We start from the raw sequence: 144,179 nt of genomic DNA, 5'->3' as shown, positions 1-144,179 counted from the left end.
CCACTAGGCTACTCCTCTACTCCACAAAAAAGGTGCCCCAAATGACCAGATGACCACTGGAGGGAATTGGGGATCACCTCCCCTTACTCCCCCAGTGGTCACTATCCCTCTCTCACCCCAAAAAGATAAAATGATGTCTTACCTGATAATTTTCTTTCCTTTAGTCGCAGCAGATGAATCCAGGAACTGGTGGGTTGTATCCGCCTACCAGCAGGTGGAGATAGAGAACACTGAAAGAAGCAGTGATACTGGACATCCAGCTCCCTCTTACTTCAGTATATGTCGCATCCCCAAGCAGAGGAGAATAAAACATAGCAAACAAGAAAAAACCTCCTCACAACAAAGCACCAACAGCCGACTCTAATAGATAACACAGGACTCAAAAAACACCAAACAAATGAGTCCAAAGTGAACCATTAGCAAAGAGCTGTGTCAAGATTCACATTTTCTTATCAAAATCTACACTTGTGCTGTTCTCTTCTTTTTCTCTTTAATCAGTATATCATCAGCTGAAATGCAAAGACAAAAAGAATGTGCGGCAAACAACAGGGCAGAGATCCTGGATTCATCTGCTTTGACTAAAGGAAAGAAAATTATCAGGTAAGACATAATTTTACCTTCCTTAGCCTCAGCAGCAGATGAATCCAGGAACTGGTGGGATGTAAAAAATCAATCCCCTTAAAAGGGTGGGAAGCCGCCGCTCCCCGAGAGAAAACAGTCGCCCCAAAGTGAGCATCACCCCGCGCTGCTACATCAAACCTATAGTGTTTGACAAAAGAATGCCGAGAAGACCAAGTAGCCACCTGACAAATCTCCTCCAAAGGAAGACTACCCGTTTCGGCCCAGGAAGTAGCCTACGCCCAAGTCGAATGAGCATGCAAATCTTCCAGAGGAGAAACCCCCTTCAGAAAGTAAGCCAAAGAAATGGCTTCTTTGAGCCATCGAGCGATGGTCACCTTGGATACCGCATAACCACGCCTGGCATAGGCGCCCCGTATAAGAGGCTTGGGGAGGCTAAGCCTCCCCAGCCCAGCTCTGACCTTCCCCGTGGCCCTGCCGAGACTCCTGACGAAATCTTCTGCTGCCGCTGCTTCTATTGAGCAGCGGCAGCCAGGAACGACATCTACGCAGCTGATCCGCTGCCGCCGCTTCTCTCAGAGCCAGCATAAGAAGAAAAAGAAGCGCGGGGCCGAAGCAGCGTTCAGACATGCGCTGTCGGCTCTGCTGGTCTCTGCCCCGTGACGTCAATTTCCCGTTCCGGGGGCAGAGGACCGGCAGAGCCGACAGCGCATGTCTGAACGCTGCTGCGGCCCCGCGCTTCTTTTTCTTCTGTCAGCTAAAGAGGCCCGGGCCGGAGGGAGAGAAGAGAACGTGGCCACTGGCTGGAAATGGTAGGAGGGGAGAGCCAGGGGACATGGCCAGTGCACTGGAGAGCCAGAAAGCAATAGGGAGAGAAAGAGGGGACATGGAAAAAAGCAGGGGAGAGCCAGAAAGAGATGGGGAGAGAAAGAGGGGTCATGGAAAAGAGCAGGGGAGAGCCAGGGACATGGAAAAGAGCAGGGGAGAACCAGGGACATGGAAAAGTACAGGGGAGAGCCAGGGACATGGAAAAAAGCAGGGGAGAGCCAGAAAGAGATGGGGAGAGAAAGAGGGGCCATGGAAAAGAGCAGGGGAGAGCCAGAAAGAGATGGGGAGAGAAAGAGGGGCCATGGAAAAGAGCAGGGGAGAGCCAGGGACATGGAAAAAAAAAGCAAGGGAGAGCCAGAAAGAGATGGGGAGAGAAAGAGGGGCCATGGGCAGGAGAGAGAGAGAAGCTGCTGGGGAGAAACTGGGGGAGACCCTAGTTGTCAGACTGAGAAATGCTGGCTGGATGAAAGGAGGGAGAAAGAGGAAAAATGCTGGAAGGAGGGAAGAAACTGGTAGGGAGGGAAAGAGGAAAGACACTGGAAGGATGGGGTGAGAGAGGACATGCTAAATGGAAAAGGGTCAAGAGAGAACTGTCTAGAAGGAAGGGGAGATAGAGGAAGACAATGGACGGAAGGATTGGGAGAGGATAATGGGTGGAAGGATGGAGAGAGAAAGAGGGATAACACTGGATGGCATGGTAGGAGAGAAAGAGGGAAGGTGCTGGACATGGATGGAGGGGAGGGAAGTATATGCACATGGATGGAGGGAAGTGAGGAGAAATGCTGGCTATGGATGGAGGGAAAACTGTTGAATTTAAGAGCTGGATAGGGACATGGATACAGATGGTAGACAGGACGCATAAGGACACAGGAGGATGGTGGACATGGTGAGAAAAAAAATATCAAATGGAAAGAAGACACTGCATAAAACAGAAGACACTGGGACCAAAGCGAATAGAAAAACTAAATGATCAGACAACAAAGGTAGAAAAAAGTATTTTATTCAGAATTTATTAACTGGAATATGTCAGCTTTTGGAAATGTGCATCTGTGATGTTTTGCATGTAAATTTCAATTTTTCTAGTATTGCTGCATGCTGAGTCTGACTTCTTGAGGTAACTTTCCAGTTCAGTATTTTGCCTTCATATCTGTTGTGTCATGTATTTTTCATGTGTGATCAAGGTGCAGTATTCTGCTAGCGTGTAGTATTTTCAGCCCTTTTTGGTTTTTTTTTTTTTGTTTCACCAGGTTGTGCACTGGAGTTTTAGAGCCCCGTGTAATTACAGTGCTGCCTTTCCACGCATAAGGTTTAGCTCGTCCTGTCCTTGGAATTAGTACTGTTATGGTTTGGTAAGGCTATATGAGTGTGTTTTTGCACAAGTTTGTGTATAGTGTTTTGCAGTGGAGAGATTGTGTATTGGCCTTACTGAGGTGGCACCAAATCATCAGAAAGGGTTTTAGAGCCTAAATCATGACACACTACCTCTTGAAGGATCTACATATAGTCGTTCATAAAAGGAGCTCATTGTGAACACTTTCCACCCTAAAAGGGTGTATTGTGGCTCTACATGAGAATTGTGATATGATCCCTTGTTTCATATTGTTGACGGTCTGCATTTTCCGTATGAGTGGTATATTGGTTTATTAGGGTCTGCCCAGTGTTATGGTACAGTAAGGTTTATGAGTGTGTTTTTGCACAAATTTGTGCATAGTGTTTTGCAGTTGAGCAATTGTGGTTAGTACATGCTTTGAGCAACCACTTTATTCTTTGACATATGATACATATTTGATATCTAAATTTAATAAAAGGTATTAATTGTGACTTATTTTTACTTATTTTTTTCTGTTGTCAGACAATTATGGATGTAAGCCCCGCCTCTGGCCCCACCCCTAACCCCGCCCCCTTTAACCTCCCCAAACAGTTGGGCCACCGACCGCCTATGACGCCTGGAACCAGACAACAGTACAAAAAGGTGGTCAGAACAATGAAACTCATTAGTGACCTGAATGTAGCGAAGAATAGCCCGACAAACATCCAAAAGACGAAGAAGTGAAAAGTTCTCCAGAAAATCCGACTTCCTGAAGGAAGGAAGAAAAAGTGGCTGATTCAAATGAAATGCAGACACGACCTTAGGCAAAAAAGATGGAACCGTTCTAAGAGTAACACCAGACTCCGAAAACTGAAGGAACAGCTCCCAACACGATAAGATCTGAATTTCAGAAACTCTGCGTGACGAGGTAATAGCCACCAAAAACACCATCTTCAGAGTAAGATCTTTATTAGTTGCTAAACGCAAGGGTTCAAAAGGCGCATCCTGCAACGCACTAAGGACCAAATTCAGCTTCCAAGAAGAACACGGATGCCACAATGGAGGTCGAAGATGAAGCAAATCTTTAAGAAAGCGTGCCACATACGAATGAGCCACTAGAGAAGAGCCCATCACTCAACCACGCAGGCTAGCGCAGCAACCTGAACCCTGAGAGAGTTATAAGACAACGCCTTGTGCAGACCATTCTCAAGAAGAGCCAAGATCTGAGAAATCGATGCTTTATGTGTCAACATTTTTATTGATGATTCCACCTGGTAACACATCCATTAGAGTACATACATAACAAGTTGTAAAGCTGTCGTTCTTATATACATTAATCTTAAGTTGCTATCATCAGTGTTTGTTTTTATAACAGTACCCTCTCTTATCCCCCTCCCCCTTACTACCTTCACTTTTGCCATGCACACTGAAGGAAACAATAGTCAGCATGTTACATTAAACTCAAACCGTAATTTCGAATAGTAACACCGTACGTTATTCCGTGATTGAACCCCTTGTTACTATTATTCCCCCCTCCCCTCCACTCATCCCCTCCCCCCCCTGTCTTTTTAAATACTCCATGCTCATTTGTAATCCTTTCATGGTCTAGTCATAGCCATCCTCTTCATTTTCCTATATTTAATGTGTTGGTAAAGGTACACTGCCTTACTGGTACCATTATCCTCTCTGTCTATTGTATTCCCTGTCCAGACTCACCCCACCCCCCAAAGATACCCTGAGGCTCCCTCTCCCTCATGACTCTTCCTTCTCCTTCTTATTGTGTAGAAAATGTATTTAACACTGCACTTCTCGCTTTATGGGAAATACTTTGCAAATATTTATTCCAAATAGAAACAAACCGCTTTCTTTTCTTTGGAGAATCCTGAGCTTCCCTGGCCTCCCATAACATCAGCTAATGAAATTTATTCCTCCAATACCAAAAGGAGGGCGATTCCTCCTGCATCCAGTGCCTGAGTATACATTTCTTCCCCACAGCATGTGCTTTGCATAATAATAGTTCCAAATTCCTATCGGAGATCCCATAAGCTGCCCTTCTATTTAAAAGTACTCCTCTCCATGATGGGATTATTCTTTGATCAGTAATGTTTTCAAAATATTTATGCACCGCCTTCCAAAATATTTTCATTCTATCACAGCTCCAAAATGCATGCATAAAGGTATTCCGTCCCCTGTTACATTTAGGACATTGAGCGTCAGGTGTCCACCCTGCCCTTGCTGCTTGTGTTTGTGTCATGTATCCCCTGTGTATTATCCTGTATTGACTCTCCTGCAATTCAACCCCCCCCCCCCCCCCACCTGCTTTGGGATACCTGTTATCAATTTTGCAAAATTTACTCCCTTCAATTCATAACCCAGTTCTTTGTTCCATGCCTCTTTAAGTGCTTCATAATTATGGAGGGGGGGGGGGGGGGGGCAAAGCAGCAGCAGCAGCGCTTTATGTAAATTAGATATCGAAACCTGGTCATATTCATCCCCCTTTAAAAAGTCTCGGATCTTTTGACCCAGTTTTGTTCCCAAGGCCTCTTGGTCTAAACTAAACCAATAGTGATGTAATTGTCTATAAGCATAATAGTCTTTGTTGGTAAGGGAAAGCCTCTGTTGCAGGTCTTGAAATGTGTATAACTTTCCATCCTCATTGACTAAGTGTTCAACTAATGTGATTCCCTTTTCTGACCAATTTTTAATGATCCCTGCTTCCATTCCAGGTTGGAAGTCCCCATTTCCTCGAATAGGCAACTGATCACTAACATTTGGGTTTTGATTCCAAGCTTTCATTAGGTATTGCCAAACCTGTCTTAAAGGTCGTAGCAAAAAGCTTTTCTTACATGCTAACGGTAGGCTATTTGAATTGGCTTGCAAAAGAAAGTTTACATGCCAAGGTTTATACAATGCCTGCTCCCATCTAATTGAGGTGAAGTGATTGGTATCAAACAGCCAATCTCGAAGGTGGCGCATAAGACAGGCCTGGTTATATCTTCGTATATTGGGGAGTCCCAAGCCTCCCCATGCCCAGTTGTCAAAGAGGTATTCTAGGCGCAATTTGGACTTCTTCCCACCCCAAAGGAATTTCCTACAAATCCTATATAATTTTCGTATATCCCTGCTTAATAAGTATATTGGCATAACTTGTAATATGTAGATCCATCTTGGGAATATGAGCATTTTAAACAAATTGATTCTACCTATGAGAGACAAGGGTAGATGGCGCCACTGTTCAAGAGAGCGTCCTGTATCCTGCAGCAACTTCTCTATGTTCAGTTGGTACAATTTTGAGGTATCCATAGACAACTGTACACCTAGGTAACGAAAGGACGCTCTCTTGAACAGTGGAGCCATCTACCCTTGTCTCTCATAGGTAGAATCAATTTGTTTAAAATGCTCATATTCCCAAGATGGATCTACATATTACAAGTTATGCCAATATACTTATTAAGCAGGGATATACGAAAATTATATAGGATTTGTAGGAAATTCCTTTGGGGTGGGAAGAAGTCCAAATTGCACCTAGAATACCTCTTTGACAACTGGGCACGGGGAGGCTTGGGACTCCCCAATATATGGACGACGAGGCCAATCTGGAGCTACCATGATCACTAGACCCTGATGAAGTCTGACGCAATGAAGAAGACGCCCGATCAAGGGCCAAGGAAGGAGGGCATAGAGCAGGCCTAACTTCGGCCAAGGTTGCAACAGAGCATCCAGTCCTGCAGAGCCGCGCTCTTTTGTTCTGCTAAAGAACTTGTTGACTTTGGCGTTTAGACTGGTGGCCATCAGATCCATTGCTGGAGTGCCCTAATGTTGACAGATCAGCTGGAACGCCTCCGTCGCTAATTCCCATTCCGCCGAGTCAAGGAGATGACGACTGAGAAAATTGGCTCGGACATTGGACTGGCCTGCAATGTGAGCTTCTGAGAGACAAAGCAGATGATTCTCCAATCTGAGTGCTGCCCTGGCGGTTGATATGAGCCACTGCTGAGGTGTTGTCAGAGAGAACCCGAACCGCTTGACCTTCCAGGAGATCTTGAAAGCTCTTGAGGGCCAGCATCACCGCTCTCAGCTCCAACCAGCTGATAGGCCATTTCGCCTCCGTCTCCGACCAACGACCCTGCGCCACTCGGTGAAGACAATGTGCACCCCACCCCGAGAGGCTGGCATCCGTGACAAGCACGCCCCACTGGGGAGACACCAACGGCATTCCCTTCTGGAGACTGGCAGGACAAAGCCACCAAGACATGCTTTCCCTCGCTACTGGAAGCCAAGGTAGTCGGCGAAGGTAATCCTGGGAAACCGGAGACCAACGATGCAAGAGGGCACGCTGGAGAGGACGCATATGGGCTCTCACCCACAGAACTACTTCCAGAGAAGCTGTCATAGACCCCAGCACCTGCACATAATCCCAGACCCGAGGGTGGGGAGACCGTAACAGCCCCTGAATCTGTGCACAGAGCTTGAGCCTCCTTCTTTCTGGTAAGAAGACTCGTCCCTGAGCCATATCGAAGAACACTCCTAGATACTCCAGAGTCTGACAGGGCACTAGTCGGCTTTTGGGAAGATTGACCACCCAACCGAGAGAACACAGAAAATCCAGAACCCGCAAGGTGGCTGCCCAACTCTTGTGCTCCGAATCCGCTCGAATTAACCAGTCGTTGAGATACGGATGAACCTTGATGCCTTCCTTCCGAAGAAAGGTGGCTGCAACCACCATGACCTTAGAGAAGGTGCGAGGAGCTGTATCTAGGCCAAAAATGCAAAGTGCAAAACTGAAAGATGGCGAATCTCAGGAAGCGCTGATGAGGAGGCCAAATAGGAATGTGTAAAAGAAATTCAATAAAAGGACTTACCGGGGCTGAGCACAATACCCAGAAGGCGGCGACCGCTCTCTAAGGGATGGTGAGATGTATACATGGGAGCATTTTATGAAGTCCACTGCAGTGCCCCCAAGGATGCCTTATTGCTTTCCTGGGATGTCACTTTTCCACTATTCTACCTGATGCCAAGCTTTCTATTTTTTGTTTATAACATCTGAGCCTTGTGTCTATTGTTTATCATTAGATTTGGGCTTTGAATTCAGATTCAGATCTATAGAAGAAAAGGAGGTCTCATTACATATATCTAAATACCTGAGTGCTATTTTTCCATACTTCATAGCAAGAGTGTACATTCCCAAATTACCTGTCCCAATGCAACTGAAGCTTTTACCTCCTCAGTGCATGTAAATGGTTTCATCCCTGTGTGGATTATCTGATGCCATGTGAGGCTTTCTTTCCAACCAAAGTTTTTACCACACTCAGGACATGTAAATGGTTTCACTCCTGTGTGTATTCTCTGGTGCATTGTGAGGTTTATCTTCTGACAAAAGCTTTTACCAGACTCTCTACATGCAAATGGTTTCTCTCCCGTGTGGACTTTCTGATGCACTTTGAGATTTACATTACAACCAAAGCTTTTATCACACTTAGAACATGTGAATGGTTTCACTTTATTGTGGATTTTCTTGTGTATTTTGTACGTTTTGCCTTTGGATGTATTTGTTTGAAAATGGACCAAAATATAAAACATCCGAATCACAAACATTTTTCCAAACAGCATTTTTAAAATGAAAAGATAGACTTTTTTGTAGAAAATGACCTTTCCTGTTCTGATTTTGGACGTTGTACCAAAAAACGTCCAAATTCAGACTTAGATGTCAAATCCAAAAATGCCCCTTGTGCAGTTGACTTGCCCAATGTCACAAGGAGCAGCAGTGGGAATTGAACCCATGTTGCCAGGATCAAAGCCCGCTGCATTAACCATTAAGCCACTCCTCCTCTGTTTTGGATGTTTTGCATTTGGACGTTTTTTGTTCGAAAATGGACCAAAAAAAAAAAAAAAAGGACAGCCAAATCACAAAATGGCCAAATCACAAGACGTCCATAGCATTTTGAACACTAAAGATAGACGTCTATCTTTTTTGAAAATGACCTTCTTTCCTGTTCAGAATTTGGACATTTTTGTAAAACGTCCAAATTCTGATTTAGACGTTCTACCGAAAATGCCCCTCTATGTTATGTTCCCCCCAATGTATACACACTGTCCCCCTCCTTCAACATGGTCTGACCCCTCCTTCAGATCGCCCCTTGTCAACATTGTATTTTTATATTGCACATCACTTTGATTTATGCGTTAAAAAAGCGATTCAGTACATTTTAATAAACATAAACATTCTCTCAGCCACCTTCTCTCCTCCCACATTCCCATTGTGTTACCTTAGTTCTTCATCCACACCACACCATATGCTTCTTTAATTAATCTCCTCCAGGCCCTCCTCCACATATCCCCCTAACTTCTGTACGCCCTATTCGTCTACCCCATCCCCTCCATCTTCCCTTCCACACACATCCCTGTACCCTAGGTTGTCCCCACCCTCACATATCCCCTATTGTTGTCTCCCCTAGCTCATCTTTCCTTCCACCCATCCTCTTATCCTCTGTTGTCTCCAGCTCTTCTCCTCCCATACATATTCATCTGCTACCCCTCATCTCCCCCCTTCCACACACACACCCTTACCCTCTGTTATTCCCAGCTCTCCTCCACCCCCCTCCCCCCACCGACATACACATCCTCTACTTCTTGGCTCCTCCAACTTGTCTCACCTTGCATACATGCTCTACTTATCTAGTGCTTCCCCTTCCATTTTTCCTTATTCATGTGCTCTCCCAGTACCTTCCTCATCTTTTCTCCCTGAACTCCATCTCTCTTGGTGCTATCATTGTTGGATGACCCAGCTCTTCTTGGTTCAAATGCAACTGTTGCCATGGATTTCCTGCACTGTGCAGGGATCAGCTTGGTCCTTGAAAAACTTGCACTGTTCTCAAGTCTCCTGGAAACAGCACAACATTCTGAACTTTCTGGTCACACTTAGGGAGAGTTGTGCAGCCAGTGTATAAAGGCTGCAGCAGCTGCTGAGTTTGAACCAGGACTCCACCTCCCCATATTGAGGTAAATTCTGCATGGGGGAAGATAAATTTTGCAAATTCTGCACCTCAAGGGAATCTGCACAAATTCTGTAAGGCCCAGTTGTGTAGAATTCCCCCAGGAGTACAAATTGCAGTTTCTACTGTCATTTCCTAATGGAGTATGCCCAAAATTTACCAGGCTGGGCCAGTAACTATCCAGATACAGGGGTTACTGGATCATTAGAGACAGTAACCCCTGTATCTGGGTTACCTGTCGTTTCTTTCTTTACAACATCCGTAAAATCCGCCTCTTTCTTTCCAAGCACTCTACCAAAACCCTCATCCACACCCTTGTCACTGCAATCTGCTTCTTGCTGGCCTCCCACTTAGTCACCTCTCCAATCAGTTCAAAACTCTGCTGCCCGTCTCGTCTTCCGCCAGGGTCGCTTTACTCATACTACCCCTCTCCTCAAGTCGCTTCACTGGCTCCCTATCCGTTTTCGCATCCTGTTCAAACTTCTTCTACTAACCTATAAATGTACTCACTCTGCTGCTCCCCAGTATCTCTCCACACTCGTCCTTCCCTACACCCCTTCCCGTGCACTCCGCTCCATGGATAAATCCTTCTTATCTGTTCCTTCTCCACTACTGCCAACTTCAGACTTCGCGCCTTCTGTCTCGCTGCACCCTACGCCTGGAATAAACTTCCTGAGCCCCTACATCTTGCCCTATCCTTGGCCACCTTTAAATCTAGACTGAAAGCCCACCTCTTTAACATTGCTTTTGACTCGTAACCGCTTGTAACCACTCGCCTCCACCTACCCTCCTCTCCTCCTTCCTGTACACATTAATTGATTTGATTTGCTTACTTTAATTTTTGTCTATTAGATTGTAAGCTCTTTGAGCAGGGACTGTCTTTCTTCTATGTTTGTGCAGCGCTGCGTATGCCTTGTAGCGCTATAGAAATGCTAAATAGTAGTAGTAGTAGTAGTAGCAATAAAGGGAATAGGGTACATGATGATGATACATTGTGAATGTTAGTTCTGGAATCTGTTTGATACATAAAGGCAGAGCTAGTGTTAAACATGATAGGACCAAGGGCAGAAATTTAAAAGGAGGTCCCAAAGCCTACCAGCAGACTATCCAGCTTATTTTCGAAAGAGAAAGACACCCATATTTCGACCCAAATCGGGAGATGGGCATCCGTTTCCCATGGGCGCCCAAATCGGTATAATCGAAACCCGATTTTTGGCGTCCTCAACTGCAGTCCGTCACGGAGACGAACAAAGATCATGGGGGGGGGGGTGTCGGAGGCGTGGTGAAGGCGGGACTGGGGTGTGGTTATCGGCCAAGGAGAGATGGGCGTCTTTAGTTGATAATCGAAACAAGAAGGGCGTTTTTGACGAGAACTTGGTCCGCTTTATTTGGACCCTTTTTTTTTTCAGGTCCAAGTCCCAAAAAAGTGCCCCAACTACCAGATGACCACCGGAGGGAATAGGGGATGACCTCCCCTGACTCCCCCAGTGGTCACTAACCCCCTCCCACCAAAAAACCCCCACTTTACAAACTTTTTTCCCCAGCCTGTATGCCAGCCTCAAATGCCGTACCCACCTCCATGACAGCAGAATGTGTTCTATCCTCTGACAGCCTTTCCCTGGTTCTGATGTTGGTTTCGGGTGAGTGTAACACCTCTTCTGTTAAGGGCACTGCAGAGTCACATCAGCAATGCATTGTGGTGGGTGTAGGGTATTGGGCTCCGTGATTCCACTAGCTTGTGTTAAATGCTCACGATGTTGGTAGTTGGTAGGCTCTACTCCCATGGTGCTTTTCCCTCTGCTTACTGGGTCAGAGTGTGCCCTGTTTTGATTCCGGTAGTCCATGAGGTACTGGCCATTTGTGTAAGACACTTTTAGATCCCTTTCATGTGTTAGCCATGTTACAGCTCTTAGTTCTCACCTTGAAAGTTGCTGAAAGAGGGCACTGTACACCATTCTGCCAGCTCTGACCTACTGCTAATCTCAGTACCAGCGAGACTCGTTGCCAGTGGGGCACAATCTCTGATCTGCAGTTAATTGTGAGATTAGTCTTCAGGTGTCAACTGCTGTGCCAAGGTTACACACCAGCAACAAGTCCTGTCCCTGGAGCACTTTTAGTGAGTACTGCAGTGCACTTCAGGCAGGCAGACCCAGGCCCATCCCTCCCCCCACCCGTAACACTTGTGGTGGTAAATGGGAGGCCTCTAAAACCCACTGTACCCACATGTAGTTGCCCCCTTCTCCCCTAAGAGCTATGGTAGTGTTGTACATTTGTCCCTCCCACGACCAAATGGCTTGGATTGGGACGTTTCTGAGCTGGGCGTTTTTAGTTTCCATTATCGCAAAAAAAAAAAAAAAAAAAATGCCCATCTCAGAAGGGACCAAATCCATGGCATTTGGTCCGTCCAAACTGTATTTTCGAAACGAAAGATGGACACCCATCTTTTTTGATAACACGGTCTGTCCCGCCTCTTCACATACTCATTTTTGGACATAGACGCCCCTCCACATCTCCTTCAGATTTAGGCAGGCTTGAGGCCCTCTGTATCATGGTAGCTGTTTGCACCCCTGCTAACGGTGGCCCTGCATAAAGGAATCACTGAAAGAAGACTGGCATAGTTTTACATTAGGTGAGAGTTCAGATCCTAATTCCCCACACTCAGATGCCTCTCACTTCTGTGAACCATGACTGCCCCTAACTAGAGTCTTCCAGGCCCTACCTCCAATTACCCTGCAGAGCTTCCAAGTTACAGAAATCCAAGAGGGAGATTTTTTAGACTTTTCGTATGTTTTGATAACATCTTCTTGATGCATGATTGGACCTGCAGCACTGATCTCAATGGGTAGAATCAGAGAATACAAATACTAAACTGCTTTGGACTGTAAGTTTAAAAGCAGGATTGACCAAAAATTTAACCTCCTGGAACTGGGTAACTTTGTAGCTCTATGCCTCCACCTTCCAGCTCCAGCCACTGCTCTTCCACCTGAAGGCAGAAAATATACACTCATCTGAAGCCCAAAAAAACCTAGATTTGACCCTATATGCTCAAAGCTGATACCCAAAGGAACATACAGATACAGGGCTAGTTTAGCCATTAGGCAGAAAGGCCCATGGAGGATGTAGACTGTAGAACAGTGCTTCTCAATCCAGTCTTTGAAGCACATCCAGTCAGCTGGGTTTTCATGATATCCATAATAAATATGCATGAGATAGACTTGCATACACTGTGTCCTTGGTATGCAAATCTCTCTCGTACATATTCATTGTGGATATTCTGAAAAACTGACTGGCTGGGTGTGCCCCAAGGATCAGGCTGAGAGGCACTGCTGTAGAGACACATGGGGCCATGTGTATAGAACAGCCATTCCCAACCCAGTCCTCAGGGCACACCTAGTCCCATCGGGTTTCAGGATATCCACAATGAATATGCATGAGATTTGCATGAAAAAATTGATCTGCGTGCATCCAAAACACGCGCTCACATTAGTGCAGGCCATTTTTGAGCGCACCTTAGTAAAAGGACTCCAAAGCAAGCAAACCTACGAGCTCCTGCATCTTTGTTGTCATTCTTTATTGCTGGTAGCATTTGAAATTTAATCTCACTTATATTTTCAAACATGCTGGTTTATGCAGCATACGGATGTGTAGAGAGGAAGTATTGATTTCATCAGTTAGTGTACTAATTTGTTATATATTTTAAATCATTGTGTCATTTGGTGGGGCTGGCTATAGGGACTCCCTGTATTTGTGCAGAGACGTTTTCACCTAGGAAAGGGCCACCAAAACAGACATCATGTTATGAGAATCAGGTACTTAATCAGACTTACTATTTATAAGTACAATTAAAAAAAAAATATATATATATATATATATATAAGGTTGAAACTGGGAGAATTTAACATCTTTTTTTCATGTGCCTACATCAAAAGATGTCATGTGGGAACTTGCTCCTTTTTGTTTTATGGAATGCAGTAGTATATTATAAAAATGCACTTGCTTTTTTTTATTTGTTATTACTGTTTAATAGATATATATTGATAATGAGGTAGGGGCTTCTTTCAAGCATTGTCCAGTTCAGCACACTATTACCCGCCAAGTTCATACAAAGTTAATTATGTTCAGTGGGAAATAAATCTGTTAGCTCAGGCTGCTTGCTATGTGAATATTCCATCACAGTTTCATTATTGATACCAAGTATGACATATTAAGGGCATTTGCAGTAAACTTTGTTTTAATTCGTTTATCCAGTCCTTCCATGCACATAGTTTAGCTTTTTAAATCCAAAAGTGAATCCTAAGGGTGGCTGTACAATTAGGTATAAACTTTGAGGTGGTTTTTTTTTTTTTTTTACTTATTTTGGACTGCTTTGGGTCCTGCTGATCTGTACATCTGCTGTCTGGAATGTTGGAAGATGGAAATGAGAAAATAAAAATTAAATTTTGGATGTACTCTGTAGAAGTTGTTGTTTACTTTTGCAATGTGTGTATGGATGCCTGTTCTGGTGTATACATGTGATAATATTTGAATAACTGTCTACATTTATGGCTATGATTTCTGAACATGCAGCATCATTAAAGGACAAACTTTTAAATGCCCAGCTAGGTATATATGGTAATCTCATCTTTGTTAAATATTTCAGACATATCCATGCACTTGCTCCCATGATATAAATGAATTCTATTATCCTGTCTCACTGCATTTTCAAATGTAAGCCACATTGAACCCGAGTTTGTTTGGGATAATGTGGGACAAAATGTTTTTAAAAAATCCTTTATTCTCCACCTTTTAAAACACTGCCTATCCAGCTGGATGGTGATGGCACAATGAAAGCAAGTTTGGTCCAGTAAAGACTAACTCAAAATAACTTGTTCCTTAGCGGGCCCTAGTATTACCATATTGAAAATGTGACCATACCATGCCTCTGTGGTTACGTTCCACTAATAAGTTAAACAATTAACTGGCTATCTTGAAAGAATGATATAACCTTTGGATGCATGACTAGGGACACAAACATACGCTATTTATTCAATATCACAATTCTTCATGTACAGCCAGAAAACAACCTTTTAGGGTGGATAGTGTTCACAATGAACTCCAGGTAGAATTTATTTATTTGTGACATTTATATCCCACATTATCCCAAACAAGTTTGAGTTCAATGTTGCTTAAAATAAACAATATAGGATACATAACAAAGAATAATGCATAAGAAAGTAATTTGTTTTAAGAATCCAATTTTACAATACAATATCATAAACATACTGGGATAGCTATGGATGTTTAACATTTAGAAAATATATTATGAATAATAAATTGTACATGAAGCAAAGAGGAAGTTAATGGTAAATGTAGTAATAACTAATTCAGGTAATAATTAATTGTTTGAGATAAGAGATTTCAATTTTGGCACATTATAAATCATCACAAGAACAAAATATAAGAAAACCAGTGGGCTGTATTAGGGGTTTATAGCCCATTTAGATCTGCATGAAACTGATGCAGGAATTACCACACCAGAATGAGAGAGAAGTCTTCTTTATTTTCCAGCAAACAAAGTAGGACATCAGCGCTAGCCCTCTCCTTCTCTTCAGCTCTCTGTGTCTCTTCTTCTCTGTGTCTTGGCTCTCGTCTCTCTGGGTCCTGCGTCTCCTGTCTGTCTCTCTCCTCTCTAACGTAAGCTGCTTCTGTTCTCATTTATATATGGTCCTAAACCCCTCTAGCCCCCCTTTCTCACCAGATGGTAAGGAATAGATTGATTACCCTGTCTTGAACTAATTATCTCTACACATTTACTCAAAATATCAGTTACATAGGTTTCAGATATTTCCTAAACTGACCTACGACCTGGGGCCTCTCAAACTAGACAATGTGGCACCTATGTCCTGCATTTTATTATTATTCACATAATCAGATTCCCGGTTAACTCATACTAACTGGGCTCTGGCATTCATTAAGGGGTCAGTCCTACACTTAGCTATAATCAATCAAGGAAAAGAGTTGACTTTTCCTGACCTCTTTCACCTTTAGCTTCATACACAGAACTAGCTAGGACTGTGGATAATTCAAACCAGATGACCTCTTAAACTGCAGACAAAGACTGAATTAAAAAAATATTTTACATAGAGAAATAGAACTTATTAAGTAAACAGAATAAAACATATTTTAAAATAAGCAGAAATCAGAATTCCTTATAAGACAGAATCTAAATTATCAAGAATTATTTAAATCTAGACTATCTCCTTCTCTCTAAACAGCATTCAGAACTAATCTTTTAAAACTGCCTGCTTGCTGATCCCCTCGAGACTGTCCAGTATGCCTTGCTTAGAATGGCATCCAGATGTGGTTTATTATTATGCCTATGAACTAGCCTTAACAATCCATCACTCAAAAAGGGACAAAGAAAGTTTTATTTCTCGCTGACCTTTCTAACCTCTAGTCTAGCAAAAGCTAGACATTTGAGTAATTAAACCCAGATGGCATTCTACCACTTTCAGGACTGAACCAAAGTTAATATGATTTCTCTGTCCAGGATGCCTCATTCCCCCCTTTGAGACTAAAATCAGCTTATGCAGAGATAAGTCTCACAACTCAAACTCTGGGGACTATAGTGATCCCAACTCCATACATTCCAACAGTCTGTGCTAGTCACAGATTACTCTAATATAATGTTCTCAGTCTTTGAGTTCTTATACCAGTTGGGATAGAACCTCAACTGACAAGGATCAAGCTCTCGAATTCCAGGAAAGCCAGAATCAGGGCAAGAAGGAGTCTCAGTATGAAGCCGAATTCCAGCAGCTCCTGCGGTATGCAGTTGACCCTTCTCTTCAGCTAGTAGATTCTCTGGTTCGGGTCAAGCGCAGCTTCAATGGCTCCGCGGGATCACTTTCTGCTCTCCACTGTTTAGGCTCCGTCTGATCCGTGCTGGGCTCAGTCTGGTCAGCAGACTTGATTCGAGACCAATGGACCCATGGAGTTATCCCTGCGACCTTCACAGCTGTAGGGGTAGAAAGCAAAACAGTAAAAGGTCCTTTCCACCGGGGCCCCAAAGGCTGGAGCCTCCAGTCTTTCACCCAAACTCTATCCCCTGGCAGGAAGGGATGTACCTGAGCCTGAAAGGGGACAGGGTTTATTTCTCTCACATAAGACTGAAGCTCAGAAATTATCCGGGCCAAGAGGGCTACCTGCTCCTGCACCTGGGCAGACCCTAAAGTCCTTATGTCTCCCTTAATTCCCTGCAAAATGGCTGGGGGCTTCCCATACACAATTTCAAAGGGAGAGGGCCGTTCCTTTAGTTGGGGTGCATCGGAGGCGGAAGAGGGCTAGTGGCAGTGCCTGTGGCCATTTCAGTTGGGTTTCCTGACAAATCTTTGCTAGGCTATTTTTCAAGGTTCTGTTTGCCCGCTCAACCTGCCCTGAACTCTGGGGACGGTAAGCACAATGCAATTTCCAGGTAATGCGCGGGACAGGGCCTGAAGTGTGGCTTCAACAAAAACGGGACCATTATCTGAGCCTATGGCAAGGGGCAGTCCATACCTGGGGATGACATCCCTAAGGAGGGCTCGAGCTACTTCTGTGGCTTTCTCAGTGACTGTAGGGTATGCTTCCACCCACCCAGAGAAAGTGCAGACCATGACCAAGAGGTATCGGAGCCTACCGCTCCTGGGCATTTCTGTGAAGTCTATGACTAGGGACTCAAAGGGTGTTAGTCCTCTGGACTGAACTCCTGGTGGAATACGGGGTCCCTGACGAGCATTATTCTGGGCACAGAGAGTACATCGGGCAGAGGCAGTGGCAACCAGACTATCCAATCCTTCCAAGACCACTACTCGACTGAGTAGGCGGGCTAGTGCTGTTTTCCCTGACAGGTCATGAGCTTGAGACACTACAGGCCAAGCTAGGTGGCGTGGCACCAGAACTCTGGTATCAGGGAGATGTAACCAACCATCAGGTCTCCTTACTGCCCCTTCTTCTTGAGCCCATTTCTCTTCCGTTTGGGTATACATAGGCGTCCATTCTTGCAGTCGAATTTGGAACAGGGGGGTCACAGTACCTGCTGGGGGTCCTCGAGCAGCTTCCTTGGCCACCCGATCAGCATGACGGTTCCCTCGGGCCACTGGAGTATCTGTCCTTTGGTGTCCCCGACAGTGAATGACAGCTACCTTTTTAGGGGCCCAAACGGCCTCTAGCAACTGAAGTATTTCAGGTCCAAACTTAACAGGTTGGCCTGCGGCATTTATGAGTCCCTTTTCCTTATACAAAGCTCCATGAGCGTGTAGAGTTGTGAAGGCATACTTGGAATCAGTATAAATGTTGGTCACCAGTCCTGCTGCTAGCTCCAGAGCTCGTATGAGGGCCACAAGTTCTGCTTTCTGGGCTGAAGTTCCTTTTCACCCCCCTTTGTGGCCTGGTAAAGGGGTTTTGCCATCAGTGCAAAATTCGGAATCCAAATTCTGCAGAATCCAGCTGCTCCCAGAAATTCCCTAACTTCCCTTCTGGACTTGGGTTGGGGAATTGCAGCAACCGCTTGCTTCCTATTGACATCCAGTCTCCGACTTCCCTGGGAAATGCAGAAGCCCAGATACTTCACTTCTGACTGACAGAGTTGGGCCTTCGAGCGTGAGACCTTATAGCCCGCATCCAAGAGTAACTCCAGCAATTCTCTGGTAGCCTCGACACACTCTTCCTGGGTCACTGCTGCAATCAGGAGGTCATCTACATACTGGAGTAAAACTCGCCTGGAAGGCTCAGATTTAAAAGTCTTAAGGTCTTGTCCTAGGGCAGTCCCAAAAATGGTAGGGGAGTTCTTGAACCCCTGTGGCAGGCGGGTCCATGTATACTGAAGCTTCCGTCCTGTTACTGGGTTTTCCCATTGAAAGGCGAAAAGCAGTTGACTAGCGGGGGCCACCCGAATACAAAAGAAGGCATCTTTTAGGTCCAGTGTCGTGAAATGGGTAGCTCCAGAAGGTATCAATCCAAGCAGGACATATGGATTAGGCACTACAGGGTGTAATGAAATAGTGGATTTATTGACCACTCGTAAGTCTTGGACTGGCCGGTAGTCCTCAGTCCCTGGCTTCTGGACTGGCAACAGTGGCGTATTCCATGGAGACTGGCAAGGTCGAATAATTCCATGGGATAACAGACGATTCAGATGTGCTTGAATCCCTTCCAGAGCCTTTCGGGGAATTGGGTATTGGCGAAGACGGATTGGCCAGGCACTTGGAAGTAAGTCTACATGAACAGGAGGAATATTTCGGGCCAACCCTGGGGGATTATCTTCTGCCCATACCCCATTGACCTGGAAGCTGTCGGCCAGGGGTAGGTCAACTTGGTCATGCGACTGATGCAGCCGCCATTCTTCTTCAAGGGGGCAGCAGAAACTCAATATGCCCTTAGGGCTGGATGTCGGGGGCCGAAAGGAGACCGAAGTCTGGCCATCAGAGTCAAAGGAAATTTGGGCCCTAAGCTTGGACAGCAGGTCCCGGCCTAACAAAGGGATTGGACAGTCTGGCATATACAGGAATTCATGAGTGACTGTGTGTGAGCCTAATTGGCATCTACGGGTCGTCAGGAAGGGCCTCCGGTCCTGCACCCCCGTGGCTCCCACCACTCGGACAGTTTTTCCAGACACAGGCGCTAATCGCTCCGTCACAGAGTGTTCAGCTCCTGTATCAATCATGAATGGAATTGAGCGGCTCCCTATGGTTAGCTTGACCATGGGTTCCTGGGAGCCCAGTTTGTAGGAACCCGGTCTGTCCTATTCATCCCATTCTGCCATCTCGGCTATCCCAATGACGTCAGGTTCAGAAGGCTCATACCTTCCCTCTCGAACTCGGCCTCGGCTTCCTCGATCTCCTGGTCCCCTTCTCGGTCCCTGGCGCTTCTGGGAGCATTCATCTTTCCAGTGCCCTCTTTCCTTGCAGTAGGCGCACTGGTCCCTCTCCAATCGTGGTCTGGGATTCTCCCCTCGTGGCCGGGATTGATTGAAGGAATCTCGAGGCCGGGCTAGCGGTCCGGGGTCCCACTTCAGCTTCCCATTGGCTGGAGGTCGACCTCGGTTAAGGGTGGAATTAGTAATGGCTGCCGCCAAGAGGTCGGCCTTCTTCTGCATCTTCCGGTCAGCCTCTCGGCGCATCTCCTGATCCCTATTAACGAAAACCTTTGTTGCAATCTCAATTAGCTGGGTGGTATTCATCCCTGCGAATCCCTCCTGACGCTGCAGCTTCTTCCGGATATCTGGCATACTCTGGGCCACCAATGCACTATTCACCATTCTCTGGTTTTCTAGTGCCTCAGGGTCGAATGGGGTGTATGTTCTGTAGGCTTCAATTAGTCGCTCTAAAAAGGCCCCAGGGGATTCAGTTGCCCCTTGGAGAATTTCAGAGACCTTTGCCAGATTAATGGGCCTCTTTATGCCTTTCTTCATACCTTCCAGCAAGTCCCAGCAATAGCCAGACAACAGTTCATAGTGCTGCCTGTTATTTGAATCCCAAGCTGGAGCTGCGCAAGGGAACTGAGTTCTACCCATTCCTCTGGGTCCTGTGTCCCCTCGGGGACACGCGCTCGCGTGATGGCCTCAGCATTTTGTAAAATCTTCCGCCTCTCCTCAGTTGTGAAGAGGGTCAGGAGGAGCTGTTGACAATCAGTCCAAGTTGGGTTATGGGTGGCCATAATACTAGCCACTAGGTCCACCACTGCCTGAGGCTTTTCAGTATAAGAGGGGTAATGTGTCTTCCAATTCAGGAGATCGGTGGTTGTGAAGGGTACATACTGGTAGGCCTGTGCCTGTATAACCTGATCCTGATTACAATACAGAATACAGAATACATACCCGGCCAGTGTTCCTCAGTCAGTTCTTCTGGAGCCCCACGTTGGGCGACAGAAATTGATGCAGGGTTCGTATCCCACTTCTGACACCAGGAATTGATGCAGGAATTACCACTATTGTTAGCAGAATCTGTGGTACTTCAGGAGTCAAACACCACACACCAGAATGAGAGAGAAGTCTTCTTTATTTTCCAGCAAACAAAGTAGGACATCAGCGCTAGCCCTCTCCTTCTTTTCAGCTCTCTGTGTCTCTTCTTCTCTGTGTCTTGGCTCTCGTCTCTCTGGGTCCTGCGTCTCCTGTCTGTCTCTCTCGTCTCTAACGTAAGCTGCTTCTGTTCTCATTTATATATGGTCCTAAACCCCTCTAGCCCCCCTTTCTCACCAGATGGTAAGGAATTTATTTATTTATTTATTTATTGTTTGCATTTGTATCCCACATTTTCCTACCTCTTTGCGGGCTCAGTGTGGCTTACAATAAGATATGAATAAAGAGAATACAGTTGTTACAAATTGGTTATGGGTTACATTGTACAAGTTATGCGAGATAATCGAATTATCATTAGGAATATCACAATGGGACATCAACAGGGAGACTTTGGGAGGAGACAATAGGAAGCTTAAGGGCAGTGTTAAGACATATAGGCACATGGTGTACCTATTCCTGTAAGTATATGTATGAGTAATGTGGAATTAGGGGGGATGAGAGATCATGAGTGGATGTGTGATGCATTGATGTAAGTGAGTGTAGACTCTATGTGTTTTGGTTTTTTCCGTAGATTGTCTCAAACAAATGGGTCTTCAGTAATCTGCGGAAGGATGCTTGTTCGTGGATCGCTCTTAAGTTGCATGGCAGTGAGTTCCAAAGCTGCGTGCTCGTGTGAGAAACGGTTGACGCGTGTAGCGTCTTGTATTTCACGCCCTTGAAAGTAGGGAAATGGAGGTTGAGGTATGTTCGGGAAGATCTCCTAGCATTTCTGGGTGGTAGGTCAATCAACTCGGACATGTAGGCTGGGGCTTCGCCGTAAATGATCTTGTGGACTAGTGTGCATACCTTAAAGGTGATGCGTTCCTTCAGTGGAAGCCAGTGTAGTTTCTCTCGTAGTGGTGTTGCCCTTTCATATTTTGGTTTTCCGAAGATGAGTCTGGCTGCTGTGTTCTGGGCTGTTTGAAGTTTCCTCAGTGTTTGCTCTTTGCAGCCTACGTATAATGAGTTGCAGTAATCCAGATGGCTGAGGACGAGGGATTGCACTAGGTTACGAAAGACGAATCTTGGGAAGAGTGGTCTTATCCTTTTCAGTTTCCACATGCAGTAGAACATCTTCTTAGTCGTGTTGTTTGCGTGGGTTTCAAGTGTTATGTGGCGGTCGATAGTGACTCCAAGGATTTTTAGCGTTTCTGAGATTGGAAGGTTTAGGTTTGGTGTGTTTATCGCGTTGAATTCGTTGGTGTTGTATTGATTACCCTGTCTTGAACGAATTATCTCTACACATTTACTCAAAATATCAGTTACATAGGTTTCAGATATTTCCTAAACTGACCTACGACCTGGGGCCTCTCAAACTAGACAATGTGGCACCTATCTCCTGCATTTTATTATTATTCACATAATCAGATTCCCGGTTAACTCATACTAACTGGGCTCTGGCATTCATTAAGGGGCCAGTCCTACACTTAGCTATAATCAATCAAGGAAAAGAGTTGACTTTTCCTGACCTCTTTCACCTTTAGCTTCATACACAGAACTAGCTAGGACTGTGGATAATTCAAACCAGATGACCTCTTAAACTGCAGACAAAGACTGAATTAAAACGATATTTTACATAGAGAAATAGAACTTATTAAGTAAACAGAATAAAACATTTTTAAATAAGCAGAAATCAGAATTCCTTATAAGACAGAATCTAAATTATCAAGAATTATTTAAATCTAGACTATCTCCTTCTCTCTAAACAGCATTCAGCCTAATCTTTTAAAACTGCCTGCTTGCTGATCCCCTCGAGACTGTCCAGTATGCCTTGCTTAGAATGGCATCCAGATGTGGTTTATTATTATGCCTATGAACTAGCCTTAATAATCCATCACTCAAAAAGGGACAAAGAAAGTTTTATTTCTCGCTGACCTTTCTAACCTCTAGTCTAGCAAAAGCTAGACATTTGAGTAATTAAACCCAGATGGCATTCTACCACTTTCAGGACTGAACCAAAGTTAATATGATTTCTCTGTCCAGGCTGCCTCAAAACAAAATATTTATTTTTATTTTCACTTATAAAACCACTTGTCCGTGAAACATGGTCAAAAGAGAAGGTAAAATTATGTATCATACCTGATAATTTTCTTTCCATTAATCATAGCTGATCAATCCATAGACTGGTGGGTTGTGTCCATCTACCAGCAGGTGGAGATAGAGAGCAATCCTTTTGCCTCCCTATATGTGGTCATGTGCTGCCGGAAACTCCTCAGTATGTCGATATCCAAGCTCCATCCGCAGGACTCAGCACTTAGAGAATTACACCCACAAAGGGACACTCTGCCCAGCTCACCACCGCCGAAACGGGGGAGGGGAATTAACCCAGCTCATCCCCACACAAGTGGGGGAGGGGAATCCGTCCAGCTCATCCCCGCGGAGCGGGGGAGGGACACCACACCCACCGATGCGGGGGGATCTGGCTTATCCTGCAACCGCGGGAGGAGCTGACTGACCCTAACACCGCCGAAGCGGGAGGGGTACAAAGCTGCCCTACTGCCGCACGAAGCGGGAGGGAGTGCCGGCAGAATTTAAGTCTCAATCCAGCCCCGTAAAATGGAGGGGAGAGGAATGCAGCAGCTCACTGTAACACAAATTCGTCTCAACTCTTGAAGAATCCATTGAAAAACGTGAACACGAAGTCCTCTTGAACAGGAACTGAAGACTAAACTTGAACCTGAAATGCAACCAGAATATAACCAATACAGATATCTGGGAGGGACTATGGATTGATCAGCTATGATTAATGGAAAGAAAATTATCAGGTATGATACATAATTTTACCTTCCATATCATCATGCTGATCAATCCATAGACTGGTGGGATGTACCGAAGCAGTACTCACCCAGGGCGGGACATTGAAATCCCTGACCGCAACACTGAAGCTCCAAACCGGGCCTCCGCCCGAGCAGCCACAGCCAAGCGGTAATGCCTGGAGAAGGTATGGGCCGATGCCCAAGTTGCCGCCTTGCAAATCTCTTCCAAGGAGACGGACCCGGCCTCTGCCATCGAGGCCGCCTGAACTCTAGTGGAGTGAGCTTTCAGCTGGATAGGCGGCACCTTCCCCGCGGCCACATAAGCCGCTGCAATGGCTTCCTTGACCCATCTTGCCACTGTAGGCTTAGAAGCCTGCAGACCCTTACGAGGACCTGCAAACAGGACAAACAGATGAACCGATTTCCGGAAATCATTGGTCACTTCCAAGTATCTGATGATGACTCGTCTCACATCCAGATATTTGAGAACAGAGTATTCCTCTGGGTAGTCCTCCCTACGAAAGGAAGAGAGACAGAGCTGCTGATTCACATGGAAGCGAGAAACAATCTTGGGCAGGAAGGAAGGCACTGTGCGAATAGACACTCCTGCCTCAGTGAACTGCAGAAAAGGCTCTCGACATGAGAGTGCCTGGAGCTCGGAAACTCTTCTGGCTGAAGTGATAGCCACCAAAAAGACTGCTTTCAACGTCAGGTCTTTCAGAGATGCCCTAGACAAGGGTTCAAAAGGCGGCTTCTGCAAGGCTCTTAGCACCAGGTTGAGATTCCACGCAGGCACCACTGAGTGCAGAAGAGGGCGCAGGTGATTAACTTCTTTGAGAAAGCGCACCACATCTGGCTGCGAAGCCAGGGAAGCACCCTTCAGGCGGCCCCTGAAGCAAGCCAGAGCCGCTACCTGGACTTTAAGGGAACTGAGCGACAGGCCTTTCTCCAGACCTTCTTGCAGGAACGCCAACACTGAAGAAATTGGAGCAGTGAAGGGAGAAAGTGAGCCTGCTTCACACCACGCTGCAAAGGTACGCCAAACCCTGGCGTAAGCAGTAGAAGTAGAGCGCTTCCTCGCTCTCAGCATAGTAGCGATGACCTTGTCTGAGAAGCCCTTCTTTCTCAGACGCTGCCGCTCAATAGCCAGGCCGTAAGACCAAAGGGGGAGGGATCCTCCATCACCACGGGACCCTGATGTAACAGGCCCTGCTCCACTGGCAGCCGCAGAGGATCGTTGACTGAGAGCCTGATCAAGTCCGCATACCAGGGACGTCTGGGCCAGTCCGCACCCACCAGGATTATCCGGCCCGGATGCTTTGCCACCCGGTCTAGCACCCTGCCCAACATGGGCCAGGGCGGGAACACATAGAGAAGCTCCTGTGTCGGCCACTGTTGGAGAACAGCATCTACCCCCAGGGATCGAGGGTCCCGTTCTCTGCTGAAAAAGCGCGGCACTTGGCAATTGGCCGATGACGCCATCAGATCTAGGCTCGGCTGGCCCCAGCGCTTCGTGATGTCCAAGAACGCCTGAGCAGATAGCTGCCACTCTCCGGGCTCCAAGGTATGGCGACTGAGAAAGTCCGCCTTGACATTCATGACTCCGGCAGTGTGGGCCGCTGACAGCTGTTCCAGGTTCGCTTCCGCCCACTGGCATAGATTCATGGCCTCCTTGGTTAGAGGGGCGCTCTTGGTACCTCCCTGGCGGTTGACATAGGCCACAGCCGTGGCATTGTCCGACAGGACCCGTACTGGCTTCAACGCCAGTACCGGGATGAACTCCAAAAGCGCCAACCGAATGGCTCTGAGTTCCAGGAGGTTGATAGACCACTTTGCCTCTGCAGGAGACCAGAGCCCCTGCGCTGTCCTTCCCAAGCAGTGGGCTCCCCAGCCCTACAAAGAGGCGTCCGTCGTGACGACAATCCACTCCGGGGTCACCAGAGGCATTCCTGCAGACAACTTGTCTGTCTGCATCCACCAGCTCAGCGCCTTGCGCACTGCCGGGACCAAGGGAAGGCGCACAGCATAATCCTCCGACATCGGAGTCCAGCGCTGCAGCAGAGAGAGTTGTACTGGTCTCATATGAGCCCTGGCCCAGGGCACTACTTCCATCGTGGCCGTCATAGAGCCCAACAGCTGCACATAGTCCCAAGCCCGAAGAGGAGAGGCTACTAGGAACTGGTCCACCTGAGCCTGAAGTTTGACAATCCGATTGTCTGGCAGGAACACTCTGCCCACTTGGGTGTCGAATCGAACTCCCAGATACTCCAGGGACTGAGTCGGGCGCAGCTGGCTCTTCTCCCAGTTGATGATCCACCCCAGGGAGCTCAAAAGAGCAACTACCCGGTCCACAGCTTTGCCGCACTCTGCATAAGAGGGGGCTTGGATCAACCAGTCGTCCAGATAAGGATGGACTTGTACTCCTTCCTTTCGCAGGAAGGCCGCGATGACCACCATTACTTTGGAGAAGGTCCGCGGAGCAGTAGCCAACCCGAGAGGGCTCTGAACTGGAAGTGTCGTCCCAGGACTGCAAAACGCAGAAAGCGTTGATGAGGAGGCCAGATGGGAATATGCAGGTACGCTTCCTTGATGTCCAAGGAAGCCAAGAACTCTCCTGCCTTCACTGCCGCTATAACAGAGCGGAGAGTCTCCATGTGAAAGTGCCGCACTTTCAAGGCCCGATTGACCCCTTTGAGGTCGAGGATAGGCCGGACAGAACCTCCTTTCTTTGGTACCACAAAGTAAATGGAGTAACGTCCCTTGCCAATCTGATTTTCTGGCACCGGAACGACCGCACCCAGGCGTATCAGGTTGTCCAAGGTCTGCTGCACTGCCACAGCTTTGACCGGAGACTTGCAGGGAGAGAGTACAAACCCGTCTCTTAAGGGTCGGCAGAACTCTAACTTGTAGCCGTCTCTGATGACTTCCAGCACCCAAGCGTCTGAAGTTACTCTGGTCCACTCGCCCAGAAACGAGGACAGGCATCCTCCAATCTGCACTGGGCCATGGACCAGGACCCCGTCATTGGGTACGAGACCCTGGGGGAGGACCGGAGGGCGTACCTCCGGGACGGCGGTCTCTGCAAAAGGAATGCTGCTTGGGGGAGAAGTTCCTTTTGAAGGAAGAGGGGGCAGAGGAGCCCGACTTGCCCGGGCGGTACCGACGGGCTTCCTGAAACCGTCCTCTGGAGATACCGGGGCGAGCACTGGCCCGAGCCCTGACCTCTGGTAACCTCTTGCCCTTAGACGTGCCGAGATCGGTCACGATTTTGTCCAGCTCGACCCCAAAGAGCAGCTTGCCTTTAAAAGGCAACTTAGCCAGGCGGGACTTAGAGGCGTGGTCCGCAGACCAATGTTTCAGCTAAAGCCAGCGCCGCGCAGAGACTGTCTGAGCCATGCTTTTAGCCGAGGCTCTCAAGACATCATACAGTAAGTCTGCCAAATAAGCCAAGCCCGATTCCAGGGCCGGCCAGTCAGCCCTCAAGGAAGGATCCGAGGGGGAAGCCCGCTGCACCAACGTCAGGCACGCCCTGGCCACATAGGAGCCGCAAACTGAGGCCTGCAAACTTAAGGCAGCCGCCTCGAAGGACGACCTTAAAGCCGCTTCCAATCTTCTGTCTTGGGCGTCCTTTAGTGCCGTGCCACCTTCCACCGGCAACGCCGTTTTCTTAGTCACCGCAGTGATTAAAGAATCCACGGTAGGCCAAACAAAGGCCTCACGCTCACTTTCAGGCAAAGGATAGAGGCGGGACATAGCCCTAGCCACTTTGAGGCTCGCTTCCGGGACATCCCATTGAGCCGAAATTAAGGTGTGCATGGCATCATGCACGTGGAAGGTTCTAGGCGGGCGCTTCGTCCCCAGCATAATGGCGGAGCCAACAGGGGCTGAGGGAGAGACGTCCTCCGGAGAGGAAATCTTCAAAATGCTCATGGCCTGCATTAACAGGTTGGGCAAATCCTCTGAGCGAAAGATCCGTGCTGCAGAGGGGTCATCCGCTCCATCCGAGCGGGAATCCGTCTCCTCCAAGGAATCCCCAAAGGACCGTTGGGAGAACTCAGATACGCTGCCCTCATCTACATCAGAGGAAACAGCGTCCTCTAAGGCCTGGGCATCCACCCGAGGGCGTTTACTTCCGGGGGCCTCAACCCCTTTATCGGACAAGGGAGAAGGGGCAGCCTGATGCAGCAGCAAAATAAACTCGGGGGAGAAACCCCCCAAACTGTGCAATTCAGCAGCCTGGGCCACAGCCCTAGACGCACCCTCAACCGGCGCTCGCAAGAGCGGGGGAGAACCATGCTGCGCATCCAAGATGGCGTCCGGCGCGACACTCCGCGAAGGAGCCGCGCGGGAAGAACGGCGCTTAACTTTAGCCGCTTTTTTGCCGTCGCCCAAATCAAGGGCGGCCATAGCATGAACGTCTCCCAGCTCAAGGGCGGCCCAAGAAGAAGCCGTCCGAGCAGAGTGGCCGGCCAAGATGGCGGAGGCGAGCAGCGGGGGATGGGCGTTTATGGCGGGAAAAACCGCCGCACCGGAGGAAGACCCGGGACACTGACCGGCCTCCAAACTGACACCCAACAAGGGCGAATCAGACTTTAAAACCCCCGCATCCCCGCTAGAAGCGCACACGCGGTCCGGGGAGCGACTCTTTGCGCCCTCGCCCTCCGACGCCATAGGCCACGTGGAGATCAATCGGGGAACCCCCTGCCCGCTATAAAAAGGTAAAAATTACCTGCTTCTCGCTCCGAGCTGTAACGACCTGGTGTCCCAGTGAGTAGCTGCAATAAACGTTTAAATAAACGTCGAAATAAACGGCCTTAAGGACGTTCAAAAATTTTTTTTTTTTTTTTAACGGAGCCAGCGGGAGGGGGGAGAAAAGGAGGGACCTGGCGCCACCAGGTTTGCACTTGCTCAAGAAGAGCCCTCAACCCCAGGCACTCAACAAAACCTAAAAATTAGGCTTGGAGGCCTAGCCAGAGCTGCTGCTGCTGTGTGTGACCACCACCTGCTGAGATAGAGAACATACTGAGGAGTTTCCGGCAGCACATGACCACATATAGGGAGGCAAAAGGATTGCTCTCTATCTCCACCTGTCTATGGATTGATCAGCATGATGATATGGAATAATCCATTTTATATCTAAAATGTAAACTTCTACATAACAGATAAGGTGAAGATGCCCCAATGAAAGGAGAGTTTAATTTTTCCATTTAATTGCAGTCTATGCCATCGTTATAACACCAGGCTTCCGAAGGCAGATTACATCAGTTAAGATGAACCCATCAGGATACAGGATATCCTCGCTGAAACTATATTGTATAGCACAGTATAGAAAAATGAGAACAAAATAGAGTTTATAACTGCTGTTTCTATCAGCTACAATAATTTTTTAAGCTGTTTTGTTTCACAATATTTATAAATGGGAAGTTGTCAAATAAGTAAAAAAAAAAGAAAAGGAAAGGAAATCTTTTACCTTAGCCTTTAAGGTATGCCGCAGCCTATCCAACTGGATTAGGTTTAGACTTTTTATCGGCGGCAAGCTCCGCCTACTGGTTTCAGCCAGTATAATGTTAGATAGAAACACCCCGTCTTCTGTTCATCAAACGTTTCCTTGGGTTGTCCACTATCGCATAAGGTTGCGGTTTTCCCGCCCCGCTGCGGGAAATTTTGGACCGTTGCGGATTGCGGTGGGCGTGGTTAGTGACGTCAGGGACAGGGTGGAGCTGATGACGGCGGGGGCGGGGTTTGTGTGGGAAATTTTTTTTTCAATCTGGCAAGGCTGCAAAAATGGCAAATGCAAACCACCCCACAGCCCGGCCCGCCGCAACAAAAGGTTGGTTCCCTGCTAAGATGGTGGCGATCAAGGAAGTTGAAAGAGATTGGAGCTGCAGCGGGCGGGCAAGACATTATGAAGAAAAATACTACTGACAGCAGTTAAAAAAATAAACGAGGGTGAGGGGCAGCCACCTGTGTGATACAGGAGGAGAGCAGGAATTGTGATCAGGGACAAGATGATTTCCTACTGTAACGTAAGAGGAGAACTAAAGGAGGTAGAACAAAGAAGCTGCAAGAGAGAAAAAAAAGTCCCTAACAGGCTCTCAGGACATCGGAGCCAGGAGCAGGAGGTGATTGTAATCGGTGGTGCCGCGGCACACTAGTTAAAAATCGGAGATGTCTGGTAACCTTAGTGAACAAACATTTTTATTATGAACACAAAATAGGAAGACATAATTTTGTTAATCATTCCTTGGTACATGTAAACCTTTATTTTACAACGCATACACATTATACCTTCGTTTACTCTAAAGCAGAAAGGCACTCGGCTACTTCACAGATGATCTGCACTGCACTCTTAAAATCAAACTGCATTAACTATAAACTGAAGCCAATCAGCGGGGAAAGCCCAAGCCCTCAGCCAATGAATCTCCTGTACTAGGCCTATTAGCTGTGACGTAACAAAAGAGGCTCGCCATTCAAAAAAGAGGGAGCAGCGCAGCAGCCTTGGCTGTAGTGTGTACAATATTCCGAGTCTCCGGGGCTTTGTATGAAGAAGAGAAAGTGTGGAACGGTGTGTAGCGTCCTGACACTGTAGTGTTCTGTTCTATTCTATGGCTGTAGTTGGCTCGGGTCGCGGTTGTTCGCTACCTGCAGAGTTGTCTTCCAGCACCGAGGGGCTCCCTAAAGCCTTTCTGTTTAGTCTACGGACCCTCTTCGATATTTTAGATGACCACCAGAGGGGATACGTGCACATCCTGGAGATCGAGTCGCGCTGGCAGGGTACAGATACTCGTGAGTTACCCAAAGGTGTGTTGGAGTGCTTGAGGAAAGTGGCCCCGGCTAATGGCTATTTGACATTCGAGAAGTTCGTGCTTGGTCTAAGGAGGTCGATTTTTAATCCAGAACTTGGGGGTACTGTCAATCATACACGGTCGAAGAATAATGTTGTGGCATCAAGCTGCAGGCAGCCCAGTTCCAATGAGGTACGGGCTAATTTGGGCCAAAAGCCCAAAACTGCCTGCTCCTTGGTGAACGAACCTAAAATATTTTTGGAGAAAAAGCCTCTGGGCGTGAGGTATATGAATGGGACTACTGAAAACTTAGCCAGGAACGTAGAAAAGATTCCTTGTTTTCACGAGTTCAAGGCTGGATCATATCGTACTGAAGTGCAACGAAATGGATCACAGAATCCGGGACAAGTACAATTGAACGCACCCCAAAGTGGAAAATCAGGTGAGAAACACCAGGCCACAGAGGGATTGAGAACTGGAAGCAGGGCCGGCCCAACTCCCTCTGTATTCTGCAAAGAGCTGCAGTTAAAACAAAGCAAAAATTTCGTCAGCCACACAAACTCGATGTAACCATCAACTTGTACTTTTATTCGCAGGTGTAGTGGGAGTTTTCAAACAACCCATTTATCCGGGTAAATGTCTTTGGAAAATTGCTCTCATTAGGTATATACTAAAAGTTGAATATTTTAAATGTTTGATATATAACTTATTTTTACAGGATTGTCTTGGGAAGGGTGACATTGAAATGATGCTTTGATGAATTCAGTAATCACGATCTTTGGATGCGGTGTAGAACTTCCCTCCCTAAATCAGTTTTAAGCCTCAAGGCTGAAGATCTACCTAGGGCACTTAATTCACTTGCATTGGCCCTGGCTAAAAAAGTAAAATGCCTTATGTGTTCTGTTTTTAAGTCTGCGATTTTTAAGGGTTTTTTTTTTTGTTTTTTTTTTTTGAAACTGTGTAAAACTGAGCTTGTTATTGAGTTCATAACCTAAACAGGCTAAATTGTTCTGATGTTACCATTTCTAACCACTCGCTGTGGATCTCTGCTGTGCTGGATTTTATTTTATTTATTGCATTTGTATCCCACATTATCCCACCTATTTGCAGGCTCAATGTGGCTTACAGAGACTTGTTATGGTATAGTCATTTTAAGTTAATAGATACATTTGGTGATGTGGAGAGATGAAGGGTGAGAGAAAAAGGTATAGGCCGATAGAGAAAGGTGACTTTCATAGCTGGTGTGAATTGGCTATGTGGTGTAGTTAAGCTATGGGTTTTCTTTATAGGCCTTGTTGTAGAGGTAAGTCTTCAGAGATTTATGAAAGTTAGTTGTTTCATTGATAGCTTTCAAATTGGTTGGCTGTGCATTCCATAGTTGCGTGCTCATGTAAGAGAAGGTAGTACGCAGCACTGCACACCTGAACATGAAGAGACAGTACTGCTTTGATTACTGTAGATTTAGAGAGTTCAGAGACAGGCCTATGGGCCATTTTAGATTGACATAATATTCTTGTTACATACAGTCTGGCTTATAGATATGGGGCTTTCTCTTTGACACATCCTGCCCACATAGAAACATACCCACATAAGATGATCAATATATCAAAAACGAGCAGAACCTTGAACCTTGTTTTTGGGGTGGGGAAGATAAGTCAGAAGGAAGGTTCTTAAACAGTGATGTAAAGTCCTACTGCTACCAACAACCTTTTAGGAGCCACGTTTGAAGAGGGGAAGGGGTTTGAGAGAAAAGGGGATGCAGGAGGGAGGGGAGTGGTGGAAAAGAGGCAGGATCCAATGATGGAGAGGCAGGGAGGAAGAGATGCTGGACAACAGGAGGGAAGAGAGGGGGACCATGAGGAGGAGGCGACAGCAGGAAAATGTTAGATGCTGGACCACAGGAGGAGTGGTAGTTGGAGAGAGAAATGTAGTCTGTCCCCTTCTCCCTCTAAGCTGGCATTCCCAAACCATTACCCTAAGCTGATACTGGGGCTGACACATGGTTGGGAGAAGAGGACTTGGAGCTAGCACAAGTGCTGGAGGTGGGAGAGAGGGTAGATGTTAAGGGATTATTAGTGTAGGAGAAGGGTTCTAGTGCTGGACCTGGAAGATGGGAGCTGGGATGAGGGGGCTAGGGGCCGATGCTGAGACTTGGTAGGGATGGGTACTGAGATAAGTAAGAGGGTGAGAAGGAGTTCAGAGTGCAGATAGGGTGTACTGGAGGGAAAGAGTCAGACTGGGAAGAAGGGAACTGATGACAAAGGACCAGAGTGGAGGAAGCATAGGAGGCAAGATAGGAGTAAAAAGAATGGGGAAAGGTGAGATGACAAGGAAAGGGAAGAGAAAGTTTTGGCTCTGTACAAAATAGACAAAAGGGGGAAAAGAATTAGACTTAGTAGGTAAGACCAGAGAATGACTTGGGGGAAATGTTTCAAACCAAAAGTTGGGAAAATTTTATTTGATGGAAAAGCTTAATATGTCTATGTGAAATATCATGGGATACAGTTTGGTCTGAATTGGATATATGTTCCACATGGAATTTACATATTGAACAGCAGGATTTTGTTGGATGATTAACTTTTTTTTTTTTTTTTTTTTTTCTGGTGCATAGTTCTTGTTATGCAGTAGAGACCTGCATGGGAACGGGGTTCGCAGGAATCCCGCGCAGACAGAAGCAGTTCTGTGGGGATCCCGTGGGGACGGAAGCAGTTCCTGTGGAAGTGTATGCTGCACTTGTGCCAGCCTCTCACCTACAGAGTACCAAGTTCTTTGAGTGCTGTTTCCTCCTCCTCCTTGCTTTAACAGCACAGATGCGGAAAGTCTCCATTAAGGAGGTGGTAGAGATACAAATGTTGATGAAATTCAAAAAGGCGTGAGATGAACACAGAGTATCTCTAATTAAAAAATGGAAGTTATAAAAAAAAACAAAAACCTTAAACTTAAATGGTGACTTTGGCTGTGATGAACTAGGGCCATACCGGGAGACCTGTACAGTCTGTGTCTCGTATATGGCAGTCTGGTTTAGGATGGGCTGGCAAGGGCTTAGCAACTTTAGTAGCTGGAACATGAAGACAGTGCTGGACAGACATTTTTATGGTCTGTGTCTCGCAAATGAGAAGATGAATGGGCTGGAGTGGGCTTTGAGGGCAACTCCAGCAGTTGGAACATAAGGATAGGGCTAGGCAGACTTCTATAATCTATGTCCCAGAAATGCCACAGAAAGACCATAATCAAGTATATAATATCACATTCATTGTTGATTTAATCATGAATTGATAATGATTGTGACTATTGGGCAGACTGGATGAACCGTTCTGGTTTTTATCTGCTGTCATTTACTATGTTCTCGGGCTGATGCGCAGACCTCAGCTCTGCAATAGGCACGAGCATCAGGTGTCACCTGACCTACTGGCTCGTGCATGTGGCGATCTTTTAACACACAGTGCCAGTGAATCAGAGAAGTCTTACATGTGCGCACCAGGTGTTCCAACTTCCGTTCCTTCCTTGCTATTGCGGCTCAAACCCAGGACTGAGAGAGCCTACAGAAATGTTTTTAATGTACCATTAAATTCTTGCAGGACTGGGTAGGAACGGGTTAGATTCCCTACGGGGATGGATGGGTGGGTTGGATTTCTGTCCCCGTGCAACTCTCTAGTATGCAGGCATAGATGTAGCTTAGGTGTTGGGGGGGGGGGGGCAGTTCAACCTCCCCAAATGTGGATGCTATGCTGAATTGATCTCCCCTCCTCACTCTTTGCCTTACCTTTGTATGCAAAATATAACAGCCCTAAGCATTTAGCATATGATTTGAAATGTTTTGTGGTAACATTAAAGAATGTGCTGCTCCTGGGGGAATTCTGCACAAGTGTTTGAAAATTCTGTGCAGAATTTTGCATTGATTTGTAGTATTCTGAAGCCCAAAATTCCCTTCTCCAGGCTGCAGCTTCTACATTTCATATATCGCTCCAACTGCAGTTCCCTCTTTATCCCAACGAGACCTCTAATTCTGTCTGCCTCCAATGTCCTCTCCCACGTGCAATACCCCCTCCCCCCCCCCCCCCCCCCCCGCACATTCCTCCACCTTTAATTTTTTTTTTCTTCTCCTCTCCCCAGCTGGTCTGGTGTCAGATCACCCACCAGAAATCTGGAATCTGTTTTGAGACACTAATAAAGCTGCTTCTTTGGGGAAGGAGGAGGAAGAGAAGGGAAAACCTGCATGTCTCTATTAGAATCCATTTTGGGGGGGGGGGGGCAGTACACTAACTATTGGCATAGGATAATGCTGGCACTCCATGTCTGTTCAACTCAGCAGCATGAACTGAGCATGCATGGAATGCCAGTGTTGGCAGCATGCTGCTGACTTCTTCACTGCTCACACAGCATGGGCTTGGGCAGTGGACTACTTTGGCTGGCAGGGCATGTTGCATCCATAGAATGACTGGCAGGGATGCCTAGTTTTGGGGAGAGCCTGAGCTGAAAGTGAGGGGGCTCAGGCCCCTAAGGTCCCCCCTCCCCACACCAATGGCTATGCTAATGCTGTCACTACTCACTAAAACTTACAAACCAGTCAAGACTCGCAGACCAGACAATTGTGGAAGGAGATCTACGTTCTGCATCTTGGTATGTGAAGGCCAATAGAGCTGGATAGCGTTATAGGAAATTATCCTGAAGGGTGACAGTCATGCCCATTTTCTGCCCCTCACCCCTGCTTGGTCCAGAGTGGATTTCACCTATTGATTAATGGACAGTAGGAGAACCTGTAGAATGGATAATAAAATGGAAAGCTTGACGTCTGCAGGGATATCACAGATGAAAAATTAGTTTGATCAGTCGGAATCCGGGGAAAAAAGCAAGAATTTAGATTTTTAAAAATCCATTGAAAGAAAGAATGGATATTAAAATGGAAAGCTTGAAGTTTGCAGGGAGATCACAAATGAAAAATTAGTTTGATCAGTCGGAAGCCTTTCTCTCTTGCACACGACCTATTCTAGCGTTTTTTTTTGTCAGAGCTTGGTAAATTGTATTAAGAAGATACAACTAGCTGTAGTCCACTGTGGCTTCTGTCTCGCAGTCCATCTGCCATAGAACATTTTGTACTGCTCCCCCTCCCCCAAGTCAGTGACTTGGGATTTCAATTAATTGAACTGTTTAGCTTTTTTTTTTATATTGAGGGGGAAGGGGACCAGCAATGTCATCAAACTGACAAAGGGGACCATCATGAAATAATATGTATATGGAGGGAATGTTGCATTTTTGGGATCATTTCTCAGCAAATGTGCATAGAGGATGAACCTGCCAGTACTCAAATCTGAGGTAATGAATTCATGAGCTGAAAGACCATAGAAGGAATTCAATAAAACACTTTTAGATTTTCAAGAGAATGCATGAAGGATTTTTTTTCCTTAATATAAAATAAGCCTGGGCTCCTAGTTCTGGGTTTTGTGCTGTATCCCTGGTTTTCCTTTCTTAAGAAAGCCAGTTCCTAGATTCCATGCCTAGCTGACAAATGCTTACCAGCCAAGAAAACAGAAGTGATGTCTCTTGCAAGACTGGGGTTCCTTTTATAAAACTGCTGTAGTGATTCCTGCCACAGCAAATGGGATGAAGCCCGTTTAATTCCTGTGGACTTCATCTCATTTGCTGTGCAGAAATCACTGCTACAGCTTAGTAGAAGGAGTCCTTGGTCTCCAGTGCTGCTAGTTTGGATGGTAGGGGTTACTGCAGAAAAGGGACGGAGGGAAATAAGCTTCCAGAGAGAGCACATTTTGTAATTCCTGGGGATTTAGTCATCCAGGAGACTGAGCATGCCATTGAACTATGGCAGAGCAATGGAGCTAAAGGTTCCAGTTTTGCTTGAGCTTAGGTAAAGTTAAGTTTGCAGAATGCTCATGTTCTAACTTGTAGAGTCGAAACTGGTCTTTGGACTAAGCACAACATATTCATGTTACAGCAAGTGAACTGCTGAAGCTTTTAGTTCGTCAAAAAATGAAATGCCATCACTTTGAAGACAAATTACTTAGATAAGTGTACCAGCTGTGCCCTGCAAAGGACATAAAGCTCTTCATGTTTTCCAGAATATTGAGCCTAGAACAGTGAAACCAAAAGATTTGGGTTTTAGTCCCTCCACTTCTGATGAATCACTTTAAATAGTTCTATCCATATCAGTCGGAAGTACCGAAAACACAGAGGCTGGTGGCATTTACTGTGGGATAAGCTTTCAAGGACCTGAGACAACTTGACAGATGTACTGGACAAAGTGACCTGTTTGCAAAATTTTATACCTCCATTAAATCAGTCTGCATGGTGCCAGCCTCTATGCTGTTTTTCTTCAAATAGTTTCTCCCCATTTAGACATCATAGTACATAGTATCAAACTAAAAATGAACACCTAATGAATAATTTCATTGTCTCCCAAACCTGGTCCTGGAGGGACCCCAGCCAGTCAGGTTTTCAGATTATCCACAGTAAATATTCATGAGAGGTTTGCATGCAAATCTCTCATGAATATTCATTGGAGATCTGAAAACCTGACTGGCTGGGGTCCCTCCAGGACCAGGTTTGGGAACCACTGGAAATAATTCCTGTCACCCTTTTTAAGTGATTTAAAGGTATTGCACTGCTATTAGGTCAGATGCCACCATTTTGGAAAATGGCAGCTTTGGAGGCAAGAATGAATGAGTATTGGCGCCTATCAGCCAGCTTTTAAAGAGGTTGCAGTGGGGGGCTCCACTTGGACTACCAGGGACTAGTTTTGTGAAGTTGGAGGGACAGGATGGAGGGTTGTGGAGTCTCAGGCTTACTGGACAACTAGGAGGACTAGACAGGGTGGGACTAAGGGTGAGGAATCGGAGGTTGGATTCCAGGATTTTTTTTTTGTTTGTTTTTGTTTTCCTGTCAGTGCGCAAGTGGGAACCAGAAGGGAGGCAGACATATATTTTATACTAAAGCAGAAAACATCTACATAGTTCCATAGTGGTGTCTAGTGGAGTGACAGTACGTACTAAGAGCGGATTTTCATGTCGTCAGTTTGTTGCATCAGTGTAAGGTGTATGTATATGGGGGGGGAGGGGTTGCGCTTGTGTTAGAGTGCTATACATGGGGTTTAGTGAAGGGAGGGCTGACATGGAGATGAGAGGAAAAGTCTTGCGGGCCACCATTGGGCAGAGGGGAGGAACAGGATGTGAAATCCAGATACCACTCCTCACTCTAGTTGCTGTCCTGCTTATCCTGCTTATCCACTGTTCCATCTGTTTATGAAACAGAATGAACTAGTTGGTGAATGGTTGTTTAGAATGAGTGTTAATTCAGGATATTTGTTCAAGCTGTAATTCAGCTACAGGTGTGTGTGTGGGGGGGGATGGCAGCCTATACACAACAAGGGATAAAAAGCAGCTGTGATCTGTTTGGGTGGGAGGGCACTTGGGCCATTAGTTCTAGTCAGCAAGTAGTGCCAGATGGTGGTATTCCAGAATAGGGATTAATCTCCCCATGTGGTTCTTTGCTGGATAGGTAACAAGGATCTGGTGGTTGTGATGGTGGCCCAGTGTTCAATGATAAAGTCCTGTTGGAAGATTTAGAGGAACAGCTTCACTGGGTAATATGTTGGAGCTGGTGGAGTGCTGGGGGAGGGAGGTACTGAAGAAGTAGAAATCGCTGAAGGGGCTTGGATTCATTATGTTCACATAAAGCTGTTGTCAAGTTAAAACCCAAATTCAGTGTGTCTTGTGTTGGTGAGTGTCCTTATATGGGTTGTATGAGGGGCATATTGGGTGCCTATGTTTATATATGTAATGAGGACCCCAGCTATGTCTTGTGTATAGGTTCCCTCCTGTCCAGCTGTTTACTCATCCTATTTGTTCATATGAGAACCAAGTGTTAACCTGCAATTTGTGGGTAGGAGGTGGTTTGAGGAGGAGGCTGAGGTGCTGCATGAGCTAGTTGGCCCCTCTCCCTTACTTGTGAGGTCTGGTCTCCTTTTTTTGTTTTTCTTCAATAAAGTGGGTTTGTTTGTCATGTATGCTTTCATGTACTGGCTTTTTTATATATATATTGTGAACACTTCCCCCGCCGCTTGGCTGTGCTTCGACTTTCCCAGTACTAGGCCCAACTCCACACCAGGTTTACTAGGTAACTCTGGATGCTTGGCAGTTCAAACAATAGCAAACCAGTCAGAAATTTCCTGTATTTAATTATGAACACTCTCTTCCCTGGGGCTATATGCCTTCCCGGGCTTTAGTACATAGCTCCAGCACTCTTGTAGTTTCAACTCAGCAACAAAAAAGAAAACAGAAAAACACGCTCTTTTCCCACAGATATTAACCCAACCCTGAGTCCCACAGTCCAAATCTTTTCCTCCCTGAATCCATCAAGTCCACTAATCCTTGGGCAAAAGTTCCAGCACTTTCCCCAGCAAAAAGGTTCCCAAAGTCCATTCAGCAAAAAGCCCCAAAGTTCTTTCACCCAAAAGTTCCCCAAAGTTCATTCTGCCAAAAAGGTTCTGCTGCGCGCTTCACACTCACCCTAGCAAACCCTCACCTCAGAGCAACCTGAGGAAAGGGGACCCCCCTCCCATTCATACCAGCCACTAACTGCTGGTATCCTCCCCAAGGGTCATGCTTGAGCCCAGGGCCAAGTGGAAGCTACTTCTCTGGGCTTTTCTCTCAATGAACTGAATTAACTGGTTCATCAAGGTTGCTAACAGGCCGTGAGAGTGCCCATTTTCCACCCGGGCTAAGGCAGCAATATCCATGGGCTGTACCTCATTCCTTCACCTACCTCTTTGGCTTCGGTAATCACCTCCTCAGGCATCCACTCCATAGGCTCTATCCATCTCTCCACTCTCCCCAGCTGCTCCCAATCTTTATCATGAGCCTGCTCAAAAGCCGCCTCCTCCCTCCCTCCTGGGAACCTGGGAGTTGTAGTCTGGTTCACCTTCTCTGTGGAAGTCTAGTGGCCTTTTCTGGGACTCAAGGGCATTGCAGCGCTGATTATCCTTCCTAGAGGATTCAGGTGATCCTTCCCGAGGCTGCTGGGATTGGTAGTCCCTCCACTGTTCCCACCCACGCCTGCCTCTCCAGCGCCCCGGTCTGGACCCCTCACAAGTATCACTTGCACTTAAGCGGATTGCACTGTGTGTGTGTGTATGTATATGTGTATGTATATATATATATATATATATATATATATATATATTGCAATCCGCTTAAGTGCAAGGGTCTGGGACCAAAGAAATACATGCAGTTAACCAGAGCGTGCACTTAACTGTTGTGACCCAAAGAAGCTTGACATCTGATAAACATATGTACAGTATACAGTCTCCGTTAACTGACGTTAGGCTTACTTGAAGTAATCAGTTGTCATCCTCTGTACACTCTTGTGTCTGTGAGTTCCATAGACTGTCTGCCAGACCTGTCATAGCACTGACATCCAGTGGCCTCCAGATAGGCCCGCACGGTGTTGAGGCTCTCCAGCACTCTTGCAAAAGTGACAGGAGGTTGTTGAATTTTCGCTGCTCATTTCATCATCAGCTGTTGCCTGCGTGTAGGCGCATATCTGGACATCAGTGCTGTTGTCAGCTGTTTGTAGATCGTAATCAACAGCTACGTAGTGATGAAACTCCTCTTCAGTTTTGCAACAGCTGCATCCGTTTCGTCCCTCTCCACATCCTTAAAGCTTGCCCGCTTGTAGCAGTTCACAGTGGTTGCCTGTGTAACATGATTCCAGGCTTCTTTCTGCATATGGAGGGAATCCAACAGTGATAGATTATGAGCCAGTTCAACAGCACGTTTATCCTTGCTAGTCTGGTCATCCATAACGCTCATCAGACGACGTAGCACAAGAGCTCGATAATGTTGTTTGAAATTGACTATTATGTCTTGATCCATGGGTTGGATCAGAGAGGTAGTGTTTGGTGGCAGGAAGACCACCTTGACGTTAGCCTGACATCACTGTGTGCAGCACAATTATCACAAAGCAACAAAATCTGACGCTTTTGTGCCTGCATTCTAGTGTCTAACTTCTTTAGCCACTTTTTCCAAATTTCCCCCGTTATCCATGAATTTGCGTTAGCCTCATATTACACAGGAAGTCGCTTAACATTCTTGAAGCAATGGGGCTGTTTGCTCTTTCCAATGACGAGTGATTCCAGCTTCTCACTCCCATCCATATCCATATTGCAGCAAAGGAGGATCGTCAGTCGGTCCTTCGTTTTACTTCCTGTAGTTTCGGCTTGTTTGAATGCAAGTGTTCTATTCGGGGGGGGGGGGGGGGGTGAGGGTAATTGTCTTTGGCTTACAGCCCCAAGCCATTGCACCAGAAAAATGCTAGGAGACCTAGGCATTATTAACTTCCAAGCTGCCGCAGCCTCTTTTAGGGGGGGGGGATGGTCTGACTAATTAAGTCACTGATTTGGAGAAGTTAGGAGTGGAGAGCTAGTCTCTGAGCCTGCTAAGCTGCTGGACTCCTTCCCCCCCCCCCCCCCCCCCCCCCCCCCCCGAGCACAGGTATGGGGACCTGTCCAACACTGCCTGCAAGGAACAAAGAGGGAAGACAAGAGGTGCTAAGTAACTCAGCTGAAGAGAAACTCTGGCTAAGGTAAAAACATCACTTGCCAGGGTCGGTCTCCCGTTCCTGTGCATCAGGACCCAGGTGAGTTTGTTAATGGGATAACCTAGGTCCTGGCACAAAGGAGCAGGAGGGTGGCAGACTGAGGAAGGAACAAACACAGGAAGGCAAGGGGGCAGGGCAGAGGTGGCTACGTTGCTCCGAGTGGGGGCGGGGCGGTGGTTGTTCCCCCCCCCCCCCCCCAACTCCACCACTAAAAAGAATACACATCCTATTGATTCATAGCCCTTGGAGAGAAATTGTCTTGGCTTGTGTTGGTGAGCTAGCTGGTATCCCTTTCTTTTGTGGTACCCAGCTGTGACTGGACTACAGCCCCTTTTAGACCTGATTGGGACACAGATTGCTGTGGAGAAATTCGTAATGAGGATATCCTTCTGAAGTATGGGAGCTTACTTCCCTGTTGGCATTGCCTCAGACAGACCCTTCTCAAACCCATCTCTTCAAATGGCACTGATTATGACCCCCAGAAAGGAGCCATGCATATGGTTCAGCACTGACCTGTTGCCAAATAAGTCACTTTGTGCTGGCTCAGGTTCCATAGAGCAGTACTCTCATATGGTTAGGTCCATGCTCCTTTTTTGTTCTTCTAACAAATTTAAATACTCTCATATTCCCTACTGAGCAGTTTTTTTTTTGTACTGCACATTAAAAAAAAGAATTTATCTTCACTGTTTTACTGGTCCACAACTTATGTTGCTCACTTTTGAGGGCTTGCTGCAATGTGGTTTATGGCTTACTAGTAAACAAAGGCCCGTTTCTGAGAGCAATGAAACGGGCGCTAGCAAGGGTTTCATGGTAGTGTGTATGTTTGGGAGAGTGTGTGTGTGAGTGACTGTGTGAGAGAGAGAGAGACAGCGTGAATGCGGTAGTGTGTGTGGTTGTTTGACATAGCGTGAGTCTGTGTGTGTGTGAGAATGTGTGTGTGGCAGGGTTCTCCCTCCCCCCTTCCTTGCCTGAGGGTGGTGAGTCCCATTCCCTCAGCCTTTCAGGGTCATCCGTCGCATTGTGTTGTTCAATCTGGCTCCCTCCCTGCTGCCACTGCCAGCATGATGCATCTGGCTCCCTCCCTTCTTCCCTTGCACCACATTGAGGCTGGCTGGCTCCCTCAGAAGTTGAGGTTGGCTGCCTGCTCGCCTGCCTCCCTCTGACCTTTTGGATGTCTGCGTTTCAGGGGGAAAATGTGTTTGTTTTTTGCAGGAGCGGGGGTCATGTTGTTTGTGAGTGTCGTGTGTGGCGGGGGGAGGGGGCAGGACCGTCATCCGCGCCGCTGTTGTTCCTTGGGGGGAGGGGGCCCGACGTGGTTCTGGTGGCGGGTGGCTCATTTCTGGTGAGGGGCAGGAGCGACACGGTTTGTTAGCCCTGCATAGCTCGTCGCGGTTTTACCTGGTTTGTGCGCCGCTGTTGTTTCCATTGTCATAGCTCTGTGTGGGTGGCGGTTTTCGTGCCCCACCCTCGACGTCATCGCGTTTTGACGCGAGGGCGGAGCAGAGCTACAGTGTGGAAATCTGGAGTTTGTGGCCTGAGTAGAACGTTGGAGGTGAGAATCTGCTCCGCCCTCAATGTCATAACGTTTGACGCGAGGGCGGGGCCCAGAGACTGTGATTTTCATGGCTTCAGAGCTTCGAACTTACGAACCTTGGCTTCAGTGACGTCAGACAATAGAACGTTGAGGGTGAGTTTTATATATATATAGAAGATTATATTGTGAGGAGCAATCCTTAATCTGCCAGATTTTGAAGGTACCTAGTCTCCAGGCTGAGGACAAGCCTGCTGCTGTGTGTTCTAGGGTAAGGGTTCAGTGATATTTCAAAGGGCTGCTGTTGTGCACTCTGAATTCCCCCCCCCCCCCCCCCCCCCCCCCCCCCACACACACACACACAATTGCCCCAAACCTTTTTTAACCACACATGCATTCTGCCTGGAGTTAAATTTGTTCCTAAATAGGGAAATGGGTGGCTTCAAAGGCAGGAAAACTTCATGGTATGAGTGAGAACCTCCACGTGGACCCTTAGCTACATAGACTACCTTAACAACTGCTAATGTAACATTTTTTTTTTTTTTTTGTAACTGATACCTTAAGCCTCTGTACATATTATGTAGCATTCCAAGCTGATGAGGTATTTCAAAACTGACAATCTAAACAGCAACTTTATTGCACAGATTTGATAAACTAAGCAGCCTTGTTGAGAACATTATCTTGCCAGGAAGATCTGTGCTATGGCCTTTGCAAAAGAGGCATTTTTTCCCTGTTTCTTGCAGTGTTGTCTACAGCCATGTGTGCTGATAGAAATGTCTGTTCTCCACAGAATGGTGAGCCTGTTAGATGTTGAGACTTTTCTCTGATTTTGATTTGTTGGCATCTTTGCTCTAATTTTGAGTGAAGAGCAGGCTGTGGAGAATTTCTGCTATTCCCCACCCAAAAGTGCTATTTTGACTTTCTGACCTGTGCAACTGTTCAGTAAATCCTTTATATTAAAGTAGGTCAGTTATTTATGTGTTCAGCTTGAGACGGGGGGGGGGGGGGGGGGGGCGGCAGATCTTGTGCTGGCTGAGCAGCATTTTGAGAGAGTAAAATCGAGTGTAGTACCGGAAGACTGGAGGGTAGCCAATGTTACTCCGATTTTTAAGAAGGGTTCCAGAGGAGATCCGGGAAATTATAGACCGGTGAGTCTGACGTCGGTGCCGGGCAAGATGGTGGAGGCTATTATTAAGAATAAAATTGCAGAGCATATACAAAAACATGGACTGATGAGACAAAGTCAGCACGGATTTAGTGAGGGAAGTCTTGCCTCACCAATCTAATGCATTTTTTTGAGGGGGTAAGCAAACATGTGGACAATGGGGAGCCGGTTGATATTGTATATCTGGATTTTCAGAAGGCGTTTGACAAAGTGCCGCACGAAAGACTCCTGAAGAAATTGCAGAGTCATGGAATCGGAGGTAGGGTATTATTATGGATTAAGAACTGGTTGAAAGATAGGAAGCAGAGAGTAGGATTGCGTGGCCAGTATTCTCAGTGGAGGAGGGTAGTTAGTGGGGTCCCGCAGGGGTCTGTGCTGGGTCCGTTGCTTTTTAATGTATTTATAAATGACCTAGAGATGGGAATAACTAGTGAGGTAATTAAATTCGCCGATGACACAAAATTATTCAGGGTCGTCAAGTCGCAGGAGGAATGTGAACGATTACAGGAGGACCTTGCGAGACTGGGAGAATGGGCGTGCAAGTGGCAGATGAAGTTCAATGTTGACAAGTGCAAAGTGATGCATGTGGGTAAGAGGAACCCGAATTATAGCTACGTCTTGCAAGGTTCCGCGTTAGGAGTTACGGATCAAGAAAGGGATCTGGGTGTCGTCGTCTGATACGCTGAAACCTTCTGCTCAGTGTGCTGCTGCGGCTAGGAAAGCGAATAGAATGTTGGGTGTTATTAGGAAGGGTATGGAGTCCAGGTGTGCGGATGTTATAATGCCGTTGTATTGCTCCATGGTGCGACCGCACCTGGAGTATTGTGTTCAGTACTGGTCTCCGTATCTCAAAAAAGATATAGTAGAATTGGAAAAGGTACAGCGAAGGGCGACGAAAATGATAGTGGGGATGGGACGACTTTCCTATGAAGAGAGGCTGAGAAGGCTAGGGCTTTTCAGCTTGGAGAAGAGACGGCTGAGGGGAGATATGATAGAAGTGTAGAAAATAATGAGTGGAATGGATCTGGTGGATGTGAAGCGACTGTTCACGCTATCCAAAATACTAGGACTAGAGGGCCATGAGTTGAAGCTACAGTGTGGTAAATTTTAAAACGAATCGGAGAAAATTTTTCTTCACCCAACGTGTAATTAGACTCTGGAATCGTTGCCGGAGAAACGTGGTACGGGCGGTTAGCTTGACGGAGTTTAAAAAGGGGTTTAGATAGATTCCTAAAGGACAAGGTCCATAGACCCGCTATTAAATGGACTTGGAAAAATTCCGCATTTTTAGGTATAACTTGTCTGGAATGTTTTTACGTTTGGGGAGCGTGCCAGGTACCCTTGACCTGGATTGGCCACTGTCGGTGACAGGATGCTGGGCTAGATGGACCTTTGGTCTTTCCCAGTATGGCACTACTTATGTACTTATGTACTTATGAACCCAGTGCCTACAGCATTGCACCAAAGAAACCACTTTATTAGAAAATGCGATCTCTATTATAGCTCATCTGTCATTCAAGCAACTTAAGCAAAGAATGGAGAGTGCAGGTGTCTCATCTAGAAAGCTGTCGTTGGCCACCTGGATATCCCAGTGCTTGGGATTTATAATCAGTTCTTTAGTTTTTATTGGTACTTGACATTGCCTTTGCCAAAATGAACAGATCAAAGCAGTTTACACAAAAATTAAAATTGTAGAAAGGGAAATGAACTACAATAATACAGGAAATAAAATGAGGATAACATTCATACCAAAGGAAGACAGAAGGAAAGGATTGGAAGATGGGAAACATGGAGGGGTAGGGGAAGAAAAAGAAGTAGGGTACTCCTGAGATTGAGTGTGGGCACTGGACAATAGGTTAATTTTCAATTAAAAGCCAATTTGAAAAGCCATGTTTTTAGAACTTTGTCCTGAGACAGTTCCCTGCGAATATCCTTTGGGAGCGAGTTCTAATTCTTTCATTAGATCTCTTTTAAAATACAGAGATTATCATTTCCATCGTTGATATCCCTGTAGTTTATGGGTTTGCTGGGTATGTGGAGCATGGTGGCTTTTTTTGTATTGAAACCCCAATGGCTGGCTATTTTCCTGTGCTTTCTTATTGACTGATTCACCTACCTTGGATGTACAAACCTTCTGGTATGCTATGTTGCCTTACCTGTACGGGCTTTGGTCCTACCCAGACAGACTCCCAATATAATATGACACATACCGCCCCCTATCCATTAACCAACAGTTTATTCTTTTTTTTTTTTTTTTTTTTTTTTGTCTAAGTGGAAATATTGAGTGCATCAGCTTCATTTGAAATTATATAAACCAACGAACAGAGATGAAAGTTCTTGTTTCTGCCTGAAAATTAGTAGTGGGGGGGGGGGGGGGCACTGTCATGGCTAAATGACAATGAGCATCTGAGTAGCCCAAGATGGTGGTTTTAGTGCTGTCTATTCTGCATGTTTTCCCTTTTTCCTCTGCTGCCTAAGGTTTTTACCTATTCTCAAAGGTGGAAAACTGGCAAATACACTTTTTAGAATGTGAGAATTTTGCTGCTGGGAGATCTCAATCATAGCAGTGCCTGTGGCAGGAGGAATAAACTTAACAGATTTTCCCTGACCGGGTTAAGAGCTCTGACCATGTGGCAGTGAGCTTTAAGCTTGTCCATGCCTAGGGATGATTTTTCTCAGTTATAGACCTATTTATTGATGACCAAAAAGCCCTCCTTTTGAGATGCAAATCAAACTGAAGGATCTCTTCTCTCTCTCTTTTTTTTTTTTTTTTGTCCTGTTATTAACAAGTGTTTTTAATGCTGTTTTTTGTTGGGTTATGTTGCTTCCCTGGTAAATGGGTGTGATCTACCTGTATTGTCTTTAGGGATGGGCGAGTAAGGCTTGACTTTCTAAAAAGAGCAATGTAAATTATTTCATGCTATGAAGCCATATTAACTAGTGAAATGTGGAGGATTAGGAGGTGTTGAAAATTGGTGTGTTGGGGTATGCAGTACTGAAAGGGAAGTGTGCTTTGATCATTTATGGTGGTAAACCTAAGAGATGCTGAGTCAGAGTAAGTTGCCCAGTTCAAGAGTAGTCTTGTGCTATTCTGTATAATCTGGGATATGTACTTCAGTAACAGTGTAAATCATGGATGTTCTGCTGGTTTTTATTTTGCTGCACTGGTTCTCAAATTCATTCTGAGGGACTCCGTAAAACACAAATGGCTGGGATACCTGCAGTGAGTAAGCATTAGAGAAAAATGTGTGCAGTTTTCTATTGCATGAAAATCTCTTCTAGGCATATTCATTGAGGATATCCTGAAATGTAACCTGGGGTGGGGGGTCCTCTAGGGTGCATTTTGCAAACCACTGCACTAGAAACTTCACTGACTGTTGAAAATTGGGGGCTAGCAGTGTAGGCCTGCTTTCCAATTTTAGGTGCAGGCAGTTACCTTGGCTGCCAGACATGGGCCATAGAAAAGCCTACTGCTTGCTTTAGTGTGGTTTACCAGTGCTACTCAAAGGTTGGCAATGTAGTAGTCCCTCTCCCTTACCAATTCTGATCTCCACCCATGGGTTCCTGTCTTTAATTTGGTTCTTCTCATGAGTGCAAGTTTTAAAAAAGGGCTTCATACTACACCGGTAATACCTAGAGTGGAACCAATTTAGCTGGACTTGCTGTTTTTGTGTAGTTACCCTGGAGCTTCTAGCATCTTTTTTTCCTCCCAGAGGCACTTTGGGTCTGATTCATCTGGCAACGAGCAACGTATTAACTGTCTGTCGCTGGTTGGGCTGTCTCTCTGGTAACCGGCATTGAATATCCAGGTTTATTTTGGCCACTAACAGTGTTGACTGTTTAGTAGTCAGACAGGCCTGCTATTTAAGTAGCCTGTTTTTGACCCGCTCAACATAGCTGGTTTGGCGCTGAATATCGGTGCCTAACTATGTCATGGGTATAGCCGGTTAGCAGCTACTTGCTAACCAGGACGTTCAGTGAGAGATAACCGGTTAAGTCCATGGTTAGGCACTTAAATACTATTCAACTGGCCAGGCGCTGTTCCTGGCCTGTTCAATAGTTTTAAATATCTGGGGGGGGGGGGGGGGGGGTTCACTGACCTACCTTACCAGAAACGTTCCTTAGTTCTGCCTTTTGGCTGGCCCCTGAAAACCATTAGCTTAATATATTGTGAATGTTGGCTACCCTTGCATTCTTGTTTTGACTGTATCTTGCCCTGATGTTCTCTTTCAGGTAGAAATGGAAAACTCGTGGGCCGCTCACAAAAGTAGAGCACCTCTGCAGCAGTGGCAGATCACAACAGCACCACAAATGTCGGGGCGAGCACCGGCGACACACAATCACCACTGGGGGGACTACAGCATAGTAAGTAGTGGTCCCAAAGCCATTCTGCTTCAGGGCTGGTGGAATGGCTGTCAGTTTGGCCCTTGGAGCCTCCTGCAAATGTTGTTAAACTTAATCAACACTTCTTGAAAAATCAAGTAAAAATGTATAATTGGTAGGTAAGTACGTACCTACCTAGGTTTCTGTTGCTTTTTTACTTCACCATTAGTGGTAGGCGCCAGTCCTGACCCCTGACTAAAATAATCACCATGTATAAGTTCTGCTAGAAGGGTTAGGAAGGAGAGAGGATAAGCGCTTATTGGTTTCTGTGAGCTAGCAAATTAGATGGAGTTTTTTTTTCTTTCTTAAAGAACATGATAGGGCACCATAAACTCTCTACTTATACCCTCAGAGCTGTGTAACTGCTAGTCCTTGCTATCTTAGGTTTCCTGGCATTTCTTTGCCCCTTCCTTCCTGCGTTGCAGGTGAGTCAGGTATGAGCTGTTTTAAAATGGGGAGGGTGTTACTATTCATTGCATGCACTTTCTGTGCCATCATACAGTGGGGAGGGGAAATAAGAGTAATAGGGTGTAGGACTTGATTGTTGCCTTCTGGGAGTCAATGATGAGCAAAATATCAGCTCGTGAGGCCCAAGTGTCTGAGAAAAACCACCCATCCCTCATGGAAAGCAGGAGGCAGCTGGTGCTCCATGGGCGGTGGCTGCTACTGCTTTCCCTGATGAACACATAAGAGCCTGATCCAGTAACAGCATGCAGATCTCTCTCACGAATACTTATTGTGGATATCCTGGAAACCTGACTGGCTGGGGAGCTCCTCGGACAGTTTGGGAACCATCGATATAATCAGATGAGCAGGAACCTCACAGAAGCATAGTAGTATGAGAAATGCCTAGAGAGGTTACTGTTGGAACACAGGCAAACTCAACAAGATGACCTTCAAACTCTTCAGCTGCAGGAGAGCCAACAGTAGCACCATGCAGTGGCGTAGCTAGTTGTCGCTAGGGGAGTGACCGTTCCCAGAAGCGGACTTCCACCGGTGCCTATTTTTCACGCGATCTGTGGTGTGAAAAATAAGCGCTGACTCCATTGGCAGTCCGCCCTTCGCTTCCCCTGACACCTCAATCTGGCTACACTTCTGGCACCATTCTGAACATCTTTGTGAGGAACAAAGGCAAGGGCAACAGCATTCCTTCTCCCTTCCCCCAAAAAGGTTTGTTGTAGGCAACAGCCTAGTCATCCTAATTGCTAATCTGGACCTGCTCAATAGTGTAAGTGCTATCTTCATGGGATTTCTGGAGTGGATACTGAGAAGCAGGGAAGTGGGAAGAATGTGATGTTGAGACAGCCATTGCTAGGGACTGGAGGATCAACACAGAGTTTGAGTAACTGTATTCTATTTTCCAGTTATGGCACCAGGCCTTTTGTGGGCTGGAGAGGAAAGGTCTTCCAAGGGTGTGTTCTTCACTGTCCCTCTTTGTGTCCATTAGCACCTTTTCAGTTTAAAAATATCCCCATTTGGTGCTGCTGCTATCTAAAGACTTTTTTTTATTTCCCTCACACTTGCAGCCATGATAGGTTTGTGAGAGACAGAGCAGTAGAGATCTGAAGTCAAGATGCAGATTAAAGGAGGAGATTTAGGGGCTTGGTTTACAGACCTGAGCTAGAAAAATAAACAGCAGATACTTAATGCACCTGAATTTTAGATGTCTGTGTTAAACTTGGAGGATGGGGCAGTAATGAGGTAAACCTGCTTTTAATGTACTTCCTTATGGACACCTGCATACTAGTGGGGGAGCTGTCTGTAAATAGAAATGCTAGGATGTAAATCAGCTGGCCTTGGTTCAGCAATGGTGGGTGGCCCAGGTCTTGCTCTGTGTGAGAGACTGCAGTGTGGAGAAGGCCTGGCTCTGGTTTTCTTTTTATTGTATTCTAAATAGGTGACTGTTGACATTCTGTATCTCCTAGGTTGGGTTGTCTGCTGTTCGATAGCAATTGTTGGTATCATCTGTTCAGCCTATTTAAAAGTTAGGAATGTCTGTTTTCTGGACTATAATCCACTAAAGAGCAAATCTGAATTATGTGGACAGTTGAGGGAGTAATCTTATAAACTTTTTTGCATGTTAAATGGCTTTTATATATAAAAATTAGCCCAAAGGTAATACAATGAAAGTATGCATGGTGAGGAAACTGTGTGCTTTTATGCAACATGAATGCAGGCATATTATGGGGGTAGAGTTTGGATAGAGCATGGTTGTGCGGATTTTATGCTTATATATTTTTATACTAGCTCCTGATGTATGATTTTTTTTTTTTTTTTATCGCTTCAGTCTAGCCATTACTTCTACTGGTTTTACTCCTAGTATTTTATACGGGTAGAAGGATTAGAAACATTCACCTTACTTTGCCATCATACATAGGTGACCTGTTTACCCCTAAAGTATTCCTGAGTCAGTCTGGGTATGTTCCCTGTACAGTAAGTATGGAAGTGCCTTTTTTGTGTGTGTGGGATGGGGAATCTGCATTTGAATGTATTGGAGGGGGGGTATGTCCATACTACTTGAACCTTACCTGTTTGATCCCCTTCATTGCTGGTGGTGAGGCATTTTGAGGGGTTAAGCTAATCTGTTTTATAGCAGGAAACTCCCTGGATTCTTCAAAGAAGCCCATATTCCTTTGACTTCTCCATGTCACCTTACAAGAGTTCATCCCCCTCCCCCCCACACATTTCAGATCAAGTTCTCTTAGAATTTCACACACTTTTCAGTATCAGCAGTTGAATTCCCAAGTCCTTGCCAGGTCCCATCTTGCTGGTGGAGCAGAGGCTTAGTTGCCACATTTTATCAGGCAGGAGTTGTCCTTGGCTGTTGTCACCATGGGAACAGAAAGACCTAGGCCCAGAGCCCAGCCAGTCCCCCCTCACTTGGCAGCTAGAGGCAGAGCTGAATGGGTGTCTGTCCTGAGTACAGCATACGGTTCATCCATTTGAGCAGCAGGGTGCATAGCAGCAGAGCTCTTCAGTTTTTCTTATGGGTATGTACTCTGTCCTCATCCCCTCTATCTCAGTATGGACTGTGCATGGTAACTTCCATTTCTTTGCAAGGTTAATTGTTATGCTTTAGAAGCTTTCAGAGCAGAACTAGAATTTTTAGGTAGCTTTACTAAGAACTGTAAGAATTAGTGGATCTACTTGCCAAACCAGGCATGGAAGGGCTGAAACCTCTAGTCTCTCACAAAGCAGCTCACCTGACTTCTATGTTCCTGCCTTGAACATGTGCTCTTATGTCCCATTCTTGTTTTGTTGTGAAATGTTGCCAAGATTAATTCAGCAGCTGAGGCTTTGTGTACCCCCATCGCTAGTATTGATGGGATTAGAATTGACTAGCCACATGGTGATGATGCAATGATGCCAACATGCCCTTTGCCAGAAGCCATACATAGAGATCTGATTTGCTTTTGGACCAAGAAATAAAACTTTATTGAAACAAGCAAAATTCCAATCTCATTGACTGGGGATTTGCAGCTGGAGGGAATAAAATCTCAGTGGTGAACTGGTAAGGGACTTGGATGGTCCCATGGAGTTCATGAATAGTGTGACAGTGATTTGAACTCATCTGCAGTTAGAAATGCATTTCATTACTGTGGCTGCTCACTGTGGCCATAAAATTGTTTTGATAATTGACCTTTTTTGGGGAAAAGGATCATGAGTTATATTTGACTGTGACTGACTTAAGTTTCATATGTTGCTTATAGTTGCACTTTGACCTGTTTTTGCAGTTTACTTGGCTGGGCACTTTAGGGGTGGTTATTGTGTCCCCTTTCCAGTACCCAACAAGTTTTGGTTTTACTGGTTACAAAGAGGGATTTGTAACCTGGAACTTCTGAAACCCTTGTATATGACTCTTTCTTGGCTTCTATTACCCATAGATGTCAGCGCTGTTGGTGCCTGGGCGCACTCAATATTTTTATATTTTTATTAAATTTGGAGCAGAAATCTCCATTCTGCAGTGTGGCAAAAGGCGGGAAGAAAAAATGTTTGTATCCCAGTTACTGCTCCAGCCTGTTGGCTGGAATATTTGACTGATGGGTTTCAGGAGAAGGGGAGCAACTGTAGCAAGGTGGTTGGATTTGACAGCCTGATGTCACAAGGCTGAAACAGGTTTCCCTCAGCAGCTGCCATCTTGGTACACCCAAAACAAAGTAACATTCATCATAATAGCCACCTCAAGGAGCCACTAACATGTGCATGGTGGTGAGTCTCGCTGTCTTTCCCCCTATCCTCAGCTACCCCCAGCAGAGAACAGGGTGAGTGTGGCAGGGTCTCCCTCGGTAGTTATTCATGAGGTGGGACCGGGGCTGTGTAGAGCATGCAGTTGGGTTGACAGGTAGGGAGAGAGAGAGGTGCTGTCCAGGGCTGCTCTGCCAGCACCCAGGGATGGAATGGGGGAGGGAAGCGGATTGGGCTGGCAGATGGCGTAGGATCAATGCCAAGGCTGAGGGGGAGGGGCAGCGGTCAGAGCCTGGGCTGTAGTCTCCACTACCCAGGGGAGCTGGGAGAAGGCCGGCAGTTGCCTCTGTGCCGGGGAATTTGCTGATCCTCTCTGTAGTCATGAAACTCATGAAAACATTCCCTTCCCTTTGTGTCAGTGATTTCTGGCCCAGGCTCGGGGTGTGCGAGTCTCTCCAGGGAGGGGCAGAGGGTGCATTGAGCTGGATAGCACTTATTCCTTTCTGCAGTGCCCCAGGCATGAGTTGCCTTCCTCCTCTTCCCCAACCCCTCTCCTGAAAATGGAGGAGAGGCCGTGGGGTGAAGTTGAAAAGGTGATTAGGGCCGAGGCTATAGGAGATTTTTTCTTTTCCCTTGAGTGCTGACTTGTACTGTTTGACCTTGCACTGAGCTGCGTTGCTGCAACACTTTCTCTCCCCCCGCCCTCCCAAAAAAATATGTTCTTTGCAATATGAAGTAAATGCAGTAATTGGTAGAGAAATAAAGTCAAATGTTCTAGGCTTTTATTCTCCCAATGTTTGTATAACTGTCTATACTTATAGCTATGATTTCTGAACATGTGGCATTGTTCAAGGTCAGACTTCAAAATGTCTAGTTGTGGCAATCTCAACTTTGTTAAATATTTGACATATCCATCTACTTGATCCCATGATGTTATTGATTTCTATTATTCTGTCTCGCTGTATTTTCAAACCTTATTGAACACGTTTGCTTGGGATAATGTGGGATATAAATGTCAAAGTAAAAATAAATAATAAAAATCCCTTATCCTCCACATTTTCTATCCAACTGGAATAGCTTTAGACTTTTTACATATGGATGACGTCTGTTATTTCTAATAAGCCTTTTCTATTGTTATTAGGCTTTTGCTATTGTTTTGGGTGACTCAGTATGGCGGCAAACTCTACCTACTGGCTTCAGCCCACAGAATGGGCCAAGCATGCTCATGCATGTCCTGTCCTTTTTAAACCTCCTTCAGCTGTAGCCTAGGATAGAGGCACTTCCTGCTTGCAGCTGCCAGTGGGGAGTGGAAGAGCAACAGACGACAAAAGATGTCTGAGACCCAGATGCATCAACCATACGTAAAAAAATCTAAAACTTAAAAGTGCTTACCGAATTTGAAAAAATGAAGAATACACCAAAAAAACAAGTTGCACATGTTCGGTGCGGTATTGTAAAGTACAATGCATTACAAATTTGTTAAACTGTTGTAATCCCCATTGGTAATCGGCCCCTAAAGCATGCGCAGAGCAGCCAAGCGTTATGCTGGCTGCTCTGCGCATGCCACAAACATCAAAACAACAACCACCAAAAAAACAAACAAACACATGGCTCCCCGCTTCCCCCTGCTTAAAATATAAAATAAAAAAAAGACCAGGAGGGGGCAAAGGCTCTCGTCAGGAGCGTCCTGTATGGACGGCTTTTCCTCCCCTGAGGTCGCCGCTGCTCCCCGCTTCCCCCTGCTTAAAATATAAAATCAAACCAAAAATAAAAAAAGGATCGGGAGGGGGCAGAGGCGCTCATCAGGAGCGTCCTGTATGGACGGCCTTGCCCCCCCCCCCCCAAGAGGTCACCGCTGCTCCCTGCTTCCCCCTGTATTAACAAAAATCAAAAGTTTAGCAGTCCTGGCCCTCCTCCCTTCCTGTCTCTCTTTCGCCTTCTCCCACAGCCCCGCCCCCCTGAGGTCGTTGCCACCGGGCCCGCGCAGCACCTCTCACCTCTGTGTGAAGGCGCTGCACGGGCAAGAAGATCTGATGGCTGCGAGTCTTCAGGACGTCTCTCCTTTCCTGACCTGGGCCCGCCCCTTCTGATGTAAGTAACCTACATAGGTTACTTACGTCAGAAGGGGCGGGCCCAAGTCAGGGAAGGAGAGACGTCTTGAAGACTCGCAGCCATCAGATGATCTTGCCCGTGCAGCGCCTTCACACAGAGGTGAGAGGCGCTGCGCGGGCCCGATAAGGTGGAGGGGGGAGCAGCGGCGATGACCTCAGGGGGCGGGGCACGGGGACGGAGCTGTGGGAGAAGGAGAAAAAGAGAGACAGGAAGGGATGGGGCCGGGGCTGCTAAACTTTTGATTTTTGTTAATACAGGGGGAAGCGGGGAGCAGCGGCAACCTCGGGGGAGGGGGGCAAGGCCGTCCATACAGGACGCTCCTGACGAGCGCCTTTGCCCCTTCCCAATCCTTTTTTATTTTTGGTTTGATTTTATATTTTAAGCAGGGGGAAGCGGGGAGCCACGTGTTTGTTTGTTTTTTTTGGTGGTGGTTTGTGTGGGTTATTTATGTTTTCAAACGTGCCAGCTTGGATTTTTATGCTGCAGGGAGAAGCGGGGAGCAGTTTCTGTATGACAGCTCAGGCCTTAACGACAGGTCTGACTTCACGTTAAATATATCGCGGTAACTGATTCGGTGCAGTCGTCGGTATGGTTAGTGCATTCTGAATTGTCCACATTACAATTGGAAGTGACTTGTTTGCATTCCGTTTTCGTTAGCTGCTAGCGTCGTCGGAAAATGGCCTTTAATGCATGCTACGGTTGAAAATTTCTTCGTTTAAAGTTTAGTGCATTTGGGTGTGAGTCGCATAACTTTGTTGGCATGACAATGTTACATTGCCACAGTAGCCTACTTGGCAATTAAAGTGGAAAAAAAGACAGAAGTACTGGGAGAGGATGAGTTGCTAGGAAGGGGTGAAGGAGTTTGGAAGTGATTTTACTGGCTTGGAGGCAGAAAGCAGCTGTAAGAGGAAGAGAACATGTACACCCTGGAGGAAAGGAGGAACAGGGGTGATATGATACAGACGTTCAAATACTTGAAAGTTATTAATCCGCAAACAAATCTTTTCCGGAGATGGGAAGGCGGTAGAATGAGAGGACATGAAATGAGATTGAAGGGGGGCAGACTCAGGAAAGATGTCAGGAAGTATTTTTTCATGGAGAGGGTGGTGGATGCTTGGAATGCCCTCCTGTGGGAGGTGGTGGAGATGAAAACGGTAACGGAATTCAAACATGCGTGGGATATGCATAAAGGAATCCTGTGCAGTAGGAATGGATCCTCAGAAGCTTAGCCGAAATTGGGTGGCGGAGCAGGTGGGGAAAGAGGGGTTGATGGTTGGGAGGCGAGGATAGTGGAGGGCAGACTTTTATACGGTCTGTGCCAGAGCCAGTGATGGGAGGCGGGACTGGTGGTTGGGAGGCAGGAAATACTGCTGGGCAGACTTGTTCGGTCTGTGCCATGAAAAAGGCAGGTACAAATCAAGGTAAGGTATACACATGAGTTTATCTTGTTGGGCAGACTAGATGGACCATGCAGGTCTTTTTCTGCCGTCATCTACTATGTTACTATGTAATCTGGCCATGCGCGGAGAGTGGAGCTGTGTGGAAAGGGTAAGGTTACTGGCAGGGGGAGAATTTTGCTGTGAAGGGAGTGCTGTAAGAGGAAGAGGCTGGATGATGGTGATGAGCTGGGAGGGGAGATGAGTAGGAAGGGGTAAGTGAATTAAAAGGGGTTACTGCCTGGGAAAGAGAGTGCTGCTGTGAAAGGCTGGGTGGTGGGGGCTGTGGGGAGATGAATAGAGAGGTCTGGGAAGAGGTAAAGGGAACAAAGAGGTTACGTGGGGAGAGAATTCTGCTATGAAGGGCTAGAAGAGGCAGAAAGTTATTTGTAAGGGGGACAGAGGCTGAAAGTGGAGCTGTGGAAAGGAATAGAGGGGGGAGGGGCATGCAGGGAATTGAAAGGAGTTATTGATTGGTAGAGATAATGTAGCTGTAAAGAGCTGGAAGTACCTGAAAGCTGTAAAGTGAAGAGAGGCCTAGTGATGGGGAACAGCGACTAGGAATATAGTTGTGTGAGTGGAGAAGAAACTGGTAGTGAGGGTGATAGGAACTCAGAGAGAGGGAGCATGGGCTGTGAAGAGAGCTGCGAGGAGGAGACATGATTTGGGAGAGAGGAAGAAGAGCATGCAGAGGGGGACAAAAGATGCAGAGGAAAGAGGAGCTGAGAGAAATTGGAGAAAAGGTTATGATAAAAGGCAGAGACATAAGTGAGAAGATTGAGAAGTGGTATGAGGGGGTGAGATGAAAAGGTAGAGAAACAAACACATGGAGTAAAGAGAAATAAAAGAAATGAGAAGACAGAAAGATAGAAGGAACATAAATGCAGAGAGAAAGCTTAAGAGAAGACCAAGAATAAGCAATGACAGGCTATATTGCCATTCTCCTTCAGCCCTATGGTCACCAGGATAAATAAGTTATTTTACAGAAGGGACGTGGAGTATTAGTATGTGATAACAAAAAGTTTTGTAATGGAGAAGACCTATAGTCGTGTCTGAAGCTGAAAGAGAAATGGAGAGAAATATCTTTTTTTTTTTTTTTTTTTTTTGTGACAAAAAGAAATCATCCTGCCTGAGTGTTGATGGTATGGATAGGCCAAGCTGGACTGGAAGGGATGTGGCTGTGGCATGGGTGGGGTGGGGTGGGCGGGGCGGGGGGAAGGAGGAAGAGAAAAATCAGGTGGATTAAATGGGTAGGGATGAGTTGGGGAGGAAAAGAGACTGATAGGACATTTAGTGCTTTCTTAGCTCTTCTTTTAATCATCTATTAATTTTATATACCAAAAAGGGACCAAAAATAATAGTATCTAAGCGGGGTACAATATAAAACTGTGGATAGCTGAGAAGAGAAAGATAAGAGACTGGAAGACAAACCAACTAAGAGATGGAAAAGCCAATCTGAAAAGGTGAGTTTTGAGTACTGTTTTAAAAGCAGTTTTAGGTGCATTGCTCTGAAGGATTTGCAAGCCCGTAAGATGGAGGTGGTGTTGAAACAGTTGCTTGAGGTGGCATCCTTTGGACTACCTGTAGCGCCTTTGTGGCCAGGGCATACTTATCATGGCATCAGAAGGCTGCTTCTTTTTACTCATTCCTGACTGAGAGGTTCCTGAGTCTTCCTATGGCCCCTGCTTGGAGGCAGGTCTGGCCTTTCTGGTGGATATGATTTATGATCTCCTTCGCACTCATGCCCGCTGCATGTTCCTCTGTCATGGCTTGATGGCAGCTGTGGTTGCAGCACTAGTCTGGTGACACTGTGTCCAAGTCCCGGTTGGTCAAGCTTCCATTTAAGGGTAGATGGTTGTTTGGGGAGGACTTGAGTAATTTGGTCAAGGAGTTAGGGGAGGCTAAACTCAAACGCCTCCCAGAGGATAAGCTGAAGGCTTCATCTCCTCCTCCTTCCTGCTCCAGGATGCTATTGGCTGGGAAAGTCTAAATATTCTCAGCACAAGTGATATCAGCTCAGTCTTCCTTTCCGTTCAGACAAAAAACCCTCTTTCCAATCTGTTCAGTCTACGTTTGTCTCTTTCTCTTTAACTTCCAATGATGGGGCTCCAGTCCATTCCCCTTCAATCATCATCAGAGGATGTCTGTTCTCATTTTACAGGCATTGGGCTAATGTCACATCAGATCAGTGGGTCCTGGAGATTATAAGAGAAGGGTACGAGCTGAAATTCTGCCTCCTGGCCACTCTGTCCTCCTTAGTGTCCCCATGTTCTGTGGGAAAGCGGGCCGCTGTTTGGGAGACAGCATGGAGGTGCTATCTTTTCTTCTGCTTAAAGAAAAAGGGCTAGGAATTTTTACTTCATAGTTCCCAAGAAGGATGGCGTCCTCGTCCAGTGCTGGACTTGAAGAGATCAATTGCTGCCTTTTGGGTGTCATGTTTCCACATGGAGATGCTTCGTTTGGTCATTGCATCCATGCGTCCAAGGGAATTCCTTACCATTCCGGACCTCAGAGGTGTACTTTCACATACTGATTTGGTCTTGGCAACAGAAGTTCTACATTTTATGGTTCTGGGCTATCATTTCCAAGTTTGGCCAATGCCCTTGGGTTGGCCATGGCTCCCAGGACCTTTTTTCTAAGGTCAGGATGGTGGTGGCTGCCTTTCTACATCATCAAGGAATCCTATCTGGATGCATCTCTGGGTTGGATTATGAACTTCTCAAAGAGCAAGCTTCACTGCTCACAACATCTGAAGTATCTGGGTACTTTTCGACACCAACTTGAGGAAGGTCTTTCTTCCAGAGTCCAAGATTCTGAAGCTCCAGTACCAGAAACATCTGCTGCTGTGACACATTCCTCAGATTTGGTACTAAACTCAGGTTCTTGGGTTGGTTGTGGCAACGCTAGAAGTGGTACCATGGCACAGGTTCATATGTGGCCTCTTTTGCAGGACCACAGTCACAATCTCCAATGGATGACTCCAACCAGACGTGATACGTCATGGTGGCTCCGGAGGTCCAACTTGGACAGAGGAGTTCCGTTAGTGGTGCCCATTTTCAAAGGTGGTTACTACAAATGCCAGCCTGTCAGGTTGAGGAGCTCACTTTTAGCATCTGGTAACTGAAGGAACTTGGACCAGAGAGAAAGCCTCATGGTCCATCAACCAGTTGGAGCTAAGGGCCATTTGTCTGGCTTTGGAGCGGTTTGTACCTTGCCTGCCAGTCAATCAGGCAGGCAGTCATCTTTAACAATGCGACAGTGGTCACCTATATGAACAGACAAGAGGGCACCCGCAGTCTGCCCTTGACTCTTGAGTCCTGCATGTTGTTCAGGTGGGCAGAGAGGTGGGTGCCCCCTTGTCTCAGCGGGCTCTCCATTGCGCACATAGTGGGGGTGCAGAACATTCAGGAGGACTTTCTCAGTTATTAGCTAGACCTGGGGGAATTGTCCCACTCTGACGTGGAGTTCCGCTGATCATGGATCGCTGGGGTCTTCCAGTTATGGACTTGATTGCCACCAAAAGTAATGCCCAAGTTTCCTCCTTTAGCCATTGGAAAGAGACAGGTTCCCAGGGAGTGGGTGGATGCAGTGATCAACCCTGTCCCAACTTGGGGCCTCCTGTATGTCTTCCCACCTTGGCCATTGGTGAGGTATCTGTTGCGGCGCATTGCCCTACATCCAGGCTTGATTCTAATGGCTGCAGATTGGGTGAGGCATCCTTGGTACGCAGATCTGATTCGTCTCCTGGTGGGGTTGCTGTCTATGGCTTCTGACCTTTGGGGATCTCCTGCATTAGGGTCTGATAGTGATGGACAAACCCTTCTACATTGGTTTTATGACCTTCCTTTTGAAAGGGTGAGTCTGAGATACAGAGGCTATTGAAAGGCAGTTTTCTCTACTCTTCTTTAATCCCGGAAGCATTCCACTTCTGCAGAATATGCTAGGGTCTGGAGAGCTTTTGAGAGCTGGTGCTCCAAGAGTGTGATCTCTTGCCTTCAGGTGGGTCTCCAAAGAGGTTTAGCTAAGTACAAGTTTCTGCCTTGGCCTGCTTCCGTGGTCACCTCTGTCTTGTTTTCCTAGCTTCTTATCTGGATATTGCTCACTCCTTGAAGGGGGTTGCTCATCTTAGTCCTCCAGCTGATTTGTCCAGATGGTATTTCAACCTGGTGGTGCATGCATGCACTTCAGAAGCCTCCCTTCTGAGCCTCTCAAGAAATCTACATTGAAGGATTTGATATTGGAGACTGTGTTTCTGGTGGCAATTTACTTCAGCTAGAAGAATTTCAAACTTTATGCTCTTACTTGGGACACATTTCTTTATTTCACGGAGGCTGGCATTTTGCTTCGGATGGTACCTTCCTTTCTTCCTAAGTTGGTCTCGTCTTTCTTTCATGTGAATCAATTGGTTGATCTGCAGGGAAGATTTGTAGAGATTTTTGTCTGTCTGTCTGAATGTCCATAGGTTGCTCTGCAGATAATTTGGAGGTTACCAACAAGTTTAAATTTTGACAAGCTCTTCGTCCTCGCTGGCCCTTCTTGTAGAGGTCTGGCAGCCTCCAAACAGATGATAGCTCATTGGCTAAGGAGGCCATAGTCTCAGTCTGTTTTGGCTGGCAGAAAGGCACTAGGAGCCTGCCATCTTTGGGCAGGACAGAGTTTGGTTTCTCATTTTGATATTTGCAGGGTGGCAACGTGGTCTTCCTGCACTCCTTTACAAGGCATTACAGAGTTGACCTTGCTGTACGCAAGGATGCCAAGTTTGGGTCCTCTGTCTTGAGAGTGGCGGTGGAGGCTGCTTTGTTACATCCCACTTCTCTGGAATAAGCTAGGATGAGAAGGAAGTAGAAGTTGTCTTATTCAATGACAATTTTTCTTTCCTTTAGTCCTTAAGACTATTCCAGTCCCACCCTTTGTGATTGTCATTTGAAGACAAGTTACCTTTTGGTACCCTGTTGGCTCCTTCTTGCTGAGTTACTTCAGGGCTGGTTTCTCTTTGGGTGCATCTACATTTAGGATGACAAATATTTTATCTCATCTACCTTCTGTTCATATATATGTCTGTTGCTGGTTATTGCAAGTACTGAATTGTGGGAGCTGGGTACAGGTCTTAGAGAACTCAGAATTGTGCTGTGCTCTATATTTCCACCTGCTAGTTGATGGACACACCTGCTTCTCTGGAATAGTCTTAAGGACTAAAGGGAAGAAAATGATCATGATTTCTCTTATAGAATCATGTTCATCGATTTTAAAGGTTTGAAATATATGCCTGTTATTTCCCTTCTCTTTCCAGCTCCTCCTGAGGGACTGCAGGAGCCACTAAACAAACCCTTCTAATGAATTGTTGCACTTTTTTTTTTTTTTTTTTTTAATTACTTATGGTCTTGAAGTACATTAAAGACTATGTGGGTACCTCAATCTTGAAGTTGTTAGGAATTTAAAGGCTCATGTTTATATTTCATGCAATTTTTTTTATATATGTTTCAGCTGAAGCGCATGAAGGAGCTGGAGCAGGAGAAGGATTTCCTGATTCAAGGGCTGGAAATGTTAGAGCAGGCTCGGGATTGGTACCACCAACAGATCCAATCTGTTCAGGAATGCCTGAAGCGCTTGGGGAAAACCCAGACCCAGAATGTAAGCCTGTGTGGTTTTCTTTGTTTTTGTTTAAGGGGAACTCCTCATGAGTGAGCTATACTGAAAACAAAGCTGAGATCTTGTGGGAAGCATAAATGTAGTAATGTGTATCAACGTATCCTGTTTCTATTATTGGAGAATAAACATATTTGGTCATCTTTGACTTGGTTTCTTTGGATCTTCCACCTTTCTTTTTTCACCTGGTGTTTCCTGTGGAAAAGTTGGGTCTTTCCCTGGTTGTTTCCATAATATGTCCAGTTCTTTTATCTGTAGGGATGACTGTATAATCAACCATCTTGCAGTACTTCCAGATGCTCTTTTTGTTTTGGGATGTTGCTGTGTGCTGTAATACCAAAGTTTCCACATGTATATGTTGACAGAACCCCTTGTATAAAGCAAAGCTTGCTGCTTAAGTGATTGTACAGTAAATGTGTTAATAACATTGCATTTTCTGCAGGTGAGCTTTTTTTTTTTTTTTAAGATAATGGACAACTTTAGTCCAGTAAACTTATAGATGTGGGAGGTTCATTCTTATGTGGTCTCAAAAATTAATAGGGGAACCAAACAACGGAGGTGGCCAAAAAGGTGAAACCATAGGTCCAAGTGTAAAATCTTTAATTGATCCAACACGTCTGTGTTTCGCATCTGTTTTAGGTACTTCTGCTGTTCAATTCCTCTTGCATATTTTGTGAGGCTCTCAAAAGCTAATATATGATTCTCTTCAGGCAGTTATCAAGGATGGTGCAAGGGTGTTAAGCACCTTTATGAAAAACCTTCAGCCTTGCCACTGGCACCTCTCCTCCTTACAATTAACTTGGTATTTTCAAGCTTCTATTGATGGTTTTCCTTCATATTCATGACCCATCTCTGAGTTGACATGACCAGCATTGGGAGTAGTAATCTCTCATTTTCATTATGGTGTTACCAAATTTAACCTAACTTGTTAGCATATCCATTATCTTTCATCATCCTGTCCAGGTGAATGGTAGTATACCCACACTACTATAGCCATCATGCATGGAACTCTTTCCAGCAGGATTTTGACCCTATACCCTCAACATATAGCACCACCCCTCCACCAGTTTGATCCTATCATTTTGATGTATTTCTATATGCTGGTATCAGTGTCCTATTGGCTGTACTCTTTACACTAGGTCTAAGATGCTTGTATCTACATCTTAATTTCATGCCATACTAGAAAAAGCACAAGTAAAAGTTACAGAATTCCACAATGCACATCCCTTTGTGAAATAAAGAGACTGGGGAAAGGTTGGAGGGGAACTGCCACTAGACAGTCATTTCAGGCCTCCCCTCTCAAAAAAAAAAATTGTTCTTTGGTGGCTTGTAAGAACAAAAGAATCCCATTGTCTCCTCAAAGGAAGACTGCAGTTATACAAACATCTGTCTTAATATCTTCTGCTTACTGAGCCCCATTGTCGTCATGTGGCATTCACACTTGGCTCACTACTCCTAGCCTTTTTAGCCTCAAGGGGGGAGAAGATTCCAGCCCCACTGGCACTAATAGGCCACAGTCCCTTTTAAGGACAAGGAGAAGAGATGATTTGCTTTTTTTTTTTTTTTTTAACATCTACCCTGGATGGAAATATGCTGCAGCCTGGATAGACATCTTGGATAATAACCTGAAAATCAAGAATGTCTGGTAGCCCTGCATAACATGAAGGGGGCTATTTTCAAAGGGATTTCTGATGGTAAATGAGTTTTCTTGTGAAGAATAAAAACTTGAAAACTGCATGCACTTTATTCTATGTGGGGAAAAATGGTGAATCTTTGGGAGCAGGCTTGGCAGAGTACATTTTGATATGCCCATGCCTGTTCTTTGAGTATTTTGAACCTGCAAAGTACTTGGGGCAAAGAATCCCTGCAGCACCAATCCACCAGGATTTTCAACAGGATACCGCAGAGGAAATGTTTCCTCTGAAAACCAGCTCAGTCTTGCGGGTACAATGCACAGTGGACTTGCAAGTACCACAGGCTACGAAAAGTGCCCTCCAAGTAGAGTAGATAGTGTATGCTAAATGTAACTCTCTCCTGATTTTCTGCCTGGTTTGGGTATTGCATATTCTCCAGGACTCTTATGAAGACCTAGAAATGCTGGTTGTAAATTAGAGTATATAATTTTCCTTGTTTGCTGGAGAGCAGGTTCTTTTAGTTCTTGTCCCTTGTAATTCTCTTGCATTTTAATGAAAACATTACCCTCTCTGGTAGGATCTAATACTTAATCTATTTTTCCTTCTCCCACACCCCAGCAGGAGTTCCTTGTTGAAGGGAGCCAGGACCATCTGAGTTATCTTCTGCCAAAGTTGCAGGAAGTGAACCACTGCCTCGGTGACCTAATTTCCTCTTCTGGCAAGGTGAGAACAGTCCTTTATCATGTAGGTAGTGTGTATGGGTTTCTTTTCTCTGTTGATCCTCATTCTGGCTGGCATGAGGGCCAGCTTAACCATTAGGCATACATAACAATTTCCTAGGGTAGCTAAAATCAGCTTGTCAAAGAAAAACAAAAGATCTTGACAGCCACAAACTGAAAAATTCATTAGCATCGGCTCTTATCCACAGGGAGGGTGGAGAATTTTCAGTAGGTCATTTTACCTGGGTAAATGTATGTTGTAAATTCACTTACATTTATGCATTATGAGGGCAAAGTTTAAGGATTTTTTACATAGTTGCTTTAGGAGTGATATTGAGGTGATATGCACCAAGTCCAATTATCAAGATGTTGGAGTAGTGCCTAAAATCCTGAAATTTAATTGAAGGAGGCTGAAAGTTTACCTGGGGTATTTTTAATACAGTTATACTGGTCGTGGTTGGCATGATTAACTCAAGGCATTATGAATTTAGTTTTTATTCCACTAACTTTGTAGACAGAGATGCTATATGTGGGTGTTTTTTTTTTCTAAATTATGTAGATTGAATTGTAGGATTATGATTGCTAGACCTCTCACACTTTTGCTAGGTTTTAGATGTATGTTTGAGGGTTTTAAATCTTGCCTTGGGGCATCATTAGTAGCTGTGTGTAAAGTAAAATCTAATCAACAGTTTGTAGGTTGATTCTGTAACTATATGTGGCTATTGCCTTTTTTGCAACACCAGTAATTAAAGGACTATAGTCCATTGTAGACATTTTACTGTTACTTATGTGCAGCTCTGTATGGAAACACAAGGAACAAGACTGTCTTTCTGTGGAGCTTATGTTCTAGGCAGGAGACAGAAAATTAAAAACTTTTGGGCTAAAAATCAAAAAGGATTAACCTGTATGGTGGCTCAGAAGGTGTAAGTGCCACATGGAGGATTCATCTGGGGACCTTCCATGTCTGGTTGCTCTCTTCATCTCGCATGGTGCTGGGGATGTTATGGGGGCAGTGTTCAAAATCTCCATGCGGGGCAAAGTTTGTTGTTGCTTAATGGTGAGGTTTGGGGTTTACAATGGCAATGTAATGGAAGGAATAGTGGTGCATAGTCCCTAATCAAGGGCTTGTTGCAATAGCTGAGCTAGGGTTGATATATCCTCCTGTAAGGATCCTGCAAGTACTTCTGACTTGGGATTCTTGGAAACAAGATTTGGGCCTGCGGGAAGGGTTAGATGCAGCTTCACCCCCCACCTTGAGTGATGAGACCTGAAATGTGTGGTAGTTGGACAGGCACTGCAAGAATAGGAGCCCTTTATGTCATTGCCCGTGTGATGCCTTCTACAGTGTCTTGGATGTGTATTGAGGATCCCTTTGCCCCCATGTCCCAATAGTATGTCCCCCTCTTAAAGAAACCATCTTTGAATCCGCAAGTTCCTGCGCATTACCCTCTTGTATCCAATCTGTATTTCAAGTTTTGGAAAATATTGTGTTGTGGTCAACTAACTACATTTTAGTAGTAAAACCCTTGCTCTCTACACTGGACAATCCGATTTAGGCCACACTATAGTACTGAGACAGTTTTAACAGCTGTCTTAAACGAGATTTACTCCCACCTTAACAGACACAAGACTGTACTTGCAATATCCCTTGATCTCTCAGCTGTGTTTGATTTGATTGACCATAATCTTCTATTGGCACACTTATCCTCTTTAGGATACTGTCCTGGCATGGTTTACTTCTTTTCTTTCTGCTACAGCCTTTCCATGACTTGCGGTGTGCCACAAGGATCAGTCCTGTCGCCTGTTTTTTAACCTTTTTCTGAGCCCCCCCCCCCCCCCCCCCCCGCTTTACTGATCCAGTCAACTGGAGTGTTTTTGTTTTTTGTTTTCCATTTCTGTGCTGCTGATTTTCTTCTGACCCTGATTCTCTGTCCTGTCTAAGATTGTGTAGCTCTTGTTTCAAATTGGTTAACCACCCACATTTTTTCTAACAAAAAAAACAGTGGCTTGTTGGTTCACTGGTGGTCTTTCCACACCTACTATTTCTCTGAATCTCTTTGGAACTCTTACCCAGTGGAGTCACTTCACTATTTGGGCATTATTCTTTATTCCGATCTTACTACTTCTGCCCAAACTTCTAGCCTGATAGTTTGATCAAGACACATTTCACTCTCTTGTGTTGTCTTTACTGATAACTAGACTTGATTACTGTAACATTGTCTATTTAGGATGCCCTCATTCAAATCTGAAGAAGCATTAATCGATACAAAGCACGGCTGTTGAACTCAACTGTTATGCACGAAAGTTTTGATCATGTTTCTCCCTTGTTTCAAAAGCTTCATTGGTGTCAAATAGAAAAATGCATTTCATTCAAACTTCTGATGCTCGTTTTTAAGGCTCATAGAATTGATCTTCCTGACTATCTCTCTGCTCTCGCAATCCCCTATTCCCCAGCTCACCTTCTCCTCTCTATAAATGATCATCGTTTTGTTATTTATCCTGAAGAAGCTCAATTAGAATCCACTCACCACCGCGCTTTCTTTTTTGCCTCTTCTGCCCAATGGAACTCCCTGCCGTTGCTTATACATTCTAAACTTTCCTTTTAAGAACTTTAAAAATGCTTGAAAATCTGGTTTTTCGAACAGGCTTTCAATTAATCACATAAGAGAGCTGGGTTATATTGCACAGGTAAATCCTCCCCGTTCCCCTTTATTTACCCTTCACCTATGATTGTGATACTGTTTCTCCTATCAAATATTGTAGTTCTTTTCTGAATTTTTCTGTTTTTAGCCTTCAAGCTAGCTTGGGTGGTATAGTAAGTGCAAATAGTTTTTTTTTAATCTTAAAGGCATCTGGTGTGTGATTGGGGACAGATGTTGGGGAGCAGAAGAGGGTATTGGCCTGTTGGCAAAGAAGTCCTATGGAAGGTGGCCCCCATCATTGAGACAACTCTGTGGTTGTGATGTGGTGAGACAGCTCATGGGTTGTAGGTGAAGAGATCTGTGGATGGTGTATCCCACCAAAGAAAGGATTCCATGGCTGTGTTGGTATTGAGACCAAATGCAGGGGTTTAGTTCACAGCTGCAGATGTCTGGAAGTGTGTTGTGAGTTCTTAGGAGGCATGAAAGAGGCATTTTATGGAATTAATCTTCAAGTATACCTGTGGAGAGGGAACCTATGCTGCCTTGCTTGTTATAAAATATGGTGACCTGTCTCTGGAACAGACTGTATTTGCCAGCAAAATAAGTCTTGGGGCAGGGGGCGTGATCCTCCAATGTTTAACTCCTGCTTTCGGAGCAGGATGCCTATCCTTACACTGATCTATATAGCCTACTGAGAGTTAGCTGGAATGGGTTGCCTATGGCAAGGTTGTCCCAGTTCAACCACTAGCTAAGCGCATTGAGGGCCAAAAGTCAGATTAGAGCCTTGTGGGGCAGTGGCTGTTTGTTGTTTCATGTTGCTTGTGTGGATTATTTATGCAATTTTATAATACATAACATTTGTTCTAGAAATACAGACAGCAAAACATACCGTGTTTCCCCGAAAATAAGACACTGTCTTATATTAATTTTTGTTGGATTATTTGTAGTAAATAATTAGCAGATTTTAGTACACACAGCTTCAGCTTTAGAAATGTTAATTTCTTTCTTCATCTCTCTCTCATTCACCCCCTGAATAATTCACTGCTGAGTCACTTTAAAGTTGAAGTAACAAAACATCTGTTTACTCACAGTTTGTAGTTAGATTATAATCAGACAGGCTTATATTTACATATTACTATACATTTGTCTTATCAGCTCCTTCCATGTGCTTAGATGGTAATGGATGCTCACACCACCATAGATCCTCTCAGGTTAGGAGAGATCATGAGCTCCATGTGCTCCATGTGCTGCATCTGCTGTGTCTAATCCCCACAGGAAGTTGCATAGCTGTGTGACCTCTCTAAGTAATTCACATCAGAGGTCACAGAGTAATCACAGAGAAATAATAGGTGACAGGCAATGCATGTAAAATACAATTACATTCCAACAAACCCCTTCTCATGCATAACTGTCATGCAATTATTTATTCATACAAAGTCCAAGCTTTATACGCAGATTCACAAAATGTTCTCTGGGTAACGGTTTGGTCATGATGTCAGCTGTCATCTCACTGGTGTGACAATAGTGTAGACTGATGACCCCTTCTTTCGCCAACTCTCGCACGTTGTGGTATTTCGTTGCGATGTGCTTGGTGCGTGACTGAACCTTGTCATTCTGTGACAGTCGGATGCAGCTCTGATTATCTTCCATTATCTGGATTGGTCTCTTTTCAGCTATTCCAAAATCCAGCAAAAGTTTTTCAATCCACATCAGTTCTCTGCACGCTTCCGATACGGCCACATATTCAGCTTCTGTAGAAGACAAACTCACAATACTTTGTTTATGACTGGCCCATGAAATTTGTACATTTCCATACATAAACACATATCCACTTGTGGATTTATAATCAGAATGATCCCCTGCCCAATCTGAATCACAGTAACATATTAGTTTTGGATTACTATTGGCTGAAATCTTTAATTTACAATCAATGGTACCCTTTAAATACCTTACCATCCTTTTAACTGCAGTCCAATCTGATTTGGTAGGTGAGCTGACCCTTCTGCTCAAAATTCCTACTGCATTTGCTATATCAGCCCTGTATGTGGTAGTTAGATATAAAAGCTTACCTATGGCTGATCTATATTGGATGTTATCTGGTAAAGGTTCTCTTACTGTTTCATCCTTCAGAAAATCAGTGATCATGGGAGTGCTTACAACTTGGGCATCTTGCATACCTAAACTTTCAATAAGCTCATTTATTTTCTGCTTCTGGCTTAGAAGATAAGAACCATCATTTTGTTTCTCAATTTCTATACCAAGATAGTATGACACATTACCCAGTTCTTTTATCTCAACATTGAGGTTTAAACACTTTACAATGTCCTTGTACTCTTGCTCACTTTCGCTTGCAATGAGCAGATCATCAACAAAAGCTAAAATGTATGCATATTGTCCATTTGTGCACCTAGTGTACAAACATTTATCTGCTTCACCTTGCTTAAATCCTAAACTTGTCAATATTTCATGCAATTTTTCATTCCAACATTTTGCACTTTGCTTTAATCCATAAAGACCTTTGTTTAATTTACACACTAGCTGTCTTTGTTTTGTATTTATGAAACCTGTTGGCTGTTCCATGTACAAGTCTTCAGTTATATCTCCGTGAAGAAATGCTGTTTTCACATCAATGTGGTTGACTTGCATGCCTTTTGAGACTGCAATGCTCAGAAGTGTTCTGATTGTCGTGTGTTTCACTACAGGTGCAAACACTTCATCAAAATCTTCTCCATATTTTTGAAGATATCCCTTTGCGACTAATCTGGCTTTATACCTTTCCACTTTTCCTTGTGCATTCCTTTTTAACTTGAATACCCATTTGCATCCTATAGCTTTCTTGCCAGGAGGTAATTTTGTAAGAATCCAAGTATTATTTTTATCCAATGCATCAATTTCTTCTTGTGCAGCTTTATGCCATTCAGCAGCTTCTTCTGCTGGCATTTTCTCAATCTCATCCCATGTTAAGGGCTCTTGAGCTTCTGCTGACTTTGTTAGGTAAGACAGTCTTGGGGGTGGAACACCTTTGTTTTCCCTGGATGAGCGTCTGACAACAGGTTGGTCTGACCTTTCCGCATCCTCTAAATCTGAGAGTTCTTCTCCAATTGATTCCCCTTCTCCAACTGTACTGTCTTCTGCGATGATCCTTTCTATGTCTGCTTCCTCTGCCTGTTCCTCGTTAGATACAGGTGAGTTGCTTTCAGACATCTGCCTTGGTATGGCATTTATATACACTGGCATGTCTATTATGGTTCTAGTTTCATATTCTGGATGATAAGGCTCATCTGGGATAATCCAGCCTTTATCAACCCTTTTGTTTTCATCAAAATATGTAACATGTCTTATGCCAACAATGCCAGTTTTCAGATTCAAAATTCTATATCCTTTGTGTCCTGGAGCATAGCCAACTAAAATGCCCCTTTCTGTTGTGGAATCCAGCTTATGCCTTCTTTGCTTTGGTACATGAGCATATGCTGTACTTCCAAATGTTCTTATGTGTGACAGGTTTGGCTTCCTACCCTGCCATGTCTCATGTGGTGTGCGCTCAGCGCCTTTAGTTGGCATTCTGTTTTGTAGGTACACTGCTGTGAGAATGGCTTCCCCCCATAGTCTTTTAGGGAGATTGCTATCTGACAGCATACATCTGGTCATTTCCACAAGTGACCTAAATTTTCTCTCTGCAACAGAATTTTGCTCTGGTGTATAAGCTACTGTTGTGATATGCTGAATGCCTTCTTGTTCTAGAAATGTGCGCATGCTTTGTGAAGTGAACTCACCACCATTGTCGGTCTGAAGAACCTTTGGTTTTCTTTCAAATTTATTGCTCACCATGGCTACGTATTTCTTCAGCATGTCTGTGACTTGACTTTTCTCTTTCAGCAAATAGGCCACACAATATCTAGAGAAATCATCCAAGAATATTAGCACAAATCTGTTATTTCCCAATGATGGGATATTAAACGGTCCACATAAGTCACTGTGTATTAAGTCCAGCACTTTATTACTCCTATTTCCTGTGTATGCAGGAAATGAGGGTCTTACACCTTTTTGAGTAACACAGTCTATGCATTTCTCCATTTTACCAGCATCTGCACTTATCTGAATGCCGGTGGCCAGTTGCTTACTGTAAAGATCCTGGATCACCTTACAATCACGATGTCCCAGGCGGCGATGCCAGATTTCCAGACTACATTTACCATCATTCTTCCTTACTTGCGCCATATGTGAGGCTTCACCTGAAATGCTCAGTTTATAAACATCATTATGCATAAAAGCTTCAGCATACACTTCATCATTTTTAGAGATTGTGCACTTACTGTTTTCAAAATGAATCGCAAATCCCTTCTTATCTAATGTAGATACACTAAGCATATTGCAAACTGCTTGGGGAATATACAAGACATCACTTACAGGAATTTCTTTAACTTCATTAGACACTTTGCATTTTAAGAATCCAATACCTTTTGCTTGGATCTTAGCAGTCCCTGCGTTTGCAGTTTTAAGAATACCTTCCTCTGGACACATTTCCTGAAAGAAATCCTTACAATTGGTTAAATGGCATGTGCTCCCCGAATCCAAAATCCAAGTACTTTCATTTGAATTATTATTTACCATAGTCAAAGATTTTTCTGCCATTAGAAAGCCCTTGTGTTTATCTTTGTCCTTCATACATTTCCTGGTTTGAAAATTCTTTAGTTCCATTGGCTTAGGTGAGCTAGAGGGAGTGTTTTGTGTTTCCTTACACCATTTAGATACATGTCCCTCCTTTCCACATGAGTAGCAAATCAGCTTGCCCTTGGGTGGAGTTTTCCCATAGCTCCGCCTTCCTCTGTTCTTTGCCAAGAAATTTGTTTCATTTCTCTCTGACTTGCTTTGAGAACACATCTCCTCAGAATCATTTATTATGCATTCCTGCCTTAGTTTTGATGTTGTCTGTTCAAAAGATTGCCCTTCAATGGCCTCATTTACAGACCTAAAAACATCAAACTTCTTTGATAGTGAGGTAAAAAGAAATGCTCTTTTCAATGCATCACACATGGGAATTCCAGAAAGTTCTAACTTTTGAAATGAAGACATAAGATGCATAATGTGATCATTACATTTACTTTTATCCCTTAATTTGGTTTCATTCAACTCTGCTAGCCAAATTGGTTGCTGCTTTGCATATGTAGTTGCATACATAGTTCTCAGTTTATATAAAATGTCCTTTGGTGTATCTTTTCCCTCCACTAATATGGCTTGTTTCTCTGAGAGAGCTTCCAAAAGCATGCACTTCACATAATAGTTTGCATTGTCCCATTCAGCCATATTTTCAGCTGTTCTGTCTTGGTCTAAGCATATATGTAATCTTTTTGCTCGAAGGAGACATATGAATCTTAGTTCCCACTGCTGATAATTAAACTCAGTTAATCTAGGCACCTTGAGAGAGTAGAACAATGGTGAATTTCTTCCCTCAGCCATTTTCTTAGCCTTCTGTCTGCTGTGTGGGGGGAGAGAGAGACAGACTGAATCTTTCCTTTAAAACTTAAGAGAAAAATGTGGCCTTTTTTTCTGCCTGGTAATATTTCTCTTCTTTTTCAATTCCTGAGCCCTGGGCCCATAACCCTTTTGTTGGATTATTTGTAGTAAATAATTAGCAGATTTTAGTACACACAGCTTCAGCTTTAGAAATGTTAATTTCTTTCTTCATCTCTCTCTCATTCACCCCCTGAATAATTCACTGCTGAGTCACTTTAAAGTTGAAGTAACAAAACATCTGTTTACTCACAGTTTGTAGTTAGATTATAATCAGACAGGCTTATATTTACATATTACTATACATTTGTCTTATCAGCTCCTTCCATGTGCTTAGATGGTAATGGATGCTCACACCACCATAGATCCTCTCAGGTTAGGAGAGATCATGTGCTCCATGTGCTGCATCTGCTGTGTCTAATCCCCACAGGAAGTTGCATAGCTGTGTGACCTCTCTAAGTAATTCACATCAGAGGTCACAGAGTAATCACAGAGAAATAATAGGTGACAGGCAATGCATGTAAAATACAATTACATTCCAACAATTTTTGCCCCCAAAAATGCGCTAGGTCTTATTTTCAGGGGCTGTCTTATTTTTCGGGGAAACATCGGGGTTGGCCTGCCCGCCCTCCGTCGCTCCCGGAACTAACCTTTAACGCCTCCTTTCACCTTCGCAGCAGCAGGGCAGGCCACTCCTTCCTTCCGTGTCCCGCCCTCGCCTGACGTAACATCCTCGAGGGCGGGGCACGGAAGGAAGGAGAGGTCTGCCCTGCTGTTGCTTGCTGCGAAGGTGAAAGGAGGTGTTTAAGGTTAGTTCCGGGAGCGACGGAGGGTGGGTGGAGGGGGGGCCCGGCGACCTTGGGTGGGGGGGTGGCCCGGGGACGGCCTTGTCCGGCTCTCGGCAGCCCTGCTTTCAAACAAAAATTTGCTAGGTCTTACTTTTGGGGGAGGCCTTATATCTACCAATTCAGGAAAACCTCTACTAGGTCTTATTTTCGGGGGATGTCTTACTTTCGGGGAAACAGGGTAGCAAAAAGCATTAGGAAATTGGAAACAAGTAATTACATACTCTGTCCTCCTTAGACCACAAAAATGCGGGAGAGAAGGCATTTAAGGGGACATGAAAAACACTAACATACAAAGCCACAAACATAATATACTTTAACCAAATTTACAGGATCTTTTTCATATCGATGAAAGCCTTGTTGCTCTGGGACAAAGAAAATGTGCTTAGTCACACTCAACCTGACCAAACATTTACATGGGTATGCAAAAAGGAATATTTTCCAAGATTCTTGTTTTGTTGTTGTAATGCCAAAAACGCCTTTCTTCCCTGGTAACGTCTGAATAATCCAGACTTTTTGTCCATAAAATAATGCTTTAGAATTCCTACAATTTTATTTATTTAGATTTTGCTCATGCCTTTTTCAGTAGTAGCTCAAGGTGAGTTACATTCAGTTACACTGGATTTTTCTGTGTCCCAGGAGGGCTCACAATTTAAGTCCGTACCTGGGCAAGTCACTTAACCCTCCGTTGCCTCAAAATCACAAGGAGCAGCAGTGGGATTTGAACCGGCCACCTCTGGATTGCAAGACCGGTGCTCTAACCACTAGGCCACTCCTCCACACAATAAAGTTTTCATTACCAGATTTAAGTCCTGTTCAAAAACAGAAGCGTAGCACGCTGAGGTACTTGTTGTTGAATCTTCCAAAATTGCAGAAATATTATTTAAATCCATTTGAGCATGTTGAACTGTAACCACACTTTGAGTCTTTTGAAGCAACACGTAAATACATTTTTATTCAAAGGTAGAATAGAAGATTGAGGAATTTCCAAAAGGTATTTTTAAAATAAATCCAAGGTTGGCATAGGAGGACTAATATTTTCAATTCAAATTTTCTGTGAGCCAAAAGTTTTTTGTGATAACAGATCTGTTGAATCTGGCCTGAGTGGTCCTTTTTTTTTAATTCCCTCAACAGTATTAATTAAGGTATCATTTAGAAACAGCACTTTCCTTGTCATCAAGCAGATGCAGCCATTACATATGGGTTGTGTCCATCAACCAGCAGAGGGAGATAGCACACTTTTTTTCAGTGCCTCATACCAGCTTGCTCCACTGCCTCTCTTCAGTATTCTCTATCTCCCCTAGCAGAGTGGCTACAGCTTCTTCGAGCTCCCATCTAAAATCTGCCTGGAGGTTGCTCCTGTGCTTTTGCCAGTTGTTAGCAGGGGTGTTGGAGGCTATAGCAGCTTCACTTTAAAGGCACATAGGTTCGCCCTTTCCCTGCCTTTCCCACTCACCTGAGCCTCCAGAGTTCTATTTACCTCTGCTTTCCTCACAGCGTTAAAAAAAAAAAAAAAAAAAAAAAAAAAGGAACAGAGGTTTTTCCTTGCCTTTTTCTGTGGGACCGGAGCTGTGATACTCGGTCCAGTGAGGTAAGAGTGTGTTCTGACTCCTCCGGGTGGGCCCGCGATCGGGGCGATTTTGGTGCGAACCGCCATTTTGAATTTTATCGCTGTTTTCAGCGATGGCTGCGGAGACAGTAAAGCGCTGTTCCAAGTGTGGCAAGCGCAAATCAGCAGCGGGGCTCTGTAAATCGTGCTGTACAGACGTTAGAACCGGCCCGAGCATGGCGAGCGATGATTCTTCGCGCTCTGAGCTGGCAGTGGGCGCCATTTTGAATTTACCACATGGCGCGACCTCCGCTGAGACGGAGAGTCCTGAGCCCGGGGGGAGGCCTCGGAGTGAGGCTGATATGGGAGCTACTAGCCCCGGCAGAGATCCGGGTGCCCAGGGTGAGTTTTTCTCCCCTGATTTTGCCTTATTAATGCATAAAGCATACATGCTTAAAAGAGCTCTCCCACAAAGCCCGGTATGGGCCTCTTCTAATGCCCCCCCCCCCCCCCCCCCCCGGGTGGATTCTAGCCTGGGTATGCCCTCTGAGGCATTATTCCCTGATAATTGGCAGAATATGAAGCGCAGAAGGGCTCATTCCCCTTCAGAGAGTGCTGCACCTCCATTTTCACCCCCGTGGTCGGGCTGTGAGGATTCGGAGGACTCTGGCAGGCCTTCATGGTCTGAGGAGCCAGATTCTGGTGCAGAAGTGACTCAGGATCTGGACGATCCCTCCGCGGTGAGGATTTTCCACCATGATGAGCTGCCAGCACTTATTTCTGATGCCCTGCAGGCTCTCTCTATTGAGGACCCTGCCAGTGGCACAGCCTCCTCTGTGAATCCTAGGATGGCTAGTACCAAAAAGCCTGCTCGAGTCTTTCCTTTGCATGACTCCATCCAAGAGCTTATTTCGGCTCAATGGGCTGACCCCGAGGGACCTTTGAAAGTTTTCAGGGCTATGGGGCAATTATACCCTCTGAGTGAGGAGCATATGGCTCGTTTTGCTATGCCTAAAGTGGATGCCCTAGTCACAGCTGTGACAGAGAACTACCCTCCCTGTTGAAGTAGGTGTTGCCCTGAAGGATATTCAAGACCGTAGACTGGAATCAGCACTTAAACGGTCATTTGAAATTGCAGGTCTCACTATTCGGGCGTCTGCATGCAGTTGTTATGCTGCTAGAGCCTGCCTGGCTTGGTTGCAACAGGCAGTGGAACAGCCCGGTGATGGAGCGGAGCCCTTTTCAGATGTGGCTCCGCGGATGGAGTCGGCCTTGTCCTTTCTTGCTGACGCCCTTTATGATATTGTCAGAGCTTCGGGTAAACACATGGCAGTAGCAGTGGCGGCTAGCCGTGTTCTTTGGCTATGGCATTGGGCGGCGGACATGGCCTCTAAGCAAAGGTTGGTGAAGTTGCCCTTTCAAGGCCTTCTCCTGTTTGGTGAGGAGTTGGAGAAAATTGTGAAGGGCCTGGGTGAGGCTAAACCCCAGCGCTTGCCCGAAGATAGGCCTCGGCCTTCCTCTAAGGGTGCGGCGGTCCACTCCTCTTACAGACCTCGCTTCCGTGAAGCTCGAAGGTACCGCCTGGGGCGTTCTGCTGGGTTCACTTCTCGTGCCCGTTTTCAGCATAGGAACTCCTTTCGCTCGGACAAACGTTCCACAGCCACTGGCTCAAGGCCTGGAGTTCAGGGGCGACCCTCTCAATGATGGTGCGCCGGCCCTCTCCTCGAGTCCTGTCATCAGAGGACGTCTTTCCCTCTTTGCCGAGGAGTGGGCCAACATTTCCTCAGATCAGTGGGTCTTGGACCTGATCAGAGACGGTTACAGAATAGAATTCGACGCCCCTGTAAGAGACGTGTTTGTGGAGTCCCGATGCGGTTCTGCCGCCAACGGGCGGCGGTAAGAGGAGACTTTACAAGGCTGATTCAGATAGGTGGCGTGTCCCCAGTACCTCTCCCGCCAAACACGGCTGCGGCCGCTACTCCATCTACTTTGTGGTGCCACGAAAAGGAGGGTCTTTTTTGCCCTATTCTGGACTTAAAAGAATTAAACAAGTCCCTGAGAGTGCGGCATTTCATATGGAAACCCTGCGCTCCGTCATTGCGGCGGTACAGCCAGAGTTTCTCACGTCTCTGGACCTGAAAGAAGCTTCCTTGCACATTCCAATTTGGCCCCCGCACCAGAGGTTTCTGAGGTTTGCGGTGATGGGAAAGCATTTCCAGTTCCGGGCCTTGCCTTTTTGCCTCGCCACAACTCCCCGCACCTTTCGAAGGTTATGATGGTAGTAGCTGCCTTTCTAAGGCGAGAGGGTATTCAGGTTCACCCGTACCTGGACGACTGGCTTATTCGAGCAAACTCTGCTGCAGAGAGTCAGCATGTAACAGCCAGAGTGGTCTCAGTACTTCAATCTCTGGGCTGGGTCGTCAATTTAGCCAAAAGTCACCTGACCCCCTCGCAGGCTCTAGAATATTTGGGGGCCAGGTTCGACACAGCCTCGGGGTATGTGTACCTACCCGAGCAAAGGCGGTGCAAGCTTCAGAATCAGGTCCGTCTGCTCCTGAGGATGCCCCGCCCGCGAGCTTGGGACATTGTCCAGCTGCTTGGATCGATGACGGCCACCATGGAACTGGTGCCCTGGGCGAGAGCGCACCTGAGACCTCTACAGTATGCTCTACTCCAAAGATGGTCTCCAGTATCTCAGGATTACCAATGCAGACTCTCTTGGCTCCCTGCGGCCCGACTCAGCATGGAATGGTGGCTCTCAGACAGCATGCTGCGGCGAGGAATGCCGCTGGCGCTCCCCAATTGGTGCCTAGTGGTGACAGATGCCAGTCTGAAAGGCTGGGGCGCACAATGCAAGGGGAAGCATGCCCAGGGTCTATGGACACCCGAGGAGTCGGAGTGGTCCATCAACCGCCTAGAGTTGAAAGCGGTGTTTCAGGCGCTTCTGGCCTTTCAAGTGACCTTGGAAGGATTGGCTGTCAGAGTGATGTCGGACAACACGACAGCAGTGGCCTACATAAATCGACAAGGCGGCACTCAGTGCAGAGCTCTAGCTGCGCAGGCCGAAAAAAATTTGCTACTGGGCCGAGCTGCATCTACAGTTTCTGTCGGCAGCTCACATTGCAGGTCAGAGCAACGTGCAAGAGAAGCCGATTATCTAAGCAGGCATCAGATCGATCCAGCGGAGTGGGAACTTGCAGACGAAGTGTTTCTGCAGATATGTGCCAAGTGGGGCAAGCCCGTGATTGATCTAATGGCGACAAGCACCAATGCCAAAGTCCCGTGCTTCTTCAGCAGACGGGGAGATCCTCGCGCGGCGGGGTTGGATGCCTTGGCTCAACCCTGGCCTCCGGGCCTACTGTATGTGTTCCCTCCGTGGCCCTTGATAGGGCGAGTGCTCCTGCGGATTCGGCTGTATCCAGGAGAAGTGGTTCTCGTCGCCCCAGATTGGCCCAGGAGGCCTTGGTATGCGGACCTCCGACAGATGCTCGTAGAGGATCCCCTTCAGTTACCTCTGGTTCCCAACCTGTTGTCACAGGGTCCGGTGACCATGGAGGACGCCGGCCGATTTGGTCTTATGGCCTGGCGATTGAGAGGGCGCAATTGAGAGGCAGAGGCTATTCCAATAAAGTAATTACCACTCTCCTGCAAGCCCGCAAGCATTCCACTTCCGTGGCTTATGCCAGGATTTGGCGCCAGTTTGAATTCTGGTGTGCTTCCAGAGAGATCACACCCCTGTGGGCTCCTGTCTTGCCGATTCTGGACTTTTTGGAGGATGGTGTACAAAAAGGCTTGGCCTATAATTCCCCTGCGGTGCAAGTGGCAGCGTTGGCCTCCCTGTGTGGCAAGGTTGAAGGCGTGTCTTTAGCTGCTCATCTGGATGTGGGACGGTTTCTTAGAGGGGTGCTTCGGCTCCTTCCTCCCGTTTGTGCACCTTGTCCAGCTTGGAACCTGGGGCTAGTGCTGAAGGCCCTTCAGGGTGCTCCCTTTGAACCGCTTCGGCGTGCTTCAGAGAAAGATTTGACACTGAAGGCCGTCTTGTTAGTGGCCATTACTTCGGCGAGACAGGTGTCAGAGCTCCAGGCGCTGTCCTGTAGAGACCCTTTTCTGCAGTTTTCAGATTCCGGGGTCATGGTTCGGACCATGCCTTCCTTCTTGCCTAAGGTGGTTTCAGCGTTTCACCTAAACCAACCTATTTTCTTGCCCTCCTTTGTCAAGGAGGAGTTCCAGAATCTTTTGGGCAATTGCACCTGTTGGACGTGCGCAGGACTCTGCTGCAGTATCTGCGAGTTACTAACCCCTTTCAGGACCTCTGATCATCTGTTTGTTTGCTATCAGGTCCTCGCAGAGGGTCTCCAGCGTCTAAAGCCACTATTGCCCGCTGGCTTAAGGAATCTATCTTTTCAGCTTATTTGCTTGCAGGCCAGCCTCCGCCTGATGCCTTTAAGGTGCATTCCACTAGAGGAATTTCCTCTTCTTGGGCTGAAACTGGAGCACTCTCTCTTCAAGAGATTTGTAGTGCAGCAACATGGGCTTCTAAGCTCTCTTTTGCTCGACATTACAGGCTGGATGTGGCTGCCAGGAGGGACCCACATTTTGGAGCGCAAGTGCTGCTTGATTACAAGGAAGGGAAAATTAGGTTCTTACCGTGATAATTTTCTTTCCTTTAGTCATAGCAGATGCAGCCATGATCCATCCCTTTTCTGATGCTATCTGCTGTAAATCTATTTCAGGTTCTGTTCGTGTTTCCTGGAGATTCAGTCCTTGGGAGAAAGTCAGAAAACAGTCTTCAGGATTCTTGTTCAATTAAAGGAAGATTACTTAATTCCCTCCAGTTTCATGTTTTGGAGGATGCGTTTATTCCCTCCGGGAGGATGAGTTTATGCCCTCCGGGAGGATGTTTCATTCCCTCCATTCTGAGTTAATGCCCTTTGTTGTAGGGCCATCGTTTGCTGTAGGAAAGCTCATGTTATTCCCATTGCAGTTTGCCATACTGCTTTGGAAGCTTCGAATACTGAAGAGAGGCAGTGGAGCAAGCTGGTATGAGGCACTGAAAAAAAGTGTGCTCTCTATCTCCCTCTGCTGGTTGATGGACACAACCCATCTGTAATGGCTTCATCTGCTATGACTAAAGGAAAGAAAATTATCACGGTAAGAACCTAATTTTCCCTTTACCTCATGAGATGTCTTAGAAGTTGTAATTCTCAAGTTCTAGAGCAACTTTTACAAACTTTCTTTCGTCATCATCACGGGAGGGACCAGTGCTTCAGCTGGTTGGCATCTCACATGTGCTTGCAGGCAGAACAACTGCCACTTTGGATTTTCTGACAGCACTGAAGCAACTGTTGCTGTCACCAGACATGGTGGGATATTTGGTTGTGGAGGAGAAAGAGAAACATCATGTCCCAGGGGGGTAGCTGCTCCTTCATTTTGCCCCACAGCAGGACTCTCAACTCTGGTTAGATTACGATTAACTGGTCCATCCGAAGCTGCAGCAGGGAAGAAGATCAGGCAGGCCTGGGGACTGCCCTTACTGTCCCCTTTTTTTGTATGAGGCATTGGTAAAGGTAGGCAGTAAGAACAGCTCGGAATAGCACCACATAGCTCACCAGGCTGAAGTCATGATGCCATCTTGGTCACTCCCATCTGTCAACCTGTTCAGGTCTTTATCTTCCATCATCTACATTGCATGTGTGTGTGTTTATTTTGAGATGTACAGGGATACAGGGTCCACAACAATCTCACTCTTTAAGGATCAAGCAGTGGAGCTTCTGAGTGCTTGGAACAAGAATCCAGTTTGTGATACCAGTGCAAGATGCCCCACTGCTTGCTTGGAAGAGCAGTGTTTGTGCCCATGCATTGCCACAGATGAAGGGCAGAGGTGCAGTCCTCAGTAAACTAGAATGGTGATGTGGAAGTGTGCTATTGCCCATGTTCCCTGGTGACATTTTGACATCCTCACAGGGATAACTCTAGGCCATAGGAAATGGATGTCATCTCAAAGATGCCCTTCTATAAAGACTAAACTGCCATTTTACAAACTGGAAAGTCCAAATTATGAATGGGAGAAAGCAAGGGACATGGATGCCGGTATGGCAGAATTCTTAGAAAATGGCCACACAAACGTCCGTGCAGAGCACAGGAGCAGCCTAGTGGCTAGTGCAGTGGACTGTAAACCAAGGGACTTGGTTCAAATCCCACTTATTTTGTAATTGTGAATCCTCCAGGAAGAGATACCTACTGTACCTGAAATTGTAGACCACCTTCAGGCTTACAGGTGGCTTAGTTAGGTACAGTATTTATTTATTTATTTTTGTTCCTGGAGGGGCTCACAGTAAAAGAGTTAAGTGAGACTTGAACCTGGGTCTGTTGGTTTACAGTCCACTGCGCTAACCACTAGGTGGCTACTCGGATCTGCATGCTGCTGTGTTCAGAATGTCTATAATAATAACTGAAGCTCTCACAGAGCCTGGCATTCCTTTCCAGTTTCATTTTAAGAGGGAAGGAGGGGGACAGCAACCACTGTGAGATAAAAGGAGGTGTAATACCTTAATCCCTCCAGTGGTCAGCTGCTCAATCAGAGCGCCTTTCTGTACCCTAGATGTGATTTGAAACTGGTCTAACTAAGGGGCATCTTAAGACTTGAACATTTCCTTTGCTTTGGTAATCACTGTTGGATGTCCTGATTTTTGGGCATTCTCTAGTGTAAGAGGACCCATCATCAGAAAAGGAAAACCTTACTTGCCAATTTAAAACTGGAAGTGTTGCTGTGTACTGTTACCTCAGGTTTCAGTCCTCTGAAATAGGTCTTTACACTTAAAAAAAAAAATACACTTCCTTCTCTCTCAAAGGAGGAATTTAAATTAATATTAAGATATAAGCAGAGAAAAGATGTTATTCTTGATTTATGAGTTCATTTTATTAAACATCAAATATTAAATAAGTGTTGGATTTTAGTTAAATATGAAAACGTATTAAATGTTTTAAAGGATTGGAAAGTAACCTTCCTTGAAACTAGTGTAAATTTAGCTGAATTTTGTACATAAACTGTTTCAATTCTTTCATAAAATTCTTATTTTAATTAGTTTAAAAACAACTTGATCTTTCATTTAATTAAAATTTATTCAAATAAAGGTTTTACATATGACTCAGAAGTGTTACCATTTATAACTGAGAGCCTTACTCATAGGAATAATAATGACTTTAAGGATCTTCTTTGGTTCTTTTTAATATTTCAACTGGCTAAAGAATTAAACTTTTGTTCTAAACCTATACAGGTAAGTATCTTAATTTTCTCTCGGGTAAGTATTTTGTTTAGTCTTATAGTTGTCTTCTTTGTCGTCAAGCAGATGAATCCATTACGAATGGGTTGTGTCCACCTACCAGCAGGGGGAGATAGAGAGCACTGAAAAACCATAGTGTCTCTTGGCCAGCTAGCTCCATCTGCCTCTCAGTATTCTCTATCTCCCCAGCAGGGTTGGACGCAGCTTATTCAGCTCCTTCAAAAATCTGCCTGGGGTGGCTCCTGGGCTTTTGCCAGTTATAGCAGGGGTGTTGTGGCTATTGCAGCTTCACTTTAAAGGCACATAGGTTAGCCCTTTCCCTGCCTTACCCTTCCCCCTATGTGGATGCAGGCACATTGGTTCGGCCTTTCCCTGCCTTTCCCACTCTCCTGGACCTCCGGAGTGCCTCTGTAGCTGTTGCCTCTAACTTTCCTAACAGCGTTAAAAAAAAAAAAAAAAAAAAAGCTACGTGCTTGTTAGCACTGCGATTCTGAGGCTTCCTTCTGTCTATGCAGCGTGACCGGAGCTCTGCGACTCGGCTTGGTGAGATAAGAGAGTCTTGTAGCTCCTCCGGGGAGGGCCTGTGATCGGGACGTTTTGGCGCAAATCTGCCATTTTGAAATTTTCCGCCGTTTTCAGCGATGGCTGCGGAGGTTGTTAAGCACTGTTCACATTGTGGCAAGCGCAGATCCACAGCGGGGCTCTGTAAATCGTGCTCTTCAGACGTCAGGGCTGGCCCAAGCATGGCGAGCGAGGTTTCTTCCCACTCAGTGGAGCTGGCAGCGGGCGCCATCTTGGATGCGCCGCATGACTCGACCCCCGCAGGAGCGGAGGGGTCTGAGGCCGGAGGGGAGCCTCAGATGGAGGCTACCAGAGGAGCTGCTTACCCCGGATTGGAACCGGGAGGCCAGGGTGAGCTTTTCTCCCCTGAGTTTGTGTTGCTTTTAATAAAGCGTTCATGTTAAAAAGAGCTCTGCCGCAGATGTCTGACTCTGCGTTGCTACCTGGTTCCCCTCTGGTGGAGACCGGCCCGGGATTGCTGTCAGGGATTTTTCCCCAGACGGTTGGCCGCAAGACAAGCGCAGAAGGGTAAATTCCCCTTCAGAGATTGGTGCACCCCCCTTCCCCCCCCCCCCCCCCCCCGGTCGGGCTGTGGGGATTCTGAGGGGTTTGGCAGGCCTTCGTGGTCCGAAGAGCCAGAGGAAGGTGTAGGATTGCCACTGGATCCGGGTGATCCCACTGCGGTTAGGATTTTCCACTGCGAGGAGCTACCAGCGCTTATTTCTGATGCCTTACAGGCTCTCTCTATTGAAGATCCTGTGATGGGCGAAGCCTCCTCTGGTAATCCGAGAATGGCAAGTACTAAGAAGCGTGCTCGAGCCTTTCCTTTGCATGACTCCATCCAAGAGCTTATTTCGGCTCAGTGGGCTGACCCTGAGGGGCCTTTGAAAGTTGCCAGGGCAATGGGGCACTTATACCCTCTTAGTGAGGAGCGCTTGGCCGTGCCTAAAGTGAATGCCCTAGTCACGGCTGTGACGAAAAAGACTACCCTCCCAGTAGAGGGAGGGGTCGCCCTGAAGGACATGCAGGACAGACGTCTGGAATCAGCAATCAAACGGTCCTTTGAGATTTCAGGCATAACCTTACGGGCATCTGTGTGCAGTTGTTATGCTGCTTGAGCCTGCCTTGCTTGGTTGCAACAGGCAGTGGAATAGCCCGGGGATGGAGCGGAGCTCCTTGCGGAGGTGGCACCGCGGATGGAGTTGGCCTTGTCCTTTTTGTCTGACGCCCTCTATGATCTGGTCAGAGCTTCGGCTAGACAGATGGTTGTGGCGGTGGCTGCTCGCTGCCTTCTATGGCTACGGCATTGGAAGGCTGACATGGCCTCTAAGCAAAGGTTGGTGGAGTTGCCCTTCCAGGGCCTTCTCCTATTTGCTGAGGAGTTGGAGAAAATTGTTATAGGCCTGGGGGAAACTAAACCCCAGCGCTTACTCGAGGATAGGCCGCGGCCTTCTTCCAAGGGTCAGGTGATTTCCTCCTCTTCCAGACCTCGCTTCCATGAAGCTAGAAGGTACCGCCCGGGGCGTTCTGCTGGGTTTACTTCACGTGCCCGCTTTCAGCAGAGGAACTCCTTTTGCTCAAACAAACATTCCGCAGCGGCTGGCTCAAGGCCCTCTCAATGATGGTGCGCCGGCCCACTCCTCGATTCCTGCAGTTGGAGGACGTCTTTCCCTCTTTCTCGAGGAATGGGTGAAGATTACCTCAGATCAGTGGGTTTTGAACCTGATCAGAGATGGCTACAGATTAGAATTCAGTGCCACGATGAGAGACGTGTTTGTGGAGTCCCGATGCGGCTCTGCCGTCAAACAGGCGGCGGTAGAGGAGTCCTTGCAAAGCTTGTTGCACCTCGAGGCGGTGGTCCCTGTGCCTCCCACTGAGATCGGCTACGGTCATTACTCCATTTACTTTGTGGTGCCGCAAAAAGGCGGGTCTTTTCGGCCCATACTCAAAGGAAGTCAACAAGTCACTAAGAGTGCGGCATTTTCACATGGAAACCCTGCGCTCCGTCATGGCAGCGGTACAGCCAGGAGAGTTTCTCATGTCTCTGGACCTGAAAGAAGCTTACTTGCACATTCCTATTTGGCCCCCGCACCACCGGTTTCTCCGGTTTGCGATGTTGGGAAAACATTTCCAGTTTTGGGCCTTGCCTTTTGGCCTCGCCACAGCTTCCGGAACCTTTTCCAAGGTAATGGTGGTAGTAGCTGCCTTTCTCAGGCGAGAGGGTATCCGGGTTCACCCGTACCTTGACGACTGACTCTTCAGAGCGGACTCTGCAGAAGAGAGTCATCCTGTAACAGCCAGAGTGGTCTCAGTACTTCAATTTCTGGGCTGGGTCGTCAATATACCCAAAAGTCACCTGACCCCCCCCCCCCCCCCCCCATCTCTAGAATGTTTGGGGGTCCGGTTTGACACAGCCTCGGGGTTTGTCTTTCTACCCTAGCAAAGGCGGTGCAAGCTTCAGAACCAGGTCTGTCTGCTCCTGAGAATGCCTCGCCCGCGAGCTTGGGACATGGTCCAGCTGTTGGGGTCGATGACGGCCACCTTGGAAGTGGTGCCATGGGCGAGAGCACACCTGAAACCTCTGCAGTGTTCCCTGCTTCAGCGATGGTCTCCAATATCTCAGGATTACCAGCGCAGACTCGCGTGGCTCCCTGCAGCCCGGCTCAGTATGAAGTGGTGGCTCTCAGACAGCATGCTGCGGCGAGGAATGCCACTAGTGCTTCCCGATTGGTGCCTGGTGGTAACAGATGACAGCCTGCAGGGCTGGGGGCACATTGCCAGGGAAGGCATGCCCAGGGTCTCTGGACACCCGAGGAGTTGGAGTGGTCCATCAATCGCTTGGAGTTGAAAGTGATATTCTAGGCGCTTCTGGCCTTTCATACCAACCCTGGAGGGACTGGCTGTCAGAGTTCTGTCGGGCAATACGACAGCAGTGGCCTACATAAATCGACAAGGCGGCACTCAGTACAGGGCACTGGCTGCGCAGGCCGCGCAGATTTGCCACTGGGCCGAGCTACATCTGCAGTTTGTCAGCAACTCACATTGCAGGTCAGAGCAACGTGCAAGCCGATTATCTAAGCAGGCATCAATTCGACCCAGCGGAATGGGAACTGGCAGACAGTGTTCCTTCAGATCTGTGCCAAATGGGGGACGTCCGTAGCGGATCTTATGGCGTCGAGCGCAAATGCCAAAGTCCCGTGCTTTACAGCAGACTGAGAGATCCTTGCTCGGCGGGGTGGATGCCTTGGCACAACCCTGGCCTTAGGGTCCCTTGATAGGGCAAGTACTCCTGCGGATTCGGCTACATCAAGGTGGTTCTCATTGCCTCGGATTGGCCCAGGCGGCTCTGGTGTGCGGACCTCTGGCGGATGCTGGTGGAGGCTCCCCTTCCTTTGCCTCTGGTACTGAACCTGTTGTCACAGGGGCTGGTAACCATGGAGGACGCCTGCCGCTTTGGTCTTAACGGCATGGCTCTTGAGAGGGCGCAATTGAGAGACAAGGGCTGTTCCAACAAGGTCATCTCCACTCTCCTTCAGGCTCGCAAGCGTTCCACTTCCGTTGCCTATGCTCGGATTTGGCGCCAGTTTGAGGCTTGGTGTGCTGCTAAAGCGATTACACCCATGCAGGCTTCTGTCTTGCCGATACGTTTTGCAGGATGGTGGCCTATAATTCCCTGCGTGTTCAAGTTGCAGCCTTAGCATGTTTTCGGGGAAGGTGGCTGGACTCTCCCTGGCTGCTTATCCGGAGGTGGCACGGTTTCTTAGAGGGGTGCTTCGGCTCTGTCCTCCCATGCAGGCTCTGTGTCTGGCCTGGAACCTGGGGTTAGTTTTAAAGGCCCTTCAGTGTTCGCCCTTTGAGCCGCTTAGGCGAGCTTCGGAGAAGGATGTGACCCTAAAGACGGTCTTGTTGGTGGCCATTACTTCGGCGAGACGGGTGTCTGAGCTCCAGGCGCTGTCCTGTTGAGACCCATTTCTGCATTTGCACCTTCTAGATGTGCGAAGGGCTCTGTTGCAGTATCTGCGCATGTCAAATGCTTTTAGGACCTCTGACCACCTTTTTGTTTTGTTGTCAGGTCCTCGCAGAGGGTCTCCAGCGTCTAAAGCTACTCTGGCTCATTGGCTCAAAGAAGCTATTTTTTCAGCATATCTGCTGTCTGGGCGGCCTCCGCCTGAAGCCTTTAAGGCACATTCCACAAGAGCGATTTCCTCTTCTTGGGCTGAAACTGGAGCACTCTCTCTTCAAGAGATATGCAGTGCAGTGACATGGGCTTCTAAGCTCTCATTTGCCCGACATTACAGGCTGGATGTGGCTGCCAGGAGGGATGCGCATTTTGGAGCACAAGTGCTGGCACGTGGTGTCCTGTTCCCACCCTATCTAGGGATTGCTTTGATACATCCCATTCGTAATGGATTCATCTGCTTGATGACAAGGAAGGGAAAATTAGGTTCTTACCTTGGTAATTTTCTTTCCTTTAGTCATAGCAGATGAGTCCATGAGCCCTCCCTGATTGATTGATTGATTGATTGTTTGATTAATTAATGCTGTGTTGGGTTCAGTTTTTCCTGTAGATATGTTCCCTCATTGGGAGAAGTTGGAAAACGGTCTTCAGGATTTCTGTTCTGTTACAGGAGGTTGAGTTCGTCCCTCCTTTGAATTACTGCTCCTGTTCTGGGGCGGGCGTTCGCTCGCTGTGAAGAAAGTTTCATGTTCTACTTTGTGGTGTAACACTGCTTTGGAAGCTTCAAATACTGAGAGGCAGATGGAACTAGCTGGCCAAGAGGCACTATGGTTTTTCAGTGCTCTCTATCTCCTCCTGCTGGTAGGTGGACACAACCCATTCGTAATGGATTCATCTGCTATGACTGAAGGAAAGAAAATTACCAAGGTAAGAACCTAATTTTCCCTTCTCACATAAGTCACTTTTTTTTTTTGTTTTTAAAAGTGTATTTCTTTAAATCTTGTAATGTGATGTTTACGTGTACACTGTAGAATTCAATTTGTCTTCAGACGTCTTGGTAGTGGATGCACCTTATGCTAAGTTTCATCACAACAGAGTAGTCCTCCGCACGCACCCTAAGTTCCTGCTGAAGGTGGTGTCGGAGTTCCATCTGCAGCAGTCGATTTTTGCAAACATTCTTTCCCCAACCTCATGCCCATCCTGGTAAAAGCAGCTTGCACACCTTGGATTGGAAGAGAGCATTGGCCTACTACATGGAGTGGACAAGGCCCCACGCAGTCCAACCAGCTTCTTGTTCCTTTTTGAGCCAAACAGGATGGGGGTTGCCATCGGAAAATGCACCATTTTAATTTGGCTGGCAGATTGCATTTCCTTCACTTATGCCCAAGCTGGGCTGGCCTTGGAGGGTCATGACACTGCTCATAATGTCAGATCCATGGCTGTGTCAGAAGCCCAATTGAAGTCCGCCTCCACTGAAGAAATTTGCAAGGCTGTGATGTGGTCCAGTCCACATATTCACATCCCACTACTGCCTTGAGCAGGATACCTGACGTGACAGTTGGTTCGGGCAGACAGTGTTATAGAATCTGTTTAGGGTCTAGAATCCAACTGCACCCTCCTTGGCTTGTTTTATTCTGTTCCAGGCTGCATTCTCATTCAGCTTGTATATAGTTTCAGGTTAATCTGTATTATGTCCTTGCTGTTGTGAGGCCCAATTGACCGAGTTGTGTTTTGTTGAGCCTGGATACTAGGGATTTCCCACTTGTGAGAATACCTGTTCATCCTCTGAAAAAAGCGAAGATACTTACCTGTAACAGGTACTCTCCGAGGACAGCAGGCTTTATATTCTCAAATTCCCTCCCAGCTCCCTTTGGAGTTATCTCTTTTGTTCTTAACTTTTTTTGCTATAGTATTAAACTGAGGAGACCGTGTTCGCATGATAGGTGGGAAGGCACTCTCGCATGCACGATGGAGCACGGCTCACGCTCCACAAAACCTTTTAGCTATGACAAATGCCGGACCAGGCAATGTGGATCGGCATCGCCCACTTTTGAGAATATAAAGCCTGCTGTCTTCAGAGAATAGCTGTTACAGGTAAGTATCTTCACTTTACCCACACAGGACTGTCATGGTGGGATGGAGGTGGTAGAAAAATTAGGTTAAATGTACAGTGATAGTGGAAGAATTTTGTTATAGATCTGGGCCTGTGAGGTAACTTTCTTGCTGTGATAAAGTTATTCAAACTGTATTTCTCAAAGCTTATTTTTATATGTTCCTTCCCCTTAAAACAAATATGTCTACTGAGCCTGCAGTGCCCTCTACTGACATGAGCAAATTGTGTCATGTCTGCTTTAAGTCCAGTATAAAATGCACATGGATGTGTGCACAAAGCCTGGATTCTACAATGAAATTTGTGGAAACGTACATACTCTATGAAAATGCGTGCAGCCACCTCCTATGTAAGATAATGATAGTGTTTGATACATAGATTAACTAGGTTTCCAACGTGAGCCAGAAGAAGAAATGGTGCTGATCTTAAATATCATCCCAAGAGACAGGCTGTTAGAGTGTATGGTTGTAAGGTGAATTTATTTAAAAAAAATTTTTTTTTATGGTTAAAACAGAAAAACTAGTGTGTGTCTTTTTTTCATTTCTCTTATTGACAGCATTGTGTATCAGTCTTGTATATCCAGGATTTAACCAATATGATGTCATCATTTGAAGTTAGGTATAGTATACTTATCAGCTTCTGCCTCACCTTCCTACTCAAGTCATTTGATAAGGTGCATCATGAAAGACTACAAAGGAAATTAGAGGGACATGGGATCGGAGGTAGTGTCTTACTGTGGATTAAAAAACTGGTTGAAAGATAGGAAACAGAGAGTAGGATTAAAAGGTCAGTATTCACAATGGAGAAGGGTAGTTAGTGGGGTCCCTCAGGGATCGGTGCTGGGACCTCTGCTTTTTATCATATTCATAAATGACCTAGAGATGGGGGTAACTAGTGAGGTAATCAAATTTGCCAATGACAAAGTGATTCAAAGTAGTCAAATTGCGGGAAGATTGTGGAAAAACTACAAGAGGACCTTACAAGACTGGGCAGATGACGTTTAATGTGAACAAGTGCAAAGTGATGCATGTGGGAAAGAGGAACCCAAACTATAACTACGTCATGCAAGGTTCAGCGTTGGGAGTCACGGACCGAGAAAAGGATCTAGGTGTCATCGTTGATGATACGTTGAAAACGTCTGCTCAATGTGCTGCTGCGGTTAGGAAAGCAAATAAAATGTTGGGTATCATTAGGAAAGGGATTGAAAACAAAAATAAGGATGATATTCTGCCATTGTATCGCTCCATGGTGCGACTGCACCTCGAGTATTGTGTTCAATTCTGGTCGCCGCACCTCAAAAAAGACACAGTGGAACTGGAAAAGATGCAGAGAAGGGCGACAAAGATGATATAGGGGATGGGACGACTTCCTTATCAGGATAGGCTGAAGAGGCTGGGGGTCTTCAGCTTGGAGAAAAGGCGGCTGAGGGGAGATATGATAGAGGTCTATAAGATAATGAGTGGAATGGAACGGGTCAATGTGGTGCGTCTGTTTATGCTTTCCAAAAATACTAGGACAAGGTGGCATGCGATGAAGCTGCAGTGTGGTAAATTTAAAATGAATAGGAGGAAATGTTTCTTCACTCAACGCGTAGAAACTCTGGAATTCATTGCCGGAAAAGGTAATTAAGGCGGTTAACTTAGTGGACTTCAAAAAAAGGGTTGGGCGGCTTCCTGGAGGAAAAAGCCATAGAATGTTATTGAATGGATGAGGAAATAATACAGTATTTCTAGGATGGGCGGGACAAATTGCTTGTTCTTTTAGCCGCTGTCGGTGACAGGGTGCTGGGCTCGATGGACCCTTGGAGGCATATTTTCAAAGCACTTTGGGAGGCTAAGTTCCATAGGTTTCTATGGAACTTTGGAAGGCTAAGTGCTTTGAAAATATGCCTCTTGGTCTGTCCCAGCATGGCGATGCTTATGTACTTATGTACATTATTTAGAAGTGGGAAATATTGGGTGTACTTAAATACCCAAATTATCAGTTAAACCTTCTGTTCTAAAAAGTCTGTGTCTACCCTATCCAAGAACAAATAATGTGAAAGAGCCAGGGTTTAATAAAGAAAATATCTGATTTATACACTTTTTTGCTGGAGGTATATTGACAAATATTACATTAATAGGTTACTGGCTGCAGTCTAGGTAAAATTATACTTATGATGCAACTTGCATTAAGACTTTGGGGACTAAGGATGGACTTTGGCAGACCTGCACGCCAATTATCAAAACCTACCACCAGTTAGTGTGGGAATAGCGCACATCTAAATCTGTATGGAATGTTTCGAGGGCTTTAGTGTAGGAAAGAATGAAGAATGTGCATGGCAGAGATGGCTGCAAATTGTGTTTAAATGTAGTCTAACATATGCAAATGGCATTGTTTGCTATGCCTTCCCAATGCTCCAGACAACAGCACAGAAATCAACCCTGCTCTCTTACTGCTGGAAAAATGGCGGTGGAAGGATTTGAAGAGAGGATTTCTTTTGATTTCCAGTTTAAAATCTTTTGGTTTTGATCTCTTGAAAGTGGAAGAAAACCTGGAATTAAAATGTGCATGAGTCCAGGCCAAATCCAAAAGTGAAAGCACACATTGGCATTTGTTTTTTGTACTTCAATATAAGCCTTCCTAATTAAAAAAAAAAAAATTGTGTGTGTGGGGGGGGGGGGGGGGGGGGGGGTTGCACAGAAGAGCGGCGCCAATGTGTGCTGCACGGTTGGGTTTGCCTGGTGTGCTTATTGTGAAATTCTTCTGCACATGTGCCAAGCATATTCCTCACCCTTGCTTTGGCTTTTATGATTCAACAGTTTTTGGTTTTTTTTAATGAAATAACAAACGTAGCATACCAGGCAATAAAATATTGTCCAATGTCAAGACCTACATAGTAATAACATAATACTGTCGTCAATCTTTTCCCAAAACTGTCCCCTCAACCCCTGCCGCTCATATACCCCTCCTTATCCTCAGTTTTAATTCCAACATATTTCAAGAAGGATACAGCAATGAACCAGTTCTTAGAGTATTGTATTCAATGAATTAGGTGCAGGAAATGTTATAGAGTTTTATAAGAGGAGGGGGTCCTGGAGCAATGATTTTACAGTTTTTCCTCCCCCCCCCCCCTCTCCAGCTCTTCATACCTCCCTCCCCTCCAGTTTAAAAAAAATCTGTTGAGTAGACTATCATGATTACCAATAGTCTTAACGAGCTGTACCTCTGAGTGTCACCCCCCTCCCAAAGTCAACCATATCAGACCCATGAGGGAGAAATTATTGCAGTGTTAATCTACTTTGCAGGTGCAACCACTCTCCTTTGGACCCCTACCTGCCCAATGCTGAATATGTATCCCTGCCCCTTCCCTTGTTTGCTAAGCCTGACTTCCAGCCATCTGAAGCCGTCTTCAGTGCTCCAGTGAAAATCTGTTCAAAATCTGGCTATGTGCCAATGGTGAAATCTTGTTTAAGTAGGCCTTCCATATCGCAAGAAATCTCTGCTGCCTCTTAAGCAATAAGCATGCTCTCTGTGATTCCCAAATCATAAACTTGTAAAGTTTGTTCCTCCAATACCAAAAGGAAGGGGGATGATCCAGTACCCAGTGGTTGAGAATGCATTTCTTTCCATCCTAGGATACATGACTTTCCCAAAGTTTTTCTTCCATAGTGCCACTTCCCCACAAGCTTTGGGCACTAAAGATTGATCTTTAAAATGTAAGAACCACTCGATATCTTAATACTGACTGGAGAAACTGAGAAATAGTTTCCCAAAATGATTTGATTTGCTACATTGCCACATCCCATGGGAAAAAGAAGCATCTGCCATTGAACATTTACTACAACGGGCTGTGTCCACTGCCCCTGCATGCCATGCCTGTCATTGAGAGAAATAATTTCTATGTACCGTCCAGAAATGGCACTCCTGCAGCTCCGCACTATGTACTACACAAGAACTGCTCTCTTAAGAGTTTGTCAGTAGGAACTGTCCAGAAACTGGATGCCCCATTTCCTGTCTCCAGTGATCTGTGACTCCTCGTAAGCGCCTAGCTGGAAATCGACTGATTTCTTTATGAAACTACAAAACTGAAATTTGGCCTAGGTCATCCCCTTCCAAAAATAGTGAGATAACTGGTTATAGGCAAAAACGGCTGCGGAGCCTTTTGCACATGACTTAGGAATTCCTGAGATAAGACCGATCCATCAACCTTTACCAGATTTTCCAGCAAAGACACCCCCTACTCTAACTGTCAGAAGATCTGATTTTTACTACCTGGCAAAAAGTCTGCATTTCCGCTAAGCGGTGGCAAAACACTACTAAAAGGTTCCTGTTGCTGAAATGGTAGCAAATCTCTCCAGAGAGAGCAAAGGGGTAGGAGCAAAATGCTCCTGTGGGTCCTCTCAGGCAGCCGTTTTTAAAGGAGCGTGGAGTAGATAGTTCAGATGCTAGGGGCGAAAATAGGCCCTTTCTAAGACTAAGTTCATATCGGTAGTAGTTCCCAGGAGCCAATCCCGCAGATGTCGAAGCAGGCAGGCTTAGTTGTATCATTGCATATCTGGGAGCCCCAAACCCCCCCTGGGACTGGGCACCTACCAAGAACTACAAATCAACCAATAAGGTGTGGAAAAATTTGCTCAAAATAAATAACACTATACTACATTTTCCTCTCAACAAAATGATGCAGAAAATCAGTATACTATTTAAGTATAATAAATATGGAGGAAAAAAGAGCCTCGCAGAGCTCCTAGACAATGTAACCATCTATTGGAGCTAAAACGGATCTTAATCTGATCCTCTGTTCATCATTGGCTCTAAAAAAAAACCTCCAAAAAAGCATATTATTCATTGCTCACTAACAAGAACTGCCATTGCACTCTGGGTTTTTTTGCCATCCTAACAGAATTTTACCACTAATTTCTGTAATCACACGAAGTCCTGTTGCAACAAAAGAATAGGTAGTGACTGTCAAACATATACACCAAGAGAAAACCACCATGCGGTAAAGATGTATCTTACCCATAAGAGATGAGGGGAGAACATTCCAAAGTGCCAGTTGCTCCTTAGTGTTTCTGAGCAACTTGGAGAAGTTAATGTTATACAAAAGTTCTGGGTTCATTAGCAATTGTATGCCCAAATAATGAAATGAGCCTTGGGCCCGCCACAGTAGAAAGGTGTTGCCCCATGACTGATGCAACCCATCCGAGCTCGCTGGCGCCTCCGATTTTGCCAAGTTAAAATGGAAACCAGAGAAATCTCCATGTTCATTGAGGCTTTCCATAAGATTTGGCAAATATAGATGTGGCTCTGTGATAAGCAACAATAAATCATCTGCAAACTCCGCTGACTTAAAAATTGTTTCCCCTATCCGTACTCCACAAATCTCCTGGTTACCTTGAATTTCCCGCAACAAGGGGTCAAGTGACAAAAAGGAGTGGCGACAGGAGGCAACCCTGCTGAGTTCCTCGTCTAATAGGGACCCAGTCCGAGAGGACCCCATTAGTGAACACGTGCCCTCAGAGTGGCATACAGTGTGTGTATCACCTGGGCAAATAAGCCTTTTATACCATTTGTTGCCAACACCTCAGAGAAACCCCCACTCCACCTGATCAAAAGCTTTTTCAGCATCAAAACTGATCAGGAGGGCAGGGGTACCCTCTAAATGTGCTGTCTCCAATGCTGCCAGTATGTGTCTCATATTTTTCGCAATCGCTCTCCTGCACATAAAACCCACCTGAGGCTCTGCCAGTCTGTTAGCCAAACCTAGGCCAGAGGTTTGGCCTCCATATTTAGCAGGGAGATAGGGTGATAGGAATCCGGGCAGTCAAGGGGATCACCCAGTTTCGGGAGAACAAAGGCTGTATTAAGGTGGTGTGGTAGCTGACCCCGATGGATTGACTTATTAAACACTTCTGCAAAGACCGGTCCAATTTCAGACTGCAGAAGCTTATAAAACTCATTACGCAGTCCATCTGGGCCTGGAGCCTTGCCTAAAGGGCTCTTCTTGATTACCCACTCCACCTCTTCTACAGCGATGGGTGCATTCAACTGGGCCAAATCTAAGTCGGTGACCCTAGGTATGTCTATACTCGAGAGATATACCTCACTAGTCAAAGATGATTGGGGGGGGGGGGGGGCTGCAGTCCATAGAGCCGAGTGAAAAATTCCTTCAAGATTGCATTAATAGTATCGTCACTGTGCACCAGGCCTCCCCTAGAATCCAACAGTGTGGCAATTTTTTACTAGGCCCTATACTCCTATGGACCATTTTGGCTAATAGCCTACCACTCTTATTTGCAAATCTATATAGCTTATACTTGTAATGCGCTAAGGACTTCTTAGCTCGCCTATGCAATAGTTCATTCAGAGCCTGTTGAGTTTCTAGTAATTGTGCTTTAATCCTCAAGGAGTGGCCTATCCCATACTGTCGGCGAAGAGATGTTACCTGCCTCTCCAGGCACAACACCTCCTGATGCCAAGCCTTCTGCTGAAAGCTAATATAGGAGAGGACTTCTCCCTGAAAGACTGCCTTCACGGTCTCACAGAATAGGACTGGGTCATCTCTTGTGCTTCATTGTTGTCCCTGTAACCTTTCCATTTTGAACTCAAGAACGGCAGGAAATGGCTGTCCTTGTAAAGAAAAGGCGAGAATCTCCAGGAACTGCCAAAGAGAGGAGAGGTGCCTGTCTGCAGACATAGTTCTACCCAGGTGTGATCTGAAATCATTATGGTCTCTACCATCACATCCTCTACTGACAACAGGAGCACTCGAGAAAGCCACACACAAATCTATTCTGTACATTGTAGAGTGTGCTCTAGATATGTGCATATAAAGCAAACCAGAGACGTTCAATATTTAAAATATAATTTATTTGAGAGAAGACTCTACAAGGTACCCTTTTTCGGCATGAGAGGTGCCTTCTTCAGGAGTCTCTAAGTATAAACATATCTATATATATAAAACTCACCCTCAACGTTCTATTTGCACTGACGTCACTGAAGCCAGGTTCGTAAGTTCGAAGCTCTGAAGCCACAGAAAATCACAGTCTGTGGGCCCCGCCCTCGTGTCAAACGTTATGACGTTGAGGGCGGATCACATTCTCAGCTCCAACGTTGTGCTGCACTGTAGCTCTGCTCCGCCCTCGCGTCAAAACGCGATGACGTTGAGGGCGGAGCACACGGGGGGGGGGGGGGGGGAAGCATGCCAAAAGGGCCAGGGTCACACATTCGCACAGAGGCTGCAGGGGGGCCGGCGACACACGGAGACACAAAGGGACGGAGGGGAGCCTTGCTAGCGCCCGTTTCACTGCGATTTGAAACGGGCCTTCCTTACTAGTATCTCAATAAAAGACATATTGTTAAACAAAATATATAATAAAACGTATTAGGAAAACTGATAAGACATGAATATAAACCAATCTTATGATAAATAATTAAAAGTGACGGAGGATGGGGGGGGGTGCTAACGAGCGCGAATAAGATGGCTGCCTAACTATGTGTTTCCCGTTTGGGAACTCTGAATCCTGCTGGTTGCCGGCTTATTCAGAGGAAATTTTAAATCTAAACAGGGTTATTTGTACCAAGAAAAGATGCCAGTAAAACCTCCAAAGTCGGATGTCAAACACTTAGGGCCAGATGCACTAAACTTAACGAGCCATTAATGAGCAAGTAGTAAACCCTGGCATGCACTAAAGACTTCTCCGAGCCATTTTCCAACGACGGTAGCAGCTAACGAAAACAGAATGCAGATGAGCAAATTGTGTAGAAACCCTATTGTAATGAGATGCACTAATCTTTTCCCGATTGCCTTAATGCTGGAAAATCTAACGAAAGGTCTGTACCTGTTGTTGGGGCTGTGCAGGATTGAAAAACGCCTATAAATGTTACAAAAAAAAAATCGGGGGGGGGGGGGGGGGAAGTGCTCGTCAGGGACGTCCTTTATGGATGTGCTTCACTCAGCTGAGAGACCTGGAAGTCTCTCACAACATGTTTAGCTCGCCTCCCCCCCCCCTTCCAGACGAGGGCGGGCCAGGGAGGAAAGGAGGGAAGTCTGAAGGGAAGCGATCAGCTGTTGCTTGCTGCAGCGCCTTCACACAGGTGAGAGGCACTGTGAGGGCCCGGCCCGGTGGCAGACGGAGGAGGGCAGGTGGAGTGGGGGAGGGGGGTCTCAAGGGTGCGGAGGATGGCGGGGAGGCCAGGTCTGCGGGTAGCTGTCATTTCAATGCAGGGGGGAGGGGGGCCGAAGGGCGTCCATAAAGGATGTCCATAGGCACAGCTCGTCTTTATTTATATTTATATAGTGAAGGATGTCCTTGGCATGCGCAGGGCAGCCAAGCATTATGCCAAGGAGCAAGTAGTAAACCCTGGCATGCACTAAATACTTTTTTCTGAGGATGGTAGCAACTAACGAAAATGGAATGCAGATGAGCAAATTGTGTAGAAACCCCTATTGTGATGAGATGCACTAACCTTTTCTGATTGCCTTAACGCTGGAAAACGGTGGAAAATCTAACGAGAGGTCTGTACCTCTCGTTGGGGCTGCGCGGGATTGGAAAACTTCATAAAATGTTAAAAAAAAAAAAAAAAAAAATTGGGGGGGGGGGGGGGGGGGGCAAATACAGCCAAGTGCTCGTCATGCACGGCCATTATGGGAGTGCTTCACCCGAAAAACAGCCCAAGTGCTGAAATCAAACAGGCTCCGATGCTGCAGGCTCGTTTTTGGACCCCAGAATAATAAAAATGTCTTTTTTGGCCGTGCTTCACTTAGCTGAGAGACCTGGAAGTAAGGGAGGGACATCCAAGTAAGTAGAGTTGTGGCCAAGTGGTTAGAGCACCGGTCTTGTAATCCAGAGGTGGTGGGTTCAAATCCCACTAATAGTTTTGTTAAAAAAAAAAATAAAAAAGAACGAGCACTTGGATTTTTTTCCACTTTTTTAAGTTGTATGAAGTCTTTATTGAACATTTATCAAAACAGCATAACAAAATACAGCACTCCAGAACAAGTAAGTAATATAACTGATCAGCTCCAGGTCTCTCTCAGCCAATCCCAGCGCGTTTAGCTGTTACCAGTATCAGCTAAATGCGCTGTGATTGGCTGAGAGACCTGGAGGGAGGGACGTCCAAAAAGTTTTGATTTGTGTCCTCTCACGTCCCGATTTTCTGGGCTCGAAGGCTCCTCCGTATCAGGTTTAGTTTTTATTCTCTTGCCTCTGAACTGTACATTAGCTTGTAGCCTGTAAAAATAACATCTTTTTAGAGGGAGTTTTTTTTTTTAATAGTGAAGGACGTCCATAAAGGACTTCCTTGGCATGCGCAGAGCAGCCAGCATAACGCTTGGCTGCTCTGTGCATGCTTGACCGGCCGACTGGCCGAGTGTTTACCGATAGAATAGAGAATGCAAGTGAGCTACAACGAGCAGCTCATTTGCATTCCCTTTCCTTAATGCATGACCGTTCCTTACCGATCCGCTAAGGGAGTCGGTAAGGGAAGGGCTCTAACGATTTTTTAGTGCTGACTGCTTTTTTGAAGCAGGTGATTAATCATCTGTTAAGAGAGTAGGTAGGGGGAGATCAAAGCACAGCTCTCACAAACACAGTCCCCATTAGATTCGTTATCTTCATCCTGTGAGGCAAACACACAGGAGATAGCTTCACTGAGGAAGGAGGAGCTGGAGGATTTAAATAACAGAGCCAGACTTAGTAATATCCCGGTTCTTGGGACCTGTGAAGGTGCTGAAGGATTAGATCCTATTTCTTATATGCAGAATCTGCTCCCTGCTTTACTCGACATCCGTTTTGAGGCGCCATTTGAAATTGAGAGAGCTCACAGAGTACTTTCTGGTAAACCTGCGAAGCAAGCTTTGCCTCGACCGATGGTTGTTAAGATTCTTTGATATCCTCAGGCTCTCCTGATTCTGCAAAAGACAAAGTTAAAGTATCCACTTTTTCATGAAGGCTCAAAAATTTTAATCTTCCCAGATCTTAATAAGACCACAGTGCAGAGGAGAAAGCATTTTCTTCAGCAGAGAGATCATTTGAAATCTTTGGGTGCACGGGGTGCACAATTTAGTCTGTTATATCCAGCTAGAATGAAAGTAACTGTACATAACACACGTACCTTCGAAGATCCAGATGCTCTTAAGCAATTTTTGGACATGCTCTGGTCACTGTGATTCTTCTTACATATAGCTCTCAAATGGTAGTTATGTTATTAATGTCACTTTGACCTTTATATTGTTGAAGTGATTTAGTAAAGGCATGTCCTGTATAACAATTGATCTACTTCTACTAACTATATTGTGAATTACAGTGCCTTTATGTCCTCTGTTTTTAGGTTATTATGCACTGCAACCTGCTCAGTTTCTTATATGTTTAACGGCACTATTGTTAAGCCTTGTTAGACCAGTTCACGATGCTGTTAGCATTTGGTATTTTTCCAACTTTTGGATTTTTTTTTACTGTTTGTTTGTTTTTAGACAGTGGGTATCTTGATTACTTAAAGTCTCACGCACAGTCTGTGTACACTAAATACTGCATAAGAAATGCTGTAAAGTTGTCTATATGCATGCTTGTTTTCACTTTGTTTTGTGAGAATTGTTTCTATTAATATTAAAGGTTTAAACAGCCCAATTAAAAGGAAAAAATTATTATATCTTTCTCATTTGAAAGCTGATATAGCCTTTATTCAGGAGACCCATCTGGTAGCAGCAGATATAAAACACCTTTCTGATAAAAAAAATATATGCTTGCAGGTCATTCTTCAGCTTTAAATAAAAAAAAAATGGGGTAGCTATTTTCTATTACAAATCCCTTCCTTTGCATATTCTTAAACAATCAACAGACTCAGAGGGCAGGTGGATTAAATTAGATGTAGAAATTGATGATGTTACTTATAGCTTTCTAAATGTGTATGCTCCAAATAAAACTCTCCAGATTTCTTTCATCTCCTGGCATTAGAAATTAACAATTCTCATAATACAAATGTAATTTTGGGTGAGGATTTCAATCAAATTTTAGATCAATACCTAGACATAGTCAAATTGTACGTATCACCAAACGAAGTCTCACCAAGCTCTTGTCTCTTTAAAAAATACTCTTGGATTGGTAGATATTTGGAGACTATTTCACCCAACAGAAAAGGATTTTACCTTGTTTTCTATCACCCATCTTAGCTATACCAGAATAGATTATTTTTTAATCTTAAAATTTCTTATTCCTTTTATTACTGAAACATCTATACATGGCACTCGTATCTTGGATCATTCTGCTATTTCTGTTAATGTTTCAGGAGTCACCTCACCAAATAAGGGCATTTCCTGGAGACTTGATGCTGCTCTGCTTAAAGATGAGTCTTTTCTCTCTTTACTAAAACAATCCTCTACAGATTATTTTAATAATAATAATAACCTTACTGATTTATCCTATAAATATCTGGTGGGATGCTTTGTTTTAACCTAACTCCTCACATGTAACCATGATCGAGTTGTAACACAATGTATTGTAAACCACACTGAACCCGCAAACAGGTGGGAAAATGTGGGATACAAATGCAATAAATAAAAAATAAAATAAGGCTATTATACGTGGAGCTCTAATCAATTATGTTACAGGAATCATTAGAAAGGAAAGAGCTGGATGATCTTGAACAGAACATTAAATCTCTGGAAAATGCTTACTTGTATTCGCAAGGTTGTAAAATCTATCAGGAGTTGCTTAAAGCTAAGTATAATTTTAACACAATTCTAAGTAAGGAAGCAGTGTCATCTATTTTTCTGCAAAAATCCTTTTATTATACAGAACATAATAAAGCAGGACATATGCTTGCACAATACTTTAAGACTAAAACAAACCGCTCTAGGATCTCTCATATTACAGATGCTGATGGTATAACACATTACACAGATTCAAAAATTGCTCAGCAATTTGTGGAATATTATCAGCAACTTTATAACTCTGAAATAACTCCCTCTGTACAAGTCGTTGGTGAGGCCCCACCTGGAGTATTGTGTTCAGTTTTGGAGGCCATACCTTGCGAAGGATGTTAAAAAAAATGGAAGCGGTGCAAAGAAAAGCTACGAGAATGGTATGGGATTTGTGTTCCAAGACGTATGAGCAGAGGCTTGCTGACCTGAACATGTATACCCTGGAGGAAAGGAGGAGCAGGGGTGATATGATACAGACGTTCAAATACTTGAAAGGTATTAATTCGCAAACAAATCTTTTCCGGAGATGGGAAGGCGGTAGAACGAGAGGACATGAAATGAGATTGAAGGGGGGCAGACTCAGGAATGATGTCAGGAAGTATTTTTTCACGGAGAGGGTGGTGGATGCTTGGAATGGCCTCCCGCGGGAGGTGGTGGAGATGAAAACTGTAACGGAATTCAAACATGCATGGGATATGCATAAAGGAATCCTGTGCAGTAGGAATGGATCCTCAAAAGCTTAGCCAAAATTGGGTGGCGGAGCAGGTGGGGGAAGAGGGGTTGGTGGTTGGGAGGCGAGGATAGTGGAGGGCAGACTTATACGGTCTGTGCCAGAGCCGGTGATGGGAGGCGGGACTGGTGGTTGGGAGGCGGGAAATACTGCTGGGCAGACTTGTACGGTCTGTTCCCTGAAAAAGGCAGGTACAAATCAAGGTAATGTATACACATATGAGTTTATCTTGTTGGGCAGACTGGATGGACCATGCAGGTCTTTTTCTGCCGTCATCTACTATGCTACTATGAAGCACTTTATCAATCCTTTTCAAGTAACTTTGCTCATCCTTCTCTCTCCCCTGAACAAAGAGCATCTCTGGATGCCAATATTACACTGTCAGAAATATTAGCTGCCATTAAGGCATTACCTAGAAATAAATCTCCTGGAAATGATGGTTTAACAGTTGAATTTTATAGTGCTTTGGCGACTGTTCTTAGTCCCAAACGTCTAGCTTTATATGAACACATGATTCAATATAATGGAGAGATGGGCTCGTTTTTGGAATCAAAAATTATAGTCATACCTAAACCGGGGAGAGATCCGGCCAGTGTTTCCATTTATCGTCCTATTTCTCTTATAAATGTGGATAATAAGATTTATGCCAAAATATTAGCTAATTGTTTAAAAAAGGTTTTACCTTCTCTCATACACAGAGATCAAAATGGTTCTATAATTGGAAGATTACCTTCAGATAATTCTAAGTTATTCTGGAACATACTTGCACAATCTATTGATAAAGATTCCCCATTGATTGCATTATCTCTTTATGCCGAGAAAGCATTTGATCGCATTGAATGGTCATATCTCTTTAAAGTTCTCTACTGGTTTGATTTTAATGACCCTTTTTTTGAACATGATTAAGCTTCTTTATTCTTCTCCCCAAGCATTCATTTATGCCAATGGTATATTTCCTGTACGAAATCTTTCCTCTCTCCATTATTGTTTAATTTAGCTTTAGAGCCTCTTGCAATCTCTATACGTGCCAATCAAAATATACAAGGTGTTAAGTTACGTGAAGAATCATTTAAGTTGTCCATTTATGCGGATGACATATTAATGTATGTAACTACTAATTCTTTCCCACATTCTTAATAGTATTAATGCATTTTCAAATATTTCAGGGTACAAAGTCAACTGGTCAAAATCTGCTGTTATGCCACTTTCAAAATTTGTACTGAAGTCCAATGTTGCCCAGTATCCATTTACTTGGGAATCTAATAATCTAAAATATTTAGGTATAAATTATAGCATCTCTCCAGAGAATACTCTTAATGAATCTAATATTCTACAAATTACTTAATGATCTCTTACATTCATGGACTAAGCTTTACTTGGTGGGGTAAATTTGAAGCTCTAAAAATGGTACTAGCACCGAAACTTAATTACATCTTTGGTATGGTTCCTATATTATTTAAGGATTTGTTTTATAAAAAAACTTAATGTGTTAATTTCTAGATTTCTTTGGAAATTCTCCGTGCCTCGTATTGCTGCTGCTGCTGCTACTACTGCTACTAGACGTACGCAGCACTGTACACTTGAACATAAAGAGACAGTCCCTGCTTGACAGAGCTTACAATCTAATTAGGACGGACAAACAAGAGATAAGGGAATATTAAAGTGAGGATGATAAAATAAGGGTTCTGAACAAGGGTTAGGAGTTAAAAGCAGCATCAAAAAGGTGGGCTTTTAGCTTAGATTTGAAGACAGATGGAGCTTGACGTACCGGCTGAGGAAGTCTATTCCAGGCATATGGTGCAGCAAGATAAAAGGAACGGAGTCTGGAGTTAGTAGTAGAGGAGAAGGGTGCAGATAAGAGAGATTTACCCGAACGGAGTTCCCGGGGAGGAATGTAGGGAGAGATGAGAGTGGAGCGGTACTGAGGAGCTGCAGAGTGAAAGCACTTATAGGTCAATAAGAGGAGTTTGAACTGTATGCGGAAACGGATAGGAAGCCAGTGAAGTAACTTGAGGAGAGGGCTAATATGAGCATAACGATCCTGGCAGAATATTAGTCGTGCAACAGAATTTGCCATTAAAAAACTTCAGCTTCCTGACAGTCTCGGGGGATTAAATATACCAGATTTTAAGTCTTACCATTTAGTCTTTTTAGATATCTTAGGTCAAACAGTGGTAGTCATCTTTTTCACATGATATTCCTAGATGGGTAATTTTTGAAAGAAAAAAATATTTCCTCTACCTCTGAGCTTACTTCCAACTATGAACAGATTTCGTTATGCTGCAGACCACTTGATATTAAAGAATTCCTCATGTTCAATAAATCTTGTTTGTTTTCTTTTAAATGGTCAAACTCCATGGATATTTCCATTTGGCATAACTCTTATGTTTCCAGTCCAGTTAAAACATCTCCTAAACTTCGTAAAATATGGTTTTCTGCTCATCAGTTCATTTGTTGTCTGGCGTTAACATTATTCCTTTTCAGGATTTCTGCACCTGCTATAATATCCATCATTCACATAGATCCTTTTGGGATAATCTGATTCAGCTTGTTAATCACCTATATCCTATGTCACTGGCTCTTCAATCTTCAACTTCGTTTCAATAGTTTGTCAATACCTCATGGCGCTCAAATCTGCATCAGCATTGTATAAACTCCTACAATTGTCTAAACCGAATATGTGTTCCACCCTAACTTCTGCCTGGGAAAAGGAACTAAATGTTTCACTTTCTAGTAAGGAATGGGAACTCTTTTGGACAAAAACCATGCATTCTTCTCTATCAGCTGCTCTTTTACAATCCACTTAATATATTTTTCGTAAATCCTATTGGACGCCTGCAAAGCTTGCTAAAGTAAATCGTAATAAATCAAATTTGTGCTGGTCATGTCAATCTGCTGTGGGTTCCCTTGATCATATGCTTTTTCACTGTCATAATTTCCAACCGTATTTGAAATTGATTTGGGACATTTTTCAGAAGGTATTTGGCATTCCAGATGTTTTGTCTTTTAAAGTGCTAATCCTTAAAGCATCTGTCACCAATCGTTGTCTAGGTATGGTCGCAGGTCCAGTTCATAGAGGTAGTGTATTCCCAAAGAATACACAATCCACACGGGTTTGGATATATTGTGATAAGTATGAGGCTGTCCTATCCGGGGTAGGCCACGAGGGCACTAGGAGAATAGGTGGAGGTCGCTAGGACCGGGGAGAGCCCTGGGAGGTCCACAGGTGTAGGAGGTTATGGGCTGGGTCCTGTGTAGCTAATTAACCACTTTATACCCCACCTGAGAGGTGAAAGGAAGAGGGTGAGCTGGCAGCAGAAGAAGAGAGATTCCCCTGGAAGATACTGGCTAACCCTATGGACTTGTGGTGGACTGTGTGTCCAAAGGAGAGAAGCAGGCTGAAAATCCTGGGGTAAGAAGTCCCTAAAGCATTAGTGTTGGACTGTGTGTCCCAGTACTGAGAGAAGCAGGCTGCAAAGCCTGGGGTTAAAAGTCCCCAAAGTATTGCAGTTAGTACTGAGCCCATGTATCTGTGTGGGGAGGCTCAGTGTGACGACCTATGAAAGTATAAAGTATTAAGCTAGAAGAAGTGTGCCCAGGGGCTGGAATAAAGAGTTGCCTGAGAAATATGCTGTTGGTGAGACCTGTTTACTTTTCTTAGTGGGAACCAGGTCACCCTGAGCGAGAAGGGGTTGCACACTAATTTGCATATAATCTGCATATTGAGAACCAGGTCACCCTGAGTGAGAAGGGGGATATCACAATATATAGAAAGTATATTGTATTTACATATATAGGCTCGGTAAATATTACAATGCTATATCTGTGTGTGGGTTTAGATGGGAATCAATGAAGGACAGGTAAGAATGGGGGGGGGGTGCAGAGAAAGAGAGAAGCCTTGAGGTAGGGCTGAAGGGATATGTGTGCAGAGAGAGAGCCTAAGAAAGCAGAGCCATGTGCTCTAAGTAGGGCTGAAGGAGAAGGGGGGGGGGCAGTGCCTGGGGCTCTGGTGGCTGAAGATTTTATTTATTTATTTATTGCATTTGTATCCCACATTTTCCCACCTTTTTGCGGGTTCAGTGTGGCTTACAATATGAGTTGAATGTTGGAAATACAATTTATACAGATAGTTAGGGATTATATTAAGCAGGGTTAGACGAAACAATTGAGGTGTCGTTAAGGGAAGAGATAATGGAACATAGGCATTGCAACTTTGGAAGGAAGCAATGGGAGCTAAGGGGCGATAAAAAGACATGAAGTCATATGGTATACAACTTTCTGTGTGTAGAGGTATGAGTGATGTGATAATACGGGAATGGGAGTTCCGAGATGAATGTACGATGCATTAGTGAACAGTAAGTATGGACTTTGTGTTTTGTTTTTTTCCGTAGACTTGTTCGAAAAGATGGGTCTTCAATAATCTGCGGAAGGAAGCTTGCTCGTAGGTTGTTCTTAGGTTGCGCGGTAGTGTATTCCAAAACTGCGTGCTCTTGTGAGAAAAGGTTGACGCGTGTAACTTTTTGTATTTCACGCCTTTGCTATTGGGGAAGTGGAGGTTAAGGAAGGTTCGAGATGATCTTTTGGCATTTCTGGGTGGTAAGTCTATCAACTCTGACATGTAGGCTGGGGCTTCACCGTGAACGATTTTGTGGACTAATGTGCATACTTTAAAAGTGATGCGTTCCTTGAGTGGAAGCCAGTGCAGTTTTTCTCTTAATGGTTTTGCACTTTCATATTTTGGCTTTCCAAAGATAAGTCTGGCTGCCGTATTCTGGGCTGTTTGAAGTTTCCTCAGTGTTTGTTCTTTGCAACCTGCATATAGTGAGTTGCAATAATCCAAATGGCTGAGCACAAGGGATTGCACTAGGCTGCGAAAGACGGATCTTGGGAAGTATGGTCTTATCCTTTTTAGTTTCCACATGCTGTAAAACATCTTTTTTGTTGTGTTGTTTGCATGAGTTTCAAGCGTTAGGTGGCGGTCGATGGTGATTCCAAGGATTTTTAGCGTTTCTGAGACTTGAAGGTTCAGGTTTGGAGTATTTATGGTTGTGAATTCTTTTGTGTTGTATTGAGAGATGAGAATCAGGCATTGAGTTTTTTCTGCATTTAATTTCAGTCGAAATGCATCCGCCCATGTGTTCATGATGTGTAGGCTTTGATCAATTTTGTTGAGTATTTCGTTAATGTCCTGTTTGAAGAGGATGTATATTGTCACATCATCAGCGTAGATGTAAGGGTTAAGGTTCTGGTTTGATAGGAGTTTTGCCAAAGGGATCATCCATTAAGTTGAAAATGGTTGGTGAGAGAGGTGATCCTTGTGGTACTCCACATTCAGGTATCCATGCCTTAGATGTGGTCAAATTTGATGTGACTTGATATGAACGTTGGGTTAGGAACCCTTCGAACCAATTCAGGACATTACCTCCAATGCCAAAGTATTCGAGTATGTGTAATAGGATTCCGTGGTCAACCATGTTAAAGGCACTTGACATGTCAAATTGAAGGAGGAGTATATTGTTGCCAGTAGCAATTGTCTGTTTGAATTTGGTCATAAGGGTGATTAATACAGTTTCTGTGCTATGATTCGATCGGAATCCTGATTGGGCGTCATGTAGTATTGAGTGTTTGTTTAGATAGTTTGTGAGTTGTTTAGTTACCATTCCTTCTGTTACTTTGGTTATTAGAGGTATGGATGCTACTGGCCTGTAGTTGGTTATTTCACTTGTGCTTTTCTTTGTGTCTTTGGGGATTGGGGTGAGTAAGATTTTTCCTTTTTCTTTTGAGAAAAGTCCATTTTGTAGCATGAAGTTTACGTGGCTCGTTAGGTCTGTTATAAATTGTTGAGGAGCAGATTTCATGAGGTTGTTTGGGCACGTGTCAAGTTTGCAGTGGGATTTTGCATATCTTTTGAGAGTTTCAGAGATGAGGTCTTCCGATAGTATTTCGAATTCGGTCCAGGTTCTGTCTGCAGGGTATGTTCCTTCTTCTGGGTCTAGACAGTCTAAAATTGTGGCGTACTCCATAGGGTTGGCAGGTATTTTGAGTCGTAGTTGTATGATTTTCTCCTTGAAGTATTTCGCAAGGTTGTCCGCATCTGGTACATCTTTGCTGTTGTTTGTAACTGGTATGGTGTCGAACAGTTTGTTCACAAGGTTGAAGAGTTTGTGTTTCTTTGTAGTTTGGTCCTATTATTGTTTTGTAATGTAGTCTTTTGGTCTGTTTTATGGTGTATTTGTATGTTCTCCGAAGTAGTTTCCATGCGTTCAGTGTTTGTTCGGTTTTTTTTTTGTGTGTGTGTGTAGAGAAAGAGAGAAGAAAAGCTGAGCAGAGCCATGCGCTCCTGCTTTATATACCTCAGGAACAGAAAGGGATCAAATGATCTCTTTCCTTCCCAGTCAAACTCCAGTTTAATTTCCTTGATGCAAGGACGGTGACCATTTTCACAGGTTCTACTCTTTGTAGTCCCCAGTTTTGGAGCCTATCTGTCTGGCTTTCTTTGTTCTCAAAGGGAACCCTGCTCCCAGATGCCCAGAGAGGACAAAAGGTATGTTAATTGAGATACAAGCTGAGCAGCATTTGGTCCATTTGCCATCCTCAGTAGTTCCTGAGGGAGGGGGGAGTTATCAGCAGTGGCGTAGCCAGACTGCCAATTTTGAGTGGGCCTGAACCCAAAGTGGGTGGGCACAAAATTTTCTCTGTACCCCCCCCCCCCCCCCAGCAAAATTTAGTCACACTCAGATGCATTTGTCACACAGAGTAAAATGCTGCTTTTCAGTGCATCCGATTTCAGACAATTTACTAATCCTTTTCAGTGAGCTTTCAGAGGCCAAAACCTCCTGCCTCAGGTCAGTATAATGCTGTTACGGTATGCTCTCCTGACCTAAGGAAGGAAGTATTGGTCTCTGAAACTTTATTAACACCATATTACTTTATCCTAAATTAAAAATAAAATTATTTTCTTTACCTTTGTTGTATGGCCATTTACTTTGTCTCATTGTGTCTCTAGATTCTGCTTTCTTTCGTTTAACTCTTCTGCCTTGATTTTCTCTCCTCACATGCTATTCTTGACCCATTACAATCTGGTTTTCGCCCTCTCCACTCAACCAAAACTGCGCTTACTAAAGTCTCCAATGACCTATGTAAATTCTAATGGCCCTCTTTGTGGCCTAGGAATACCCTTCTGTAGGGCCAACGGGTCTGCGCTTCCACTATGTGTTGGGCCGCCTGCCTAAATTGTTTTGATATTCCATCCCAGTGATATGTCTCTTGTGTAGATATTAGAAGGCATAAGTCTAGGATACTGTCCATGACCATAGTTTTCTATCTATCAGGATCTAAGTAGATCTTTGTCCATTTAAGTTCCCATATATATATAGTATTAGAAATCTATGACACTTAGTGTAAAGAGTGTGTGTGAGTTGTATGTGGCTTAGTTTTAAGTTAGAATGACAGGTAAAGAATTATTGGAAATAAAGACAGAGATAAATTTCAGACAGAAGACTTTAATCTTACCAAGTTGTTCAATTAAGTACAGACATCAGACAGACTCTGGTTTCAGTCGCACAGGGCCTTGCCGTCTGAGCAAGCGTTGGGGAGAACTCCAACTTTCTCTCAAAATCTTATCCCTTTTATACCCACAGATCCCAATAGAAGTCTATTGTGAGGTACCTTTTTTTCTAATATTTCTCAATTTCTGAGATCATACTTTCGTATCCGGCCACATGCGCATCTGTACCATCTGTCTTTCCGTTCTAGCTATTTCAAGAGATTGCCCCATATCCGTTAAAGTCAACATGTTTTTAGAACATTTAGTTTTTGTCGTTTACCAAAATATCTTTCTGTTAAGATACCAGTTTCACATCTTTCTTTAGTAATACCTTTCATAACATCTTATGATCTCAGTGCCATCTGATGGAAAATAAGTCCCACTTTAAAAACCTCATTTTATTCCTTTTGCCCATTTTTATTTCATTATAGGTGCTATATTCAATTAGAAAGTTGTACCTGGTTGTGTTAAGACCCATTGTTCAAACCTGCTTTTTGCAGATTCTCAAATATGACATCATTAGCTTGTTATTTGGCCTAGTCAGTACTTTTCAGTTGCTTTTGCCTGTATAGCTTAGCCCACCACTATTCCAGTGGTAAGTCTGAAGCCAGGCCACATATTAACACCTATTACTGGCTAAATCCAGAGGTCAATATTCCATCCTCATTCTTCTTGATCTTTCCGCTGCTTTTGACACTGTCGATCACAGCATACTTCTCGATACCCTGTCCTCACTTGGATTCCAGGGCTCTGTCCTTTCCTGGTTCTCTTCCTACCTCTCCCTCCGCACCTTTAGTGTTCACTCTGGTGGATCCTCTTCTACTTCTATCCCTCTGCCTGTCGGCGTACCTCAGGGTTCTGTTCTTGGTCCCCTCCTCTTTTCTATCTACACTTCTTCCCTTGGTTCATTAATCTCATCCCATGGCTTTTCCTACCATCTCTATGCTGATGACTCCCAAATCTACCTTTCTACCCCTGATATCTCACCTTGCATCCAAACCAAAGTTTCAGCGTGCTTGTCTGACATTGCTGCCTGGATGTCTCAACGCCACCTGAAATTAAATATGACCAAAACCGAGCTTCTCATTTTCCCCCCCAAACCCACCTCCCCGCTCCCCCCGTTTTCTATTTCTGTTGATGGCTCTCTCATTCTCCCTGACTCCTCAGCTCGAAACCTTGGGGTCATCTTTGACTCTTCTCTCTCCTTCTCTGCTCATATCCAGCAGACCGCCAAGACCTGTCGTTTCTTTCTTTACAACATCCGTAAAATCCGCCCCTTTCTTTCCGAGCACTCTACCAAAACCCTCATCCACACCCTTGTCACCTCTCGTTTAGACTACTGCAATCTGCTTCTTGCTGGCCTCCCACTTAGTCACCTCTCCCCTCTCCAGTCGATTCAAAACTCTGCTGCCCGTCTCATCTTCCGCCAGGGTCGCTTTACTCATACTACCCCTCTCCTCAAGACCCTTCACTGGCTCCCTATCCGTTTTCGCATCCTGTTCAAACTTCTTCTACTAACCTATAAATGTATTCACTCTGCTGCTCCCCAGTATCTCTCCACACTCGTCCTTCCCTACACCCCTTCCCGTGCACTCCGCTCCATGGATAAATCCTTCTTATCTGTTCCCTTCTCCACTACTGCCAACTCCAGACTTCGCGCCTTCTGTCTCGCTGCACCCTACGCCTGGAATAAACTTCCTGAGCCCCTACGTCTTGCCCCATCCTTGGCCACCTTTAAATCTAGACTGAAAGCCCACCTCTTTAACATTGCTTTTGACTCGTAACCACTTGTAACCACTCGCCTCCACCTACCCTCCTCTCTTCCTTCCCGTTCACATTAATTGATTTGATTTGCTTACTTTATTTGTTTTTTGTCTATTAGATTGTAAACTCTTTGAGCAGGGACTGTCTTTCTTCTATGTTTGTGCAGCGCTGCGTATGCCTTGTAGCGTTATAGAAATGCTAAATAGTAGTAGTAGTAGTAATTTGTCATTTTTCTCTCCTTTTTCTTTGCTTTCTTCAATATTTTTCTGCCTCTCTCTGTGTCCAGATTTAATTCATTCTTACTATCCATTCTTTAATTTCCTTCATCTACTTATGGCTTTTCATCTTTTTCTCACCCTTGTTTTCCCCATGCCCCCTTCCTCTTATTCTCCAATCTTTCACTACTCCCCCTTTCCATGCAGCAGCTCTCCTCTTTCTCTCCCCATCCTTCCAGTGTCTCCCCTCTCTCTCCCCATCCTCCAATAGTCTCCCCTCTTTCTTTCTGCATCCTTCCATCCAGTGTCACCGCTTTCTCCCTACCCTTCCATCCAGCGTCTTCTCTCCCCATCCTTCTACCCATCTACCCTCTCTCCTGATCCTTCCATCTGATGTCTCTCTCCCTCCTTCTAACCAGTGTCTATCTCTCTACCCTTTTCTGTTCAGTGTCCCTTCTCTCTCCACATCCTTCCATCCAGTGTCTCTCTCCCCACCCATCCGTTTTCCCTGTTTCTCTGCCATCCTTCCATCTGTTTTCCCTTTCTCTGCCATCCTTCCATCTTCTTCCATCTCTGTACCTCTATCTTCCTCCATGTTTAGTATCTCCTTTTCTCTGTGTCCCTATATTACTCTGTCCATCTTCTCTCCTCTCTTTGTCCCCAGTGCCAATATATTTCTACCCTCTCTGACCCTACCCCATCCAGCTTCTCTCCTTCTCACTCCCTCCTCTTTCCAGCATCTGGTTTGGTTGCTTGATTTCCTGCCTCCCTCCCTCAAGCTGTAGGTTTAATATTCCCTTTTCCTTCATCTCCTTGGTCTGGTATCTCTGTTTCCCTTCCCTCCCTCCTTGTGCTGTACCAGCAGTTCTCTCCCTTCCCTCCAGTTCTCCTCCCATGTCCAGCAGCTCTCTCCCTTCCATCCAGATCCCCTCCTCCTCTTCCTCCCACATCTAACAGCTCTCTCCCTTCCACCCAGATCCCCTCCTCCTCTTCCTTCTGCAGCTCTCTCCCTTCCATTGTCCCCTCCTTCTCTTCCTCCCATATCCAGCAGCTCTTTCCCTTCCCTCCAGTCCCTTCCTCCTCTTCCTCCCTTGTCCAGCAGCTCTCCAACCCCTTCCTCCTCTCCCTCCCATGTCCAGCAGCTCTCTCCCTTCCATTCAGTCCCCTCCTCCCCTTCCTTCAGCAGCTCTCTCCCTTCCATTGTCCCCTCCTCCTCTTCCTCCCATGTCCAGGAGCTCTCCCCCTTTCCACCAGTCCCTTCTTCCTCTTCCTAGCTTGTCCAGCAGCTCTCCAGCCCTTTCCTCCTCTCCCTCCCATGTCCCACCCCCCTCCCTCCGAGTCCTAGGAACTTTGAAGAGGGAGGGTGCATATATATAAAGAAGTCCCTGTGAGAGGTAGTTGTCCAGCCAGGTACATTCCAGGTTACTACGCCAGGCTGTTAGCAACAGCATTGCCGTCAGGTGGGGACCATGCTTCATCGCTCCCAGAGTGATCAGTTAGGCCAAGCCCAGGTGTAGAACCAACATGACTCCACACCCAAGCTCCCAGAAGCTGATGAGAGCCAATTCATACAAATCCATGTTGCCCAAGGCAGCCATCTTGATGGGATGCCCACCACCAGTTCTTATCTCTCAGCTGGTGAGAAGTAGACAAGTCCTTAGCATTTTCTTTGAGCATTGGAGAGCTCTTTCTGCATGGTTTTGGCGGTATTCAATGTGCGCTGTTGGCTCTACCACAGGAGTTCTGAGAATAGCTGGTCCTAGGGTATCTGACACTCTAGGCAACTTTTTCAGCCATGCCCCACCCCTACCCCAGAGCACATCGAGGCTCATCACAATGTGCACTGCATCTCCACTTCCTTCCCTACTCCTTCCGGAACAGCAATTAAGGCGGCTTCATTGGTGCGGCTATCAATAGCTCTCTAAATAATACTTAGCACAGCCTGCATGGGGACTTGAACATCCTGTTTCAGAGGGGGTGGGATGCTGCAGGCCTTGAGCTGTGTGGGTGATCAAGGCCCTTTCCAATCTGTGCTGAATGTTGCTTAGAGATACTGCTGCGCCAGTATGTTCCCTTCCCCCCACCCCGGCAGATGTCTAGTCTGCCTAGTGATTGATCAAGGCCCAGCCTTGGACCTTGGGAGATGGAACATACAAATGGCAGATGGAATTTTTGTGTGAGTAAATGCAAAGTTTTAGCATGAAGGGAAGAATAATCCAAATTGTAGCATTGCATAGCTACGTTCCACATTAGGAGTCACCATCCAGGAAAAGGATTTAGGCAGCATGGACAATCTTCTGCTCAGTGACTGGTAGCAGCCAAAAAAGCAAACAGAATGGTGGAAATTAGTAAAGGAATAGAGAATAAAACAAAGAATATCATTGCTGTGTGGTGTGAATGCATCTTGAATGTCATGTGTAGTTCCAGTTGCCACATATCAAAAAAGATATAGTGGAATTTTTAGAAAAGGTACAGAAAATGGTGCCCAAAATTTGTAAATTCTCTTATCATAGGCTAAAGAGGTTAGAATTCTTCAGGTCGGGGGGGAGGGGGAGGGGAGATGTGATTTGAAATCTATAAAACAAAGTAGTAGATTTAAAATCTGTGAATTCATTTTTTTTTTCCATGCAACAGTTAAGCTCAGGAACTCGTTGCTAGAGGATGTAGTAAAACGTTAGTGTAACTGAGTTTAAAATGAGCTGAGGTAAAAGTCCCCAAACCATTAAGTCAGACCTGAGGAAACCTACTGCCTGTCCCTGGGGTAAGTAGCATGGAGTGTAGCTACTTTGGGGGATTCTACCATGTAGAGGCTGACAATTTCGGATTCGGGACCTAAATCAGTTCTGGTTTCAGCTGAAAATGCCTGTGCATTTTTGGCTGAAATCCAAAACTTGCTGTCTCCCCAGGCCTACAGGTGGGATGGAGGATGAAGGGGGTGGGGAGAGAGGGGGAGATGCCATGGGGGGGGGGATGCAACAGGGATTTCATTTAATTTTTTTTTTATCAGGTTTGGGGGGGGGGGGGGGAATTTGGGCCACAAATTCAGTTTCGGTATAAACTGAAGATCCTGGGTTTGATCATGCTCTACTATCATGTACTTGTGACCTGGATTGCTACTATTCAAAATGGGATTCTGGGCTAAATGGACCTTTTTGGTCAGACCCAATATAGCAGTTTTTATGTTGTATGTTTGGTGCTACAGACAGATGTATTTAAGTTCTGGATATAAAAGACATATATTTTCTGTGAACATGCCAAGTTTAGTCATTAAGACTTGCTTATGATGATATTTAGGTTGGGAGGAGGATAAATTTTATTTTACATAGATTTTATCCATAAGTACATAAGTAATGCCACACTGTAAAAAGACCAAGGGTCCATCGAGCCCAGCATCCCATCCACGACAGCGGCCAATCCAGGCACCTGGCAAGCTTCCTAAACGTACAAACAATCTATACATGTTATTCCTGGAATTGTGGATTTTTCCCAAGTCCATTTAGTAGCGGTTTATGGACTTGTCCTTTAGGAAACCGTCTAACCCCTTTTTAAACTCTGCCAAGCTAACCGCCTTCACCACGTTCTCTGGCAACAAATTCCAGAGTTTAACTACGCATTGGGTGAAGAAACATTTTCTCCGATTTGTTTTAAATTTACTACACTGTAGTTTCATCGCATGCCTCCTAGTCTTAGTATATTTGGAAAGCGTGAACAGACGCTTCACATCCACCTGTTCCACTCCACTCATTATTTTATGTACCTCTATCATGTCTCCCCTCAGCCGTCTCTTCTCCAAGCTGAAAAGCCCTAGCCTCCTTAGTCTTTCTTCATAGGGAAGTCGTCCCATCCCCGCTATCATTTTAGGCGCCCTTCGCTGCACCTTTTCCATTTCCACTATATCTTTCTTGAGATGCGGCAACCAGAATTGAACACAATACTCAAGGTGCGGTTGCACCATGGAGCGATATAACGGCATTATAACATCCTCACACCTGTTTTCCATACCTTTCCTAATAATACCCAACATTCTATTCGCTTTCCGAGCCGCAGCAGCACACTGAGCAGAAGGTTTCGGTGTATTATCGACGCCGACACCCAGTCTCTCAGTCTCGTAAGGTCCTTCTGTAATTTTTCACAATCCTGTCGTAAGTTAACGACTTTGAATAACTTTGTGTCATCAGCAAATTTAATTACCTCGCTAGTTACTCCCATCTCTAAATCATTTATAAATATATTAAAAAGCAGCGGTCCTAGCACAGACCCCTGAGGAACCCCACTAACTACCCTTCTCCATTGTGAATACTGCCCATTTAACCCCACTCTCTGTTTCCTATCCTTCAACCAGTTTTTAATTCACAATAGGACATTTCCTCCTATCCCATGACCTTCCAATTTTCTCTGTAGCCTTTCAAGAGGTACCTTGTCAAACGCCTTTTGAAAATCCAGATATACAATATCAACCAGCTCCCCTTTGTCCACATGTTTGTTTACTCCTTCAAAGAATTGAAGGAAATTGGTCAGGCAAGATTTCCCCACACAAAAGCCGTGCTGACTCGGTCTCAGTAATCCATGTCCTCGGATGTGTTCTGTAATTTTGTTTTTAATAGCCTCTACCATTTTCCCCGGCACAGACGTCAGACTCACCGGTCTATTATTTCCCGGATCTCCCCTGGAACCTTTATTAAAAATGGGCGTTACATTGGCCACCCTCCAATCTTCTGGTACCACGCTCGATTTTAAGGATAAATTGCATATCACTAGCAGTAGCTCCCCAAGCTCTGTTTGTTACATTTTGCATATGTATCTTGCTCTGATTTGTGTATGTATGTATTGCAATCCACGTAGGGCAGTCATGTTATTGGATTGGCGGAATATGAGATTTGTTGACTAGTCAGGATATTTGTCTGCCTGTGCTTCACAAATATTTTATATGAGAGAAAATTAAGTTTTCAGTGGTGACAACCAAAAAAAATAAATCTTTTCACCTTTTTAGCTTGTCACTGGACTTTTGTCTGTATATACGTAACATGCAGACAGGGTTTGTGTTAGATGTGCAGGGGATCATGGAAAATACTGGGAGGGGCCCCCCAAAACCCACTTTCAGGCTCTTAATATTTCATATTGAGTTAGTTGTAGGGCCCTCTGGAGCATGGAGGTACAGGCAAGTTACCCTGGTTGCTACTTTGTAACACTGGTCCTGCATGCAGCAGATGGTTAGTTTAATTGGTTTTCTTATGAAGGCAGGAATTTCGTAAGGGTGAAACTAGGTTTGGGGACATCAGACACTGACCATCTTTTTCTTTTTTCCCCTCCCTGAAGCCTGTGAAATCTTCACCATCCCTGAATGGATTTGTCGCCCCTGTGGTGGGAGGACAGCAGCAAACAATCACCATGTTGAAGGAGCAGAACCGCTTGCTGACAAAGGTGAGACATGCCGGGAGTACTGCTAGGGGGCTTGTGGCAAACTTTGGAGAAGAGGGCATAAGAGCCAACTTTTCCAAATGATTGGGGGTGGGTGGTGAAAAAAAAAATTATTTTTCACAGGTGGGTCATTTCCCCCCCCCCCCCCCAGTACCTTAACATCCTGCAACTCAAAAGTTGCCTGCAACCTGCACCAGGACTTCTGCCCTGAACAGTCCCACCCCTCAGTCCCCCTGTACTGTGCAAATTTCAAAAACTGACATATTTCAATCACTATACTATAGGTTAACAAAACAAAAAAATATTTTATTGGACTATTTTTCAATTAGCTTTCAGAGGCCAAAACCTCTTTCCTCAGGACAGTATACTGCAGTTACGGTATTCTGTTCTGACATGGGAAAGGAGGGTTTGGTCTCCAAACATTAGTCAAAAATGTATTAAAATTAGTCCTACAAAAAGGTATTACCTTATTTCCATTTTTCTGTATTTATTAACACAGCTACCACACTACTTTATACTAAACTAAAAATAAAATTCATTTTTTCCTACCTTTGTTGTCTGGCCGTTTACTGTTTCTAATTGTGTTGGTCTCAGTCTCTTGTTTCTTCTTTCCTCGATATCAACTCTCCCCCCTTTCCATCCAGCGTTTGACCCCTCTCTTCCCCCTTTCCATCCAGCGTCTATTTTCTCCATCCATGTGTAGCTTTTCTCCTCTTTTGCCTTTCCTTCATCTCAGTATGCATCTCCTTCCTCTTTCTTCTCTCCCCTCCATCCATGTCCAGCATTTCTCCTCTACTCCCTCCATCCATGTCCAGCATTTCTTCTTTCTCCCCTACCTTCCCCTCTTTTCAGCCCCCCCATTCCAGTTCCAACCCCAGCCCGCCCTCATCTCCCACAACAGCCCTCCTGCCACCCAGCGTTTAAAACTCATTTTACCTCAAGTACCTGAGGTAAAATGAGTTTTAAATTCTGGGCAGCAGGAAGGCGAGGACTAAGGACTGTTATGGGAGAAGACGGTGGGCGGGTCGGGCTGGGGTTAGAACTGGAACTTCCGACGGCTCATTCTGGTTGGGTGACAGCGGGTCAGAAAATATTGGGGGTGCTCGAGCACCCACGGAGTCTGCGCCTATGGAAGAGGGCACTCATGAAACAATACTATCTGTCCTTCTAGTCCACAAGGTTCCAAAAAAAAAAACAAAACCTGATGAAACAGAAGATGCCACACATGATGTTGTTATGGAGAGCATCCATACCATCCGAGACAGTGAATGGTGGCCACATGGGGACTGTTTTCTCCGAGGACAAGCAGGCTGCTTGTTCTCACAACTGGGTTGACGTCCACAGCAGCCCCCACCAACCGGAACAAAACTTTGCGGGCGGTCCCGCACGCAGGGCACGCCCACCGCTCATGAGCGGCCGTCTTCCCGCCCGTGCGCGACCGTTCCCGCTCAGTCTTTTCTTTTCCGCGCTGGAGAGAGCCGCGTTCGTCTCTCTCTCTGTCAGCCCCGGAAACCGGATCGCGCTTTCGCCGCGAACTTTTTTCTCTCTTATTTTCTGTAAAAAAAAAAACAAACAAAAAAAACGCTGAACTTTGTTTTTCCCTCGTCTTTTAGCGGGGGCGTCTCGTTGCGGCCTTGTGGCCGCGCGGTTGATTTATTTTCGAGGTGTGATTTTTACCGCCACCATCGACGACTTTAACTTCGCCGACGCGATTTTTTTGTCGATGTCCTCGAAGGTCCCGAGTGGATTTAAAAAGTGTGGTCGGTGCAGCCGGCATATCTCGCAGACCGACACCCACGCTTGGTGCCTCCAGTGCCTCGGGCTGGAGCACGATACCAAGACGTGCACCTTGTGTCTCGGTCTCCGGAAACGGACACAGGTAGCGAGGCAAGTTCTTCGGGACCGTCTTTTTGGAACTTGCGCCGGCCCCTCGACATCGACTTCGACGGCATCGGTATCGACGGCCGGATCTTCGGTACCGGTATCGATGTCCACGAAATCGGCACCGACCCCAGGAGCACAGGTCCCGTCGGCCCGCCGGTCCTCCAGAGACGGCAGGGGTGAGAGGCTGCGTGGGCAATCGGCCCCGGTCACTCCCTCTACTCAGGGCCCTCGGGACCGAACCCTGTCGGACCCGATTCCTCGAGGCCGAGGGGGATCCACTTCCTCCTCTTCTGTCCCACCGAGCGCCGATGACGGGCACCGTAAAAAGGCGAAGAAGCACCGTCATCGGTCGCCCACGACGCATCTGGCTCCCGGCGCCAGGGATGAGTCGACGCCGAGAAAGCGGCAGCGTTGAGAGGAGAGGTCACCCTCTGTAGTAGAGGTATCAGCACGTCAGGGTGCCAGCACTTTGGTGCAGTCTCCTGGACCTGAGCAGCTTCCGGCACTGACACCTCTACCGGCCCCCTCGTCTTTCCCGACAGCGGGCCTGGACGAGTGCCTCCGAGCCATCCTTCCGGGGATCCTGGAAGGGCTGATGCGCCAGACTGTGCCGGCGCCGGGGGTGCTTGCGCCCTCGGCGCCGTTGATGGAGGCGCCGGCGTGCTCTAGCCCGGTGCCGAGGCCTTCGACGCCGCTTGTGGCGCCGGTCTCGACCGCCACGCAGGTGGTGTCCCCGTCGACGTTGATGGAGGGAGCTTCATCCCCGCTGGCACAGGACTTCACCGCTCGACGACGCCACCGAGGCCTTGGTGCCTCGACGTCGAGCCGGGCCCAGTTGAGGACTGAGTTGCAGGAGCTCATGTCCGACACCGAGGAAGAGGCCTCGTGGGGGGAGGAGGAGGACCCCAGATATTTCTCCTCAGAGGAGTCTGTGGGCCTTCCCTCCGACCCCACTCCTTCACCAGAGAGAAAGCTCTCACCACCTGAGAGCCTCTCTTTTGCCTCCTTCGTCAGGGATATGTCTATTTGCATTCCCTTTCCCGTGGTCTCTGTGGATGAGCCGAGGGCTGAGATGCTCGAGGTCCTCGACTATCCATCACCACCTAGAGAGTCCTCCACGGTGCCGTTGCATAATGTCCTCAAAGAGACACTGCTTCGGAACTGGTTGAGACCATTATCTAATTCCACCATCCCCAAGAAAGCGGAGTCCCAATACAGGATCCACTCTGACCCAGAGCTAATGCGGCCCCAATTGCCTCATGACTCGGCGGTCGTGGACTCTGCTCTCAAGAGGGCACGGAGTTCGAGGGATACCGCTTCGGCGCCCCCGGGGCGGGAGTCTCGCACTCTGCACTCGTTTGGGAGGAAGGCCTACCAATCTTCCATGCTCGTGACCCGCATCCAGTCTTACCAGCTCTACACGAGCATCCACATGCGGAATAATGTGAAGCAACTGGCGGACCTGGTCGACAAGCTCCCCCCGGAGCAGTCCAGGCCTTTTCAGGAGGTGGTCAGGCAGCTGAAGGCGTGCAGAAAGTTCCTGTCCAGGGGTATATATGACACCTGTGATGTGGCATCTCGTGCTGCGGCCCAAGGTATAGTGATGCGCAGACTCTCATGGCTGCGTGCCTCTGACCTGGACAACCGCACCCAGCAGAGACTGGCCAACATCCCTTGCCGGGGGGATAATATTTTTGGTGAGAAGGTCGAGCAGTTGGTGGACCAACTACATCAGCGGGAAACCGCCCTCGACAAGCTCTCCCACCGGGCGCCTTCAGCATCCACCTCAGCAGGTGGACGTTTTTCCCGGGCCAGGCAGGCTGCGCCCTATGCCTACAACAAGCGTAGGTACACCCAGCCGGCCCGAAGGCCTCATCAGGCACAGGGACAGTCCCAGCGCGCTCATTCCCGTCAACAGCGTGCGCCTAAGCAGCCCCCTGCGCCTCCACAGCAAAAGCCGGGGACGGGCTTTTGACTGGATCCACGGGAACATAGCCGCCATCAAAGTGTCTGTACCGGACGATCTGCCAGTCGGGGGGAGGTTAAAATTTTTTCACCAAAGGTGGCTTCTTATAACCTCCGACCAGTGGGTTCTCCAAATAGTGCGGTGCGGATACGCCCTGAATTTGGCCTCCACTCCACCAAATTGTCCTCCGGGAGCTCAATCCTTCAGCTCCCATCACAAGTAGGTACTTGCAGAGGAACTATCCGCCCTTCTCAGCGCCAATGCGGTCGAGCCTGTACCACCCGGGCAGGAAGGGCAGGGATTCTATTCCAGGTACTTCCTTGTGGAAAAGAAAACAGGGGGGGATGTGCCCCATCCTAGACCTGAGAGGCCTGAACAAATATCTGGTCAAAGAAAAGTTCAGGATGCTTTCCTTGGGCACCCTTCTGCCAATGATTCAGAAGCACGATTGGCTATGTTCCCTGGATTTAAAGGACGCATACACTCACATCCCGATACTGCCAGCTCACAGACAGTATCTCAGATTCCGCCTGGGCACACGGCATTTTCAGTATTGTGTGCTGCCCTTTGGGCTCGCCTCTGCCCCATGGGTGTTCACGAAGTGCCTCGTGGTGGTCGCGGCGTATCTACGCAAGCTGGGAGTGCACGTGTTCCCATATCTCGACGATTGGCTGGTCAAGAATACCTCGGAGGCAGGAGCTCTCCGGTCCATGCAGTGCACTATTCACCTCCTGGAGCTGCTGGGGTTTGTGATAAATTACCCAAAGTCCCATCTCCAGCCAGCCCAATCTCTGGAATTCATAGGAGCTCTGCTGGATACTCAGACGGCTCAGGCCTTCCTTCCCGAAGCGAGGGCCAACAACCTCCTGTCCCTGGCTTCCCAGACCAGAGCGTCTCAGCAGATCACAGCTCGGCAGATGTTGAGACTTCTGGGTCATATGGCCTCCACAGTTCATGTGACTCCCATGGCTCGTCTTCACATGAGATCTGCTCAATGGACCCTAGCTTCCCAGTGGTGCCAGGCCACCGGGAATCTAGAAGATGTCATCCGCCTCTCCATCAGTTGCCGCACTTCACTGCACTGGTGGACCATTCGGACCAATTTGACCCTGGGACGCCCATTCCAAATTCCTCAGCCCACGAAAGTGCTAACGACGGATGCATCTCGCCTGGGGTGGGGAGCTCATGTCGATGGGCTCCACACCCAGGGTCTGTGGTCCCTCCAGGAAAAGGATCTTCAGATCAACCTCCTGGAGCTCCGAGCGGTCTGGAACGCACTGAAGGCTTTCAGAGATTGGCTGTCCTGTCAAATTATCCAAATTCGTACAGACAATCAGGTTGCAATGTATTACATCAACAAGCAGGGGGGCACCGGATCTCGCCCCCTGTGTCAGGAAGCCGTCGGGATGTGGCGTTGGGCCTGCCAGTTCGGCATGCTCCTCCAAGCCACATACCTGGCAGGCGTAAACAACAGTCTAGCCGACAGACTGAGCAGAGTCATGCAACCGCACGAGTGGTCGCTCCATTCCAGAGTGGTACGCAAGATCTTCCGAGAGTGGGGCACCCCCTCGGTGGACTTTTTTGCCTCTCAGACCAACCACAAGCTGCCTCTGTTCTGTTCCAGACAACAGGCACACGGCAGGCTAGCGTCGGATGCCTTTCTCCTCCATTGGGGGACCGGCCTCCTGTATGCTTATCCTCCCATACCTTTGGTGGGGAAGACCTTGCTGAAGCTCAAGCAAGACCACGGCACCATGATTCTGATAGCGCCCTTTTGGCCCCGCCAGATCTGGTTCCCTCTTCTTCTGGAGTTGTCGTCCGAAGAACCGTGGAGATTGGAGTGTTTTCCGACTCTCATTTCGCAGAACGACAGAGCGCTTCTGCACCCCAACCTTCAGTCTCTGGCTCTCACGGCCTGGATGTTGAGGGCGTAGACTTTGCTTCGTTGGGTCTGTCTGAGGGTGTCTCCCGTGTCTTGCTGGCCTCTAGGAAGGATTCCACTAAAAAGAGTTACTTTTTCAAGTGGAGGAGGTTTGTCGTTTGGTGTGAGAGCAAGGCCCTAGAACCTCGTTCTTGTCCTGCACAGAACCTGCTTGAATACCTTCTGCACTTATCAGAGTCTGGTCTCAAGACCCACTCAGTAAGGAATCACCTTAGTGCGATTAGTGCTTACCATCTTCGTGTAGAGGGTAAAGCCATCTCTGGAGAGCCTTTAGTCGTTCGATTCATGAGAGGCTTGCTTTTGTCAAGGCCCCCTGTCAAGCCTCCAGCAGTGTCATGGGATCTCAACGTTGTCCTCACCCAGCTGATGAAGCCTCCTTTTGAGCCACTGAATACCTGCCATCTGAAGTACTTGACCTGGAAGGTCATTTTCTTGGTGGCAGTTACTTTAGCTCGTAGGGTCAGTGAGCTTCAAGCCCTGGTAGCTCATGCTCCATATACAAAATTTCATCATAACAGAGTAGTGCTCCGTACTCACCCTAAGTTCCTGCCAAAGGTGGTGTCGGAGTTCCATCTTAACCAGTCAATTGTCTTGCCAACATTCTTTCCCAGACCGCATACCCGCCCTGCTGAACGTCAGTTGCACACATTGGACTGCAAGTGAGCGTTGGCCTTCTATTTGGAGCGGACACAGCCCCACAGACAGTCCGCCCAATTGTTTTTCTTTCGACCCCAATAGGAAAGGGGTCGCTGTTGGGAAACGCACCATCTCCAATTGGCTAGCAGATTGCATTTCCTTCACTTACGCCCAGGCTGGGCTGACTCTTGAGGGTCATGTCACGGCTCATAGTGTCAGAGTCATGGCAGCGTCGGTGGCCCACTTGAAGTCAGCCACTATTGAAGAGATTTGCAAGGCTGTGACGTGGTCATCTGTCCACACATTCACATCACATTACTGCTTCCAGCAGGATACCCGACGCGACAGTTGGTTCGGGCAGTCGGTGCTGCAGAATCTGTTTGGGGTTTAAATCCAACTCCACCCTCCAGGACCCGAATTTATTCTGGTCAGGCTGCACTCTCAGTTAGTTGTTCTTCGTAGGTCAATTTCTGTTATACCCTCGCCGTTGCGAGGTTCAATTGACCTGGGTTCTTGTTTTGAGTGAGCCTGAGAGCTAGGGATACCCCAGTCGTGAGAACAAGCAGCCTGCTTGTCCTCGGAGAAAGCGAATGATACATACCTGTAGCAGGTGTTCTCCGAGGACAGCAGGCTGATTGTTCTCACCTACCCTCCCTCCTCCCCTTTGGAGTTGCGTTTTGATCATTTTTGCTTGTCATTCAACTGAGCGGGAATGGTCGCGCACAGGCGGGAAGACGGCCGCACATGCGCGGTGGGCGTGGCCTGCGTGCGGGACCGCCCGCAAAGTTTTGTTCCGGTTGGTGGGGGCTGCCGTGGACGTCAACCCAGTCGTGAGAACAATCAGCCTGCTGTCCTCGGAGAACACCTGCTACAGGTATGTATCATTCGCTGTTTCTCTGTCTCTGTCTCTTTCTCGCTGTCTCTCTCTGTCTCTTTCTCGCTGTCTCTATCTCATTAAAAAAAAAAAACAAAAAAAAACACCTCTCCCTTTCCCCTATCCCACCCATAGGCCTGGGGAGGGAGCAAGTTTTGAGTTTCAGCCAAAAATGCTTATGGAGTTCTCTAATCCTGCCAAAAAAACATTGTGAAGACTGGCTTGTTAATATCATTTGAGTCTGTCCTTCATGTTCCTGTTTTGGGGTTTATTTTTTTTTATAGATTTCTCTATTAGTAAGTTGTATGTGATTTCGGTTTCTCTTTTAGGAATGTATATTGCTGTTACCTTTAAACTGTCTGTGTGCGAACTCAAATGCAAATTAACACACAGTTGATTTGCACATGTTCTAATGTGCATTAAATTATTAAATCAAATGTCTGAAAACAAATCAAAAGATTGGGGGGAGGGGGAGAATCTGAAAAGATTTTTCCTTGTGCACATTCCTATTAATTTATACTAGTTTTTAATGCTAGATTTCTGGCTCTTACACGTTAGTATTTAGGCCCTGTTTACTAAGCCGCACTAGAGGCACAGTAGCATTTTTAGCATGCGCCAACTGTGTAGATGCCCATAATATTCCTATGGCGCTAACATGGTTAGCGTGCCCTAATTTTTAGCACGTGCTAAACACACTGGCGCACCTTAGTAAGCAGGGCCCTTAATTTTATGTATTTAGTGTGTTTCTGTTGAGGTTTTCAATTATATGAATGTTTGTTTTTATATTTGCATCTGTCAGTTATGATGATTTACTTGTCACATTTTTTTTAATTTAAAGAAGTCTTTATTAATAAATTGGAGAAACACACATTTTACAAACATAGCCAGCACAAATAAAGCTAGACAACACTCTAAATAAGCAAGGCTAATTCTCAAAACGCCCAACTAATGGATATTCTCCATAAATGTGATAACACAATGTACCTCAAATTTTTAATGAATTTTCCACACCCCCAGAACCCTAGAATCCCATCCACCCAACCCACCCCGAAAAAGAGAAAAATAAAAACAGTCCCCCCCCCCCCCCATACCACCAACACTTGTTAACAGATAATTATCATCTAGAAGAACAGTTATCTAGGAAAGGGTGCCAAATAGTCTCCCATTTAGCTAACGTCTTATTACGTTGAGCCCACAATCTCTCCATAACACACACATACCAAAGCTTGTTAAGCCATTTAATAATAGAAGGAACCTGCAAGGACCTCCAAGGTAACTCTAGCAGCTAACATAGCGTATCTTACAAACAAAGATTGAGAAGTTGTCAGACCAGGGGGTCTCTTTGGAAAAAGAAAAAACTCAGGAGACCACTTTAGTGGCTTAGAGAGCCACCTCTGGAGTCTACTGCACAGATTTCCAGAAGGCACGAACTTTAACACATGTCCACCAAAGATGCCCCATGGTGCCTTCTTGCCCACAACCTCTTCAGCACAGTGAAGACACCTGATGAAACACATGATGGAGGCGAACAGGCGTCAGGTACCATCTGTTAAAAAAACTTTTAGTGCATTTTCTTTAAAAGGAACAAAAATAGAAATCTTAGACAAAACACATTCCATAGAATTCCAATCATCATCTGTTAATGTCACTCCTAGTTCCTGATGCCAGCGCTCCCGATAATCACCAGAGGACCGAACCCGCCGATGTTGAAAGGAATACAAGCAGGTGATCAAGCCCTTTGTCCCTTTAGAAACTTCGCACAAGTCTGCCAAAAAAGAATCTTCTCGCAAAACTTTTGCCTTTATCTGTCGACCAGAAAGAAAATGCTTCACCTGCAAGTAAGCAAAAAGGTCCCTAGGTGAAATAGCGTAATTTTCAGTCAAGCTTTGAAACGTAATGAAAGTACCCTCATCAAAAAATTGACCCCATGATTCTAAACCAGCTACAGCCCAAGCTGAAAAGATCCCCAATACAAGACCTGGGGGGAAGAGTGCATTATTAGTTATAGGCATCAGCTTAGACAATATCAAATCTTGCTTAACGAGCAAGCTATCCCAGTAATGGAAAGATGTCGAAATTGAGGGACACACCTCTCCTACTCTCCTCCACTCGCTTCTACGCCTTCTCTTACTCTCTGCCGGTGACATTAATCCCAATCCTGGCCCTCCTCTTCTGCCCTCTCCCTACTTATGCAGACCACATCGCGATGTCTCCAATCTCATCTCTATTCCTCTCCTTCCACCTTCCTCCTTACCCTTCTCTTGCGCCCTATGGAATGCCCGCTTCATCTGCAATAAACTTCCCTACATTCATGACCTTTTCATTTCTCGCTCCCTCCATCTACTTGCCTTAACTGAAACTTGGCTCTCCCCTGATGACTCTACTTCAGTCGCGGCCCTTTGCCATGGTGGTTATCTTTTCTCTCGCAGCCCTCGCCTTGCCGGCCGCAGCGGTGGCATTGGATTTCTGCTCTCTTCCTTTTGCAAATTCCAACCTCCTCCCACCCCAGTCTTACTGTTCTTCGTCCTTTGAAGTCCACTCTATCCGCCTCTTCACTTCCCTTGCCTCTCTGTCTAGCAGTCATTTATCGCCCCCCCCCCCCCCCCCCCGATAATTCTATTCCATCCTTTCTCACTGACTTTGATGCCTGGCTCTCCTTTCTTAATCCCTCATCCCCCTCCATTATCCTTGGGGACTTCAACATCCACGCTGATGATCCATCCGACTCCTATGCCTCCCAATATCTTGCCCTAACATCCTCATTCAATCTTCAGCTGTGCTCCTCGGCAGCCACTCATAAAAATGGTCACTGTCTCGACCTTATCCTCTCCTCTAACTGCTTTCCCTCCAACTTCTATTCCTCTTATCTCCCCCTATCTAACCTTCAGTTTTAAGCACCCTCCTACCCAGTCCCACCCAATCTCATCCCCCACCTCTAGGAACCTTCAAGCTATTGACCCCTCTACTCTATCCTCTTGTCTCTAACCTTCTCTCTACCACCACCTTATCTAAGTCTGTGAATGAAGCTACTTCTTCCTACGATACTATTCTCTCCTCTGCTCTGGACACTCTTGCCCCTCTCATGCCCCGTCCTACTAGACGTAGCAAACCCCAGCCTTGGCTAACCTCTAGAATCCGTTACTTTCGCTCCTGCGCCCGATCAGAACGTTCTTGGCATAAATCCCATACCCTTGCCGACTTCACCCATTTCAAATTCATGCTGCACTCCTTCCAATCTGCCCTTTCACTTGCCAAACAGGATTACTTCACCCATTTGACTAATTCCCTCGGTTCTAACCCTCGACTTCTTTTCACCACACTGAACTCTCTTCTCAAAGTACCTCCGTCTCCTAGTTCTCCTTCTCTCTCTCCGCAGACTCTAGCTGATTATTTCCTTGATAAAATCTGTAAAATTAACCTTGAATTTTCATCCAAACCCTCCCCACCTCTTTCTTCCTTAATCCATACCCCCTATTCTCCTTCCTCTCCTTCTTTCTTCTCCTTCTCAGAAGTTTCTACTGAAGAAACTGCCTTTCTTCTTTCTTCCTCTAAATGTACTACCTGTTTCTCTGATCCCATCCCCACTTACCTACTTAACACTATCTCTCCTACTATCATCCCTGTCATCTGTCACATCCTTAATCTTTCACTCTCCATTGCAACTGTTCCTATGACCTTCAAACATGCTATTGTCACTCCACTCCTTAAAAAAAACCCTCACTTGACGCTACCTGTCCCTCCAACTATCACCCCATCTCCCTTCTCCCTTTCCTCTCCATATTACTTGAACGCGCCGTTCACCACCGTTGTCTTGACTTTCTCGTTTCTCAACCTATTCTTGACCCACTTCAATCCGGATTTCGCCCTCTTCACTCTACTGAAACTGCACTTACTAAAGTCTCTAATCTGCTTCTGGCTAAATCCAGAGGTCTCTATTCCATCCTCATCCTTCTTGACCTTTCTGCTGCTTTCGACACTGTTGACCACACATTACTCCTTGATATGCTGCCCTCGCTTGGATTCCAGGGCCCTGTTCTTTCCTGGTTCTCTTCCTACCTCTCACTCCATACTGTCAGTGTTCACTCTGGTGGATCCTCCTCAACTTCCCTCCCGCTTTCAGTAGGTGTGCCTCAGGGTTCTGTCCTTGGACCACTTCTTTTCTCCATCTATACTTCTTCCCTTGGTGCCCTGATCTCATCCCATGGTTTTCATTACCATCTTTACACTGATGACTCTCAGATCTACATCTCCACCCCTGAAATCTCAACCTTAATCCAAGACAAAATCTCTGCCTGCTTGTCTGACATTGCTGCCTGGATGTCTCAACGCCATCTCAAATTTAACATGGCTAAAACTGAATTTCTCATTTTTCCCCCTAAACCCTCCTCCCCTCTTCCCCCATTCTCTATCTCTGTTAATGGCTCTCATATCCTCCCTGTCTCCTCGGCTCATAACCTTGGAGTCATCTTCGACTCTTCTCTCTCCTCTGCTCATATTCAACAAATCGCCAAACCCTGTCGCGTCTTTATCTTCAACATTAGCAAAATTCGCCCCTTCCTTTCTGACCACGCCACCAAAACCCTTATTCAGACCCTTGTTACTTCTCGCTTGGACTATTGCAATTTACTTCTCACTGGTCTTCCGCTCAATCATCTTCCTCCTCTCCAATCTGTCCAGAATTCTGCAGCTCGTCTTATTTTCCGCCAGAATCGCTATGCCCACACTAGCCCACTTCTCTTCACTGGCTTCCTGTCTGCTTCCGTATACAGTTCAAACTTCTCTTACTGACCTTTAAATGCATCCACTCTATGACCCCTCATTACCTCTCCTCTCTCATCTCTCCCTACATTCCTCCCTGTGAACTCCGCTCTCGGAGCAAGTCTCTCTTGTCGTCCCCCTTCTCCTCCACCGCTAACTCCAGACTTTGTTCCTTCTATCTTGCTGCACCTTATGCCTTGAACCGTCTTCCTGAGCCCATACGTCTAGCTCCATCTCTACCTGTTTTTTAAATCTAAGCTGAAGGCTCACCTTTTCACTGCTGCCTTTGGCTCCTAGCTGCTACTCTTTTGCCCTCCTCCTCCCCTATTCCTCTTTACCCTGTAATTCCCTTGCCCGTAAATGTCTTGTCTGTCTGTTTTACCTAGATTGTAAGCTCTTTGAGCAGGGACTGTCTCTCTATGTCAAATGTTCAGCACTGCGTGCGTCTGGTAGCACTATATAAATGCTATTAGTAGTTAGTAGTAGACATACCCCTTTACCCATTTTTCGGTATTTACGCAGAAGCCAAATCAAATGACGCAACAAACAGGCTCCAACCGAATCCTGTTCCAAACTGATCCACCTCTTATGAGGGCTAGCATGATACCATTCAATAGCGACAAGCGCCTGAGCAGCTTTATAATACCAGTATACGTTTGGAACACCCAGCCCTCCCTTCTTTTGGTCCTTATACATCAAAACTCGAGGGAGACATGGTCTTTTTGTTTGACCAAATAAAGCGAAGGAGGTGAGTCTGAATATTTAATAGAAAAGACCGAGACAGTCAATGGAAGAACCTGGAATAGATACATCAATCGGGGTAACACATTCATTTTTACCGTAGAAATCCTTCCAAACCATGATAATTCAATCGATCCCCAGGCCTCTAGGTCGTTATAGAGATCCTTTAAAAGAGGAGTATAATTAAGGGCAAATAAATCTGAGAATTTACTAGTAAGCATACCCCCTAGATACTTAATACCACACTTCACCCAACAAAAAGGAAAGGCTTCCTGTAAGGAGGCCAAAACAGAGCCAGAAATTCCCACTGCCATGGCCTCAGATTTAGACATGTTAAGCTTAAATCCATAGACAGAAGAATAGGACTCTAAAAGCTGAATCAGATTAGGCAAAGAAATAAGGGGTTTAGTCAAGGAAAGCATTATATCATCGGCAAAAAGTGCCATCTTGTATTCCTGACCTGCAACCTGAAGCCCCGTGATATTAGGATTAGCCCAGATAGCAGTAGCAAGAGGTTCCATGACCAACGCGAAAAGCATAGGCGAGAGGGGGCAGCCCTGTCTCGTCCCCCTGGCTAAGGTAAACAAGCGAGAATTACCTCCATTTATGCGCACACAAGCTTTAGGGGACTGATAAAGAGTTTGAATCCAACTTCGAAAGCCTTGCTGTATGCCCAACCGCCCCATAACGCTGATCATAAAGGGCCAATGAACGCGATCAGAAGTCTTTTTGGCATCCAGACCCAAAATACATAGGGGAGTCTTAGACTTATTAGCTACATGCAACACGTTAACCATGCGGCGCACATTGTCTTTAGCCTGCCTATGAGGTACAAATCCAACTTGATCAGGATGAACCAAATCTGGAAGGACTGTAGCTAAACGATTTGCTAAAACTTTGGCTATAATTTTAACATCAGTGTTACGAATGGAGATAGGATGATAAGAATGACATTCCACCTTTACTCGGCTTTGGAATCACAGCTATCCAGGCTTCCATCATAGAAGGAGGCAGCGCGTCTCCCTCCTGAACCCCATTACAAATCTCCGCTAAAAGAGGGGCCAATTCACCCCGGAACACCTTATAAAAATCATTCGGCAGCCCATCCAGACCAGGGGCCTTTCTTATCGGCAAATCCTTAATTACTGAAACAATTTTCTCCACCTTAACAACACTATCAAGGACCTCACGCTGCACATCAGACAAAGAGGGAAGAGACTGTGAAGAAAGAAAAGCCTCGATTGCGTCCTGATGAATATGGGAATAAGCCGAATATAGGGATTCTTAAAAGGCCTGAAAACGTTGACGAATCAACGAAGATTGAGTCAGGACTTTATTCTTACCATCTCTGATATGCAAAATTGTCCGGTCAAACTGCCACTGTTTCAATCTAAGATCTAAAGAACGAACAGGTTTGTTCTGAGTAAAATAGTGGTGCAACTGTTGCTGACCTCTGACAAACTGTAATTGTTCAGAATAGATAGTCCAATTTAAGTCGAAGAGCCTGAATTTCCCTCAAAATAGAGACAGATTGCACAGACTTGTGCCTTTTTCCTCCAAAAAAGATAGCTGCGACATACAGTCAGCGATCTCTTGTTTCCTTGCTTTAGCCCTAAAACTAGCATGCTTCAAGAAAAACCCCCTCGTTACAGCCTTCAAAACGTCCCAAACAATACCCATGGCAGGACCGGAATCCAAGTTAATTTCAAGGTATTCCTTCAAGTGAGTACAATATGCAGCTAATAACTTCTCATCTCGAAACAAGGAAACATTAAGGGTCCACCTAATATCCTTGTCTGCCTCACAAAACGAGGAAAGGTGTAACTAAGTTGGGGAGTGATCAGAGATAGTAATAGATCCTATTCCAGAGGTACTTGCACCCTGAGACAGAGATATATCAAGTAGAATATAGTCGATGTGAGAGTAAGAATCATGGGTATGCGAATAAAAGGAATAATCCCTCTCCCCCGGATGATGCAAACACCACATATCACAAATCTTGGGCTAAGGCCTTCAAAGCCTTGGAATTTTTAACATTGCAGCTAGAGACGACTCCTGTGTTGTCAATAATCGGATCTAACACAGCGTTAGTCACCCCCTACCACCAACTTTCCAAACAGGTCAACTTGTACCACATGTCCAAGCCGAAGAAAAAATTCTTCCTGAGCTTCATTAGGTGCATAAACCGCAACTAAATAAAAAGCAAAGTTATTCAAAAATACCTGCAAAAGTAAAAACCGACCTCCTGGGTCCCGCTTAACTTTTTGCACCTGCAGGGACGAATGAAGCAAAATCGCAACACCCCTCTTCTTCGAGGCGCTGGCATTGGAAGCACAGAAAACATTTTGGTACTGCTGATGAGTGAGAAATTTTTCGTGATCCCTCCTGAAGTGGGTCTTCTGTAAAAAATACCGCGTGAGGAGTGTGTAACAGCAATTCCTGAAATAGCTTGTGACGCTTTTGAGGAGAGTTAAGACCCTTAACATTATAAGTGAAAAACTTAAGATCCACACTCATTTATATCACACAACCCATGAGGATAGGACCTGGCGTGGCACCAAACTTGAAAGAGCATTTATCCAAAGTGTGAGGTAAGAGAGAAAGAGATATTAAAAAAAAAAAACCCTCTATTGAACCAAGCCCCCTTACCAATATTCCCCGGTTACCATGTCCCATTACTCCCCTCCCAATAACCCCAACACCCCATCCTCCCCACCCTCTAGTCATGAGCCCCTAGTCAGGAACCAACAAGGCTCCCTTACTAGGCTAACCAAAGAAAGTGATCCACTTGCTCAGCTGCACTCCCCTAAGACATTAACTCCCGAGCTACAGCATGCGATCCCATTCTTATCTTCATCCTCCCCCCCCCCCACTCCATTCCCTTATGAACAGTTATAGGGCAAACTCTGACTAGGATTCAAATATCCCAGCATTTAAACTTTAAAGTTCAGCTATAAACCTCTTAACAGCATATAAAGCATAACAGAAAGTCTCCTCAAGTAGCCTTCAAAGGGCTTTTAGATTTATTGGAAACTCGCTTCCACTGCTGGAGTTTAGCCCGAGCCACAGGAGCTATATCCACCGGTGGGTGTTCTGCCGCCGTCAGGCCTTCCTCGTGCAGAACCTTCCAAACTTCTGGTAGAAGACTGAGACGGTGCATCCTTCCTCCCACTGTAAAGCAGAGTGCAAAGGGAAAGGTCCATCTATATGGGATTTTATTTATTAAGAAGATGTCCAAAGCAGGTTTCATCGCGTGTCTCTTAGCCAGAGTCAGTTGAGACAGATCTTAGAACACCCGCACTTGAGCCCCATTATAGTCAATCTGGGAGACCTGATGAGCCCTCAGCATCAAACGCTCTTTTATTGCATAGGAAGAAAAGCAAACAACAATGTCTCTAGGCTTATTATCCAGCTTCTTACCTAATGCTCTGTGAGCTCGCTCCACCAAAATGTCCTCCGAGTCAAGCAACTTACTACAGAGCAGCTTAACCACTGCCACAACATCCTTGTTTTCTCCAACTTCTGGGACACCGCGGAAATGGAGGTTGTTCCTTCTCCCCTGATTTTCCTGGTTGTCTACCTTATATTGAAGCTCCTCAAAATATTCAAATAATTTTGTGAGTTTTGAATTGGATTGCCGCTTGCTCTCCTTTCGGGCCGCTGACATCTTCCCCGAACAGCTTCAAAAAAAAATCCCCAAGGAGACCAGCTAATGCTCCCCTGCTGCAGGTATCTGTTCAAGGGCTATTTTAAGGTAAATAAAAGCAGGGACGCGACGGAGCTCTGGATCTAGGCAGCCATCCTAGCTCGTGACGTCACTTCCTCTTTCTACTTTTCACATTTTTATGGGGTTTTTGTTTTTAAACACAGCTCTGAACCATTCTATGGGTGGATGGTAAATAAGTGTAGGGTTTTGTTTTTTTTAGGAAATAAAAACAAACACTGAGAGTGCCTGTCAATTGTGATAAAACAAGACATTAGGAATCCAACACATACTTTTAATCTGTGTTGGAGTAAGGTAGTCTTCAGATAGCCAGGTGACCTGAGAAAATGGCTTTGAAATATTCTTCTGAATATTTAAATGTTTGATAGACAAACAGAAAATTAAGGATATGGGACAGCTCAGTTCCCAACTAAAGCCAACTAGCTTTATAAGAGAAGAGTGAAGGGAGATTGAGATTGAAAACAGCCTCAAGGTGGAGCTGGAGAATCAAACACATGTATCTTTTGCTGCCATGCAGGTATGTATAAAACCAATAAAGATTCTCTTCATATTATGCATAACTAGTCTGTCAGACAGGTGGAGACCACTAGTATAAGTAGTTCCAAAAAGAGATTAGAGATGATTTTAATAGACGATGGATGAGTTGCAGGCTGTGTAATTTTTAACTGAAGTGTCACACCAGGATACTGCATCCTTAAATCACCGCTGCTGGATAGCAGAAGGGAGTGTGCAATAAATAGCTCCACACAATCCACTTGTACATTTCCTCAAAAGGACCTACGGCTTGCTGGTTTTGGAATGAGGGTGTTGGACTAGATGGATATTTTTTTAATGTGAATTGATTTTTGACAATTTATATAAGGTGGTAGGTAACCTTTTGTGAATGTTGAAAATGATGGGCTATTTTAATATAATAACAGGTCTTTCTCATAAATTTTGTCACCTCTATGTATGCATCAGTAATCACCAGCTTGTCCTCTTGTACTGAAAGATGACCTGTGGTATTATGTACCATTCTTTTGCTCTTTTCATAACTCTTCTCTCTTGTCTGATCTGGGCTTACTCCTATCCTTGCAGGAAGTGACGGACAAGAGTGATCGGATCACGCAGCTGGAGCAGGAGAAATCTGCCCTCATCAAGCAGTTATTTGAAGCACGTGCCCGAAGCAACCAGGAAGCAAGTCAGATGGATTCCACCTTTATCTAGCCCCTAGTAAGACAGGGACTTTCTCTTCCACATGCACCAAAAAGACTGGAGCTTCTTAGGAGCTCAGACTCTGTGTCCCAAGGAGACTGCCACAATACCTTTCTGATATATCATTCTTGGAACATGTTTACCATGGGGGGCATATGGGTGTTTCAGAAACCCCTTCAAAGTAGGCTTTCTTTGCACAGTTGATATGGACATTCACCAGTGCGATCCTGCAACAGCTCTATTGCACTTGTACTTTTTATATATGTGTGGTATAGTGCTGTGGTATTTAGTTATGTTGTCCTTGCTAGTTAGTTTTACCTTATTTTTCTATTGCAAGTAGAATATAACCTTTTTTCTTGTACTTTTATTTTTAGTAATGTACCGCAGGCTAAAGCCATCCTTTTTAAAAACAAAAGTGACTCTTTACACTCTGCTTCTAGCTGGGCCCTTATGGTTCAGGATATGTTTTTGTTGGTTTAATTTGTGCCTTCTAGCCTGGGGATCACCTAGCTGTGGTTCCCCAGGCCTGCACATGCAGCTGTATGTGTTTTGACCCTGTATCACGATGGAGGAAGTGGGGTCCTCCAGGGTTTAGCTCAGAGCATTGGGTTCTCTACAGATGGGCAACTAAGGCTAGTGGCTGTATAATGGAATGTAACACCAGTGGGTGCTGTAACTCTGTAATAGACAGGGATTTCCTAGGATCACTTGTTTTTCATGGTAAAGGGGAAATTTGTTGTTGGGTTTTTTTTGTGTGTGTTTTTAAGTTCCAGTAATTGGGGTGGTGGAGTTGAGTGTTGCTCTTGATGTTCTAGTTCAGAATCTTCTTGCACAGTATCTGACAAATGCCACCCTTACTTGCCCAGAATGGCCTCAACCTGGCATCGCAGATTAAGCCTCTGCCGCCTGTCATTATGACACAAGGCCCAATAAATCCAAGGCAACGAGCATCTGCTACCATGTACAAAATAGTTTGTTTTTTTTAACTATTGCATGATTTTTAAAATGCTTTCTTCATGTTTGTTTTATTGTTTACTTATGTGAGTTCTGTGGTACGTTTTGGATGTTTTTATCTTGACACTCTCCAGCACTTTTCTGTGGATAGTTAGAGGGATCCTAATAATAATGTATAAATCAAAAGGAAGAAAGTGCAGAGGAAAGAGTGGTCATATTCATGCATATTTTCAAAGCACTTAGCCTTCCAAAGTTCCATAGGTTTCTATGGAACTTTGGAAGGCTAAGTGCTTTGAAAATATGCCTTATTGTGAACATGCAAAGTCTGAAAGATGGCGAAGAGGGTACCCTAAAGAGACTCCCTCAAGGTGCCATTTTGCTGAGCTACTGCGCTGGGCTTTGTTATGCAGCTCTGTATGAGCAGGGACCATGAGGTGAAAAATTGTTACTGTGCGAAGAGATGCAGAACACATCCTTGGCTGGAACGAGTTAACTTGGGGCAGGACACTGAAGACCATGTGGAAGTGGCCACACCTCAGTCACATACCTTACTTACCATTTTTTTCCCATGATCTTGCTGCCCTTTCCGCCCCATCTCTGTACAAACCAACATGGATGCATACTTTTTTAAATGGGTGTTCAACCCAGTCCTCAGGAAACGCTTAGCCAGTGAGGTTTTTAGAATACCCACAATGAATGTGCATGAGACCAATTTGAATACAATGGAGGTAGTGCATTAAAATTTATCTCATGCATATTCATTGTAGATACACAGGTTTTTTGGATATGTCCCAATGATTGGGATCGACACTCCTAAAAATATTGTAGAATCATGTATACACACTCCTGATTCTTCCCCTAAAACATTTACACATCCAAAGATGCAGAACCCCTGTATGTTTAACATGCATCTGTGGCATGGTGTCGCTGAATGGTTGGGATGAACTGAGTTGATATGACTTAGGGTGTGATTATTTTTAGAGCTGGTACTGGTAGGCATTTTGGATGTAGACAAGGTCCGTTGAACGGATTCGAAGTATATCACCAGAACACTTGTCCATGATTGCCAAATCGAAATAAATGCATTACTTGACAAAACTGAGAAACCGTTTCTTTTTGTGCACTAAAGTAGCGTGGTAGCATGTTGGGTCCCCTTTAAATACACAGAAATGAAGATTAACTAAATGCAAGGTAAAACCCTTTTACTGGATTAACAAGTTTTTTTTACTAGCTTTCTAAGGCTGACTTTTTTATTGGACAGTTGGTTTGGATCTGATAAAGGAAATGTTATGATCTTTTGTTTTTGGTTTTTTTTTTTTTTTTTAGTATGAATAAGTGTTCTTAAAGAAATCCGACGTGGCCAAGGTTTTGCTCACCTAGGGCTGCCTCAGGGGGGTGTATTCACACACAAGAATAGTGCTTTACATAGGATTGTTATAAGCTGTTGCCGCTCATAGCACTGATAAAGTGGCAGCTATTAGGGATCCCATGCAGCAGACAGGACTGTGATCACAGCAGTTCCTCTCCCAGTTCTGTCTGCTGCATGGGATCCCTGATAGCTGCCACTTTATCAGTGCTATGAGCGGCAACAGCTTATAACAATCCCATGTAAAGCATCATTCTTGTGTGTTAATATACCCCCTGAGGCAGTCCTAGGTGGGCAAAATGTGGGTCACGTTAGGGTTTCTCTAATAACACTGTTTTGGAGTTATGCTTTTTTGGTAACAATGTTTCTGGTGTAGATCTGAAGAGCCTTGTACTGTTGTGTTTTGTTTTTTTTGGGGGGGGGGGGGGGTCACTGAATTGAAGTGTGTATACACCTCTTTTGATGCCTTGTGTAGAAAGCTGTGTATTACAGCTGTTGTGCACAGTTTCCTAACAAGCAAGTTAAAAAAAAAAAACTTGTACTCAAAGTAAATTGTAAATGTCAGCTTACCGCATGTTCTCTCAAGTCACAGGTGTGCACTGGCAACAGTAGCAATGTTTGTACCCACGATATGTCAGTAGTTGTACAGTATCATTTTCAACAAATCTTTTCCGATGATGGGAAGGCGGTAGAACGAGAGGACATGAAATGAGATTGAAGGGGGGCAGACTCAGGAAAGCTGTCAGGAAGTATTTTTTCATGGAGAAGGTGGTGGATGCTTGGAATGCCCTCCCGCAGGAGGTGGTGGAGATGAAAACGGTAACGGAATTCAAACATGCGTGGGATATGCATAAAGGAATCCTGTGCAGAAAGAATGGATCCTCAGAAGCTTAGCTGAAATTGGGTGGCGGAGCAGGTGGGGGGAAGAGGGGTTGGTGGTTGGGAGGCGAGGGTAGTGGAGGGCAGACTTATACAGTCTGTGCCAGAGCCGGTGATGGGAGGCGGGACTGGTGGTTGGGAGGCGGGAAGTACTGCTGGGCAGACTTGTACGGTCTGTGCCCTGAATAAGGCAGGTACAAATCAAGGTAAGGTATACACATATGAGTTTGCCTTTTTGGGCAGACTGGATGGACTGTGCAGGTCTTTTTCTGCCGTCATCTACTATGTTACTATGTAATGTCTGAAGTCCAGTGCTTTACTATTCATAGCTACAGCACTTCCCCTCAGCTGATTTATCCTGTGCTTTTATTATTAATATTATTAGTCCCATTAACTTCAAAAAAGCAAGGAAGAAGTTGTGGGTAGTTTTATGCTTGCTGAAAAGAAAACAAGCAAGGAAATCCTTGCTAATACTGGCCACAGAAGAACAAAGTAACTTTTACTCCTCGGACTTGCGCATTAAAGCCCTGGTGTTAGTAGACCTGATGGCTGTGTGCAGGATTTACTAAGTACTTCTTTGCATCTGGGTTTAATACGCTAATACCTTCATTACCATGGGATTTAAATGAGCATTGTGCTGAAGGCTACTTGAGTCTTTGAACACAGTGTTGATTGTGTGCAAAATTCTTTTGAGCATAGGGTGGCTGCAATAATGCAGAAAATTGTGCGCAGAAACTGCACTAAGCTATTATGCAAAGCTTCTGGCCTTGATTTGCATCAGCTTGTGAATGTATTAGGATTTTGGAAGAACAAACAGTTGTACGTGAAGAATACTAAGCTGCATCAGTCCTGATGCCACTCACCTGGAAGCATTTTGGGCTTTATGAGCATGTTTAGATAGGTTCAGGAAGAGTGGCAAGATACCAGATCTCAGGATGCTGAGGGAAGAATTTCAATTTAAAAAAAACCAAAAAAACAACAACCCTAAAAACTCTTTAGCCTTTCCTCATATGAGAGTAGTTCCGTCCCCTTTACCATTTTGGTCGCTCTTCTTTTTACCTTTTCTAATTCTTCTATTTCTTTTTTGAGATAGCGACCAGAACTGAATTCAATACTAGAGAATTACACAGGAACCAAGTTTGTCCCTGTCCCTGCAAACTCTATTCCCGTCCACAGAAACCTCAAATAGTTGATTTTATATCTTTTATTACAGTATAAAAATAAAATATTATTCTGACCTGTCATTTATAAAGCAAAAATAGAAGATGCATCTCCCCCATCTTCCCTCCCTTCTCCCCTTTCAGCCTCATCAACACTTTCACCATAGTAGTGGCAGGCAGCTGTCTTCTCTTTCTCCCTTCTCTGAAACTCAGTGCAGGCTGTGCAGCAGGTATTTGCTCTGCCTCATTTTAGCACAGTATAAAAGTTAAAGGTCCAGGTGATGTCAGAGTGCTAGCTAGGGGCATTCAAAATACTGGTGGTGCTGCTGTCACTGTCTTGCCTTTATCACCAACATGTCTCTTATGCCTTACCCCTTGTCTTTGACTCGTCCCTCCCTTTTGTTTCACGTCACTTAATCGTTTAACTTATTAGTGGAACATAACCACAGAGGCATGGTATGGTCACCTTTTCAATATGGTAGAGGCCAGCTAAGAAACAGGTTATTTTGAGTTGTCATCACTGGACCAAACTTGCTTTCCTATTTCCTTGTGCCATCACCAGCTGGATAAGCACTGTTAGGCAGTGTCTTAACAGGTGAAGGTAAAGAGATTTTTTTTTTTTTTTTACATTTATTATATCCCACATTATCCCAAGCAACCTCAGGTGGTTCAGTGTGCCTTACATTTGAAAATACAGCGAGACAGAATAATAGGATTCAGTTATATCATGGGAGCAAGTAGATGGATATGTCTGAAACATGATGTTACAAAGTTGAGATTAGCAGCAATAGCATACCCGACTGGGCATTTAAAACAGTCTGTCCTTTTAATGATGCCACATTATATGTTCAGAAATCGTAGCCATTATGTATCATGCACAGTGCACAACAGACATCCACATTTCATATACACACACTTTAAAACTTAGTAAACCAATTTTTACAGAGACTCTCGGGGTACATCCAAAATTTTATTTTTATTTTCACATTTCTATCTTCCAAAATTCTAGACAGTAGATATACCGATCATTAAGAGGGAAGGATCCAAGGGGTCCAAAGCAGTCCAAAACAGTTAGAAACAGTTTATACCTAATTGTTTAACCACTCTTAAGATTTACCTTTGGGTTTAAAAAGCAAAACCATGTAAGAACTGAACAAATAATTAAAACTGTTTAAAGCAAATGCCCTTAATATGTAATACACTTTGACCTTGGAGATTTATAAAAGCAAGTCATATGACCATCTTAGGTACAGTGAATCCTGCTTGGAGGCAGCAAATGAATTAAATGGTCAGAAATTCCTTCCAGTCGTATTATGCTTTATACACAGAAAAAAAAATCACTTTTCAAAAAATTATTTTTAAAGAATGCCGAACAGAACATTTTAGTTGTATAAAATAAATCTCATTGTAGGGTTCAAATCCCTTAAAACATCTGTCACTCTGTGTTAAGCCCTGATGTGTTGCATGTTGTTGCAGCTGTCACATGGCCCATGTTCCCAGTTGTGAATTTTGTTTATTTGCTGCATTTGTATCCCACATTTTCCCACCTATTTGCAGGCTCAATGTGGCTTACATTATGTTGCAGTGGCAATGAACATTAACGGAATGAGAAGTTCAGAGTATTGTTACAATTAAGGTGCATAAGAATATCAGGTAAATATGAATTATTTATTTAGTTCTAATCAGATAAATGAAATCAAGGACAAGGTATAATGTTCAATAATGATAATGTGATTAAAGTAACCAAATTAAGAGTTCAATATTGGTTAGTTCTGGTGTAGTTTAGGAGTCAAGTCTTTATGGAGGATTCTTTTTATAAGTCTCTTTGAACAGGTTGGTCTTCAGTAACTTCTGGAAGGTTGTCAAATCATGCGTTGTTTTTATGGTATTCGATCATTCCATAATTGCGTGCAGATGTAGGAGAAGCTGTCAGATGTTATTTCTTATTAAGCATGTTAACCATTCAATTTATTTTAGTTATGGAAAGAAAGGGAAATTTAAGTCAACCAGGGTTGGCGAGCTCAAAATTTAGTTTATATTCTACAGCTACTAAACATCCCCATGTGGAATCAAAGTTGACTAAAACAGCACTTGCAATTAGGTGCCAGAAAGAAAACAAATATCACACACACAAGCTTATGTTCTCCATTTTCTAATTTTTCTTGCACTTAAAGTTCTCTTGGACACAGACATTGCAATAAGCAGCTTACCGGCCTTCAGAAAGGGCCGCCTGTGAGTGTGACTACTGTAGCTGTCTCCGGCTCCTGGCCTCTTCCTTCTGCACGAATGGGAATGAAAAGAGGAAGACTCAAGACCAATCGGAGGTCCTCTCTTCTGGTGATGTCGTGTGTGGTGGGCAGGAAGGGGACTACATTTAGGAAGGATGGTGTACGTGCCTTCACGCTATAGTACACTGAAGCCTGGGAGGAGCAGCTAACTAGCAACACGCAGAGCAGAATGGATGGCAAAAAGCTAGGTGCCCGTTTTACTATGGGTGCAGGGATTATTATCACTCTCATGGGGTGGGGAAAACTGCTGTTTGCATCTATGGTAAAACTCTGAAATTTTCTGCCATTCCTGCAGTTTTGCCACTGTTTACTGCATTTACCCACTCCCATGTAATTCTCTAAGCAATACTCAAGGTGAGGTCACATCATGGAGCGATGCAGAGGCATTATAGTATTAGGTCTTATTTACCATCCATTTCCTAATAATTCGTAGGATCCTGTTTGCATTTTTGGCTGCCACAACCACACACTGTGCAGAAAATTTCAGCGTATTATCTACAATGACACCTAGCTCTTTCTTGGGTGCTGACCCCCCCCCCCCCCCCCAAAGTGGACCTTAGCATCAGGTAACTATGATTTGGATTATTCTTTCCAATGTGCATCACTTTGCATTTGTCAACTTTAAACTTCATCTGCCATTTGGATGCCCAGTCTTCCAATTTCCTAAGATATTCCTGCAGTTTTTCATAGTATGCATGTGTTTTAACAACCTTGAATAGTTTTGTCACCTGCAAATTTTATCACCTCACTTGTCATTACGATTTCTAGATAATTTCTAAATGTTAAATAGCAGCAGTCCCAGTACTGATCCCTGTGGCACGCCACTATTCACCCTCCTCCATTGAGAGAAATGGCCATTTAATCCTACCCTCTGCTTTCTGTCCAATAATCAGTTCCTAATCCACTACAGAACATTGCTTCCTATCCCATGACTTTTAATTTTCATAGTAGCCTCTCATGAAGATCTTTGTCAAAATATTTCTGAAAAACTAGATACACTACATCAACCAGCTCACCTTTATCCATGTGTTTTATTCACATCATCAAAGAAATAAAACAAATTGATGAGACAAGACTTCCTTTGGCTGAACTGATGCTGTCCCATTAAACCATGTTTATTTATGTGTTCTGTAATTTTATTCTTTAATAAAATAGTTTACACTATTTTACCTAGCACTGACATCAGGCTTACCGGTCTACAATTTCCTGGTAGAATCTTAAGGGAGATCTTGTCCTTTTCCATGAGGAGAAGTAAGAAGAGGAAGCCACTGCACCTAGTACCACATTCAAGTCAGGGGTGGAAAGGATTGGAGCCCAGAAGCAGTATGAGTTCATGCTTGGAAGCCTATGTGGTAGGAACTGGGATCCAAGCCTTGAGAAACTCTTGTCTAGTCTAGAGATGCTGGGCATGTGAGGAGAATTTAAATCCTAGAAAGGAGAGAACTGCATAAGTACCGAGCCCCCCTCTGTTTGTGGGCCAGAGAACAAGACACGAGACCAGAGTCTATCCTATGTTATAGATGATTATACCTGAGTGCATCTAGTAGGAGGAAATTTGATGCTGCTAAGTGTCCTGAATGTTGAGAGGTGCTCATAAAAGAGCAGAGAGCGTTCAAAATATCTACCAGGGAGGAGAATAGTAAATATAGGAAAGTAGAAGTGATGGCACACCACAGCGAAGACCAAGGGTTAGGGTATGGTCTGGGGTGTTTATGGTTGTGGGTTTGTAAGTGTTGTGTTGGGATGAGAGGATGGGGCAGTATGTTTTTTCAGTTGAAATGAATTTGCCCATCAGTCCATGGTGTTCAGACCGTGCTTGATTTCATTGGTGATTTCTGTCATATCATGTTTCAAGGGGATGTAAATTGTGACATCTGCATAAATGAATGGGTTGAGACCTATAGAGGGCACCAGTAAACCACAACACAGTGCTATATCAGTTCTGGGGCAGTGGTATAGCCAGACATGACATTTTGGGTGGGCTCAGAGCTAATTTGAGTGGGCACAATGTATAATAGGGTACAAGTGTTCGGTGGCATACTACAAAAGAAATCCATCATCAAGTGCATCAATATAAAACACATACATACTTAATGGAAAAAAATTATGTTTTTAAACTATAGTTACATTATCCTGTATCTTAAACTTGACCAGACATAGTCTACAATAATGGCAAACATCTGAACATATATGACAGAATCCTGCCATATATTTACAGCAATGTCATATATCCTTCAAACTGCTTTATAACAAATGTAAATGCCTGCTTTAAGTTGTATTTATAAAACAGGTAAATAGTGGCAACGGCAAGCTTTTTTTTCCCCACATACTGTGGAATCTGTAACATACAGAACATAGCTAGAATGTTTCCTCTTAAGCTTTCCACAGGAAAAATGTATTCAAATTCTGGTAGCACCTTAACAGTAGCAACCCAAAATCTCTTCATTGCCAGGTACTTTGTGAATTTAGGGTGCATTTATACTTCCCATCTCTGTGGTTCAGCCACAATACCTTAGAAAGAATAAAACACCCAAAGCTGCCTTAGTGTGCCCGTTATTAGGGGGAATTACATCTATTTCTCCGTGATACCTAGACTTCTGCTTCAGCAGAGCAGTGCACGCACTCTGCTACAGAAACTAAGTAAGAAAGGGAAAACTACAAATATGAGAAATAATCTTATAAAGTTTTTATTACTCACCAAATAAATGCAATACAGGATCAATAGGAAAAGCAATGTAAGCATAGGATTTCTCATAGGAAGCTCAGACTTGTGACTCAATCAGTTAACACAGTATCTGAATACTTCCCAGATTGCTCTTTATTAGATAACTCATTGAGTATTTGTACAATTAACAGATCAGTGATATCTCACTGGGAGTACAGAATATTGGTTCATGAAATTACCTCTATATCTAAGACTCCAAAGAATATACAAGCAACATGTACAATCAATTATGGGAATATAATACCACAGCTACACATAGGTGTTTTCTGGGTCTGAGTTTTTAATGTTATATATTACCACTCAAAGCCAATTAGTAGATATAAAAGACATAGCTACTTATGAGAAAGCAATCAGATTACTTGCCAATTCAGATACAATTCATTGGTTTCTCATAGGAGAGAGCAGCTTGGCTGTCTGGCTTGAAGTAGGAAGTACACTCATTTTTATATGTCCACTCAGGATACGGATAATATGACAGTAAGCACACCTTATTGGGTCTATGTTAATGTCATAGTTAACACTGATTGGCTATGGTAATATGTTAATATTTACTGGAAAAGTCAATAGACTTGCTTTTACTGGAAATCTAAGTCATCTTCCTCAAAACACTTTCTGTGGCACCTGGTCATCTTCCTGAGACGCCATCTTTGTTCTGTTTTTCAAGAACATTTGTGACCACCCTGTTGCTAAACGATGTCACTCTGTTCTTTACCACTCATGCCTGTTCCTCATTCTGCTAAATGAGTGTCACAACAGATAATGAGTTCTGCAGTCACACTGGAGTTCAGGTTAAAGTCATGGGCTTATAAGGTTTTCTCTCATTTTAGATCCTGAACCAAAGTCAGGCCTTGAATCAAGGCTCATAGCTGTAGTACTAATATACTAAAGCTTCTTAGAGCCTGTTGCAAACCTCAGCATCCATTCTGAACATGAATACCAATAACAATACCTTTTAAAAAAGGAAGCAGTGAATATACACAACAGCAATTCACATCGCATTGGATAGATCCCCACACAAACCACATGCCAGCAGTGTCTCTCACCTTGGTCACGTGCAGAACACAGACCAGCCCTCATCAGTTATGGAATAAAGGACCAAAAATTAGAAATTTGCCAGTAGCCTGGCCTCAGCCCTTCCTTAACACCCTATCTATCCCCGTAGCTAGGCAGCAGCCCTGTCCTTCTCCTATCTATCCCCCTAGTAGTCTAGGCAGGGGAGATACCAATCTCCCCCACCCCACCCTGAAGCACACAACATTAAATATAATACCTTTTTTTTTAATGTCCTGGGCACTACAGGACCACCATCATCACAAAACCTCACCAATATGAAATACACAACCTTTCTTAAATTGTATTTTAACCTGGGCGCTGAGCCCACCCCAACCCAGAAACCCAGCCGCACTACACATATTTAAATATTTGATTTACCTGGCCTTGAGTTTCCCCAAAAGACGTTATGGGCATGCAGTCAGTGTAGTGTGCATGTGGTGCAGAGAATTGCAGCCTATGCTGGTTCCTTGCAGCATGTGCCTGT

The 144,179-nt window shown here is 45.3% G+C and overlaps 1 protein-coding gene across 1 annotated transcript; it reads left to right on the top strand.

The window, feature by feature from the left end:
• The first annotated feature begins 29,812 nt into the window (after positions 1 to 29,812).
• Positions 29,813 to 135,313, top strand: SAPCD2 (suppressor APC domain containing 2). The gene is given in 9 exon segments (XM_030206817.1): positions 29,813 to 30,762; positions 30,917 to 30,952; positions 31,610 to 31,623; positions 47,862 to 47,973; positions 47,976 to 47,989; positions 61,225 to 61,371; positions 63,639 to 63,743; positions 115,450 to 115,554; positions 133,154 to 135,313. Coding segments are annotated over 9 exon segments (1,284 nt in total). The 5' UTR covers positions 29,813 to 30,140; the 3' UTR covers positions 133,283 to 135,313.
• Positions 135,314 to 144,179: the final 8,866 nt, after the last annotated feature.

The sequence above is a fragment of the Microcaecilia unicolor genome, chromosome 6 (assembly GCF_901765095.1).
Source record: "Microcaecilia unicolor chromosome 6, aMicUni1.1, whole genome shotgun sequence".
NCBI classification, from domain to species: Eukaryota; Metazoa; Chordata; class Amphibia; order Gymnophiona; family Siphonopidae; genus Microcaecilia; species Microcaecilia unicolor.
This window is presented reverse-complemented; position numbering and strand designations above follow the sequence as displayed.